At 36.8% G+C, this 144,179-nt stretch overlaps 5 protein-coding genes across 11 annotated transcripts in view; 3 read left to right on the forward strand and 2 right to left on the reverse strand.

The window, feature by feature from the left end:
• Positions 1–16,512: 16,512 nt before the first annotated feature.
• Positions 16,513–24,177, reverse strand: LOC127984212 (uncharacterized). Of its 2 annotated transcripts, XR_008160560.1 has the most exons (3): positions 23,903–24,177; positions 16,667–23,814; positions 16,513–16,578 (listed from the first exon to the last, which is right to left on the reverse strand). XR_008160560.1 is itself a non-coding variant. In XM_052586752.1 (2 exons), the coding sequence occupies exon 2, from the start codon at positions 23,129–23,131 to the stop codon at positions 17,030–17,032; it is 6,102 nt and encodes a 2,033-aa protein (XP_052442712.1). In that variant the 5' UTR covers positions 23,132–23,814; positions 23,903–24,177; the 3' UTR covers positions 16,513–17,029. The 2 variants fall into 2 exon arrangements, 1 of the variants encoding a protein (XP_052442712.1); XM_052586752.1 differs by having other exon boundaries at positions 16,513–23,814.
• Positions 24,178–44,049: 19,872 nt separating this feature from the next.
• daam1b (dishevelled associated activator of morphogenesis 1b) lies at positions 44,050–101,517 on the forward strand. Its single transcript, XM_052586337.1, is given in 27 exon segments — positions 44,050–44,355; positions 57,298–57,570; positions 63,893–63,982; positions 74,800–74,871; positions 75,449–75,543; positions 78,075–78,408; positions 78,501–78,611; positions 78,758–78,861; positions 78,961–79,027; positions 79,523–79,640; positions 79,838–79,976; positions 80,166–80,224; positions 81,038–81,225; positions 81,330–81,500; positions 81,502–81,642; positions 82,270–82,377; positions 83,474–83,503; positions 84,006–84,103; positions 91,701–91,785; positions 93,226–93,332; positions 94,487–94,575; positions 95,259–95,427; positions 95,498–95,605; positions 97,253–97,313; positions 97,386–97,517; positions 99,377–99,547; positions 100,268–101,517. Coding segments are annotated over 26 exon segments (3,243 nt in total). The 5' UTR covers positions 44,050–44,355; positions 57,298–57,387; the 3' UTR covers positions 100,481–101,517.
• Positions 101,518–101,668: 151 nt separating this feature from the next.
• Positions 101,669–104,665, reverse strand: LOC127983935 (trans-L-3-hydroxyproline dehydratase). 2 transcript variants are annotated; one of them, XM_052586339.1, is made up of 6 exons: positions 104,570–104,665; positions 103,504–103,992; positions 103,130–103,299; positions 102,560–102,682; positions 102,280–102,417; positions 101,669–102,199 (listed from the first exon to the last, which is right to left on the reverse strand). In XM_052586339.1, the coding sequence occupies exons 2-6, from the start codon at positions 103,982–103,984 to the stop codon at positions 102,074–102,076; spliced, it is 1,038 nt and encodes a 345-aa protein (XP_052442299.1). In that variant the 5' UTR covers positions 103,985–103,992; positions 104,570–104,665; the 3' UTR covers positions 101,669–102,073. The 2 variants fall into 2 exon arrangements, with proteins under 2 accessions (XP_052442299.1, XP_052442298.1); XM_052586338.1 differs by having other exon boundaries at positions 104,486–104,658.
• Positions 104,666–107,477: 2,812 nt separating this feature from the next.
• LOC127984560 (serine/threonine-protein kinase pim-2-like) lies at positions 107,478–109,773 on the forward strand. The gene is made up of 6 exons (XM_052587257.1): positions 107,478–108,015; positions 108,192–108,286; positions 108,482–108,532; positions 108,673–109,051; positions 109,163–109,336; positions 109,446–109,773. Exons 1-6 carry the CDS (start codon positions 107,532–107,534, stop codon positions 109,598–109,600), a joined length of 1,338 nt encoding a protein of 445 aa, XP_052443217.1. The 5' UTR covers positions 107,478–107,531; the 3' UTR covers positions 109,601–109,773.
• Positions 109,774–114,534: 4,761 nt separating this feature from the next.
• Positions 114,535–144,179, forward strand: part of LOC127983691 (nesprin-2-like) — an 83,653-nt gene continuing 54,008 nt past the window's right edge. For 3 of the 5 annotated variants that reach the window (XM_052585911.1, XM_052585912.1, XM_052585910.1), the window contains exons 1-34: positions 114,535–114,659; positions 118,231–118,354; positions 123,045–123,106; positions 124,259–124,354; positions 124,474–124,551; positions 124,656–124,748; positions 125,930–126,120; positions 126,233–126,432; positions 127,226–127,326; positions 127,480–127,569; positions 127,719–127,832; positions 127,927–128,064; positions 128,884–129,048; positions 129,127–129,227; positions 129,455–129,623; positions 130,371–130,467; positions 130,577–130,764; positions 130,965–131,135; positions 132,037–132,168; positions 132,300–132,401; positions 132,608–132,784; positions 132,866–133,024; positions 133,112–134,392; positions 134,508–134,642; positions 136,292–136,473; positions 137,223–137,259; positions 137,637–137,725; positions 137,989–138,127; positions 138,198–138,349; positions 140,009–140,162; positions 140,511–141,118; positions 141,820–141,975; positions 142,053–142,203; positions 144,153–144,179. The exon at positions 144,153–144,179 is cut by the window's right edge and continues 132 nt beyond it. In XM_052585911.1, coding sequence (XP_052441871.1) covers positions 118,267–118,354; positions 123,045–123,106; positions 124,259–124,354; positions 124,474–124,551; positions 124,656–124,748; positions 125,930–126,120; positions 126,233–126,432; positions 127,226–127,326; positions 127,480–127,569; positions 127,719–127,832; positions 127,927–128,064; positions 128,884–129,048; positions 129,127–129,227; positions 129,455–129,623; positions 130,371–130,467; positions 130,577–130,764; positions 130,965–131,135; positions 132,037–132,168; positions 132,300–132,401; positions 132,608–132,784; positions 132,866–133,024; positions 133,112–134,392; positions 134,508–134,642; positions 136,292–136,473; positions 137,223–137,259; positions 137,637–137,725; positions 137,989–138,127; positions 138,198–138,349; positions 140,009–140,162; positions 140,511–141,118; positions 141,820–141,975; positions 142,053–142,203; positions 144,153–144,179 — 5,823 coding nt within the window. In that variant the 5' untranslated portion in view covers positions 114,535–114,659; positions 118,231–118,266. The remainder of the gene's footprint in view (positions 114,660–118,230; positions 118,355–123,044; positions 123,107–124,258; positions 124,355–124,473; positions 124,552–124,655; positions 124,749–125,929; positions 126,121–126,232; positions 126,433–127,225; positions 127,327–127,479; positions 127,570–127,718; positions 127,833–127,926; positions 128,065–128,883; positions 129,049–129,126; positions 129,228–129,454; positions 129,624–130,370; positions 130,468–130,576; positions 130,765–130,964; positions 131,136–132,036; positions 132,169–132,299; positions 132,402–132,607; positions 132,785–132,865; positions 133,025–133,111; positions 134,393–134,507; positions 134,643–136,291; positions 136,474–137,222; positions 137,260–137,636; positions 137,726–137,988; positions 138,128–138,197; positions 138,350–140,008; positions 140,163–140,510; positions 141,119–141,819; positions 141,976–142,052; positions 142,204–144,152) is intronic. The other 2 variants (XM_052585914.1, XM_052585913.1) reach the window with 1 other exon arrangement.

Raw genomic sequence — 144,179 nt, forward strand, 5'->3', positions numbered from 1 at the left:
ATTAAACTTAAGCCTATTATCCAATATGGGAATTCAACAGTGCCTTTAAGTACTGTTTATTGTGTAAACAATGGCACTATATAAGGATGAAATCAAGTAGGATGTTTAGTCAACAGTCCTTTTTGTAATTTTTCACCAGAAATGCTCATCTAAAGCATTTGCTTCTGATCATGTGATCTTGATGTCAGCTAAGGAGTGCTTATATTACATTATTGAAATAAATAGTAGAGATTTGCTGTAACTTTCATCCAATTTTCAATTAGCTGGGAAGAGGAAGGCGTTGGAGTGTAATGGAAAAATAAAAAGCCTAAATTCAGCCTTTTTTAATCAGCTTTGTCCTGTTTTGTGGGTGTGGCAGGAGCTCTCTTAAATGGGATGTAGATACAGATAATATAATTGCACCAATGTCTGTTTAATATCTGACTCCTCATTAAGGAGATCATGGGCTCAAGAGTAAGATTCTCTGAATGAGGATTTGGCCTCACATTTCAGGGCATATGTGTGTGTGGATTGGCCATATTCATATGTTTGAGTCAAAACATGCCAAGAAATCATGTATCTCAATGTGTCCACCTGTTGGTAAAGTGAAGCCTGTGGTGATGCATGCATAGGTGGAGGTGTGCTGAGTTTGTGTGTTCGTCACCGCACATCATGACGCAGATGGGAGAGTGAAATTTGATACACAGTTAAGCATAGTGCCACTGGGAAATATCAGCTAAATATCAAAGTAAATAAATAATCAGTGAATATCCCTTACAAGAGGGTTACTGCTGGAGTTTTGGAGGATTGGAACTGGATGACTGAGTAGCTTCAGGAGGACGGAAATAAATACAATAAGAGCTTTCGCACAGGTTAAAGGGATCATTTATTTGGTAGGAGGGACAGGAAACGAATGAGGTTGCAATGAAATTAAGAGGATTAATCAAAGCAGAACAAAACAGACATGTGAGAAGGAAACACATATAATGCACATTAACAAAATGAATATGTGATTCATGGTGGTTGAAGAGTTATATTAGCATGAGCAATTGTTAATCATCAAAGTCAGAAGTGAGTCACCATATTCTACATGTAGGATTTCCCTGTAGTTTTCACACTACATTGGAAATTAAATTACATACATGCATATATGATTTTCCTTGTAGTTATTTAGACTAAACCTTAACATAAAAACTGTTTTTTTTAGCGACTACTCACCTTTTCTTACGAATAACAAAACAGTTTTATTTGAAAAATAGGTGTCATTTTTCACTATTTTGTAAAAAAAAAAAAAAAAAAAAAAAAAACTTAATGGACTTTTTTCTCTATTATAAAACACTTTTGATTTCAGAACAAATTATTAATGCATAACAAATCCGCATTTGCATGCATTCTAATATGACTCAACCACCAAAACTTAAATTAACCTACTTGCAAGTGGATTTTTTATGTTTAGTTAACCCAAAAATAAAACTTAATTTACTCTGTCTTGTTCCAATCTTTTATTACAGGACTATAAAAAAGATTGATGGGAGATGAAGGGAAACCCCAAAACGTTAAGGTAGTCTACCACATGTCTGTAATTCTTATGAAGCTCTTTATTTACACTTCAGTGTGAGTAAAGTGCAATAGCTTTAGGTTAATGAAATTGGGGGGGTTTCTTGGCTTATATAGGCTACTGTCTCATGAATTGGGCAAACTGGGGTCTCTGTGACCCAGGGCACCATGGGAAAAATGTGACTCAGCTTCAAGCTAAGTGATTAAAGTATGACTCACACAACAAGTTTATTAGCGTTCATCTCTCCCGTCATACGTCCACTCATTCCCCCACCCATTCCTACAACACCACCTACACACTCCCAAACACGTTTCCCCAACAGTATTTAGTTTGCCCTGCAGTTTTAACACACTAAGTTATACCTGTTGGCTCAATATATAGCAGGTCACATTATGTCAAACTTGTAGCTTCGGAGTAATTTGCCATTTAGAGAGTACATGCTGTGCCTGACTCTTAACATACAGCACATAAAGAGCCTCTTATGTGCGATGATTATAGAACACATGTCAGATTTTCAGTTATCATCATGAAATAAAACATCCCTGTCATCCTGCGTCTGGCTGTTGTTTCCGAACAGCTGAAATGTTTTTTAAAATGTCGTGCTTTTATACTGAAGAAAAACATCCAAAACCTTTCAAACAAAAACATGTCCAGCTTTTATAACCTAATTTTTTGGGAAATAATTTACTCCACGGTAATCATACTCATACCCATAAACATCCATTTATAAATGTCAAAGGTCATTTACTCTTAATGCAAAAATGGTGGTATCTTTTTCACTCCTCTGCCGTTGTTTACAGTGAAAAGAGACTGGGTAATTAACCTTATCAATATGGCAAGATACTGACATTATGCCATTGCCACTTCACAGCAATCTTGTAAAATCAATGGGTAGAGAGCAGCTGCACACAATGTAGCCGCATCTGATAAGCCACTGTGTAATTAATGCTTCCGCTGAGAGTGGCTGCGGCAGCAGAGAGGGAACTCCAGGCTGAGGGAATAAACACTGATATTTCAGGGTACTAATTAGAGGCCGTGTTGTCTTTCAGATGGAAAAGGAGTTTATCAGGCAGTGTGCTCTGCAGAAATGTTTTTTTTTAAGCCAGGCATGGGCGAACTCGATCCTGGAGGGCCAGTGTCCCTGCAGAGTTTCCATGCGTTCCATTTGGAAATGCTCATCCCTGTACCCTAATCCCTTTAAAGGGTTCTCCCTCCAGAGTGAGAGCTTCGAAGGGTTGATGGGTGTAGGGCAGAGGTATGAAACGCAGTTCCTGGATGACTGCAGCCATGAATGGTCTAGTTCCAACCCTGATTCAAAACACATACTGTAGCATGCAGTTTTCAAATACGCCTGAAGGACCTGATTAGCTGGATCAGGTGCATTTAATTAGGCTTGGAGCTATACTATGCACGGCTGTGGCCCTCCATGAACTGAGTTTGACAACCCTGGTATAGGGGTTTCTTGAAGTGCCCTTCTGCCTCATCACCCCGTGTCCATATGGAGGAACCGTCATCATGCATCTGTGCAAAGAATCATGGGTGTTGGAGTGTCCATCAGTTGTTCCCTTTGAAATCCTTAATTCCGATGGGCCCTCTGAAGTGTCCAGTTTTGAGCACTTCGGTTAGGAACGACCCTTCAGGAACAGGATGTTCCTTGAAAAACAAAGACAGTCTGACGTTTGTCGTAGAAGTCACACCGCAAGACTGTGGACTAAATCTTCTGACACAGCCAGAATTTCATCAAATTTGATAGCAATTGCCATTAACGACCAAAAAATAAGTGACATTTCTATATGTATATTCTATAAGTATATGACTTTATACTCAACTATTGTTGCTTGTGGCTATTTTCATTTCAGTGCCATCCTCAAGTCTGATCAAAAACTGAGATTCTGCAACCATTCTTTCTCATATGAGTTTTTCTTACAAGAAAGTGTAAAATATCTGGATGAGACCAACACAGCAGTTTATGAATATATATTTTATACATGTCAGACTGAACAGGGAACTCTTCTTATTTACAAACATAAAGAACACCTATCTAGGCCTTCAAAAACTCATGGTGAAAGATGTAAAGCAGCCACTTGGGAAATAAGTGATGACGGTGTTCTTAATGGTGAACACGGTGACACTTATCACATTGAGTAAGTTATGCAATTTCAAAGAAGCCCCCTGGGCTCAACGAAACTGATGAAATGGTGAAAGAGAGGCATTGAGAGGAGCATAACTGTCTATACCGGCTTATAATAACTCAAATGACTGGGAAATCTTTCCTACATTTTTACTTTTGCTACTCCCCTAACTGTATTATCATAAGCAATGCTAACGTAAAAAACACTAAACTTTCATGTCTCTCACATATGAAAACTACAGTGAGGTGAGTTGTGTGCACAAAGTGAAGGGGAAGATAAAAGGACGATAAAAGGAAGCTAAAACGCAATTAGACGAGAGTAGAATCAGATCGGAGAACAAAATTGCACTCACTGAAAAATTGTCGCTAATTTAATTAGTGTGTGCAATTGTGGCCACAGGGCGATTAGAGAAGTATTCTTTATATTTTATAATAAGTCTGAGAACAACAAGCACTGCAGCATGGCACAAATGTAAATGATGAAAAATGACTTTTGATTGAGAATTTGGGAAATAAGCAATTCCTCTGCTTCAGGCAATATATTTGAAATTGAAATTGAAATTATCTACAAACTAGATCTAGTGGGATGCTGTTTCAGTGGTTAATGGAACATATTTACAAGTTTATATCTGCAATTTCTTTCCTTTGGACCAAGATCCTATATTCCTCAGGGATATTTCCTGTTACAGTGTCCCAAAATTGCTGTGTAGCATGGTACAGTAACAGCAGGGCTGAGAAAAATCAGCTTTTTACATAGTGTATGATTGGAGAAGAATACATGTATTTTTTTACTGAACATTGGTGGAGCAACACATTTTGTGGGAAAGATTCATAAAGTAGTTTAATTTGCACAAGGTGGTGAGGGTGCCCTTTGACCCCAAACTGAGGGCAGGCGGCTGACCAGTATGGTGCAAAAAATATTTTAGCTAAAGTAATGTATAATAATATGCAAATATTTACGGTATAACATTTACATTTGATTTTCAACATCTTTTGTTGATCCGAGTAGAGTATGGTCTTTGGTAATGAATCAGAAGTCTTGCATATTTACAGAAAATAGTTAAGGCCTACTTCCGCACTGCAAAATAAGATGGATACACCGTTAAATTAAAAAAGAAGCTGTCACTTATGTTGTGGACACAGTATTGCCAGTTACTCTGCCAGCGGGTTCCAAACGAAGCCAGACCACAATCAACAGTTGTTTGTTTCCAACCAAGAAACACATTCGTTCCTGAATAAATCAGTATTCGAATTAATTGATTGAATGAATAAGCCAGTCCTTCTCCCAGCTACTGGCGTAAAAAATTAATGAAATCACTGAAAAAGTCCCACCAGTGACTTATATAATAAGTTAAAATGTAGGCCAGTTAGTTAGCCTACATATTATTAACAAAAAAAAAAAAAAAAAAAAACATTCAACAATGATTATTTATAAATATAAGCGTAAACATAATGTAATTATAGCTTAAATCCCAAAGTGTAATTCTGAACAGAACCTGACAGATTCAGCTAACTTCTAAACATAAAACAGATTTCCCCATGAATCCTCAAAACTATTATTGGGATTCATGCCAGATTACAGACTTAGAAAGCATTGATCAGTGTTGTCAGTTGTGCCTCACAATCATTGACTCTCATGGGGGTTTTCATTCTGATTCCTCTCATCCAACATCAATATCTTGTTGCCTGTCATTAACAGTATAAGTCAGTATGTATTTATGAAGACACTTTCAACCCTCCTCCTGTTCACATATTTCAGTGTGAAAGGCCATTTGGGAAGATGACGTTGTGCGGTCTGACAGCTTTCATTATATTCGGCCAGTTGCTGTCGATTTTAATGTTTTGATTTTTTATTTCCAATATTCCAACTACCAAAAACAAGTCAAGGTATATAGGCCACAGTAGTGACGAATTAGAAGTGTTGCCCAGGGCAGGTGATGCTGTCTATTGATTGCAGTGAAAAGTGTTTGCGCTTTAATTTTTTATGCCACTTTTTCAACTCCACGGACATGGTGATGTGTGAACAAGACTTTTAAAGGGTTAGTTCACCCAATAATCAAAATTATGTTATTAATAACTCACCCTCATGTCGTTCCAAACCCGTAAGACCTCCATTTATCTTCAGAACACAGTTTAAGGTATTTTAGAATCGCTCGATGTAACCGGATCTTCTTGAACCAGTTCACCAAATCGAACTGAATCGTTTGAAACAGCTCGCGTCTCCATTACACATTAATCCACAAATGACTTAAGCTGTTAACTTTTTTAATGTGGCTGACACTCCCTCTGAGTGAAAAACAATATCCCGGAGTAATTCATGTACTCAAACAGTACACTGACTGAACTGCTGTGAAGAGAGAACTGAAGATGAACACCGAGCCGAGCCGAGTTTCAATGGAGGGACTGAGAGCTCTCGGACTAAATCTAAAATATCTTAAACTGTGTTCCGAAGGTAAACAGAGGTCTCGCTGGTTTGGAACGACATGAGGGTGAGTTATTAATTACATAATTTAGATTATTGGGTGAACTAACCCTTTAATATCAAGCTGAAATTTTTGTAAACACATAACCAAAATCTCTTAAGATCACTCTAATTTGAACATGTACACGCAGGTATACTGTAAATTGCCCACAGTCTTAAATACATATGATAAAATAACATTGGTCCTGGTATATTGACTACATACATAACTATTTTCTGTCTCTCAACATGTGCACAATGCATACATTGGAGAAAAACACAAAGCAGAAGAAAAAGCCATTATAATGGCAAAAAAAGACTTAACATGCACCATGAAAAGTGTTTAATGTCTTCAAATGTGACACTTGTTGAATGTTAATTGTTTAGCACAAATAGAAATATGAGGAACAAGGGTTAGAAGGAATTAGAATCAACAACAAAAAGTGTTAGGCTAGTATTATAGCGTAATGCTAAAAGTGTTATAATGAAAAGATGATTGTAGTCGACTGAAACATAAATAAACTGCTTGGACTTGAGCAAGGACCAGCACTCTGTAAATATAACTACAAGTTTGTGGAGTCTTTGCATCAATTGTGCTTGTTGCATTTGCTCATTTTTTTAAGAAGAAGAGATGGTGAGCTTCGTAATACAAACCTTTTCAATGATCTAACAACTGACCACTTCACAAGCACAGCCTCAGTACATCCTTATGTTGGCTAAATGACTCTCCTTTTTTTTATACGCAAATAACCTGGAAATTACATTCATCTTTTACCCATCTGCATAATAAGATAAATGTTTTCATGGGGTGTGAAAAACAGCTTTTAACTTTGCATGATCCGACTACAATGCGGACAAAGATTACACGAAAATAAACTTTTATAAGGTAAAATGAAGACGGAATGAAGACATTACAGTTATAAAGGTCAAAAAAGGATGCAGAATTAACAACTAGGTAAACACCAAAATATATAATATCCGATATAATTTTACATTACCTATCCAAAGTGGCTTAATTTGCAGTATAAAAACTGCAACAGTAGCTGACTGTTAAATAGCGCCTCTTAGTGGTTGAAGAAATATACATCAATCTTTGGTAAACGTTATCTTATCAGAGAATAGGGTCACTGGAAATCAGCTTTTAACACTGTTTATTTTTAGTTTAAGATGAAGCTCAGATGAAGTTCTGTGTTTGACTTCTGTGTGTGAGCTGTGTGTTTATATCAGCTTTTCAAAAATGCAATTATTTTTTATTAACTAATAGATATACGTTTATAAAGCCCTGCCAGATAAATAAAAATGGACGACTTGAAACATGCCATATGTCACATACAGTAGGCCGAAGTACATTCCTGATCATACAGTACTCATCATGACCAGAAGAGTGCAGCATCATGCAATTAACGTTCCAATACCGTTCTGGTGTTTAGAGCCTATTTAACATTAAGGCCTACTAAACATGTACTAATTAACAGAGTCTGCTTAGGTTTATAAGTTATAATGTTCCACAAAATCGAGAAGTCCTTTTTTTGTTTTTTGGAGAATTGCCATGTAATCACCACTGACAGTGCTCCGAAACAAACAAAAACCCAAACACGCACTATTTTCCATGGACAAAATAAAATAACAGCATAGACTTTGAAAGTCACCAGAGTGAGTAAACGATGACAGCATTTTTATTTTTGAGTGAACTCTTTCTTTTTAGATATTCAGATCTGGGAATGAATAGCGGTATGACCAATATATAATTAAGTCTTTCTAAATAAGTAAAGTGAGCATCTGCTTAGGTAGTTTTTTGTAAAAAATAAACACAAATGCATTCCAGTTGAAGGTGTGGAAGTCCAGATCCTGCACGTGGGCATTGGAAGGAAATGGACTTCATTTAATGGAAAGACAGAGCGTGTTCTAGAAAGTTGCTTGCTGCCGGGTTTATGCAGGAGTTTAATTTAATGTAAAAGCTTAAATTCCATTATAGTCCAGCCTTCTGCTTCTTTCTGGCACGTGCTACGTTATCTACACATTCAATTTATTTAAATTAAATCCAGCAATTAAGCATCTGTGCCTCATTCAATTTAAAATAACCATATGCTGGGTGTAACCAAATCCTGGCATGCTCATCGTTGAAAGTGGTGGTCAGAGAGGAGACACTGATATATATGGCGGCAGATGAATTAATTTCTTGAGGAGTAGATGTCCAGTGAGAGGGTCTGGGACAGAGAGACATCTCTCCAGATGGCCCACATCTTCACCTCAATACCTGTTTTACCACTTGGATATTATTTCTATTTTGTTGATTTTGATTGAAACCATTGTGTTAATTTGTTAAGTCGCTTTGGATAAAAGTGTCTTCTAAATAACTAAATGTAATGTAAATGTAAATAGACAGTTTTTTTTTTATTGAATCAGTATTGAATTAAATATAAATGTTTATTTATATTTGAAAATTCTCCCCCCACGCCATCTTGGATTTATTTTCCACTAAACATGCTGCATAAAATAATGCTAATGTTGAATCAAAATAGGGCAGCCCACTAGGTTTTGTGCTTGAACTGCATATGAGAGCATTCCAGGTCATGAACCGCCTGGAAACATCAACTTCCCAGGAAAGAGCAGGCCTAGGCGATCAGCAGCTGGTGAACAGAGCAGTGCCTGTGTTGTGCGCTTCTCCTCCCATCGACCTCTCTGTCTCATAGAGATTCGCATTAGAGCCATCAGCAATCAGCCCCACCTCAATCATGGAAAGGGCCCTGGGCGGAAAACAATAAAACGGTCTGCTGGGTTGTAATCGTAAAATCATGCTGTGAAGCCCTCAGTCCGTCATGTAAAGAACCATTGACAAAAGCATGCGCCAGCGGATTCACTCCTGCAGAAACTCTTTGTTAGTGCCATTTGAGTCTACATCATGGCTACAGCAAAGATATATTATATGTAAAGTGGAATCTTAACTCACTAACTCCTCTTTAATTTTTAGTAGTAAGTCGTGGATAATTAGTATACTATAAAAATAATAATAATAAAAAAATCACTGTAAATTTTAAAATAACCTTTATTATAATATAATATAATATTTCGCAGGATGTTTTTGGTTCCTATTTATTATATATTCCATATATAACATTAACTGTAAAACCCCTGAGGCTGCATTACAATACATAAACAATATAATAAATACTTAAAAAATCCCAATGTACATAAAAATATTGTTAACACTTAATTTTTCCTTTCTGTTCATCAAAGAATCCTGAGAAGAAGAAGAAAAAAAAAAATATATATATATATATATATATATATATATATATATATATATATATATATATATATAACAAATCTCATTCGTCATAAAGGGACTTTTGAGAAGGTCCCTTTGCTGTTTTCTCACCATAATTTAATTATTTTCTTGTTTTTAGTATAAAATATATTGTATTGCATGTATTGTCTTATACTTAAAAAAGCAAAAAATACCTTACCCTACCCTCTTATCAATCTCTGTTCTTTCTTCTTTTGTAGAAATGCTATCATTAATTTATTCTTTTGCTTTTGAAGCAAATGTTAATTAAAAAATGTGTTGTATTTTCCATACACCATATAGAAGCTTACCCAACTACAATGACATCCACTTCTGAGAACCCCAGAGTGTGAAAGGGGTCCTTTAAAAATTAACAGGTGTTACTGTGTTGTTGTTGTTGTTTTTTGCATTACAAATTTACCATTTAGTCTAATAAACATGCAAGGGATCATAAATATAGAGAGAATTGTTCAAGACGTGAGGAATGAGTCCATTAACCACAGCTCAGCGTGAGAACTAACAGGATGCAGGTCACCTGATGGTTCTCCTCATGGGTGCGTGAGTGATAACACAGTCTGTCTCCCACCACCCCTCTTATCAGTGACCTCTTACACAGGCTATTGCTCAAGGCTAAAACCTTCCCCAAGTGCATGGTCCAGGGAGAAATATAACATGTGGAACGGTATGTTAAGTATGTGTCCACGCTTTTTCCAGAATACAAGGTGTGGCTTAAACCCGTGAAATGCCACATTCAGCGAGACTGTGGTGTCCAGTTTGGACTTTAGTTGCTGTGGACATTGGCAAAACAAACAGGAATCCAGAAGGGAAAACTGTAAATCTGATTACCAGCAGGTCTTTGCTAAAGCCAGACTAACTGTTTGCAAAGACAAAGGGCATTTTGAGAGATTGGGTGTTTTTAATCAGATTAATTACTGCTGTTTTAGTTCAGGCTTTTTCAAACATTTCATATCAGGGACCATTTAAAGCTCTTGCTAGAGAATCTTTCCTAAAATATAAAGCTGAATATTTTTATTTATTTATCAGACCCATTTATGTGTGTGAGAGAAAAAAAAGTGAATTTTTATAAAGACAACATATTACCTTAAATTATTTACGTAATTGTCCAGAAGCCAGTAAATAAAGGAAAGAAAGAAAGAAAAGCGAGAAAAGGGTATTTAATAAATGCATTTAAATGCATATTTCAGTACATAAATATTTACAGTTGTAAAGTATATTGTGATATACTGTGATATAATAGTAAAACCCTGGAAAGATAAAACTATATTCTTGAACATATATACATTGTAAGGAGGGAGAGATATAATGTAGCCTTTCAAAATACATTATAATAATTTTGATATTAATTTAATAATAATTTTCTCTTAAAGTTTTTTTTTTTGTTTGTTTCAATTACTTAAATCTTACCAGTTATAAGTTTGAAGTTTAAAATACATTTTATTTACATATTTACAGTATCTCTGCAGGTTTTACATGATTTTATATAATGCATTGATAATAAAAATCCAACATATCAATCTATAAAAAGTGTGAGCCGGCAATGTCAAATTAATGGATAAGTGCTCTTTTCTGTCAATTTAAAAAAACAAAACAAACAAAAAAACCTTCCTTTAATTCTTTACAATGTCACTACACTTCAAACTGTTTTTGAGACTAAATGTACCAAAGGCTCAGGAGGGTGCGATGGGGTTAGATAAGATAGCAAATAAACTAAAAACTGGGGCAGAAAGTCCATTTCCAGAAACACATCTTGCATCTATGTTGTCCATTGCGTGTGAGGCTGTATTTGACTCCTGCTGCTCCCCAGAGGCCCTGTGACATAACAAAGAGCAGCTCTTTAATTAGCATATTTTAACAAGGACACAGTGGCAGATAGTGTGGAGAAAACCATAACCAGTAAACTCTGTCTCCATTAAATCAACAGCATGAAGAAAGACGATAAACTATCTCCTGATCTCTTTTTTTCTTATGTGTCAGAAATAGGCTTCCATGTAATCGCATCATGCAATTCGGTAAAAAAACTTTAGCTTTACTTCATGTTTGATCAGAGTATTTTTGTACAACGTATATGAGATACTCAAAAGATTAAACAGAAGTTCTTGTTCTTTTATTTCATTTATGACAAACAATACACAACTAGTTAGTCATATGAGAGAACTAATCCTGTCTGCAATCCATTGTTAACCCTTTCTCAGGCAGTTCATCACGTGATGTGTGTGTGTGTGTGTGTGTGTGTGTGCGTGTGTGTGTGAACCGAGTATATAAATCATAGTGTTATAAATCATACAGATTGAGTTGTTTTTGAAAATCTAAAAATGCAGAAAGTTAAGGGAATAGAATAGAAAAAACAGTCTGTACAGTATAAAAACAGTTACGTCTATGTAGAGTCCCAATTAAACATGGAAACCAGTTAGTATGTGTCTGTCTGTGTGTGTGTGTTTGTGTGTGTGTGTGTGTGTGAGAGAGAGAGAGAGAGAGAGGGAGAGAGCTTCAGGGAAGTCATGACTCAATCTCTGTATATCATTAAGGCTTTTGCTACACATGTGAGTGGACATTAAGTATGTGAACTTAGTTCACAGGACAGTCTTGCACTCTGGAATATATCCAAGTCCAATCCATTATCTTGTTGTTTCTGGCAAAGAGAAGAATAACTCCTTAATACAGTACTGTATATCTCCCCCAGTATAGCTACTTTTCAGATCTCTTCACAATATGCAAGTTTTAATAGAATATATTTCACCTAAAAATGACAATTCTGTCATCATCTACTCACCTTCATGAATTTTTTTTTTTTTTTGGTAAACTATCCCTTTACAGTCAGATACATTTTTGACAAATTGTACACTATAAAATATCATAATCAGGTTTCTAATATGTGTTCAGTATCTATGTGTGTGTGTGTCTATCTATCCATCTTTCTATCTATCTATCTATAGGAATTGATTTTATACTGTTGCTGGGAGAGGAAGTGGTAAATATGGTTGAGGCAAAGATCTATTTGCAAGCAATTTAACATAAAGAACTAACAAAATCAACATGAAGCAGGCTCACACAAACACAGGAGAGACATGACATAATGAGTTCTTAATGGCATCAGCTGAAAAGGAAAGCCATTTCAGAGGCAATTGCCTTTTTTAGTTTAGAGGCAAATATCTATTTCTTTGAAATGTGCGCCATTTATTTATTTATAATAAGAGCAAAAACATACTGTATATTAAAAAAAGTAAATAGGTCAATTTTCATTTCATGTTGGAATAAATAATTGCTTGTCACTTGGTAAACACAGTTTCAACACTCCTAAATAGTATATATATATATATATATATAGTATGAATGTTGTCTTTTTCTTATTGACTGTGTTTCTGATTCAGAATATGCTATGTGCAACACCTGTCCACGGTGCTGTGAATTAATGGCTTTGGTTCTGCGCTTTGATCTGTCACCCAGGTGTTCCTTCACACAGATGTGTCTGCTGAAGTCATTTTACTGACAGAAGCACAACTGGTCACATCAGTTCCACATAAACATGCTTCGGTGTTTCGAGACACTTGCACAACAACAGTCACAATAATAAATGAGTAATCCACACCTCTCCAGTTCCTCAAATAACAGTTGTGAAATGAGAAGCTTATACATGTAGTAATCCATAATTCACAAAAACGGTTCCCCCAGTGATAAAGTCCATCCCCGTTGTAGTCTCACATTAAAATCCACCAACACATTTGTTTAGAACTGTTTTTGCTTGTAAACTGTGCTTGGGTTGTGCATATTTCTCTCCTGATTCAGATGAATTGCCTTATTCTCAATGAGGAATATAGGTGCAGTTGAGTCGGACTACATTTCACGTCACTTATTCACTGGAAAAACAGTATTGTGGATAGAGGACTTGTATTTTTAGCCAGAAGAAACAGTTTACAAAACGTTAATTGATATACTTGATTACTTGTGATGTATTTATCAGCTCTTTAAACTCTCATTCTGATGGCACCCATTCACTACAAATGATCCATTGGTGAACAAGTGATGTAATGCTAAATTTCTCCAAATGTGTTATAATGACGAAACAAACTCATCTCTATTTTAGATGGCCTTTTAGTGGGTAAATTGCTGTTGTATTGGGTGAACTATTGCTTTATCTAAAACAAACAATGAGCAAATGGTGCTAGCTGAACAGTGAACGTATTATATTTGCCTTATATAGAAAAGATTACTGGCTATTACTAAACGCATCATAATTTAATAAACCTGAATAAACAAGTCCCATCTGGTGTTTGTGAGTCATTTCCCAGGCCGCACAATGTGATAAAAAAATGTGGTTTTGTGTTTTGTCAAAGATTTGACCAATAAACCCAACAAAAGTGTCATGCCACCTAGAGTCCCAGCTATAAATCATTCAATGTAAGATGTTAAACTGTCATTGCTAATACATTTTGATTTATTACAGCAACCTCTAGACCCCTTCACCTCGTTCTTCTGGGATTTGACAAACAGACTTTTGAGGAGTAGTGTGACTGTGTTTGGTGCTGGTGGGGAAACACTTAACTGTTGGAACAAGCTCATGGGGGTTCTGGTCCATTTAAATGCAGGAAGGTCTCTATATTAAATTCCACTGAAGGAGGTAAACACAGCTGCTCAGCTGTCTAAGCTGTCAGGTGGATGGTAAGACAAGATAATCATCTGCTTTAAACATGGAGCAACTTTATTCCTCAAGTGACTTTTCAAAGTGTGCTAGTGCCTCAAACAGCTGACTTTTGTAATAGGTTCCCTCCCAAAATATCATAAATTAAGTCCCATTCCTCCTTCCCTCAGTCAGTTCCCCTAAAATATTTCACTGGTAATATGAGTTTGAAAGTCAACTCGTATTGATTTGTAGCAGTGCACTGCAAACACAGCATGCCATTGCACAATATGCACTCAGCTAGGGACAAACACAGCCAGCTGTTTAGCAGGGCACTTCTGATACTAAGAGGATCAATCCTCAAATAAATAAATAAGTAACTTACAATCATTGTGTAGGATTATCTTGTATATGTATCATTTGTCATTTTGTCACATATATTTATATATTTTAGATTATAGTATTTTAGATTATTATCTTATTTGCAATTACTCTCTATCTGATTTTATCGTTGGACAAAATGGCAGATTTGGCTTTATGATTGTTCAGATCACCTGTCAATCAAACTTGAGGGGGCAATTGATAAATAAGATATACATAAAATATGTAAGATATTCACACATACAGATTATAAATATAAATAAAAATGCATTGTACTGTATATTAGATGTATTTAGATTATCCTATAAGTATAATGTAAAATGTCTATAATCACAGTCATACTGAAAAAGCAGAACAATCTCAATAGTGTTGTTTGTTTGACGCATAAGAAATGTTTACATGTTGTCTCATAAATTCCACATGATAATGCTAACAGACCAGCTATACTTGACCATCTCTATATGCATTGTTTTAAATTCATTTTTTTATTTAATTTGCTATTTAAGAGAAACATTAACCACAAGCCATGATGGTTGATCTGTTCTGGGATTTATAAATTAAATAAACATGATGGCCACTAACTGACTGATGCACTTCATCAACTTACTATCATAACCAAAGGCCATTAACCTGATAAAATCTCTCATTAATGCTTGTATTTCAGGAAAAAGTTGAAGACATTCACTGTCTCCTCTGTGGCCTTCTTTTAATGTGTGGAAAATCCCTGGCTCCCATGTGTCATCTTCATGGATTTATCCTGTCCTGAATGTACAAAGGCTGGATGCGATGAAGCTCAGGGTGCCTCTATGTCTGGGAGCCATTATCCTCCTGGTCATAAAGAACACAGAAAAATGAGAAAAACTATTCAAAGTGTCACATTACTTACACACCAGACTGTGAATGATATGAAAAAGCCTCAAGCATTTGCTTTGTACAATGCATGTGAAAGAGAACATCTTCTTACAGCATCCAGTGATTCATCCTCTAGCATCATGTGACTTGGACATCCCCTGTGAAACAACAGCTCCTTTCCATCTTAGAAAAATAAAATAAAAAAACTTCACCCCTTAATTTAATATGGAGAAGGAAGCAGAGCCGCAGGAAGGGAAGCCATAATAAACAAGGTAATGTTGTAGTTAAGAAACAGCCAGGAAAAGAAGAGAGGTGTAATTTAATAAGCAATGACAAAAAAGGCTTTTGTTAGCTCTTCAGCTTTAAAGAGCTTTGGTCATAGTATACGCTCATGAGAATATAAATGCATACAAATTGCTAATTGAAAAACCCATGTTGATTGACTGCTAATCTGAGATATTTCATATGGGAAGGGGAGCATATCATGCTCATTGGCTATAGCCCTGTATGTTCCGTCTTAAAATGATTAAGCACAAAGTGATATAAACAACGACTGGAGCCTATTAACAAATTTTTGTGTCGTTGTTTAAGTATCAAGGAATGTTTATTTATAACTAAACTGTTATTTGCCAAAGGAGTGAGTCAAGATGATTACTCAAGGCCAGTGAGTTCAGGTCAAGATTAGGGAATATGCCATTGATTTTCTGGTAAATTGTATTATTTCAAACTATTTTAACACATAGAGACACACTCAATTATTTATATTATTGTTTCAATTTTATTTGCATTTGTCTTTGATATGAACAATACTAAAGTCAATTATTAAACATTGCATTTGTGAATTTAACATTTACAGCAACGGAGCTATCAACACACGTAAAGCTGGTGCCCTTTTAACCGTAGATACAAATTCTAAAAATCTTTTAGAGCTCCTTGTATACAAGATACTTTACTGTAGGCCAACATATAAAATTATGTGATTTACAAGTATCATGATTCTGATTTTCATTTAGGTCTTGCAGGCTATGTGACATCAATTACTGCTGTATTTATCCAGATACTATAAATATATAATACAAACTGAAAACAAAAAAGTATGCCAGCAACTTTTTTTAAAATAAATATTTAGAATTTTTCATCTCTGTTCTTATGAAGGCAGTTAAAGTATAATTCGTTACATGTTACTTTTAGATGTTTGTAATTCCTCCAGGTACCAAACAGACACAAGTGGCTTTCTCATACTGATGGATTTATTGAATCCAGCTTAGTCAGGATCATAAACACACCGTGAAAACTAAAAGCACAGAACAAACAATAATTAACTTAAAGAAAGAAATCTAACAGATAAAACTATTTTGACAAATACAACATACAAAACATACCTCGTTGGCTGAGTACCGAGAGAGGAATTAGTTTAAGTCTTTTTCTTCTTCTTTTTGTTTATCTTATTTCTCTTATTAGCTTAATGACCACACTTTAGTCATGCATCTTTCTTTCTCTTGAGAGATCGCTTCTTTCTCTAGAGAGATCGCTTCTTCTTCTGCATTAACCTCTTCTCTGCATACGAAGCTCACTCTTAAGCTACAGCGCCCCTAGTGGCACTTAACGGTAATAATAAAATACAGAAAATGAATAGAAACGAAAATGTGGCAGTAACACTCCCACCAATCTCACAACTCTTACTGTGGGATTTCTATGACTTACACTCAGTCTGACAAACTGAACATGAAAATAAACACAAACCCTTACTCTGCTTCTAGCAAAACAATGACCTTATGAATAGGTCGTTCTAATGAGACTGTCTTAGTCACAAGTTTACTGTGCTTGTCATATGTCCTTTCACTAACCAAAAGTCGAACCTTTCTCACTTTGTTATCAGTTCCTGGATAGACATCAGTGACTTTGGCAAGCTTCCATTCATTACGTGGTGCCATGTCATCTTGTAGAAGCACTACATCATTTATCTTCAGATTCCTTCTGTGTACATTCCACTTCTGTCTTGGTTGCAAGTTGAGCAAATATTCTTTCCTCCAACGAATCCAAAATTCATTGGCTAAATATTGTACTCTTCTCCATCTTTTTTGAAGATACAAATCTTCTTTCATAAACTCTCCTGGAGGAGGTTGAACAATGGTTGACTTCATAGTGAGAATGTGATTGGGCGTTAATGGCTCAGGACCTGTTGGATCACTTAAATGCTCGATGGAAAGTGGCCTACTGTTGACAATCGCCATGACCTCATACAACAAGGTTCTCAAGGATGTACTGTCGAGTCTCTTTGCTGACTGGTCAAGGATGGCTGAAAGAACACTACGGATGGTCCTGATCTGTCTTTCCCATATTCCACCCATATGGCTTGCCGAAGGGGGAATCATGAGAAATTCACATCCAAGCGCTTTTACCTTCTCCTGATTCATTTCTTTCATGAGATCTGCGAGTTCTCTCTGGGCCCCAATGAAATTGGTTCCTCTATCACATCTCATTTGACGCACATTTCCTCTTATTGCAATAAATGCTCGCAGAGCATTTAGAAATGCGTCTGTACTCAGGTCGTCTACTACTTCAATATGTATGGCTCGTGAACATAGACAGGTTAGTATGAGTCCATATCTCTTGAGCTCCTTTCGTCCATCTTTGACGTATATTGGTCCAAAGCAATCCATTCCAACATAAGTGAAAGGCGGGGTAGACTCAGTTCGTTCTACTGGCAAATCTCCCATACTTTGATGCTCCGTTTTCCTTCTGTATTTGCGACATCTGACACATTTGAAGATGTATGATGAAACTGCACGGCTGCTCCCAAGAATCCACCAACCATTTGCACGCAACTCATTCATAGTCATTCCACGACCTTGATGTTGAACCTTCGTGTGAAAATGTCTGATCAGCAAAGTTGAAATATGACTGTCCTTGGGAAGTATGGCAGGATGTTTTACATGCGGGTGTAGTACAGCTTGACCCAAACGTCCACCCACTCTGAGGATTCCTTTTTCGTCCAGAAACGGACTTAGTTTGTACAGATTATGATTTGTGGTCTTGGAAACTGTTTTCTTTGATTTTAGACTCTTTATCTCTTCTGCGAAAGCTTTCTCTTGAACTATTTTGATGACAAACAGTTCTGTTTCTTTTCTTTCTTCCAAAGTTGTACTTTCTTTGATCCTTTGTATATCACCCTTGTGTTCCTTGACCTTTCTTCTCAAGATTGCAAATGCTCTTATCAATCTGGACCATTCTGAAAACTTCTCAAATCTGCTGAAAATAGTTTGCTCTTCCTTTGCATTGATGGTATACACAGAGGCTTTGCGAAGTTCTGGATCATTTTCCCTGATCTCTCCCACCTTAACATCTCTATCAGGAATGTTCTTCTCCCAGAGAAATGCTGGCCCCTCAAACCATTCAGAGGACTTCAGTTGTTCTGCGGTTAAGCCTCGAGAAACGTAGTCTGCAGGGTTCTGCTCTGATGCGACATAAGCCCATTGTTCTGGCTTTGTGCTTGACTTGATCCTTTGTATCCGATTCGCTACGAAGACTTGAAACCTTTTGGCATCATTATTTATGTAGCCGAGAACAACGGTGGAGTCTGTCCAGAAAAACTCAGCAATGTATGGGATTTCAAGTTCTGTCCTGAGTAGATCACTGACTCTAACTGCAACAACTGCTGCTGAGAGTTCGAGTCGAGGGATAGTTGTGACACTAGTAGGTGTGACTCTTGACTTGGCCATTACCAAGCAACAATGGACTTGATCTGATTGGTTAATGGCTCGCAGGTAAGTACAAGCACCATATCCATTGACACTGGCGTCTGCGAAGTGATGAAGCTCGTAGCTTTTAACCTGACCGAAATCTGTAGGAATGAAACATCTTTGAATCTGCATGTTAGCTAAACTTGGAAGGTCTTTAATCCAGGATTCCCAATGGGGTTTTAAGTGCTCTGGAAGCTCGTGGTCCCACCCAACCTTATCCTTGCACATTTGCTGAAGAATCTGCTTTCCCAAGAGGACGAACGGTGCAATAAACCCCAGGGGATCGTAAATGGAGGCGACAGTAGAAAGTAAACCTCTTCTTGTAAGGGGGTTCAACTTGACTTGAACTCTGAATTTGAATGTGTCTGAAGTGACGCACCATTCGACTCCAAGAGCTCTTTCAATGCGTGGTAAACTTAAAGACAGGTCCAGGTCTTTCACTGTGGCACACTCTTCTTCTGGAATAGTGGACATAACTCTCTCACTATTACACACAAATTTGTGGAGTCTTAACTTTCCTTTGAAACAGAGCTCTCTTGAGTCTTTGATGAGCTGAATGGCTTCCCTTTCAGTAGGAACGCTTGCCAAACCGTCATCAACATAAAAGTTTCTCTGTATAAAGTGTATGGTGTTTTCTTTGAATTGACCTTGTCCTTGGGCAGCAAGGTGTTTCAGGCCAAAGTTGGCACAGCCTGGAGAAGACGCTGCTCCAAAAAGATGGACCTTCATACGGTAAACTGATGGTGATGCTTCCAAATCTCCCTTCTCCCACCAAAGAAACCTTAAGTAATCCTGGTCTTCTTTTGTGACATGGAACTGGTGAAACATCCGCTCTATATCACACATGAATGCGACAGAACTTCTGCGGAAACGACAAAGAACACCAACCAATGCGTTTGTCAGGTCAGGACCGGTTAAGAGGTGGTCATTGAGAGAAGTATCCTGGTACTTGGCCGAGGCATCAAATACTACTCTGATTCTTCCGGGTTTGTGTGGGTGATAGACCCCATGATGTGGGATATACCATGCAGGAGTGTTATTCAACTCTTTGTCAGGGACTCTTTCAGCATCTCCTCTTGAGATGATGTCATCCATGAAGTTTGTGTAATCATTGTAATATGATTTGTCTTTCTTTAATCTCCTTTCAAGACACTTTAGGCGATGCATTGCACATATTCTGTTGTCTGGTAATGTGGGTCTTTCGTCACGAAACGGTAGTGGCATCTCATAGTGGCCGCTCTCATTTTGTGTGATGTTTTCTTTGAGTTTTGTGAGAAACTTTAAATCTTCTTGTGATACAGGGTTGCCCTCAATGGCTCTTTCAGAGAAGTCTCCTTCAAGTGCTTTGATAATGTCCGAAGGGGTGATGTCCTTTACTGTTGTCCTATTGACATAGTGGACTTTGTTCTGAAGCTTTAGAGAAGGCTTAAGCTCTGGGATGACTTTCTTGACAATAATGCGATGACTAATTCCAATTGCATCTCCATAGTTCAAGCAGTGATTGGTTTGTCCAACTATACTCCAACCAAGATCGGTGCGCTGAGCGTATGGCTCGCCTTCCTTGCCTGACACAATCTCTCTCGGCAGAAGAGCTTGTGAGCAGTTATATCCGATCAACAATCCTACCTCGCAATCTTGCAAAGGTGCGATTTCTGATTGAAGGTGTTCCAGATGTGGCCAAGCTTTAGCTGTTTCATTAGTTGGAATGTGAGCTTTGTTGGCTGGAATGAATTCTCGTGTGTATGTAGGAGGTAAAGTGATTCTTTTGCTTGAGTAAAGGCCACGAACTTGAAGATTTTGAAGTCTGTCGGACTGAACAACTGTAGTCTGGGAAGACATAGTAGACAGTTCTAGTTTAACAGGTTCTTGGTTTGTCTCTAGTAACTTTGCAACTTCACTGAGAACAAAGGTTGTATCGCTTTGCGAATCCAGTAAGGCATACACAAGAACTTCTTTGTGTTTTGTGGAAGATGAAAGCCACACAGGAATGATTGCAGCTGTCTGTGTGTTATTTTCTTGACTTGCAACTCGGTTAGTCGTAGCCATGGAAGTGACTTGTTCTTGAACTCGGTCGCTTTGACTTGACCTTTCGTTGCTTGGATTTGGATTAGCTATTGGTTGCCTTTGTTCTCCTTTGTCCTTAACTCTATCTTCATGAAGACAAGTCGGATGCCCTTTACTGCACCTTTCACAAATATTGCGGTTGGTACAGCTCTTCGAATGATGGCCTGGTTTGAGACAACCAAAACATAGCCTTTCTGACTTAATAAAGCTGACTCTGTCTGACACAGCCTTTTCCAGAAAACTTCTGCATTTGTGTAAACTGTGCTTAGGTTTCTTACAGAATACACATACCAGTTGTATCTTTTCTTGTGAAGTCGTCATCAGGGTTTTAACTCCAATTTCTTTCTGTTTTGTAAGCTTCGGTTTGTCTGATTTGTTAGGCTCACATTGTTTAAGTGACTGTAAAGATGTAACAGGATTACAGGCTATCTTGGCTTCTCTCGATAAAAACTCAACAAACTGGCTGAAAGTGGGAAACTGATTTGTTTGTTCTTCAATTTCAATAACCTTGCGGTTCCAACTAGCAGCAAGCCAGTCTGGAAGTTTGGAAAGTATCTTTTGGTTCTCATTGCAGTCATTCAAGATCTCTAATGACTTGATGTGAGCTGTAGCAGCTTCACAACTGCGCAAGAAATCTGCAAAGTCTCTTAGTTCGAAACTGTCTCTTGAGGTAATTTTGGGCCATGCATGCAGTTTGTCTCTAAAGGCTTTCGAAATTGTGAATGGATTTCCATATCTTTCATCCAGAATCTTCCAGGCAGCAGCATATGCAGATTCGGTTCCAAGCAGGAAGTATCCTTCAACCGCTCTCTTAGCCGGTCCACTCACATATCTCCGAAGGTAGAATATTTTCTCCTTGTCTGGGATATTTTTTTGGTCTATCAGCGTTTGAAATGACAGCTTCCAGTCACTGTAACTTAAGGAATCCCCAGAAAACACAGTAGGTTCCGGAACAGGGATACGGCTAGCACTTAGTGCACTTGCTAGCACTTTAACAAGATCTGATGTACCATCACTTGTAGGAGTGGCTGCAGCTTGGGGTATAACTTGTTTAAGCAGAGATGGGAAGCTTACATGTTCAGCGTCTTTCATTTCTGTGTTAATCTTTGTTACATCAATCTTTTGCGCTTCTACTGCACTCATTTGGTCATAAACCTGCATCTTTGCTTGTGCTGCCTTTAGATCTTTGACCTTTTCCAGGTGCAGTACTTTTCTTTTCTTTTCATCAAGTGTTCTCTGCAGAGCTGCATACTCTGCTTCTTGTTGAGCCTTAAACTTTGCTTCTTCTGCTTCTCTCTGCATTCTTAATCTAATTTCTTCTGTCTCTCTTTCTAAGCGCTTTTGTCTAATCAATGTTTCTTGTTCTACTGCCTTTTTCCTGACTTCAGCTTCTAGTCTTTCTATTTCTTGCTGTTCCGTTTCTTGTTCTTCTAATATTTTGAGAACAGCTTGACTCGCTGCTGCTTCTGCTGCGGCTTCTTGACGTTTTATAGAGGATCTATGTGAATGCTCAGATGAGTTCTTAGTGGTGTTGAAGGAGCTTGACTTATTGCTTACAGTTTGAAAGAGGGAGCCTGCTTCTGGCCAATCTGGTTCCTCTTTTCCTTCCAATCGGCTGGTTGCTTTATTCACGAGGAAACCTGAGATCTCCACACACAGATCTACTCTGCGACGTGACTCCTGATCCGGTGGGGTGAGCTTACGTAACTCTTCATAAACTTTTGTGACATCTGCACAAAGACCTCTAACATCACCAATAATATCTTCAAGTATGTCTTTATTCAAGGATTCTGTTTGAGAGAGGGGTAACTTGGATGCTTTTGCACGTGTTCTCCACTTTTCATAGTTGTAGTTAAATCTTTGCTGGAGTCCTTTAATTCTCTCATCCTGCATTTCTCTTCCCTTTTCTGTGAGTGTTTTCACTCTCTGACTTCTTCTAAGTTGTACTGATTCTTGCTGCTCACTAATATCAGTACATTGGGTTTCTTCAGACTGCATCTGGGGTTCTGCACTATTTAGTGGTGTATTTGGATCAGTCATTTTAACGTCTTGTCACTTGTCACTAAACAGCAAAATCTTTACGTTAACTAAAAGTCACCCCTGTACTGCAGGCAGTTAAAATATAAAGGCAGAATAAAATAAAAATGTAACACTGAATCTTAATGCAGTAATATGAATGTAACTTAAATTACTGTCAACTTAAATATACCCAAAACGTATTCAAATAAGAGTTATTCACATTTAAACTGTTCACATAAAATACAGAATTTTACAAATAGCCCAATAAAACAAAAGTACTGATGCTTAAACTTAGGTGCTTTAGAACTTACACTGTGGCTTAATAAAACAAAACTAGGAATAGCAAAACGTTACTTTCACTTTTCACAGTTTGATTAATCAACCATAAACTTGTGTTTTGTTTTCCTTGTTTAGACAAACCCTTAACTTATGAGTGTCCACACATCTTATGGTCTTATCTTAAAGTGTTGCTCTTCAAATCGTGTGCTTTGGTCCCGTGCGCGCTCCCTGCTCTGTTCACGTGCCGATCACGCTGTGGCAAGACTGCTGCTCCTTTGATCATGCCGCCTCGCCTCCACCCGCATGCAGATCAGTCCGAGTTTTCACTGTAATTCCTCCAGGTACCAAACAGACACAAGTGGCTTTCTCATACTGATGGATTTATTGAATCCAGCTTAGTCAGGATCATAAACACACCGTGAAAACTAAAAGCACAGAACAAACAATAATTAACTTAAAGAAAGAAATCTAACAGATAAAACTATTTTGACAAATACAACATACAAAACATACCTCGTTGGCTGAGTACCGAGAGAGGAATTAGTTTAAGTCTTTTTCTTCTTCTTTTTGTTTATCTTATTTCTCTTATTAGCTTAATGACCACACTTTAGTCATGCATCTTTCTTTCTCTTGAGAGATCGCTTCTTTCTCTAGAGAGATCGCTTCTTCTTCTGCATTAACCTCTTCTCTGCATACGAAGCTCACTCTTAAGCTACAGCGCCCCTAGTGGCACTTAACGGTAATAATAAAATACAGAAAATGAATAGAAACGAAAATGTGGCAGTAACAATGTTCATTTTTTTTCTTATGGATATATAAAGCTGACACTTAAAACAACCTTATCGTTGAACCTGACGGTAACCTATACTACTACATCTCCCGTTAGACATCTACCTTGTGTGATCATGCGCACTCGCTCGCTGGTCGAGTGGAAAAAAATGGTGACGTCAACTCTCTATAGGGTCTGTGCAATGCTGCGATCAAGCACATTCATATGTCCACTTACAAAGGAAACAGAGTCTGAATGAGTGATGAGAAGACGTGCGAGGTAAGAACAGAATTTCAGCGGACTTTCTGGATGAACGTGTGTATTGCGTGCTTATGGATTGTGTTGTCGTGACCTGAGAGTGTATTATCGGACACGGATGGAGCTGTTAGAAGAATCAATGGTTGATCGAGGAGACCGGCAAAACTAATGGGAAACAAAGCTTCGCTCACTGTCATTGCTTTATTTTTTTATTTAGTTTTTTCAGTTCTTAGAGTTCGCGGTTTAAAATGAACGATCTTATTTGCTTTTTATATATATCCTTTCCTCTTGAATTGTGAAGCCGGTTCAGTATTGTGTCCTGTCACTCGCGCTCAGCCTGTGCGCGAGCATGTAACCGGCTCCCCAACAGTTTCACCATCAGTTATTGCAGTGTTTCTTTTAACCTCTTCAACTCCAAGGACCTTAAATTGTCCAACACAGTATTAGTTTAAGATATTTGTTTTGATATGCAACTTCTGCTGTTCTTCAGGATTTGAGAAAAAAGGTTATTAGTGTAACTTGTTGATGGCCCTTGGTCTTTGACCTTGAGAGCCACTGAATTATGTTTATGAACTGGAAGTGTATTCTGCTCTGAGTTTATATTTGTGTTTGGCTGTCTTGGGATATTTTTAGTTGGATTAATGTTGGTATTTTTTGTCAGTTTGTTTTTTCTTCTTCTATGGAATTCTGTCATAATTCCTGCCATGTTCCTGTTCTAGATGTAAATGACTTTCTTTCTTTAGTTTTACCACATGCTGGTATAGCACTTAAGCACTCTTATATAAATGTGCTTATATAAATTTGAGTAATTTCCTTGCACACACCTTTTTGTTTCACTTCAGAAGATGATGATTACCTTCTAGGGTCATACTGGTTATTGTCATGATCGCTATGTGCAGTATTAAAGCATCAACGGCTGGTTTTACTATTCCCTTACATTATATGGGCTAATAGAGATAGATACATTTTCTAAATCTTTATGTTAATCTCAAGAATCAAAAAAATCAAATAACAGTTTTAGTACTTCTGGGATTGCATGAGGGTAAGTAAATGATGAGATTTTTATAAGATTGTACCAATTGATAATGCTGAAATGTGGAAATGAGGCTGCTATCTATTGTTTGGTTCCCTTTTTCACTAATTCAAGTGTTCAAGTGCTGATTAGACTTAAAAGCCTTTCTCAGCAGATAGCCACTTACTGGTATACTCAATTCTCTTGGGTTAGAAAGCCCTTGTCACCCCACATTTTCATCAGACTCGGATCGTTCCCCATTGCTAGGGCAGTGTACCCTGTGGGCACCGTGGGGCATCATGAGTGATGGATTTCTGCTCTTGGCTTGACTTTTATTCCCCTCAGACTGAGCATATGCACCCTCATATGTGCTTCTGCCATGACTCTTGAAAAAAGGCATGGCGAACAACTTCAATGACCATTTCACATGATTTGTTTGCTTTTTATGATATTTTGACTGAAATAGTTGTATTATTTGGCATATTATTATTGTAAAGTATTCTTTTAAGACAGAATGTAGGTGAAGCTGCACTTTTGTTATCAATATTTATCACTGATCATAACCATGACAATAAATTCACCCTCACGAGAATGATCTCATGATCTCTTGACTCTGTATTCAAGTTTTTGGGCTCTTATAGTAACTGCATATTCTCACAAAAAAAAAATAAATAAAAAAAAAAAATTCCACTTGAAGGGACAGTTCACCTAAAAATTAAATTTCTGTTATTTACTCATCCTCATGTCACCCTCATGAGTTTATTGCTTCTGTGAAACAACATAAAAAAAGATATTTTGAGAAATGCTGCAGTGTTTGTTTCTCCACACAGTGGAAGTCAATGGTTACCAAAACTGTTTGGTTGCAAACATTATTCAAAAAGTATTTTTATATGTTTCACAGAAGAAAGAAAGGCGTACTGTTTTAGAATGGCATGAGGGTGAATAAATGAAGTTTAGTTTGTGAATGAACTATTAAACAAGTCTTAACTCAGATTGTAGAAAAAGATTTTACCAGCTGGTATGAACAGATACTAATATCAACATGATTCCATTTCTTTAGATTTTGTCCTTGGTCCTGCGTTTGTTTTTATTTGCAGTATTGAGGTTGTTCAATACTCTACTGAGAAATCTTAAGAGGAATACATTTCTAGTTAAATAGAGGCTAGCGATAAAGCTCCCACTATTAAATCTATTGAGCTCTCAGTGTGCATTCAGTAGTTATTCAGTTTTTGCTCAAAGGCCTGCCATTGCTTCGCCTCTTTAGTGTTTTGTCACTGACAGAGAACATTTATTCTTGCTGTATGGCCCATGAGTCCAGACAGGTTTACAGGACTGTCACTCTTGTATTAACCACATGAGTGAAAGGTTTGACTTTCTTTTTGTGCTGTATTGAGTGTTGGCGAGAGATCGGGCTGAGAAACGGGCATTGAGTGATCATGTTTAAGCCGTGTTCTGTCCTGATGTTTGTGGAGGTATTCATGGGTGGGTGTGTGTGGCATGTGGCATGTGTTGTCTTTTGTCTGACTTTGCCATCAACAAACCGCCTTTTTTGCAGAGCCACATGCCCGGGTGCAGGTGAAGGGTGTGTGTGTGTGTGTGTGTGGTGGGGTGTTTGGGTAATTAATTAGGCGTAGGATTACACCAACTGGCCAATCAGATCACTGCGGCTGCCTCCACAGCTCATGTTTGTTAATGAGGAGAAAGTTGAGACGCCGCTGGGAGTCGTAATTGTTTCCGCTGGGGAAAGGGTGGTCCCGGGACAGCTGGGGTTACCCCACACCATCACCGCACATCACACTATACTGCTCTGACAAACAATGCAGTACTGAGCCATTTGTGACCCAGGACCACAAAACCAGTCATAAGTAGCATGGGTATATTTGTAGCAATAGCGAAAAACACATTGAATGGGTCAAAATAAAAATTATTCTTTTATTAAGTAAAAAATCATGTTCCTTGAAGATATTTTGTACATTTCTTACCAGAAATATATCAATACTTAATTTTTGATTAGTTATTTTCATGGCTAAGGACTTCATTTGGACAACATTAAAGGTGATTTTCTCAGTATTACATTTTTTTTTCTCCAAATTTATGATATCCTATCCTAAAAAAAATATATTTTGAAGAATTGACCCTTATGACTGGTTTTGTGGTCAAGGTACACATATATTAAGCTTTTGGTTAGTAAGATTTTTAATGTGTTTGGTAGAAGACCCTTTTTCTCACCAAGTCTGCATTTGTTTGATTAAAACTACAGTAGAAGCAGTGAAATATTATTATAATTTAATGTTAATTGTTCTGCTGCTGCAGCCATTTATTCAGTCTACATTGTCACATGATCCTTCAGATATAATCGTAATATGCTGCTTTGCTGCTCAAGAAACGTTTCTTGTTGTGTTATCAGCGTTGAAAATGTTTTATATTTTTGTGGAAACAATGATACTTTTTTTTAGGATAGTTTAATTATAAATATAAAATGAAAACGAAAAGGATTTATATGAAATAGAAACCTTTTGTAGCATTATAAATGATTTTACTGTTGTTTTTGATCACTGTAGTCCAGTGTTTCTGCCTTAGTGTTTGGTCATTATAATATATATATTGCTGCCACTGCACCAGTTACTTGTGGGACAAATAAACTTTGAAATTTGTCTCTGAGCTGAGGTGCACATCCTCAATCATTAGAGCTCAACCTCAGTGTTCAGTGGAAATGTATTGCACACAACTTGAGTCTCTGTTGTCTTTTACAGAATTGGATGAGGACTTCTTTACTGGGACTTGAGAGAGATCGCAGCATGGCAATGCTCTAAGAGCCTTTCGGCTCCGGCCATGTAAGACCATACCCAGCTCAACTTGGTCGTAACAATAGGCCTATGTGACCGTTTGAATGCCCTATTCTCTGTGTGGTGTGGTTCACTTGGATCAGACAATGGCTTCACTTTGCATCATTTATTTCCAGAGGCCCTGTATGTCACTAGGCCACTCCTTTTTACTGCGTTCTGGACCAGTTGTGCTGCATCTACACACCTTCAGCAGTTTTGAATCAGAGATTTGTTTGTTCTGTTGTCAGCTACGGTAAAATGGAAATGACTTGCGTTTTCTTGTAATACGAGATCTTATTGTCTTTTCGCCACTCAGTCAGGTATAATCCTGTTTCAGTTTGTATTGTCAAGCTGTCCTTCATCTTGGCTCAAGGAAGATTGTTTGAATAGTAGGGTGACTGTAATTACTTCTGAACTATTCTGTGCTTCACTTTCATTCTCCTTGTTTTTCTTTTATGTTTGTCAATGCTTTTGCCATATACATAAGGATTTTACATGCTCTTCATGGTTGGTTAGTGTAGGATTAAACCTCCCCGATAAACCTGCCTGATCTCTTACTCTTCTCTATGGTCTAAGCAAAGCCGTTTTTAAGGCAACCAAACTATTGTTGCAGAATTCCACTAAAATCATATGCATAATCACTTTCTGTATTCAGGCTTGGTGAGCTAAAGGGATAGTTCACCAAACTTGTATGTCTTTCTAAACTTGTATGACTTTCTTTCTTCCACAGAACTAAAAGAAGATATTTTGAAGAATGTTTCTGTTTTTTGGCGGTTTGTTGTTCAACCCCATTGGCCTTCTTTAAATAGATAAATTCTTATTTTGTGTTCCAAATAAAGTCAGGTTTGGAACATCAGGAGTAATTGATGACAGAATTGTCATTTTTGGTGCACTCTTCCTTTAAGAGTTTGACTTACTTGACGCTTTTAGCTAAGAGGTGTTGCTGAGGTACAATCTGAGGTCTTTCTACTCTTGGAGGCCACATGACCTTCTTTATTCCTCCAGGGTCAAGGAGCAGGTCATCCTCAGGATGCCTTTGAATAGCTGTAGTTTTTCTTAATTCATTGAGGGTTGTTAGTGCATCTGCTCCCCAGATATTGAGAATCTGGATGGTTGGTTGGTGTTTTATAAACACTTATTGAGACATAAAAGAAAATGCTTCCTACTAAGTACAAGGATGTTCTCAAAAAGAGCTCTCTTTAAGTTAAAGAAATATTGCTGTTCAATACAAGTTCGGATATCCTTTTGGATTTATAATCGATGTTATCGTATAACATTGAGTGGTTTGGACTGGAGAGGTGGCTCACGGGACTTATCATTGCGTTCTATGGTGTGCGTACATGGGTGTAGCCAGGTGGTCAACACTAAAATGCTTTTTTCATATCCTTTCAATAACTCAGCAATTCTCAGAATTTTGTGGCTTCCTGGTAAAGTAAACATTTCAGTAACATTAAACCAAGTGCCTCACACCCTTGAGGTGAAATGTGCACTTTTTAAATTGCTGCTATAAATGTTTTTCCTTGTATGGAAAATCATAAATGTCAGGTCAAGATTTTGTGTAAGGAAGTGTGTTTTTTGTTATTTTGTGTTTGTTCATTGTTTATAAATACAGTTTTAATATGACAACCAGATTTCTTTGTTTGATAGTTTCCCGCTGTTTGACCTCCCTAAAGGTTTGATTTGTTGCAGGGATGTCCAGCAGTGTCTATGTTTGGGCCTGTGGTTTTAGTGGTGGTGTGCGCTCTCTCTACAGCGTTGATGTTGCTGTCTTCAGTGCGCTGTAATCTGAGAGTTCTTCCTCTGCCCCCACACTGCAGGGGCTGGACAGATAAAACAAGGCTAACGGCCAAAACAAACTGTAGCGTCATCCTCCCTAACAACTCTTTAAAAAGGTGAAGTGTGGCTGAGGGTGCTCTGCCCACCCTTCTAAAAGTCTGAGATGTGAAGAGGCTGAGAATGGGGGCAGGGGACAGGAACGTGTTTATTGCACAGGTATGATTAATACAGATAGCCTGCTGGTGACACCCGAGTCATAAAGTAACTCGGTCAGCATTCCTTCCACAATGAGCTCCTTTAGCAAGCTTAAAAAATACGATTTTGTCATTTACACACCCTCGTGTTGTATCAAAACTTTCTTTGTTCTTTGTTTAAATGTTAAAATCACAATTGTGATCATTCGCTGTACGGACATGATCGCACACATCAAAGGTTTATACAGTAGTGTTCACAATCTTTAACAATCTGTTAAAATAAAGTGCTTTTTTGTCATGTTGGTGGTGACACCTCTCTTGCAACATGTTTAGCTATCACCGATATTATACTTAGTTTTTTCGGCCCCTGATCGCAAGTGTAGCCAAACATCGGAGCACTTGGCACTTAGATTAGTGAGCAAGGTCCTCACAGATGAAAAAGAAAAAGAAGCACACACAGGAAGTGGAATCTAAATTTAAAGTTTTACAACAAGTATCCGACTCCTGAACTTAAGTATTCGATTCTGGAACTGGAATCAGTTTTCAATTCCCAAAATGAAGAGCCATCTAACTTTATGAAAATATTAATTAAAAAATAACAAGGCCAAAACTATACAGTTCAATTGCCATTCATTTAACAGATTCGTTTGTGAATCATTTAGAATAATTCACTCAAAGTGGCTTATTAAAAGAGTTTTTACTCCATAAATCGGACTACACTGGTTGTGCAGTGTTTTGCGTTAGGCCCAAGGGGAAAAATCAATAACATAACGTTTTCTTGCCATTATTGTTCTTTACTTTCAAGATGGCAACTTTTGTTTTTTGTTTATTATTTGTGAAGGATCTTTTTGAATGATCATGTTCGCAGAAGTAAAGCAAACAAATACCATTCTGTTACAGACAACACTTGTTTTTTAGAAGATATGTCGCACACAAGTTGTATATGGGCCTTTTTGTGTGTGTGTTTTTTTTTCAACACTGAAAAAGTATGACAGCCTCAGTCCTCATTCATTTTCATCATGAAAATTCTTTTTTGTTTTGAATGAAAGTCAGGTTTGAAATGACATGAGGGTAAGTAAACACTAACAGAATTTCCATTTTTCGGATGAACTATCCCTTTAACAGTTGTGTTTGTGAATTGGTGTTGTTTTGTTCATTCTCTGATGACTGAATCATTGAAGGGAAACCAGCAAGACTTCTTCAAAGACCATGTTTGCCAGACACTTTCAATCCATTCCCTGTGTCAGAACCACTGGAAGGGCTTCAATTAAGTCTTTTGTTCTCTGGTAACTGAGTACTTGTTAGATTCCATCATCATCCTGCTGAGAAACCCATCTTTCTCCTTCATCACAGAGGCCACATATCAGTTTTTAACTCGATGCTGTTCATACACGTTCTTCGGTTACCTACACTGTCATCTCCGTTTCCATGATGTGGCTTGATTTGGAGCCAAAGAACAGCTGATGTTCCAGGTGTGATCATAAAACAATAGTATCACTGCAGAAAAAAAGGACATCAGGAGCATTGTCTTAAATTACTAATGTGGGTAGTAAATAAAAAACATAAAAACATCTAGTGCTTAATTGTGTGGAGTAGAAGCAGAGACCAGTGTGTCAGTGAAGCTTTCAGAAGATGTGGAGAAATAAGTATTACAAATTCTATCCATATCGAGATGTTTGTGTCACCGGGTGTCTTTTCCTGAGAAGCTGCAGTGCTAGGTGAACTCAAAATATTTAGAGCTCTTTAAGGATGATAAAAGGGACGTTTTAAAGGTTTAGGCTTACAAGGTCAATAGAGGGCTCGTAAATTGTCATTACGTCTCCTTAACTCAAAGAATGTTTTATGGTGAAGTGGAAAAGTGTTTCCAATCTTAAAGGGATATCCTCGCCCAAAATAATGTCTGTTATCATTTACTCACCCTCATGTCATTCCATGGGATTCAAGCGAATAGTGACCTGGAGCTTTGAAGCAATAAAATGGACAAAAATCACCCTGAAAGTAGCATAAAAGTGGTCCATTTGATTCATGCACTATTTTCCAAGTGTTCCGAAGTCATATGGTAGCTTTTTTAATTGAAAGTATTCATTAAAAATCGTCAAAAACAGAAACACTGTGATTTTCGTATTGTCTATATACTATTGTCAGATTTATGAACATTTTGAATTAGCTTTTATGTTTTATTTTTTCATTTAGATTTTAGTTTTAGTAATTTGTTGCAGTTCTGTAATCATTATTATTGTTATTTTTAATAGTTTATTGAGCTTTTAATTTGTTTTCATTTCAGTAATTTTAGTACTTCAAAGTATTTCAATTTAAACTTAAATGTATTTCTTAAATCATTTTCTTCTTTTGTGTGTCACAAGTTATACAGTATTCAAGTGAAAGTTAAGAATTAATGATAATAAAAGGCATTTTAATGGATTCACTTTTTGCTGAAAACACCAGGACTACCAGGAGCAATAAATGTCATGATTACATGTTTGTTATATAGCCATCCCAGGTTTGACGTGTACGAATATGCTTGTGTTTTACTAAATGTGTTGTGGTAATTGCAGTTATGGTGTAGCTCACCTTCGCTGAGTGTCTTCAGGTTCAGGTGTACTCTAAAGTTTTGTGTCTTTCTCCTAACCTCTGATACACATGCAGAACTGGGTTGCTTCTGACCCAGAATCTGTGCTGGTGGAACTCATTGCTGATGTCCCCAGGAGTGTCAGCACCGGCTGCTCTAGTTCTTCAAAATAAGGCCATTTTCTTAGGTTTCACTCCAAGCATCTGCAATGCAAGTTGTTGAGAATTAGGACTTTGAAGGATAAGATCGTTGGCATGCTTGCTCATTAAAAAGTCTCCAATGTGTTTGCGTGTTTTCCAAAGGTCTGTTTAATGTTTTTTGTGAAATCCAGCTCTCGTTTAATTCACTTCCTTCCACAATGTGGTTTAGTTCTTTTCTAATTTAATGAACATAAGTGAAATCTTGTGATCCCCTTGTTTCTTTAGGACTTTGGGGAGCAACATCTTGCCTTCTGCCCAGTGACAAGTGATGACCTATTTTCCTCAGTCTCCAAACCTCATTATACCATTATCATTATATTAGTTGAAACTGGTCTTAGAAAAGACAATATTATCGTTTATCGCGATAATTTCTTGGACAATTTATCGTCTAGCAAAATGTGTTATCGTGACAGGCCGAGCTCTCTGCAGAAATTAAGAGGAAAGGCATTGCTAACAATGTGTCCAGATGCTATGGACTACACTGATAACTCATGAATTCTGTTTGTTTTAACCAGCCATGATGAGCTGCAGGACATTTTGTTTATAACTAGGCTTATACTGTATTTCTGTAGCATCACACTGGGAAGCCCCGCCCACGGTGGAATCTTATTGGCCAACTCCTGCTCTGCAGAACTGTACATCAAATATTAAATATGTCCTGAGTGACTGTGATTTCAGTTTCATTGTGGAAGACTGTGCCTGTTAAAGACATGGTGTTGTACAAACTTATGTTGTATTGAATAAATTGACATCAAAACAAATGAGGTTGTGATGAAATTATATATAAATGGCCATCATTTACTCAGTCCCATTTTGTATATAATGCATCTCTTCTTCAGATCACAACGGGATATTATAGACAGAATGTCCAAGCATCTGTTTTCCATCAATGATGTGCACATGCAATGCAATAAGCAAAAAAATACAAAATAAAATAAAAATAAATAAATATAAATAATAATAATAATAAATAAAAAATATAACATGAAAAATAGTTTTTCTTTTTGCTTTTAGATCTTTATGGAAGTTGACTTGTGTAAATCACCACCCACTTTTATTGAGTTAAAAAGAGCAGCTTGGACATTCTGCCTAACATCTTATTTATGTTTTGTGGGGTAAAGAAAATGACATAGGGTTGGAAAAACAAAAATTGGGCCAACTCTTCTTGACCAGGTTCTCTAGAGGCCAACGTAGCACTTGGTTTTGTGTCTAGTTGTTCTGGTAATACAGTGTGCTTATTGAACAGGGTGGAGATGGTTGAAACTTGTACAAACAGTACTGCCTCTAATTAAGTGAAAAAATATTCAGAATGGGCGATGCTGCAGTTATTATAAGTTAAAATAAGTTTCCAGTACTCTTCTTTTGCTGGCCCCACCATGTTGGTTTGACTAAGACTCTTGTGAAGAACCTGGCTTTGTGTGACAGGCCTGGTCTGGTTCAGGGTGAGCAGGCAGGGATTATGTGTGTTACAGCATGACCTGCTTTGCTTCATGTTTAAAGGCACATACCTAAAAGACAACAAAATGTCATGTTTCTCACAAACAGACAACAGGTCATCTTGTTCAGGCATGTTTAAATGGTAGAGGAAGATTCCCTGCTGCTGTTCTTTGCTCTTCAGCCAAGTTAAGTCCACAGGTCCTGTTCAGTAGAGCTGTATGCTTTTACATGAATACAAAAAGGATTCAGGTAATGTTCAACCTGAAATCTTTCAAACCTTAAAAGTAAGCACTTTTTTATATAATTATATTGTATAATTTGTTTTATTTTGTTAAATATATATTTTTTGTTTTACTTTATTTATTTATATTGAATATTTTATTTAACTTAGCATTATTTATTAATTAAAACAGTATTTATTTTTTATTATATTTCTTAAAATAAATATTTCTAAAAATAATCAAGTATGTCTTAAAATTTTGCATCTTAAAAGGTATTTTAAGACATACACGTTTTTTCCTAAATAAAACGCATTTTTGAAAATGTTTAAAGGAGCACTATTGCAGTGTTATACAAAGTTCATCTTAGTCAACCAAACTATTTAAAGTAGCCATTGACTTCCATAGCATTTTTATTCATACAATGAAAGTCAGTGGCTACCGTCTGTTTGGTTACCCACATTCTTCAAAATATCTTCTTGTGTTTTCAACAGAATAAAGAAACTCATACAGATTTGGAACAACATGAGGGTAAACAAACAATGACAGAATTTTCATTTTTGGTTTTAACTGTTCCTTAAAACCATCATTGCCAAACCTGTTTTTTTTTTTTTTTTATGCTACATTGTGAGGCAGTCTCACCAACATCACATGACATTTCTTGACCGTAAACATGACTAGCTGAAGGCTGATTGTCTTACTCAGCAGATGGGGGTGGCATACTTGCCTCACCTCTGTTTATCACCACACCTGTTAATATATCATTTGCTAATTGATATTGTATTGCATTCATCTAATAATTTGGGTGTATAGAGGTGTGAACATGATGTGTTTTGAGTTGCCCATATGCAGGCTTTAAACATGTAAGAGGATAACTGGATTGAGCAACACATTTTGATAGTAAGCAGGGTATGTCTGGTTCAGTTCTCTTTCCCTCAACAGTCACATGGTTATTTCTTCATCTCAGTGTTTCTCTCATTGCTCAATCAGAAACATGCGGCCTGGTTTGACACAGGAAATGCAAGTGCTAATGGACTTCCCGCCACAGTTTCTCTTTATCCATTCAAGCTTACCACAATCATGGGATGTTTCAGGCTTTATAAAAAATGCAGGGAAGTATGGGGAATACTGGTGCTGGTGTTTCACATGGATGGCTTTTGTAATGTGATCATGCCATGCCACATAACTGAACGAGAAACCTCTGATCCCCTCATCTGCGCAGCCTTTTATTGGCTCTTAGCGATCAGGATAACACAGCATGACTGAGACTTTAGCAGGCCTTTCCCAGCACGAGAACACCAGGGCGCATGAGATTACTGCGGTAAGGTTTCACCGTCAAAAAGAACAGCACACATCTGGGATCAACAAGTTAAACCAGAGTTGTTAACCTTCAGATTCCAGTAATCTGGCGTAAGCATGATTCCAGCTTTCACGACAGCTGCAGTACAGCAGAGAGTTCAAAGATCCATCATTTGGCGCCATTTGAGGTCTTTTGAAAGTTCATCATAAACTTTTAAAGCACGGTCCTTAACTTAGACTTCAACTGATTCTGGTGTGTTTTTTTTTAACAGTACCAATGGGCAATTTAGTGTAATGATGATAATGCCAACTGCTCTCCAGATAGCAGGAACAAGCTTGGGTCAACATCATGGCCTTGGAATGCACTTTGGAAAAAGGCTTGTAAACCTAGGAGACCAGAACAGAGTGAATTGCTTACTGTCTAAATAGGCAATTCTAGAGGCCAACAATACTTAGTTTTTTGTGTGTGTATGCTAGGCTATGTTTACAGTATGAATAGAATCCATTTGTGCTACATCCATCATGTTGACTTTGTCATGTGACCTATCAGTGTCAGTTGTGTCTCTTCACTGCCATTCACAACTCCTCTCCTGTGGCATCATGGGAAATGCTTTTGGATTATCACAGAATGTGCTCTGTTACCAACAAAAGTTTTTAATTCTTACACATTTTGATGATTAAATAATCTTCACAAATTACATCCCGGCAAACACTGTAGACCCATTTAGCCACTTGTATTATTAGATTTTATGAGTATTAAAGGGTTAGTTCACCCAAAAATTAAAATTATGTAATTGACACCCTCATGTTGTTCCAAACCCATAAAAACCTTCCATTCATCTTTGGAACACAGTTTAAGTTATTTTAGATTTAGTCCGAGAGCTGTTGTGTATGCGTTCACGTCGCTGCTGATGTTCGACACTGCTGACGTGTTTCCTGGTGCGCCCTATAACAAAGATAACACGTCAGCAGCGTCACTGCATTGTTGTGAATGCGCTCACAACAGATCCGGAAGAGAAGACAATGCTGAATAAAGTTGTAATTTCTGTTATTTTTGGACAAAAATGTATTTTTGAAGCTTCAACAAATTCTGACTGACCCTCTGATGTCACATGGACTACTTTGATGATGTTTTTCTTACCTTTCTGGACATGGACAGTAGACCGTACACACAGATTCAATGGAGGGACTAAGAGCTCTCGGACTAGATCTAAAATATCTTAAACTGTGTTACGAGGATGAACGGAGGTCTTACGGGTTTGGAACGACATGAGGGTGAGTTATTAATGACATAATTTTCATTTTTGGGTGAACTGACACTTTAATGTTGTAAAATACTTTTAACCATTCAGGCATTTAACCAAAAAACAATTGTCTTCAGGTCAGGATGACAGAACTCAAAATGTAAAAATGCCAACTTGTTTCTTGGTTTAATGACTCCTTCCGGTGACACTATTGAGAAGATGAAAGATGGATGCATACAACAATACAACCACAGAAAGATGGACGCATACAACCACAAATTGAACAGATTGTACTTCTGTTGGTGCTTGTAATTCCTCTCAGATTAGAAATGGTGTGTAGCCTACTTTGACTAAACTCTCTATGGTAGCTCAATTTTAAAACTATTCCCTTGTTCTTATGAGTGAGAGTGATGCTTTTTTCTGAGGTCTAGTAGTAGAAGATTACAGGACTGTGAGTGATCAAGAACGGTCCATGAGCGGCTGATCTGATGATACCACAGGTAATTAGAAGCTTGGTAAGGGTGAGTAGAGCCCTTCTCCAAGCATTTAATTTGAGATATGACGGGGTCTCAAAGCTGGGAGAACTGGATCTGTGGTTTCTGTGGAAATAGCACATTTGATATTTGCCATGTGTGAGTGTAATTGGTGGGCTGAGACAGCAAAATGCATGCAAAGTTTTTCTTAGAGTTTGATATGTCAGATATAACAATGTTTTTTATAATGATATCTGATTATGAAACCATTAAATAGATATTTATTTAATGACACGTTCACAATGATGGCACAACTTAATTTTAAATTAAACTTAAGGGGTCACTTTATTTTAATGTCCAATTCTCCCATTAGTTATTTACTTTAACCACGCCCACCGAGCTGGACGGTGGTGACACCACCGGCAATCCACCTGTCACTCAAGTGACCACGTCCTTAATTAAACAGAACTTTATGACTTAATATAATTTAAACGGATGAGTTATAAAGAAAATTCACCTCCTCACAGTTGTCATGAAGGGCAAAATTAGCTATATAGACCAAAACCACGTTTTGTACCAGGCTGTAAACATTTTTTTTTTCAGCCGTAAAGTTGGGCAATTTAACATGGGGAGTCTATAGCCCCTTTCACACTGCACGTCGGACCCGCAATATTCCCGTAACATTGCCTGGTCGCCTTCTGTGTGAAAGCAACCACGTCCCGGAATTGATTACCGAATTGAACCCGGGTCGGGGACCTAGTAACATTGCAGTAATCGATCCGGAACGAGCGCTGTGTGAACAAAAGCCAGATCTAATTGATGATGCGCGTTATCGCGCGACTCTTTTACCGGCTGTTTTGAATGAAGATCAACATTCGCGACGAAAACATATGTGCAAACTGTAATGAAGCAGAGATCAGTTAGTTCGTCACTTTCCGCGCTGACGCCGAGATCGTTTGCTTGCTTCAGTTAAAGTATAACGTGCCTAGCGTTTTCAACTCGTACATTACACGTCACACGCTGATGTCACGTGTCGTTACGGGATCTTCAAGGGTTGTGTGTGAAAGCGATAGCCAAATCTAGCGACCAGGGAACAATTACAGGAACACTTTACCCCTGTATTTGCCGGAATGGCAGTGTGAAAGGGGCTCAAGACACTGACTCCCTTTTGGAGCCAGCCTCTAGCGGCCAGTCGATGAATTGCAGTTTTAGTCACTTCCATGTTGGTTTCACGAAAGAGACTGGAAGTCTGCTTCTTGCTTGTGCCTCAATAAACACCTAATTTTCTGCTTATTAATGTAGTTAGTTAGGTACTTAGTAAGATAGTTGTTGAATTTAGGTATTGGAAGGATAAGGGCTATAGAATATGGTCATGCAGAATATGTGCTTTATATAAACAGCCAATATGTGAACAATAGGCATGCAAATAAGCAACTAGCTATTGTAGGAATTGCTCCCTATACTAAAGTGTTACCACACTAGGTAGTTGCCAAAGAAACATTTTTTAACTTTCTTTTAGTTTAACTTACACAATAAAACTTAAATAAAAATTAATAAAAAAACTATACAATGGAAAATATTATAATAAAAACTAATCCAAAACTTTAATAAAAATATAATAGTATTTCAATTATACTAAAATAACTCTGATGAATATTTGCTTGGTGTGAATAGCACTTGATTAGCCATCCTTTACACATTTTCATTTCGCATTTGGTGTGAATAGCCCTTCTGGACACACATTTAAATGGTTTTACCACCTTAATATGAATTATATTACTCCCGGAGGTCACAAGGGATTATCAGACAGGGCAGAAAAGGGTTTGTGCATAGCACCATCAGATAACTCTGATTCAGCTTACTTACAGGCGGAAACTACTCCATAACAGAGAAATAGAACAAGTCCTCTGTGTCTGCACAGCTGCGGCCCAGACGTGGCATTGTGCTGCAGGCGTGCGGGGTGTTCAGGAGATGTCTATCTAGAGAGGAGATGGAGATCTCGTTCTGGCTTTGACGGCATGTCTCCGAGCTTGTTCGGCAGCAGATTTGGCAGGACATGCCACAGATTTTGGCAGCGAATTGTGCATTGTAGGAACTGAGCTAAATGGTCCATTTTGTTACACTAAGTAGTCTGTGGTGCATGTTACTATTTTTAGTGTCTGTCAAAAGTGTCTATTGAAAATTAGGTGTTCCGTGTACGTCAATTCAATAGGCCACAGCTCTTTAAACCTAACTTGCAATAGAAACTTGGCTGTGTCTGGGAGAAATGTTCAATTACAGGGCTGCGATTATACTGAATCACATGTTCTTTTTACAAGGTACAATGACGTCATCATCACTTGTCTGAGACAGCAATCCAGCTGTTGTTTGAGGTAATCATGATGATGTGTTGTGTGGTCATTGAAAACAGTGTAGTCGACCATGTCGGTCACATAAAATGTATTGTGATGTGGTTTTGCAACCAGATCCACCCCGGGACAGAGACCTCACCCTCAGCATCACACAGCGATGGAGCTCAGAGGCATGAACAGACCTGCCAATACATCTAGTACAAGTTGCCCTTCTTTTGGTTGGCTGATTTAAGCAGATTTGCAAACAAATCCATTTCATAGCCACAATAAGAGATAATCATAATCTAAAGTATCTTAAAATGGGCAGCTTCCTACTTATTTCAGTGACCTTGATTTATTGTTTGATGATTGCTTATTTAGACGTTATAGTCATCTATGGTTAGGATGCACAATATAATGGAGCTGTATTGGTTATTATAATTATATATATATATATATATATATATATATATATATATATATATATATATATATATATATATATATATATATATATAATACATTTTTTCATATTTATTAGAAATTTTACAATACATTTTAATAACATAAAATGTTACATTTAATTAAATTTTTTTATAAAATGAATCTGTAAAAATCTTAAAATGAAAATGAAATCCAATTTCTCAGTGTTATTTTAATATAATTTAAATATTAAAAAAAATGTAATTCATGTTTTGAATTCTCTTTTATTTTTAGATTTTCAGGTTGTATTTTCATTTTAGTTCTTTTTAGTAATGTAGTATGTGGTTTTGTCTTTTTTATTTATTTTTTGTTAAAAAATATTTCAAATAGTTTTTATTGCATTTCTTTATTTTATGTTAATTAGTAATTTAGTAAAAAAAAAAGAAAATAGACTGCGCCATAGACCAGCTCTGGTTTTGTTTTTTCTTTGTTATTGAAAGAGCGTACACGGTGCTTATTAAACACAGGGATGCACAGCAGCACACAAACATGCCAAATATGAAAAATGTAAGGATTGCAATGCAATATATATATATATATATATAAATGCCTACATGTCATAATGGATAGTCATCGCATGTATCAGAATTAGGCTATATATTTATCAGTTTCATCTCGGAGATGCGTTTTGTCTTGGCGCTTGCCATATTCCACCGTGTAAATAGCAAATCCGTCATGAGTGCCACTGGCCTTTAAAGGGAATGGAAGATGAGACTCTGACTGGTTTATTGCATGTTACGCCCAAAAAACACCCATTACTCATTAAGAGAATAGGGAAAACCCGTTTAGACCATGTGCCCGGGGCGCGCCAACCGTTTTTCCGTCGTTAAAATAGCAAAAGTGGATTTGGACACGTCCTGAGTGTACCTGCGCCATCTGCTTTACAATTTGCATTTAGATCGTTAAATTAGGGCCCTTAATTTCAAATGCAAATCAAGTGTAATTTATTTACCCAGATAAAAATAGGAGCTTTTCTGTACCAAACTTTTTGAAATTGATGAGTCTGTTGATATTTGTGTTGGCTAAAACATTATTAGTTTACAAATGTAATGATTTCATCTTAAAATATCAGCTGGATAATAACGTCTATAGCGCTTCCTCATAAAAGATCTGCACCCTGCTCCACAACCCTATTAACTTCCAGCCTAATAGCCCACCCTCTCCTCTTCATAGCCATAAGCTTTCTTCCAGTTTCTCTCGTGGCTATTCCAGTGGGAATGGGGCTCGTCTGTTTTTGCAGCTGCTGGCAGTGCTTTTGAGAAGGAAGCAGATGCCTGTCATGTTACCGTGTGGTTGATTAAACAGGTGTACTGTTTTTAGCTGTTAGCATATTCCTTACACATTGTTAGTTATTAAACAAGCCCTATGAAGTGAAAAATAAACACAAGAGTAAAAGCTTTGCCGGAGGGACCAGATATGATCATTTACAGTAGGCTGTCTACACTTCCGAAGCCATGGACCTCTGTAAGGAATATTGTTTGTGTTTATACATTCCAGGCTACAACTGCATGTCGTTCTGAACTTCAACTGTCAGGCTTAACTACCATAAACACAGAACCAGGACAGGCAGGAAGAGCAAACGCTCTTAATTATCAGTTGATTGACAACTACCACACTTGTTCCACTGTGTTCAGGCTGTCATCGCTTGATTACCGAGGGTCGGCAGAGGTTGTTGGGACGTTCAGACAAGCTTTCCACAAACTCCACGGGAGGGTAGCTTCAGTGTTTTGTTCCCTGCTCTCCACAGTTAGTATGTCTGCAGCTGTCACATGGTCTCCTGTGCCAAAAAACCAACAATAGTTATTACACCCTTACCATCAGACATAAATCCAATTTTCTGCTGCTTGAAGCTTCTAGCATTAAGACCATTAGTCCATTCAAAGACGGGCGAAGTTGAGTTGTTTAGTTGTTTCACTGAATTGTATCAATAAGCTTTAATACATTTCCTGGAGGTCTCTGCAATGCATATTTGATATATTAAAATTTAGTAAGTAGTAAGTCTCTTATGTCCACCAAGGCTACATTTAATAAAATCAAGTAATACAGTAATGTTGTGAAATATTATTACAATTTTAAATAACTGTCTTTTTTCTATTTTAATATATTTTAGATGTAATTTATTCCTGTGGTGTCAAAGCTGAATCTTCAGCTTTAATTAATCCAGTCTTCAGAATCACATGATCCTTCAGAAATCATACTAATATGCTGATTAATATTTTAATATATATATTTTTTAAACTAATAAATTCATAACAATATATTTTCCCCCCGTACCTAGTACACCACAGCCCGGGGGCCCAAGATACTTACATGCAAGTTGTTAATGCTAGTCAGTGGCAGGTGGTATTTGGGGGAGGGGACATTGTCATTCTAGCTTTTTGCTGGACAAACATTTCTTCACAAGTTGGTCTCTTTGGTCTCAACAAACTGATTGATCGATCATGTGCTTCTTTATTCTCTTAGAGGTCTTTTTTTTTGGTCTCTATGCTTTTTTTGGCTTTGGGCTAGGCATCTGCTAACACAGTCTCTACAAAAGAGTTAAGATGATAATTAGCCTGCTTAAACCACAGATTCAGACTCTTTCACTCTCTAAGGGATAGTTCATCCAGAAATGAAATACTCTATGATTAACTCACCCTCAATCCATCCTAGGTATATATGTCTTTATTTTATAAACGGATACAATCAAAGTTATATGAAAAAAAAAAATATCCTGGCTCTTTTTTAAACTATAATTTCTAGCTGTGCCTACGTCCTATATCATACACTGGAATACCACTTTCTCATGAACACGCATATGATAGTTTGCAGAAGCTAGATATTAAATGGTCTATAACATTTTAAATATGGATATTATTCTTACACAAATGCATCAACTCACTTTACAAGGCCTTTATTAACTCTCCAGAGCTGTGTGGGACAATTTTTATGATGGATGGATGCACTTGTTTGGACTTCAAAATCTCAACTGCCATTCACTGCCATTATAAAGCTTGGAAGAGCCAATACATTTTTGTAATATCACTTTATTGTATTTGTCTGAAAGATGAAAGTCATAAACAACTAGGATGGATTGAGAGGGAGAAATGTAAATTTTTTGATGTACTATCCCTTTAAGTGGCCCTCAACATACACACACACACAAAAACAAACACATAGTTTACTTTGGTAAACGTGGGGACATTCCATAGATTCTATTGTTTTTGTATCTCGCCTCAACAGAAAACTTTCAGCATTTTTAGAATTAAAAGAGCTGCACATTTAGAAAATTTTTATAAATGAGGATAATCCAAAAGGTTTTGTCAGATATAGCTCACTTCTAGGTACAAAATATGGTTATGTACACACACACAAATAGCAGTGAACACACACACCTGGGTTGTCCATTTAACAGCCTTTCTCTAAACAGACTGTAAACAGTGCTGCAGCAGAACATAAGGCAAGAGAGAAAGCAGGGAAAGAAGTGAAGAGCAGTGGGCGGAGTCTAACTCTCCCTGTATCCTATGAGAGACCTGGGTAATGAAAAGAGGTGTGGCTTGTGGATAGTAACATCTGTGCCTGTGTCCTCAGAGAGAGAGAGAGAGAGAGAGAGAGGAAAAGACAAGGGGGTGCGTTTGTATGAGATGGTCTGTTGAACAGCAGGGAGACGCTGCATGGTTTTACCGGTCAGTCGATGAGGATCGCTCACGCCGGCTCTCAAATATGGAAGCATTCTGGGAATGATCTACGGCACATTTATGTTCAGAATGACTGAAGTGACATCCTTGAATTTACATTCTTCTCAAGCCTTTTAGAGAAGATCCTTTGGGCTTCTGGAGCCAGTCTTGTTTCCTCTTAAGGGATGTAACATTAAACGGACCGTAAGCAAAGGCATAAAGGGTAAGTAAACACAAGCAGAGGCTTTTCCATCTCATAACATTCTGAATGAACGTTTGCGGTGCATTTTTCCGGTGTTGTTCTTTAGCTGTGAGAGCAGCTGAGCTGTTTTAATAATTCGTAAAGCCATGAAGGGCAGGTGTGCGTTCTCTCACTGACTGCTGTGGACGTGTTCAGCTCTGCAGTGTGTCCGCTGAGTGACAAGACATGCGGCTTTCCTTTAATCATCCGAATTATGCATACAAATATAAAATGAGAGTATTAAACGCATTGCAGGCATCCATTTTAATATGACTGGACTGGGTGAGCAGAGATCACCTTGAAAGCAAACTGCTTTCACAAATGGATGAGTCTTTCCTTGCTGTATTCCTTATCTTGACCATTTTCTTGGTTGCATTTATTCTCATTGGATGTGCTTAAAGGAGAACAAGTTGTTTGGTTGCTTAACTCCAGCATGAGTGATTATTTTCACGGTATCTTTCATGCTCTGAGGTGTCATATTGAGTTAGCTTATGGTCTTTTGGTTCAAAATGTTGCTGTCACATCTGTTTGAAGTGCTACCCCACCCTCAGAGGTATCTGGGTTAAGATTGAGGCAGTTGCAGGTTCAAAGCAGTAGCTTCTGAGGCTTTATCTCTCTCTCTCTTGTTCTCTATTATACCTTTTTATTCTTTGATATGTTGCTGTCTTTCAGCTGTAGAGCTCTAGATGGTGTCGTTCATAATTAATGTAAATATTCGGGCTGATATCAAGGGAGAATTCTGCTGACCTATCAAATGTCTCATAGGCTAATGCTTAATTTAAATATTAAATGGTTTTTAATAAGAGGGGGTGGCTCACCTTCTGGATTGCATGATTTAAATTACGCTGACAGATTCTCATTTCACTGTGTCATCTGAATATTGAAGAAGCAAGTTAATTATTATTTTATTTATTTACTGTGGTTGTCCTTGGATTAGTGCAAAAAAAAGAGGGTTGAATGCTGGTCGAAGATACATTTGCTGGTTGCCAAGGCAACAGCAGTGCAAGGGAGGGACTGACAGCACCCTCAATGCAACGACTTTGCTACCCTTTTGCCATGTAATGCTTTCACATCACTGAATTTATATGTTTTGTCTGTGTTTTGTTATATTTATGCAATTTTAAATGATTTAGTTTATATGCATGGAGAAAAATGGATCGTATGTAAAGTGTATAAAACCTATTTTCTCACTATAGCTCGTTACCCTTTGTGCTTCAGCAAAATTGGCATTTCGTGAGGATGTCTCTAGCCTCGGGGGAAGTATAGGATCAAGTTAGCATATGCAGTGGTCAAAGGAGTCAGCGTGCCGCCATACATCTGAGTCAGGTGTCATTTCCTGTCAGTCGAGGTCTCTGAGCTCACCGATATCTCTCCACTGAACTCCTTCCATCTTTTATTCACGGCCAACACAACTATTGTGGCCCCCAGGCCGAGGCAGATTCAGACTGCCATCTGCAAGCCTGCCTGCTGCGTTTGAGCTAAATGTGGGCTACACTGACTCATTATTTAAGAGCTTTAGCTGTGTAAACCAGAAGAGTGCATTAAAAAGTCAAATCTGGCCTATGCAGATAATCTGCACCATTTCAAATTTTAATTCTAAGTTTTTTTAATATATATAATTTAGATAATTTAATATATTTTATAAATGTTTTATCTAATTATAATTTATTTATTTTTTTATGTCAGCTTAATTTTAATAACATAAAAGGATTTTAATAGTTTTAGTTTTAGTTGAAGGTAAAAACACTGCCGATGAACTAAGTGGCCGATATTAAAATATTATTCTAATTTGTCTTAATAAATAAACTTAAAAAAAAAAAAACTAAATATATTGTTTTAAAGTGAAAATTAATAATCACAACAATTTTAATGTAAAGTATAACACAAGGATAAATATTTTGACATTTGCTAATGATTACATTGTGCAGTTATTAAATTATTAGGGGTTTAACAATTAACTTCAGGTGAACATTAGCGACATCAAAGGTAATCTAAATGGTTAACATGGGAAATTTATATATTTAAAATATAATTAATCCAAAAACAACTAAAAGAAAAATTCTAATATTGACCAATAACCAGTATTTTGCATCCTTGTGAAAAATAAATGTCTACATTTAAAATAACACGATCTAGATGCTAGTTAATTGAGTTTAACTGGTTGAACATGGGGGATGGGGTTGGGTTTGTGTCAGGGCCAGGCTAGGATAATGAACCCTTGATAAAATGATCACCATTCTGTTAAACCCAGTTTGGCCTGGCCTCTCAGATGGGAGTGTCAGTGTGGAGAGGAATGCTCATGCTTTTGACCGTTGTGTGTGTGCTTGTGTATGCAGTTTGTGCAAGTGTCGAGAGGGGGGATGGTGGTCATATTGTCTGCAGAACATGTTTGACAGGCTGTCTGCAAGGGGGAGCAGCTATTCAAACCTCTTCATCTTCTCCTCCTGTTTTTCCTTCTAAATTACCCCTGACAGGAGGGAGTGTGGAATCTGAACCCCAGCTTTGGGTTCACGTTGTAGGAATCTCTGCCTGGCTCGTGCCATGAAGCTCACTATGGCCTTCCATCCAGATAGTGTGTTCCTTAAAACATGAGGGGGAGACCTAGCTGTTAGCTTGATAGCTTCCACCACCCTCATGATTAATGAAGGGCTTTTCTCACAAACGTAGTGTTACTCACCACCTCTTTCGAAAGCTTCAGTCTATATCTCACTCTCCAGGTCGAGTCCTCATGTTGGGAAGCATTCAATGGTTCCCCAGTGCTACTCTCCACAATGTTGATTTATGAAGCTATTTTAAGTGCAAGCATTATGAACTTATCGGTGTGTGAAATGTGTGCTGGCCCCGTCCCAATTGACACACTTGATGTGGAGTGGCCCTGTGGTCTTTGCTTTTGCACATTCATGAAATCCACAAGACCATAGACTGTCCTATTTGTCATGATAGGTTTGAGAAGGGTTCTCCTTTTAGACCTTTTGTTAACTTTTGTGGACTTCATAGTGGAATATTACCCAACAATCCTGGTGAAGGACAGTGAGGACTAATGTTCTCATTTGGGACACGTCCATTATTTCTCAAGCTTCAGGCTAGGTTTGTCCCTTTTTTCTTTTAATTGAGAGTTTGTTCGGCTATCATCAGTATTGATTGACAATAAAACCTGTTTTTATCAACTAGGCATCAAATGTAGACTTAGAAGATGAAGTAAGGGGTTGACACTGTGATTTGGGATATGTCCATTATTTGTCGATTTCTAGGCAAGGATCGACCCCTTCTTTGTGTCCATTGAGAGTTTTGTTCTAGTATCAGTATTGACTGACCTTAAGAGCTGGCTTCATCATCCAGGCGTCAAGTGTAGACCTGGAAAATGGCAAGGGCTAATGATGTCATTTGGTACGTGTCCATTATGTTTTTATTTATAATGTTAGGTTTGACCCCTTTTCATTTGATTGCAATTTTTTTCCTTGTATCAGTTTTCATTGATCTTTGTGAATGGCTTGGGGTTGACATTGTCATTTGGGACACATCCATATTTCTTGATTTCTAGACTAGATTTGATCCCTTTTCCTTTATTTTTATATCAGTATTTACAGACTATATAAACCGGTTTCATCAACTAGGCATTAAGTGTAGACTTAGAAGATGGCGAGGGATTATGTCTGTTTGGGATATATCTGTTTTTTTTTTCTAGGGTAGGTTTGACCCCTTTTCTTTCAATTCAAAGTTTTGTCCTGGTATCAGTATTTACTGACCATAAACATTTTATCAACCAGGCATCATGTTTGCTGCTCAATAATATCAGTGTGTGATGGCCATTACTTAACAACTTTTCACACAGACATTGATTTGCAGCACCAAATTGACTGGAAGTTATTTGTAGTGACATGAACAACATCAGTTGATGATGCCACAAAATTGAGCAGAGGATAACCTTATGCAAATAAACATTGAATGCAACAACTATCAATGGGAACGAGAGAGAAATTGAGTAGGAATGTAACACAGTGACTCTGTGACCTTTGTGAATTAATACCTCTGTGTAAACACTTTTTGGTTGTAGAATTGCATTCATTTTAAATGTTTCAGACAAGTGAAATGGTGTGCTTGCAGCCATAAAACGGATTAACACATGGCCTGTACATGTGTAGTAAAAAGCCGCTACCACTGAATGCCCTGTTGTCAGCTTTCTGAGAGAAAATCTGATTTGGCAGTCACTCCTAGAACGGTCCCAGGCCATTGCGTTATAATAACATTTGCACCCCAGGAACGCTCTTGTTGACTCTACGTTGGATACAGTCATGTACAGAATCAAAGCAACCAATTTAAACATAGACCACTGAGTTATTTTGTTTAATTTCATTTTATTAAAAGAAATGTCATTTGTGGAAAGCACTGTTGGAATAGGGATTGAACTACCGTTGTGTCAGTGAAGCAATTGTGTGAGTCTGTATTATTATTATTATTATTTTTATTTTTATTTTTTTTTATATATATAATTTAATTGTAAATAAGGTCAGACACTGCTGGAGTAGGGATTGCAAGTACTTGCACTGTGGCAGTTTTGGCAGTGTGTAGTTATTATTTACAAGTGCTGTTTTATTTTATTTTATAAAAACAGAGCTGTAAATTGTTTCAGACACTGTCTAGAGATTATAAGAGCTTATTCTGATTTAACTGGATTTTCAATGTAATCGTTGAAGGCTTTTCTTGGTTTGGGATGTTTCCACAGCTCTTATCATTATTAAATAAACTGGGCCAAAAAAGGAACTAATTTCACTTGACTGTGTACGCTGCTGCTAACCTACTAATTGTGGACTACTATTAATTGCATTTATTTAATGCTTAATGGTTTTCCTAGTACTTATACTTAAGTTAGATGAAAGACTGACTCATTGTGGATTGAATACTCAACAGAGAACACAGCCAGATTAGTAAGTCATTTGTTTTGCTCCACAGCATAGGCCTATATTATAATAAAATGTAATTGGCTTGTATTTGATGCTTGTTATGCAGTTTTAACCTTTTTCTGCACTGAATCCTAAATCTTCCCTATGTAATTTGGGCAACACTCCAGCCAAGTTATCAGATTAAGTGCACTTAGTTTTTGCTGTGTAGGAGCTGAGAAGAGAAATGGAAACATAGATGGAAAGATAGAAAATAGAAGGCTGAAACGGTAGGACAGAAATGGCTTTGTTTGGTAAAGGCCTTCCTGATGGGGTGAGGGGTGTTCAGACTGTCACAGTGGATAAAGTCACCGCCGGTATGTCCTGACACATGGCTCTCAGTCTTTGTGCTTTTGCTTTCATTTCTTTCTTATTCTGATGGCCTGACTGACTGAAAGGATGTTTATGTTGATTTCCAAACCAACACTAGACACTAAATGTCACTGTATCTCCACCCTTTGTCTGCAGGTGTATTGTTACTATAGTTGGTTTACAATGACTTGGGTGTGTGTGTGACCGTCTTTTATGCTCAGAGCAGTATGTAATGAAATATGTGAATGGATACAAACAAATAAGTGGCTTATGGCACACAAACAGCACTTTCTTTTCACTAGATCTGACTGAATGCAGATAAGCTGTTTACAGCTAGATCTTGGGGTTTGGATTCTGTTTTATGTAGATTTATTACAAACTGTATGCACATACAATTGATAAATTAGAGAAAATAATTGTTAATGGCAAAACCGGATAATGATTCCAATATTTATTACAGTTCTGATTAGGCTATCTCATTATTTTCTGTATGAAGCATCTGATTCGCCGTCAGTGTTGTTGTTGTTGCTGATTCACTTACTCACTACTTGTGCATATGGTGCGCAACAGTCTTTGGCATTGTGTTTTTCAAGGAAGATTGACTCATTCTGTGACACAAAAACAACAGAAGCAGTCTAACGAGCGTTGGATTCGAATGCAGACTTGAACCCAGTTACCATTAGCACCCTGAGGACACAGGAAGAGTGACAAAAGGGTGCGTGGTGAGATGGCAGCGGGGTTGAGCAGAACTCGGCTGGCTATGTGTGGAATGTGGCCTGTCAGGACAGGCCCATGGGGAAGATAAACCCTCAGCAGGGCCAGAGGTGAGAGAGTTGAAAGATTAATGCAGTTACTGTATCAATATGAACACCAGTGGGCTTACAGTGGCGATCTACATTAAACTCCTCTGTATAAATCCCTCAACAGTACCCCTCTCCCTTTTTGTTGTTGTGCTTGTAATGATTTTTGCTGCGTCTTTTTCTGACAGTTTTAAATGATTCCATGTTTGTTGCATTAGTGCGCTCATCTACTTGATTGTGTCGTGTCATTGTTCAGTACAGCTTATTCAGTCTTTTTACTTATTTAACAATTTTGGTTTCTGAAAATTCAGTGCATCCATACTGAACTATACCTTTACAAAGTAATGTGGCTTTGTTTTTTTTGTGTGATTTTCAAATAATGTTTTGTTTCAAATCAAAGTTTATGTTGTGGTTTACCTCATACAGTAGGTTGGTTTGGTTTGTGGTTTATAATGAAGACTTGTGCACTCTATTACACTGAACAAATACAGTTACATTTGTACTAATTAAATCTAAAAAACAACATTATTTATATAATCAAGTCAAAAACTATTTATCGTTTGATTTGGTGAATAATTTTTTTGAACCTGTTTATATTAACAAACAAACTGATTCAAACTGCTTACCATTACATCTAAGCACGAGCCAGAGAGGGCCGCTTACTAGGAATGTAGCGATTCACTCAACTCACAATTCAATTTGGTTCACTATTTTGATTTCACGATTCTATTTGATTCATTTTTTTTTTTTTTACAAAATTAGATTTAAGACAAATTATAAATTAAAGATGTCCTTTTATTATTGCTTGGACAAAATGCTGCACTTCTTTGTGAAATTTAAATAAAACTCTACAATAATATACTAATATAGCGCTTGCATATTATTGCTTGTTTGTTGTTTTTGATTGCTTCTATTTTCCTCATTTGTAAGTCGCTTTGGATAAAAGCATCTGCTAAATAACAAAATTTAAATAGAATTTAAATGTAAATAACAAAACTAAATTGAAATTTTAAATCAAGCCCCAAATCAAATAAATAACACAAATAAAATAAATCTCTTCATATAAACAAAATAAGGCTTTGTCTGTGCTCTTTCCATTTAAAATGAGAGGCAACCACTGCATTGAAATCATGATCCAAACAAAGAGGCTGCAAACATGAACAGTTTTTAATCTAAATTAGATTGTATAATTTCAAAATTTGAAGCAAAAACAAATATGATTTGACTTCAGTTTTGCAAAACTATAGATAAAGCATGAAACAGAAACGGCAGACGAGCTGAACGAGACGCAGATTCACTCTTTACCTGTAGGTGGCGCCTAATTAATTTCCTTGGTTTCCGCTGTAAACAAAGCATTGCTGCACTTATGAACTTTAATATGAATTATACAGAGGCAAGATGAAATTTTATTATTTATTATCTTTACATATTTTAATCTATTTTTAACCGGCATACGGATAATCGTTACATCACTGCCACTTACCCTAGCTGTGTTTGTGTAGCTAGTCTTTTTTCAAAATAGTTAAGCTGTAGTATCACTTTCAGCTTCTCAATCCTGTTTGTTAGAGCGGTGACATCAGTCATGAAATGTGTTTTTCTCACTCTATCACCTGCAACGGCTTCCCTATTTATCTTCTTTGGACAGGCTCATTTTTCTGGTTGTTCATTTGATATGTTGACATTCTTTCCATTTTGTTTGAAAGTTTAAACATCAGGGTTAATGTTTAAAGAACGTCGTCTGAAGGTGATTAGATTTTTATCATATTTCTTTTTGAGCTCTGTGTTTTAAGGTTACTAAATGGAATGATTAGAATCTACAGACCATTTCTTATTCTCCTGATACTATCTGTGTTTGAAGTCTCAAATGTATCTCAGTAAACACTTACTGCTTGTTCCTGCTCATCTGTCTTCCAGCTAAGTACACCTTGCACCTCTATGGAAATAACAAGGAAGTGATTTACAGTAAGCTCTTGCCCCCTCTGCTTTTGCCTCTCATGTTGCAGACACATACTGTAATGTGTCTATCACAGTTTAAAGGCTTTTGCATCAGCAGTAATTACTTATTGCTTAATCATAATCCGTCTATAAAAGATTAAGCGGCGGCCCCTATGGCAGTCACATGGCGGAGCGGGGGTTTGTTTTTTACTTTATGCAAAGCAGTCAGGTCACATGACCGCCTCTGTTTGTTGTGTCAGCTGAATGAGAAGAAAGGAGAGATTTATAATGTGGGTCAGCAAGTCATAACTTCTCTATGCAATGGTTTCAGTTTGAAATCTGGCCTGTTAAATGGCAATGCGTGAATGTAATAAAACGGAGGGAATAAACTATCATGTTAATAAACTTAAAAAGAGTCTCTTTCTGTTGACAGAACACTAAAATAAACATATTTTCTGCATAACACTAAGGTTAGTTTATTTTATTTGATCTCACTAGATTAGCAAGTTGTCAAAATGTAGAAATTTGGGCTGCTTATAAATATGTGCCAAATGTTAAACAGTGATGGAATCAAATATCATTTTAGTATGTATGAGGACAGGTTATAGCCTCTAGGTTACATGCTTAGTGAAATGTTTTGTGGTTTAGTTCTGTGTTTAGTAATCTGGCTTAAGCATCTCTGGCTTAAGTTCTCTGCTAGTTTATGTCAGTTTTATTAATGGAAAATAATGTTGCAATAAACATTTCTTAAGTAGTATTTTTGTAATCTTTTCCAGTAAAACATCAAAAAAAAAAGAAGATATTTTTACTCAAATACAAAACATATTTATTGTTAATATATAGTGTATTTTTTTAAACCAAATTATATGTTTATTTAAATTATGAGTGACTGATTGACTCTGTATAAAGAGACTTGTATGTATGCTTGTGTCTGATGACAGTGAGAATATCAGACTTTTTAACAGTTGTTTATTCCGCTTTGGTGAAAATGGAGGTCATTTTTATGTGCAATGAATCCTCATTCATTTCATCATCTCTTACTGTTGCAGTTCCAGCCATAACCACCTTCACTTGCAACGCAGCTCTCCAAACACCATTTTGGAATAAACCACAGCAAAGCTTTCCAAAAACTGGTAAAAACAAAACAAAACCAAAGACAGACTTGATGGGCCATATCTGACGCAAAATCCAAAATCCAGCCAGTCCATGTTAACTTACAGTAAACACAGACCACATGGGTTCTGGCACAGAGTGGACTTTCAAAAGGAAAATTGGACATTTGAAAGATTTTTTTCATAATATAAAAAATATTGTTTTCATAAATTAAATGTAAAAATATTTCATAATAATTATATTTTTAATTTATAATTTTTTTAGTAATATCTTGATGGTTTTTACAACTTGAGAAGCATAAAAGCAATAAACAATCAAGCAAAAACAAAAACGTATCCCTCATTATTTCTGCATAAAATAAGATAAAAAAATGTAATGGTATGAAAACATAAGCTTAATTAACTTAAAATGATTATAAAAAAATAATATTAAGAAAATTATTAATTTATCAACTTGGATGTTAACAGATTTTTACTGTAATTATTTTAACTGTAAAAAATAGTTGTTTTTGTGTGTGAACACAAATTGTCAGATGGTAGTATTCCTGTTATCAGACACACTGATTACTCACAAGTCATACTGTCTTGATGCTATCCTTATGGTTTAATGCTGTTAAAGGTTATTTTATTATCAGCTTGGACTCCGAGTCAGCCAGAGGTTAGACAGAGAATCTGAGCGAGTGTTGTTTGAGTCTCCTCACTGTACTCCAGGGCCACAGGTCTCTGCCACAGGGCACATGTATTGATATCGCACCACAGATAGAAAGGAATGTGTGGCGGCCCGTGATCTTTCGTGGACTGAGGGATGATCTCAGAGTTCACCCAACCAGATCACTCCAGTCGGTATGCAGGATGTCAGTAAGTGCAACCAGACGCTGACTGCTGGGTGAGGCGAGGAACGGCTCAGCTGGATTAGTAATATGTTGATGGGGTCTGTAAGATTGAAAAGAAGTCTCTTGTGCTCACCAAGGCTGCAAAATAGATTTGTTTTAGCTTTATAAATATATTGACTGTCACTTACTTTATTAATGTCTTCTTACACACAAAAATTGTACTACATCTTGCATGTTTTAGTTAGGTTTTCACAGCTGTTCTCCTAAGGATGAAACATATTACATACAGAACCCATTTGAAGTTTCAGTTGGGATTCGACCGACTCCAATTCCAGGGAGGGGCAGCTGGGAATTCCACTGTGGCAATGGACTGGTGGAGGGGTGTTATATTCAGCTGTACTCCAGCTGTGTGGATTTATATTGGTGACCGACAGGCGGTGAAGGGGCATTGGTGCCAGACTCGCCCACTCAAGGGAAGACTTGGCTAGGACCGTCTACATCTCCACCTACATAGCCTTCTCTCATGCACTTTATTTTTTCTCTTTAGTTCCTCGTTCTTTAATTTTCCCTAGAATTATCCTCAGACTTCTTCTTTCAGGTTTTTTATCTGGTTTTCCCACAGTGTGTTTTTCTGTGACCTCAGGGCAGCCATCTGTGATCAGAATCATCTTCCTTGGCCCACAGGGCAAACGGTTCCTCACTTTATCGGCGTTGACATGCCTCACAGGTGTTTACACACACCTGCACGTCTGTACGCCTGTCCAAGGCAGAGAATCTTGCTGGTTTTGCAGATTCATGTAGCAACCGTGCTGTTCATTGTTCAGGCCATGTGTTGTTTGTTTGTGGTTCCACACCCAAATGCAAAGCTGTAAAGACAGCTGATGGACCTTCTGCTGCTGGGCTTGAGTGACAGATGCTTTTATACAAAGAGGTCTATCGTACACTAATTGTTCTTACAACAGTTGTTCATATTCAATTTTTGGAAAGTATGAACATGAGAGGCTAGTCTTGGATTATTGGGTTTATGGCAACAATGGCAATGGCAATAGATTCAGTGTGGTTTAGATTTTTTAATTTATTCAAAAACAATGAAATAATAATGTAACTTTTTAAACCTTTATTTGAACATGTTTATATGTTCTGAATTAAAGCGCTGTCAAACGATTAAAGGTGGGGTAAGTGATTTTCTGGTAGTCAATGTTGATATTTGAAATCACTAAAACAAACAAGCGAACATGACACACACAAGCATATTGAAGCAACATTCAGCATATATTAGTTCGGTGAGACAAAGCAAAACTAATGTTACTGGCATAGTGAGAAGAACCAAAGCAACCTCTGAATTCAATCGCAGGCCTTCCCACTCCTTGAGTTCTCTCAAGTGCTGTAAAGCCGAAATTTACACAGGTGCTACTTCTTGCCTTAATCCTTCTTTTGTTCTGGAAATGTCTTCCTCTATTGTTTGTTTTCTGTCATCTCTATGTTACTGGCGTCGCTCGACTCGGCTAATGTCCATCCTGTGCACTGAGCGCTCTCTCCTCCACATCATGAGTAGACACGCCCCTTACTGCTGACTGGCTACAAGTTTGTTTTAGTACTTGGTCCAACTCGGTTTTCAAAAAAATACAAATCCCACCTTTAATCGCAAAATATCACATAAAGAAAGTTTTTGTTTATGTGATATATGTTTGTGTACATGTGCATATTTATTATGTACAGTACAGACCAAAAGTATGGAAACATTACTATTTTTAATGTTTTTGAAAGAAGTTTCTTCTGCTCATCAAGCCTGTATTTATTTGATCAAAAATACAGAAAAAACAATAATATTGTGAAATATTATTACAACTTAAAATAATAGTTTTCTATTTGAATATTCTTAAAAAAAAAATATTCCTGTGATGCAAAGCTGAATTTTCAGCATCATTACTCCAGCCTTCAGTGTCACATGTAACATCCAGTCTATCACATGATCATTTAGAAATCATTCTAATATTATGATTTATTATGAGTGTTGGAAACAGTTCTGCTGTCTAATATATTTGATGAATAAAAGGTTAAAAAGAACTGAATTTATTCAAAATTAAAAAAAAATCTAATAATATATATATTCTAATAATATATTTTCTTTACCATCACTTTTTATTAATTTAACACATCCTTGCTGAATAAAAGTATTGATTTTATAAAAAAAAAAGAAAGAAAAAAATTACTGACCCCAAATTACTGACCAGTAGTGCATATTGTTATTACAAAATATTTGAATTTTAAAAAGATAGCTTCTTTTTTTTTTTTTTTACTTTTTATTCATCAAAGTATCCTAAAAAGTATCACATGTTCTGAAAAAATATTAAGCAGCAGAACTGTTTCCAACTTTGATAATGAATCATCATATTAGAATGATTTCTAAAGGATCATGTGATAATGATCCTAAACATTCAGCTTTGCATCACAGAAATAAATGATAATTTTTTTTATATAGATAATTTCTTTTCTTTATTGTAAACACATATATTGTGACTTATTTGTCAATGACTCAGTGAAGTGACTTAACTTGCAGTCTCCTCTTCTCTTATTTGTCATGTTTGGATTTTATAAAAGGCTTTTTATTTTTGTTTGTGGTCAATGAAACCCAGGATTTCTTTCTATCGTCCTAAATATAGATGTGGCCTAACACATGTGCATGCAAGCTGTGTTAATTTGCACATTCTCTGTAATCCTATGTAGGGAGTGATGCATTGTGGTCCGTAGTCGCTCCTGTGATGTGGTTAGTTGGAATGAGCCAATCTGATGATTACATGCATTGTCATGTGACTACTTGTGGTGTCGACTAGGCCTAGGGGAGTCTTTCTGGGTTGACATCTTGATTTAGAGTTTTAGATGTAGCAGAACTGTTAGATCATCAAGTTGTTGCCAGGACTTTATCAAGGCTGATGGAAGTCTTTGTCCTGAGAATAGACCTCAAGTCTTGACAAAAGTTTTTTTTTTCTTACAGGGCTGAGTGACGCAAGCATAGCTCTCACCTGGGGGAGGACCAGTACTCCCTCATTCCCATCATCCCTTTAGCCCCCACTCTGAAGCAGCCATGGCGCCACGGAAACGCGGGGGCGGAGGGCACGGTGTGTCCTTCTTCTTCTGCTGCTTCCAGAGCAGTGACCACCCAGAGATCACCTACCGTCTGCGGGAGGACTTCGCCTTGCAGACCATGGAGCCGGCGCTGCCCATCCCCAACTATGATGAGCTGGACGCCATGTTCTCAGAGCTGGTGGTAGGTGCCAACTTCTAACATTTCTGTATAGTTTTATCTCTGCTCACTTTGTTTCAGGGACAGATCTATATCAGCCAGAACAATTACTCTTCCAGTATTTAACAATTATATTATATTACATTACATTACCATCCAAAAGTTTGAGGTTGGTAAAAACATTTAAAAGCAGTGTCTTATTATGCTCACCAAGGCTACATTTATTTGCACAGTTTAATATACAGTACAGTTAAACAGTAATATTAGGAAATATTATTACTCTTTTCTATTTGAATATATTATAAAATATGATTAATTCCTGTGATGGCAAAGCTGAATTTGCAGTGTTACTCCAGTTTTACCGTCACATAATTTGTCAGAAATCATTCTAATATGTGCTCAAGAAACATTTATCTTTTTTCGCCCAGATTCTTTGATATATAAATGATTTATTGTAAACATGATATGTTTTTTTACGGTCACATTTGGACAAATGTTATGTATCCTTGCTGAATAAAAGTTTTAATTTGTTAAAAAATTCTTACTGACACCAAACTTTTGAACAATAGTGTGCATTATTCTAATTTATTTTATTTTTTATTTAGTTATATATAGTAAATATATAACATTATACATGACATAATTAACATTATTAATATTACTACTACTAATAATAATAAAGTAAGCATTTTTAGCATCACAGTAGTATTTTTATGTGTTGAATGTGGAGCTAATTAACCAAGAACCAAAGCGTTATTTTTCACATACTCAGTTCCTCCTCCTTTGCACTCTAATTAGCATAATTAAGGAGCTGTAATTGATCCACCAAACATGTTGTCTTTAATCCTTGCTTGAATAGAAATCGCAGCAGTGTGGCGTGCTGCAGACTTTGCCTCTCTCTCTCGTCTCCTCCTTCATCTCTGCCAGCTTTCACTTTGCACATCAATGGGTTGCATTGAGTGGCCTTGTGTCTTGGACTGCACTGCAGTGTAATTGCTTGTTTTTGGTCTGACCCACTCTTAACCTTCCTTCCCTGTACTTGGGTTCGAACTGATTTGTTCAACACAAAGCAGTCGCAGTTGCTGTCTTTTCACAGCCCTCATAGAAAGATTTCATGCTCTCAGCACGCGCCGTTCTGGCAAATTATTGTTGAGTTTGTAAACCGGTGTTGCGTAACTGGCAGCATGCTTGCTTATTCACATGTTGTTTTTCATGAAAAGTAATATTATGTTTAGTAGAGGACACCTTGGTAATTATTTGAAATATTGTAGCTGACATTTATTTAGAGGTTATTATGCAAATGCCCCTTCATGTCAGGACTTGGCAAAGTCTTCTTAAAAATTAATCATATTCAGCCCACTGAGTGCATTAGAATTGCAAAAATATTCTTAGAACAAAGGGGCTTTTCAGGATGAAATGAAAATAATGAGGTACATGAAGGGAGTTTCCATGTGATTTAGCCATGATATGTCTTTTTTATAGAATAAGATTAGGTATTTTGTGTTATGATTGGCCCCAGATATAACATTTGAGACTCAACCAAAATTATTGCGTTATAATCCTTTTATGGTATAGAATCCAAGTGATAGTTCAACCAAAAATTTAAATTCTGCCATTGTTTAAATTACGTGAATTAGGGAAAAAAATTTTTTAAAGAGTGTAAGCTACTGGTTGCTCTTATCCATACAATTACAATAAATGTGGGCATAGAAGGACCATAAAAATTTGTCCACATGATTGATTTGTCTTCAACGATTTTAATTCCATTAGCTTATCATGTCTAATTGATTCATTCACATATTGGACATTGCGATTTCTTTTTATGACCACACCAAAGAGAGCTAGAGTTGATGCCATTATTTTCATTGAATAATGACTAGGGTTGGGTATCAATTGGGTTTTATCCGATACTGGTGCCATTTCAATACTTTTAAAATGGTACCGGTGCCTGAACCGATACTTCTGTAAAAATAAATGAATAAAAAAAGCCTAAAAGGGATAACATTAAAGAACATTAAAAAGATTTCAAATAAATCCATAGCTTTCACACGCCCCATGGATGCTCTCATTTCCAAAGTTGTGCTTCCCTTACTCTAAGGCTGATAAATGTATTTCACTCTGATATTTAGTTAAAATGAGTGCTGTAATGACTGTATGTTCATTCTTTATAAAGTAACAACAATGTTGTTTTTAAAGTACAGTCTTAGGCACTTTAGTATCTTAAGCCAGTTATTTATATATTTTGCTGTAGCGTGTCAGTAGAAAATATCAGTTTACATTTCCAAACATTCCTTTTACCATTAATTTTAATAATAATCTAGTGAGATTGTTGAATGCACAAGCAGTCTGACAACAGACTGCCTAAGACTAAGACTTTTGCACAGTAGTGTATGTATAAAGTACGTATAATTAGATTAAGTATATTTAAATAAGTACAATTAAAGTATACCTTCATATGTGTTAAGAGCTCGATTGTCGCTGGAGGAAACAGCTGTGGTTGGATGAGCGGTGAACGGACTGAAAACTTTACAGTAGATGAAAAACCGATTGCTCCCCCGTTACCCTTAATAAACTGTATTTATGACAAAGAACTGCACAGATACAGATATTCTAACAATCTTAACGATATACACACCTTGTATCCTCCGTTTCTGTTTGAGTCTGCTCCGCCGCGGTCTGCTGATTGAAGAGCGTGCTGAAAAACTGAGAGGAGACAGATCTGACACCGTTTTCATATGAAATTTAAGCGGACTGACTCTGAAGCGATCGCAAATTTGTGTACAGTTTATGGAGCGAAATTCTATAGGCCCGCTAAAAAAGCCTAGCGATATTGTATAAAACAACTGAAGATAAAGCACTGTTTACATCTTATGTGTTCATTAAAACAAAATAATTGCTTCCTGGGAAACTGACGCAAAGCCTCATCAGAGTGCAAAGACAAAAAAATTACAAAAGCTGTCATATTATTTTGCATTTGGAGACATATGCAAAATGCGTGGGGAAGTAACTGTGAGAGACAGTTATGGGAGGTAATTATACATAATCATTTTGATGACAAACTTGAATGACTAAAATAACATTTGAAATGGTGTGCATTGAGAGATTGGTCAGCTGGTTAGTCCAATTACCCAGTCATAGAGCTGCTGAGGCAAAGTCTCATGAGTTTTTTCTTTCTTTTTTTTCATCTTGGAATTAATTCTGTAAATGTTTACCTCATGCATATCGTACCATCTCAGTTAAACACATAAATTGTTTAAGCACATTTTAAGATTTTATGCACATCTTGGCTTTTTCATTTAGCTTTTTTAAGTGATTTCCCAAAGTGTGCATCAAAATATGTAAATGGAAACAGCTATAGTAATTGCATATTTTCAGGTGAGCTATCTTTTTAACATTTGTATAAAGCATGTAGGCATAGTTAATGCCTCGATAAACCATTATAGTGTAATGAATTACTTATTTTAAACTGTAAAACTAATTTGGTTGATGTAATTCGAGAGTTATCCAACTGTATTCTCTAATAGAGTGCAAGTTTATTTTAATCAACTTGATTTGACAGCCCAATCACATAATGCACAGTCTACAATAGAGAGTTTATGTTCTACAGTGGACGTTTTCCTCATTATGAGTGTTGAAAGGTTTGCTGTGGTAATGTAGAGCATTGATAGATTGATGCACACAGCCCAGGCTCTAATGTTTGTTCTGCAGCTGAGTGCTGGGGCTTGATGTGGCGTGCTGGGTTCAGATAAGGCAAGGTGTGGTTTTCTGCATGAATGGAACATCCTGGTTGTAGTCTGGCTGCCCTTGACTGTAACAAAACACTGTACGTGTAAGGTCTTCATGTGTATATGCTGGGGATGTCTAGACTTTCTGCTGACTGTGCAGCTTGTTTCCGATTAAGGCCAGGGGATTCACAGGAAGATGAGAGATGGAAGAGACACCAGGCCGGATGAGAGGAACAGCAGCTCTTCCCTGTGGAGCATGAGGGACACCTGTCACCAAGAACTTCCAGACAGGAAGCCATTACCAGATTTGGCAGACAGATCTCTGTGTAGCTCTACATGCAGGGATTTACAGTGAGAGATGTGCGCTGAGAGGCCTCTTTATTAGGTTCTGCTGCTGAAATGGGCAGGTCGATCCTTGAATGTGATCCAATTCAGTTCGTAGAGTTCACTTTCAATCAACTTTGACTGCTGAAACGGTCCTTTTCCAATATCATGTTCTGCAGGTGTTTAATAGGAATGATATGATAAAAATCGCATGTGTTTAAATTAAAAAATAAATTAATTAAATTAAAAAAACAACACGCTGAGATCTGCATTAGTGGACTGCTAGCTTTATTGAACAATGTATATTATGCTTAACTCTGTCCCCGCCAGCATTTTTTAAAAGTTGCCAGCCGCCACCAGCGATTTTGATGATTTTCACTCAAATTTGGTAGACTCCAGTATATTTTGCTGTATGATTATTTGAATATGCAATATACCAAAATAAAGATCAGAGCCTCTACCTTTAATTTTTTTTATTATTATTATTATTCTAGCTTAAAGCATTCCTTTTTTTTTTTATCAACACTTGAATATAGGTTGGTTTCACAAAAAGGCATAATTTTTAGCAAAAAGCTGAGAAAATCAAATTTTTGTCAAAAACTACATCTGGATAATATTCAGTGGGATTATAAAAGCATAAATCCAGTAAATCGGTTCCATCAATACCTCCCAAGCTTGCACAGACATGTAATGTACCACTTCCTGGATCAACATTTTACTCTCTAACATTATGCATTTTTCATTTATATGCTGTCTATTGCTGATGATCGCTTTAATTTTAATATGCATCAGTTTACATAAGAAATTGCTAATTTCTCCTTCCTGTTCATGCATGTTTTTGTTTGGGATGTTTTGTACTCGTTCAGAAGATGTGTAATAGTGCCCCAAGTGTTAACAGTGAAAACATGAAAAGCCATAAAAACTTGTCAATGGTGGGGAAGCGTTGTCCTCAAAATGACGAAAGAACTAGTCAATGGCGGGGGAAGAAACTATATAATTTTTTTTTTTTAAAGAAATTATTACTTTGCAATAAGGATGCAATAAATTATGAAATATGACAGTAAGAACTTTTATAATGTTGAGAAAAAAATTCTGTTTCAAATAAATTATATTTGAACTTTATATACATCAATGTATTAAGGTTTCCACAGAAATATTAAGCAGCATATTTTCAGCATTGATAATAATAAGAAATGCTTAATATTAAAAAGCTTGCAGTGTCTCTGGAGGACAACAGAATGCTTTGTAAGAGGACATTAAAGAGAAAAACACCCTTAACAACACCCTTTCTGATTGTTCACCGATCTAGTTGCATCCAAGTGAATGGATTTATGATATACATTCTAATATTAATATTTTTGTTTGTGTGTGTGTGTGTGTGTGTGTGTACAAGTGAAAATTCACAGTGGGATCATCAGTTTGCATGGGACTCCCATGTCGAGAGCAGCTAACAAACAAACCAGGGCTTTTTTTGTGGAAACCCACACCCACTGTGAGGACAAACACAGCACAACACAGTGATTGTTGTGGTGAACTGCTATTTCAAGGACAAAACAAATGAAATTGCAAGTGGCCGAAGTTTATGACTAGGACTTTCATTGCCAAAGGCATTGATTGTTCCGTCGACAGTCGTTCAGTGTTTACAGATGGTTTTGGGCAGAATTCACAATACTCCCCAGAATGCTAAATTAGACAGAAAAAGTTACTGATTTTAACATAATCACAGATTTTCATTATAAATATTTAACTCATACTAAAAAGATAAATGCATAAAAGACTTCACTTACAATAGCTGTATTATTTATTTTCATTTAATTCCGTCCTATTTTTACCTGAATTGCAGTTTTAGTTCAATTCGTATTAATTTTCACTTCAGGATTTTATTATTAAACAAGCATTGGCATTTTCATTTGATCTGAAAAGCTTTCATTAACTGAGATATATCCACTGTAATCCATATGATTCATTCCCTTCGTGTTTTCCAAACTCAAGTCAAGTGAAGTTCAAGTAAACTTTGGTTTATTATCATTCCAGCCATAAGTCTGCAGTGGAAAGAAATGTCATTTCACCAGGTTTGCTATCATGGACGTTTTGTTCCCTGTGTCCTCCTCCCTGCTGGGGGATTTGAGGAAGTATTTGTGAGTGAGGAGAAAGTTGAAAAAACATTCTGTGGTTTCCACATGCTGTTATCATTGGTTTGTGGGTGGATATTGACCCTGCCTTGAGGGGTTTACAGTTTGTTTTTGCCATGTCCAGGTTCAAAAATAACTAATCTTTTTTCTTTTTCTTTCATTTAGGATGAGCTGGACCTCACAGAGAAGCACAGAGAGGCCATGTTTGCCTTACCAGCAGAAAAGAAATGGCAGATATACTGCAGCAAGAAGAAGGTTAGAACTCTCCTACATTAGATCATTGTGTGTGTGTGTGTGTGTGTGTGTGTGTGTAGGTGGGTAGGTGGGTGAGTGTTAAACCCTCTTATCCTCGGTTGAAAGTTTGGTGAACTAGATTATACTGTCATCCTGTCAGAACGGTGTTTAAACATCTCATATATCAAAGTGCTTAACATAATCACCTCTCTGTCTGAAAGAAACTGATTCTGGGTTAATTAATGCCCCTTATCTCTGCTTTAAAATGGCTAATCTGTTAAATGTTTCCATTAATCTTTTCATTGACAAATTAAGTGTCAGCAAAGTTTTAGATTTTAACTGACATGTTAGACTTCTTAGCAGATGCTTTCAAACGAAAGCAACCTAAAAGAGTGCATGCGTCTCTTTAGGATACCCAGTTTGTTGCTGCAGAGAGAGTTTGGTAGTGTCTCAGTCAGCCTGTTTCCTTTCGTTACATTCATCAACATTTGAGAACCAAACAAATGATGATTCACAAAAGCTACTTTCCGCTTGAGAAATGCTCTACTTTACTTGTATCTATACAAACTAAGCATAACAAAAGCTTGTTTTGACTTTTTGGTAAGTTTAGTTTAGTTTAGTTTTGTTGGCCAGGAGAGCTACCATAATATATATATTTTCATTATTTAAGATAATTTCTTTCTATCTCAATTATTATTTCCAAAGCCTTCTTTAAAGGGTTAGTTCATCCAAAAATGAAAATTATGTCATTAATAACTCACCCTTATGCTGTTCCAAACATGTAAGACCTCCGTTTATCTTCGGAACACAGTTTAAGATATGTTTAACATATTTTAGATTTAGTCCGAGAGCTCCCAGTCCCTCCATTGAAGCTGTGTGTACGGTCTACTGTCCATGTCCAGAAAGGTAATAAAAACATCATCAAAGTAGTCCATGTGACATCAGAGGGTCCGTTGGAATTTTTTGAAGCATCGAAAATACATTTTGGTCAAAAAATGGCAAAAACCGATGACTTTATTCAGCATTGTCTTCTCTTCCGTGTCTGTTGTGAGAGAGAGTTCAAATCAAAGCAGTCTGTATATCCGGTTAGCGAACGAATCATTCAGTTCACCAAATAAAACTGAATCGTTTTAAACGATTCGCTTCTCTAATACGCATTAATCCACAAATGACTTCAGCTGTTCACTTTTTTTAATGTGGCTGACACTCCCTCTGAGTTAAAACAAACCAATATCCCAGAGTAATTCATTTACTCAAACAGTACACTGACTGAACTGCTGTGAAGAGAGAACTGAAGATGAACACCGAGCCGAGCCAGATAACGAACAATAGACTGACTCGTTCACGAGTGAAGAGCCGTTTCTGCCAGACGCGTCCGATTCGTGAACCGAGGAGCTGATGATACTGCGCATGTGGGATTCAGCGTGAAGCAGACCGACACACAGAGCGTCTGAACTGAACTGATTATTTTGGTGTTTGATTCTGAACTGATTCTGTGCTAGTGTTATGAGCGCTGGTAAACCGAAGGCTTGAATCAAAGGCAATCATAGCAAATGATGTCATTACATCGAGCGCAAAAGAACCGGTGAACCGTTTTCTTCAACCGATTTATTGAATCGAACGGTCCGAAAGAACTACTGGTGATCCGAACACCGTTTGAGTACATGAATTACTACAGGATATTGGATATCGTTTTTGCCATTTTTGGACCAAAATGTATTTTCGATACTTCAAAAAATTCCAACGGACCCTCTGATGTCACATGGACTACTTTGATGATGTTTTTCTTACCTTTCTGGACATGGACAGTATACCGTACACACAGCTTCAATGGAGGGACTGAGAGCTCTCCGACTAAATCTAAAATATTTTAAACTGTGTTCTGAAGATAAACGGAGGTCTTACATGTTTGGAACAGCATAAGGGTAAGTTATTAATGACATAATTTTCATTTTTGGGCGAACTAACCCTTTAAGCTATTGTTTTATTATATGCTAAATATTCTTAACAAAACAAAGGATATATGAAAAACCTGGATATATGAGACAATTCAATTTTAACCTAAAGGGGTTATATCATGGATTTTTTTATTATTATTATTAAAATATGTTCCTTGAGGTTTACTTAAAATCTTTAAAAAACAAAACGACCTGTTTCAAGGGGCGTGTACTTTAAGGCTTGCCAGTAATTGGCCACTGTTATGATTGGCTAATGTTATTGCATAGGAAAACAGTATCAATGCCCCCTCACTATTGCGTGTGGGTGTTTTGACAACATGATCAACATGAAATGGTCATTTCCAGACAAAGCATTATGAAATCATTTACTTACAGTGTGATGCAGCTGCAGTCAGATGTACTACTGTTTCATCTTTCAACAAATGTTTCTTTGTGAACTCTCCATGACACTGTGCCTCGTTTACAAAACAATATGCACCAATCACTCCTCTGACATGATCCGGGATGTTACTCAAAGTGAACTGTCCACTTGTTCCTTTATGCTGGGATTCTTCTGAGTTCTGTACAAGGACTGAGTGAGCTGTTTAAACCAAACTCGTCAATTTTGTGCTACTGACGACAGGCTCAACTGCGTGGACTATGTCAGAAAGCGAACTCTCATCTGTATACTGTATCCAGTGTAGACAAGATAGCGGCTGTGATTGTAATTTCTATTTGCTTTTGATGCAATGTGACACTCGATTTAGCATAATCAAGTGACTGAATGCCAGTGTGCGGGGCCTATGGTGAGACAAAAATGTTTGTGCACCGGTGATGTCACCCCTTCAGGATTCAGTCTTGATTATTCAGTCTTGCAATGGAACAGAAGAAATGACTCTGTCCATATTGTTTTTTGCCGTACACGAGGCCATCGCATGGGTCTGTTGTTACCACTGTGTGATTCAGTCAGTTTCCTCTATCGTAGTGTTTTTTTAACAAGCAAATCCTGTTTTATGAAACCACACTTACAGTATTCATTTTTACTGGACGCCGCTGCATGTTTAGGTATGCAGGAGACAGTGGGGCCAAGTCATACCATTTATCCTCCATGACCTAATGGAGTGCAGAGAGCAGAGAAATGCCAGTTTGTGTCTGAGTTCATTAATGACATCCAACCCTCCATGATGCCACAAACATAAACTCATGCCAGACTGTTCTTCCCGTGTGAATCCATGTGTTTAACTCAAGACAGCACGAGCACTGAAACATGAAGCACACACACAGACAGTGGGTGGTCGATGGTTACCTGCCAGTAATGTGACAGCAATACAGTCAGGGTGATAGAAAGCACACGGAAGTGACAAAATCCTGCAGGTCTATAAACTGCAGGCACTTTGATTGTTCTTAGTTTAATGTTGATACTGAAGTCTAAAGACCCAGTGACTCAGTAAGCACACAGTAGCTGCATCTGAAAGTGCTGAACTGCATTTACTAAAATGGTTAATAACACTTGTTCTGTAAGTGTGCTTGTGCATAGTATGAATACAGTCTGGACATACTGTATTCGCCATGCTGGAATTGTCATGTGACCTACAACGTCAGCTGATGTTCCCTGATATGTACAATACATCACCTTCTCTGGGATAGTAAAAGGTTAGATGTGCGCTTCAGTATCTCAGTGAAAGCAGCACATCAGCTAGGTATTTTTGAATTTATTAATAACTATTTATATTTGGACATGCTAATGATTTGATGTATGTCTTTTTGCACACTATAGTGGAATAATTTAAGAGTAGTAGGAGATATTTAGGACATAAGGAGGATGTTGTATGAAAAAACATATTTTTAGTCAATCTCTTCAAGACAGACTTTTCAGGATAGGAGATGGACTAAAAATGAACTCCCAATAAAAAGTTACAATAAAAAGTGATGTAAAAAATAATTTTGAGTTGAGTTTATTTATTAATGGGTAACATCTCTATTGAGAGAAGTTTTACCATTTTATTACAACATTTAGCCACTTTTTATTAATATTTAAATATTTAATTCTTGTACAAGAACTACAATCATTACAACATACAACATACTACAAAACAGTTAATAATTACTCACCCTCATGTCATTCCAAACTCTTAAGACCTTTCGTTTATCTTCGGAACACAAATTCAGATATTTTTGAGGAAATCCGAGAGCTTCTGACCCTGAAGAAAATAAATTGTTAAATAAATTAGTTATTTTTGTTTTCTTTGCACACAAAAATTTGAAAAACTAATGTCACGTGGACTATTTTAACTATGTCCTTTGTGGCACATTTGTGGGCCTTGAACTTTTATGCAGAGTCAGAAAGCTCTCGGATTTCATAAAAAATATCTTAATTTGTTCCAAAGATGAACAAAGGTCTTACGGGGTTAGAACCACATGAGGGTGAGTAACTTTGAATTAATTTAACAACATATTTGCATGTTCAGAGTTCTCTAAAGTTGGTTATGAGATAAGAGTCACATGACAGCTCGCAAGGAAATAAAATATTTATTTCTATTAAGTGTTTTATTTTGAGTTGTTTTTAAAAGATTATTTATTTTAATTTTGTATTTTAATTTTAATTTTTAATTATTAGCTTTTCATCAACTCCAATGTAGCACCAGGGGATCACAAACCCCAGTTTATAAAGCTTGCCATAATCAGTCTCTGTCTGTCTGATATTGCTCAGTTGAATTGAATTTTAAAATGGGTTGAAAGACAAATAATTATCCATTACTGCCTATTACGATTAATATCTATCTATTACGATTAATAAAAAATAAAAAAACTGATATTGTCCGACAAGTGATATGGAGCAGATACAGTATATTGTGCACTTCTTGTCTTTAACTAATACAGTTTCAGAGTTATTCTCTAGATACGTGATATGAGAGTTTTTTTTTCTTTTCAGCTTCAGCACAATGAAGGTAAAGGAATCTCCCCCCGATTGATATACCATAACATGATACATTAAAAGAAAGTGCCCCACAGAGATTTCCTTAGATGTTCTTATCTTTGAGTTGTGGTGGTTCAAAAGCTGGTATTGGTTACAGGTCGGCCATCTGTCTGGCCATGACATCTTTTCTTGTATAGCCATATATGCTGCGTCCCAATTACAGACCTAATTACTCATTGTCATGGGACACCGAGCCAAAAGAGAGTATGACGTGATGTAGGGCATTCAAAATTGTCTTTTGACTTCTAGTTTTAGTGATGAGAAGCTCTTTATATATATATATATATATATATATATATATATATATATATATATATATATATATATATATATAAATGTTTGGTAAATGACCTGCTTTCTGACCTGATCCTTGTTTTTGGACGCGTATCAGAGCGCGCGGTTGGCCAGATTGGGATGCCGTTTCTTTGTTTTGATAAGTGTCTTTCAGCCACATTTAATTTTCGCTCTACTTGCATGAGGAGGTCATGCTCCATGATTCAACACATGGAACCAATGAAAAAGATTTAAGACGGTGAGCGGATGGAGGAGATTAAGGAAGAATATGTCTGTCGTGAGACGGCCCGTGGCTGTGCAACAGCATTCATGCAGACTCAGCACAGTGCCCAGCCTGGGACTTGTAAAACAGGGGCTTGGCGCTCTTCCCCAGGGCTTCAGACTGGGATAGGAGGGTGGAAGGATAAGGGAAGCAGTGGTTGGTCCAAAGCAAACAGGAAGGCCTCCATTTGCAGGTGCAGATTATGTTATCTGCAAGGTCTGGGGGCTTTTGATAGGTCTGTCAACCCTGGGAAACAGCACTCACAGCAGTCATCTCTTTTATTACATTCTATTTTCACATATTTATAAGGTGCTGGACTGTTAATGCAATATGTTCATTTATGAATAATATCTTAAAAATACACTACTATTCAAACATCTGCAGTCGGTAAGAATACGTTTAATACTTGTATTCAGGAAGGGTGCCTTAAATTGATCAAAGTTCACATTTAGAGCAAGGACAATAATAGAAGTAACTTTTATTTCAAATAAATGCTGTTCTTTTGAATTTTATATTCATCAAATAATCCGAAAAGAATGTGTTATGGTTTCGACTGATATTGAGCAAAAAAACTAGTTTCAACATTGTTAATATTATATAAAAAATGTCAAAAATGTTTCTCTCTTAGATCAGAATTTTATTGCTTGACAAGATAAAGCTCAAAAACTGGCGTCCTCCAAACTTCGCTACATTAGTTTCTTTGGAGTTTAACGTTAAATCCTTATTTGGTCAGATGATCTGGTTCAATAACTGTGCACATTGTACTTTATGATATATGAACCTGTCACAAAATGCAGGCTCTGCAAAAAGGTAGTTATTGCCGGATGGGGCAGTAAAATATTTTTTTTTAAAGACGGCAAACGCACACCCCTGGCGAGAAAGCAGCATGTGCAGTTGCTCATTTCACAATCTAAACAAATACTGTATATGTCGGTGTAATTTCAAAGGTCATATAGAATTTGTAAAACTTAGTTCTGACTGTTTTTGGCACACAAAAAAAACTATACTAACTTTATAAATGTACTAAAAGAAGAAATAAAATGATAAAAAAGTAAAATAAATAAAGAAAGAAAGAAAAAGGGTAGATATTAGATTTTTTTTTTAAGAAAAAAATTAATAATTTTAGAAATTAAATATAAGAAAAAGTTTTTTTTTAAGCTGCAAATAGTATGTGAAGGCCAGTCATATCAAAGATAAGTTACATAATCCTGCACTGTATGAAGAGTTTTATAGTATTTTTATGTGCAGTTGTTAGTTTTGAGGGTCAGAAAAGTGCTTAAAAATGGTCACACATTTCAGGGAAAACACACTATGTACATAATTTGTGCTTTTGAAGTAATGAAAGCATCTTTTGTGCCTCTTTGGTGCTTCTGGAAGGAGAACAGGACAGTATAGTGCTCTTATGACCCCTGTAAAGGGCAAGGGCTATTTTAAGTTTGATTCCCAAACTGTTTTGCTGACGTTTCTTTCTATACGTTGTGCTGAGCACAGTGATTATTCACCTGTGCCCTGAACTAAATGTCTAGGTGCGCTCAGGTGTGCAGGCTCTGCTGGATTCAAACCAAAGCTTGAGGAATGATATCAACTGTCCTGCTTCTAGCAAAGGACAATTAAGAATAGACAGTCTGGATATTCATCTGACTCTCCTCAATTGTCCCCATTGTGGAAAAATAAACATCTGTAATCAGAGCTCTCTGATTTCTACAAAATAAATTGATGCCATTGATGCCATTGTAAGAACACTCTCTATCTGAATGCATGAAGAGGAATAGTCTTGGACTCATTTGTTTTTTAGGTCAGGGGCTATCAAGCTTTTTGCCAGAGTTTCTTGGGCAGTGGGCCAACATATACTTAGTCAAGTGGGTTCAATCGAGCAGACCGAGTCTCTGACCGGCTGCTGTCTGGCAGATGTGAAAGATTAGACCTGGAGCGCTGCATTCAACATTGACCGTTTCAATCCGAGTTATAAATATAATCAATGCATAAATCTGAATATTGCAAAAAAAATAATTGCTAATAAATCAGCATTTTTATTGTCTGAAATAATTTAATTGGTGTTTGCAACAATAAAAACCTTTATATTCATCCGGAAGAAGGAGGCAGGAACCGGCGGACAATCAAAATGACATTTTAATAGTTCAAAATAAACACAAAACATCGCATCAGCCCCTCACGGACGACTGATGCGCGCAAATAAAAACCAAAACACAACTAAAAGCCCAGGCCTGGTCCTCTCTCGTCCTTCACTATCGTCGCTCCAGTTTTATATCCTTCCATCTCCTACGTGGGACTCGAGACCGGCGGTGGGTCGCAGGTGTCGCTGATTTCCCAATCATTCCACCGGCCTCACTCCTTGTTCCCACGTCCCTCTGCCCCGCCCCACTCGCCACAGTGTTATTAATTTAGCTCTTTTGTTCCATTGACTTCCATTTATACACTTGCGAATGTGGGAGACAGGAGACGTAAGCTCATTTAAATTTCAGTGCATTCCAAAGTTCAAGTTCGGTGTTCATATGACAAGAAGATGAGTGTCAAATTCAAGATTGGTATGATGTATTAGCGGAATTAAACTTTTTTTTTTTTTTACTTCATGATTGGAGCAATGCAGTGAAGTAAAGTAAAATTATGTATTATATGCTGTTTGATTTGTATAGGTGCCAGTGAACGAGATGTCATATTGTGAGCATTGCAGTGTCCATAGAAATTATTTGTACACAAATTCTAGCATGACCGTGAACATCCGGTGTGATAAACATTTTAATTTGAATGTATGGATTTTGCATGCCATCAAAGATAGTTTTTGCAACAAGGTTTTTAATTTCTAAACTCTTTTCCATTGCATTGCAAAAAAAAACTGGCAATTTTTTTTTTCAGTTTTGGTCACATGCCTAGAGCCGCTGCTGTAAAATGACAACTATTTTGCTAAATGATCTTTGAATCATGTTTCTGTACTCTTGTATTAGGTGTTTTTTGATAAACATCATAACAAATACAGAAATTTGACTGGCGGTTTGAAATCACGTAAATGCTGTCCGACTTCCTTTCTTCTCTATGACAAGTGAGTCTAAAATGGAAAATTGTGCAGCGCTGCTTTTTGTACCAGGGTAACCAGGGTATTTCTACTTAAAAAAGCAACGTGTTGTCAGAAAGTGAAATTGCATTTTCATTCAGTTTGTCTGCCATTTTTTGCACATTGTTCTGAACAGAAAACCACACTGAATTTTCATACAGAACATTGTTTTTGGTGTGAATAGGCGTTTATTTTATTTTTTTCTATCCAGCATTTTTTTGTGTGATATTTGAAAATATGCTGGCTAGTCTCACTTGACTCCTTTGAAGAATTGAGATTGTTCAGCTCTTTTTTTGGTGGTTATTTAAAAAGATTGCTTTAAACTGCTTGTTGAGACTTGTCAGTTAGGTATTTGCAGATCTTTGGGCTGATTCATCTTCCTGTTAACTGATTTCTTGAAATTGCAATTATCTGAACTGAACACACTGAAGCACGGCTGGTTCCTAGAAAGAGCGTCTCTCTAAACCAACAACATCAACAGTCGTTATGACATGTCTGTCTGAGAATGAAGTGCTCATGGGATAAGAGCAGAGGAAAGTCCGAACACAGCATGAGCATGAGGCCTGCCAGAGATCCACAATAATGCTTTACTCATTAAGGCCAAATGGTGAGTGGGGAGTTGAGAAGAAATATGCTGGCCGGTGGAAGATCAGGGGTCTCAGGCCGGCATCCAAAACTCCCCACTCGTCTGAAGTCCGAACAGATGCCCGTTTGTAAGATGCCATCATCTCCCAAAAGACTTGGCAGAGCCGGGTGTGAAACATCCCACGCAGTTGCTGCAAAGGAGCTCATTGTTATGCCAGATTTTTTCCTTTCCTGTGTGTTCGGTGTACATAAGCTACAATTAAACTCTCTATTAGTGGCCATGTGGGCAGCCAGTGCTTGTTTTGAGAAGGAAGTCGACACACTTCACAAGTTCCACTCGTTTCTGATTCATTACTCCCTATGTAGCTCCATGCTTTCTGTCTTGTCTTCTCAATCATACTGCATTTTCAGCTCTTCAGAGCTTGCTAATGCGGCATTGGCTCAATCTGGGATGTGTGTTGTTTCTCTAGTGTCTGTGAATCTCTGCTGGCCTACTTAAAGTGTGTGCTATTTCTGAGCGTGATGTTCTGTTTCAAACCGACTTTTTCTGAGTCTGTATGTTTGGGAAGGTGTGTACATGTGATGTTCACCTGGGAACATACGCAGTGTGCATCTAATTGCATGTTTGATTTTCTTTGGTTATATAGGAGTAATAAATGTTATTTAAAGAAAAACACAACTATTTTTGAAAGTAGGCAAATTTTCCAACAAAAACATTGTGTACTAAGACCGATGAAAAAATTAAAGTTGTTATTTTCTCGGCTGATATGGTTAGGAGCTATACCCTCATTCTGGCGTAATAATCAAGGAACTTTGCCATGGGTGCAACAGGCACAATGATATTATTATATTAAAGTGCTGCGTAATATCACTGCTCCTGCTGCACCCATGGCAAAGTTCCTTGATTATTACGCCACAGCTTTTCATTTTCCATCAGTCATATTACACGATGTAACTACAGAAGAGTCAAATTTTAGATAGGAAAAATATTGAAACTCTTTGGTCATTATTGAGCTAGATGCTAATGGTCTAATCAGATTCAATGATCTATGCTAAGCTAAGGTAAATGTGCTACGCCATACCCGGAGATCGGCTGAATGGATTCGAAAATAGTAAAACTCAACTGTTTAACTCTAGGGGAGTTGGAAAATTACCGTTTTCAAAAATAGTGGTGTGTTCCTTTAAGTGAAATGAGATATGAAATAAATCCCAGCTCCATCAAACTTCTAAGAAATTATATGAAAAAAAAAAAAAAAAACAGATTAATAAATGCCTCTCAGATAAGCCAATTCATGCTGAATATTTGGTTTCACACAACTGGCCGGTATCAAAATAAGATCTTTTCAAGATAAAGATCATTTTTTATTGCTGCGGACTCAGGAACGTCTAATTCCCACTGAAGTGTCCAAATTATGTCATTCTCAATAACATTCCGAAACCACACATTCCTTCCCAGCTCATTCCCAATATGTTGTTTTACATTCATCTATTCCCAGTGTCATGTTCCTGTTGTGTGGGCTCTGATCGGTGTGTACACACATCTCGTGTCCCGGCAGAGGGCAGAGGGCAGAGGGCAGCGTGGATTAATGACGTGTGCTTGAAGTGAAAACAAGAGCTGTGTTTATGTTTGGTTTTTTTTATATACTCATGCAGACATGCTTAAACTAATGTCTCTTAATTCTGTCCCTTTTAATCCATTTATTTTTCTTTCAGGAACAAGAGGAGAATAAAGGTGCTACTAGCTGGCCAGAGTACTACATTGACCAGCTCAATTCAATGGCAGCTGTAAGTAATTCTTTTTTGAAGACTTTTCTTTGTGCTTTAACATTCATGAACTTGTCTTCTATTAATTATACATTTTACATTGCCATTGAACCTTGAGGACTTAAAGGGATTGCTCAACCAAAAATGTAAATTATGTCATTAATTACTCACCCTCATGTCGTTAAAAACATGTAAGACATTGGTTCATCTTCAGAACGCAAATTAAGATATTTTTGATGAAATCTGAGAGCTTTCTGACCCTTCATAGAAAGGGTCTTACCATGTTCAAGGCCCAGAAGGTACCAAGAACAATGACAAAATAGTCCATGTGACATCAGTGAACATGGTAGGACCCTCGCTGCCTGTGGAGAGTCAAAAAGCAGAAATAAAAAAATCTTAATTTACGTTCTGTAGATGAACGAAGGTCTTACGGCTTTGAAACAACATGAGGAGTTATAACGTCATGAGGGTGAGTAATTGATGACAGAATCTTCATTTTCATTCATCTCTATAAAACACATGATATGTAATATCCATGGTTAGAAATGTATATAACATGTCTAAGCATCTAGTGTAAGAAAGGTAATCTCTTTTACAGAGGAAAACACTTTTGGCCTTGGAGAAGGAAGAAGAGGAGGAACGGAACAAAACTATTGAAAGCCTGAAAACGGCACTGCGGACACAACCTATGAGGTCTGCACATTGTAACAAAAATAAATAGTCGTTATCAAATATAAGTCTCTAAATTTGTATTTTATCACTTATATAATAATACAAATGTTCCTTTTACATAGTAGCAGTTAAAATATTTATTGTAGTCTAAATCTCAACTTGTAACATCAATGTAATTAAATTAAATATAAAACAAGCTATTTGTCACTGCCAGGACATTAACGTTTTTATAGAAAATATTTTATATTTTGTTATAGAAAAACAAGTTATGCTATGAGTACAGAGCCTCGATCATAACATTATAACAGGTAACTTCCTATTAAAGACCTGCACGATCGCGGGACCCATCGCAGCAGAGTGTGGCGCAGGACGACACTTGATGGGAGGGAAGAGACCTGTGTGTGCAGGATGCGGGAGAATAATTAGTGGGTGTGCTCACACTAGGCAATCTTAACTATGCCAGAGCGCATTTGACCCCCAAAACCTGGTTCGTTTGACTAGTGTAATCGTTCTGTTTAAAAGGCCCTGGCTCGGTTGGAAGAGGTGCACAAGAGCGCGGTTCAGTTATATATAGATCAGTGAGTGTGAGAAAAAAACTGTGTTAACGCGCGTTAAAATAATTGCCTGCGTTAATCAATTAATGCATTAACACGATAGTAATGTGTTAACTTGCCAAGCCCTGATACATTTACACGTACCGTATTTTTCGGACTACAAGTCGCACCTGAGTATAAGTCGCATCAGTCCAAAAATACGTCATGATGAGGAAAAAAACATATATAAGTCGCACTGGACTATAAATCGCATTTATTTAGAACCAAGAACCAAGAGAAAACATTACCATCTATAGCCACGAGAGGGCGCTCTATGTGTTCAGTGTAGACTAAAGGAGCACTGAGCAGCATTAGAGTGCCCTCTCGCGGCTGTAGATGGTAACGTATTCTCTTGGTTCATCTCTCTCGGTGCATGTCAAATTCATTTTGATAATTAAGTCACACCTGACTATAAGTCGCAGGACCAGCCAAACTATGAAAAAAAGTGCAACTTATAGTCCGGAAAATACGGTATATATAAATTGGAATATATTGAAATAATTTCTGAGAATCATGTGACACTGAAAACAGGAGTAATGAAAAATTCAGCTTTGCCATCACATATTACATTTGAAAATCTATTAAAATAGAAAAAGTTATTTTGAATTTGAACAATATTACACAATATACCTTTTTTACTGTAAAACAAAATAAAGACTTGGTGAGCATAAGAGACCTATTTTGTAAACAAAAATAGAAAACATTTTGGTTCACCTTATATCTCAAATGTCCATATTTCTCACTGAAAGTAAAATAAAAAACACAAACAAACAAAAGCTTACATTATTGCTATTACTTGAAGATGTGGACAGCTGTCTCAGGGCAGTAGTTTAACACGTCAATGATTTTTCCATTGGCGAGCACCTCACTTTGTTATTAAACAAACGCTTCCCTTATGGTGTGTGCTTTGGGTCTAATTATGCAAATGAGATTACTTTCATCACACACATGCTCACAAACACATGTGTTTGATTAGTGGTTCCTGCATTCACCGTTTGATCCTGGGGTCACAGGTCATCAGCACTGACCTCTGCAGGGCTCGGGTCAAAGCACTCCACCCCTCTCTGTGCCTAATGACATTCAGGCTGCATATCAAACCATTCCATTCACAGCTTAAGGCAATTGTATTTAAAGTTGAGTGCTTTATTGGGGTTATAAATCAGGCTAGCTACTGATGTGATATATTATTTCACATTCATCACCTCCTTGTGGAGTCAATCATTTTCAGATTTACAAATAGTTTTCAGAGCCATGGCCTAGCGGTTAACACACATGCTTGGTTTGGTGCTCATGTTGCAAATTTACTGTGGGTTTGAATCCAACCCATGTCATGTGGCGATCCCATATCCTCCCCATCATTTCCTGTCATCTCTTCACCTTTTCTAATAAATAAAATGAAACTTTTATGTAAAAATGTATAATATCTACATTTATTGAAATATATACATTTATTTAAATATGTACTTTTATAAAAACAAAATGATATAAAAATTAAATTGTTAGTTATTCTAGATTCCTCTGTTTTCATTCATAAGACAAGAAATTGAGAAATTAGAGAAAAAGACATTAGGTATGTTTTCTAATATGAAATATGTATATATATAAAATTTCTCTTATGGAGGTCCAATCTTTCAGAAATGTAAAATAAATAAAGTTAAAATAATAAATAAGGGGCAAAAATAAATAAATAAATACAGGACTAAATTTAATTAGAAATGTATTATATTTATATTTTAAGTATTTTTATTTATTTGTTTATTTATTCATTTTTCTGTATTGGTAAGAAAAATGATATGATAACTTTCAACAAAAGCATTGCAAGTGGACATCTAATAAAAAAAAGAAAAAAGAAAAATATGAAAACATCTATGATATGGCAGCTTTAAAGTTAAAGCTTTTTTTTTCTATCGTAACTTTTGAGAAAGCTCTTTAACCAACAGCTGAAATCATTCCTTATAGGTTTGTAACACGGTTCATCGATATGGACGGCCTGACATGCATCTTGAACTTCCTGAAGAGCATGGATTATGAGACCACCGAGTCTCAGATCCACACTTCCCTCATCGGCTGCATCAAAGCCCTGATGAACAACTCCCAGGGTCGCGCTCACGTGCTCTCTCACTCCGAGAGCATCAACATCATCGCTCAGAGTCTGGCCACCGAGAACATCAAGACCAAAGTGGCGGTGCTGGAGATCATGGGTGCTGTGTGTTTAGTGCCGGGAGGCCACAAGAAGATTTTGGAGGCCATGCTGCACTATCAAAAGTTCGCTTGTGAGCGCACACGATTTCAGGTGGGCTGCTTTGTTTATAGCATGATAAAATGTCAATGAAAGTCTGTTTCAGGATAAATGTTGATCCCATTACCATCTTTCTTTTGTCTCAGACATTGTTGAATGATCTGGACAAAAGCACAGGACGGTACAGGGACGAGGTCAGCCTGAAAACGGCGATTATGTCCTTCATTAATGCTGTTTTAAGCCAAGGAGCTGGTGAAGTAAGACATTTTGGTTGCGTGCACACTATTTTAACACATCTTAATTTACTCTGTCCAGATCTGTGCTTTAATATATAAATATCTACCTAAATAAGTCTCCTATCTGCCCTTGGAGGAATAGTTGATCAGTAAGTGTTCTCTCGTAGGCCAGTCTTGAGTTCCGGGTTCATTTGCGATACGAGTTCCTCATGCTGGGGATTCAGCCCATCATCGACAAACTCAGGTCACATGAAAACTCTACTTTAGACAGGTAAGGGCCACAATCTCTAACTTGAGCTTTATTAATGGAGTCTTATCAGCAGATGTGAGCATCTTGATTTTGCTGTTTCTCTTTTTTTTGTCTCCTCAGGCATTTAGATTACTTTGAGATGCTGAGAAATGATGATGAGCTCACATTATCCAGACGGTTTGAGTCTGTGAGTAGATAAAACAATTATATTTCTAATAATGGCCTTATTTTAGGTATCGATATATTGTTTAAAATATAAAAAAATATGATGAAATTATATATGAATATATATATATATATATATATATATATATATATATATATATATATATATATATATATATATATATATATATATATATATATATCGTTTTTGTTTACATAATATATGTATGTGTACTGTGAATATTTATTATGTATATATAAATACACACACATACAGTATATACAGTATTTTGAATGCAATTGTATATTTATATTTTATATTATATATAAATATATTTAATATATAAACATGTCATATCTTTCTTAAATAAATACATGCATGTGTTTGTATTTATATATTCAGAATAAATATACACAGTAAACACACATATTATGCAAACAACATTTTTCTTTTGGATTGTTTACCAGCACTAATATATTTATTTATATTTATATATCTATTTATAATTTTTTTCAGATGCATATAGACACGAAGAGTGCGACACAAGTTTTCGAGCTTGTACGGAAGAAGCTGGCTCACACAGATGCATATCCGCACTTTATGTCTATTCTTCACCATTGCCTGCTCATGCCTCGTGAGTGTTTACCTTATTGTTAAGATTTTCTTAGTTTTTAACTGAAACAACGCTATGCAGACTTTTTCCACCAAATGCTATAAATGAAGAATGATGCAAAAGCTATTCAGTTTAATGCCACAAATGACCAGTCAGAATTAAGTATTTATTATATATAATTAATTGAATTACATGTTTGAATCTGCACTTTGTTTTAGACAAGAGAAGTGGGAACACAGTGCAGTACTGGCTGCTCCTGGACCGCATTGTCCAACAGATGGTCCTGCAGAATGACAAAGGTCACGACCCTGATGTCACGCCATTAGAAAACTTCAATGTAAAGAATGTGGTTCGAATGTGAGTTTGCATCTTTTTTCAGGCAACTTTATAATAATTGATTTGCTTTGGCATCCATATGTTACTGTAGTGTATTTATAGAAGATGTAGTTTTTTTTAATGCCCTCATTAAGTCTTTGCCAAATAAATCATGATCTGTACTGAAATAATGAGTTTTTCCCTTAAATCACATCACTTACCCTTTTTCAGGCTTGTCAATGAAAATGAAGTGAAACAGTGGAAGGAACAGGCAGAAAAAATGCGCAAAGGTCAGCACATGTTGTACACATTGATGTTTCTTTTACAAGAGACTGCATTATAGCATTAAGATTAAATCCTTTGTAACAGTTAATGCATTCACTTTAAGTAGGGATTCAAATTCTGATTTAACGATTAAAAATGTCTTTGGCAACCTATAAATTATAACTTCAGAAACTAAATTTCATGTGGATTTTAATGACTACAATGTTAAATGATGTCATGTAACTATTTATCTATTCATTTTAGCATTTTATAAAAATGTTTGTTTAATTGCATTTGTTTTTATTTTTTATTTCTTGAAACTATTATTGCTGTACTTTTAAGAATTGAATTAAATATACATTTTTTTATTTGTTAAGTTATTCATTCATTCTTCAGATTAGTTATTTTTTATTTTGTGCATTTTATTTATTTTTCATTTATTCATTTATTTATTTATTTGTATGCACTTTTTTCTCATTTTTATCAGTTCATGTAGAAATTATCACTCTGATTAAACAACAATGTAAAATGTCATCAAACTTATAAATTACATCTTGAAAATTTATCAGTGAATGACTTTATTATGACCATCATGATGACACGTAGAAGTGAATTAATATAAAAAATATGGCATCTATTTGACATTATAAGCATTTCCATATGAAGTAATCATTTCTAAAAATGAGAACATCATCAGATCAGAATAGATTCTCAAAGTTGTTGTCTCTACTTATGTTAATTCATTTTTCTATATTTCAGTTTGCTTTAGTTGGCCGTAATGCAGTGTCTTTATTGTAGAGACATATAACATTTTGACCTTTAACCTCTTTGTCCTGTAGACCAACATGAGCTTCAACAGAAGATGGAAAAGAAGGAGCGAGAATGTGATGCAAAAACCCAGGAGAAGGAGGAGATGATGCAAACGCTCAACAAGATGAAAGAGAAGCTAGAAAGAGAAATGGGGGAACATAAACTAGTCAAGCAGCAGGTGGCAGAAATGACTTCCAGACTACATGACCTCAGCACGGTATGCTGATGATGTCACGGATATTGAAAATAAAAGTAATACAAAACCATGTAAACGTCCTTTTACAAAAGCTGACCACTGTTCATCCCTTTTGTATTTATTAGAGACAAGTAGCCAGTGTTCCCGGAGGTCCTCCCATCCCTGGTCCTCCAGGTGGCCCTCTCTTGCCCCCTCCACCTCCTCCACCTCCACCGGGTGGCATGATGCCGCCTCCACCACCTCCTCCCCCGGGCAGTGCTATGATGCCACCGCCTCCACCACCTCCCCCTGGCGCCCCCCCCGCCGCCCCCTGGACATCCTCCTTTCGGTGTAGCTCCGCCTCCGCCAGGAGCTCCCGTGGGACCGTCCCTGAAGAAGAAAAACATTCCTCAGCCGTCCAATCCACTCAAGTCCTTCAACTGGGCCAAGCTGTCTGAGGTGAGACTGGCATGGATTAGAGGAGCGGACTGGCTCATCCTGACACTCACAGACACTAAAATCTGTCTCTTAAGCCTCCACTTTTAATCAAGAAACACTTTTGGAAGTCAAGTGACACAAATTGGTGTCAAACCTGTCTTAAATTTTCCCAAGCTGTCAGCATTTGTCACATGGGTAGAGGACTAGATCTATCATTTTTAATGCCATGAAGCTATTTTTATATTACATTTTTAATAGTATGTTTATTTATTTACATTTAAATTTAATAAATCTGTTAAGTATACATTTTAGTATGTTATTTTATTTAAATTGTTAAATTCTTTAAACTATTTCAATCGATACTCTTTAGAATTTAATTGAATAAAATGCGATTTATATTTTGAATTTTAAGAAACCATTAGCGTTGAATACAATTTTATTTATTTATACTTTTAATGTTATGAAACTATTTTATCTATACATTTTGCACTGAATAAAATAATTATTTTGCTGATTTATCTTTGAAGAAGTTTTTCAATTTTGCAGTGCATTTTCTACTTGAGTTTCAGAGTTTTACGATTAACAAAATATAGCATGTGACTTTGGACTGGACGGTGATTGAGTTACACATCCCACTCTCTTCCACAGAACAAGCTTGAGGGAACAGTCTGGGCAGACATTGATGACGGCAAAGTTTTCAAAATCCTAGACTTGGTGGATATTGAGAAGACTTTCTCTGCCTATCAGAGGCAACAGGTCACTAAACAATGCTTCTTTCACTGGTTTTCATCCAGAGTGATCTCACAAAGCATTCACTGTCTCTCATGCATGGTATTGATACATATACCCATGGTAATCCTGCATCACAGAGCATGGGGTTTGAATTAGCAGACTGTAAAATGCATTGATATCACCAGCAGTTTTCAATGAAAAGCAGACATTGGCAAACCGTCCTCATTATGCCTGGTAAACCACACACTTAGACTCATTATACAGCAATTACTAAACATTTCTTATGGCTTTACAGCCAAATTTGAGCAGAAAAAGAGAAGAAAAGAAAAAAAAGCTAGGTGCGATACAGCTCGAAACTTGACCGTATCTTCATAATTATATTTGAAAACAATGCATAAATGACTTTAAGCTGTTTTTAAAGCAACTTGAAAGCATGCTAAATGCATTAAAACAGAGATTCATAAAACCTCTCCAATTTCATCAAATTCTCAAAATTTATTAGATTTATTTCAGCATTATGGAAGCAAGATTATCACATGTATGGAAATAATTTTCTGTCTCATAGTAAAAATAAATAAATAAATAGTTTATGTAATTTATATCTAACACCTGGAACTTTATATTATTTATTAATTGCAAATCAATTTGTTACATTTGCAACTTAACTCTGATCTATCTTGGAGTTGCAGCAATTTTGCATGATTAGTATATCATAATTAATTTTTTGCAATTGCAATTTTATGTCCTGTCACTGCGATTATTTGTTGTAATTTCTCAGAATTATGGCTTTTCTACTGTGCAGAGTTTTTGTCCACTATCACAAAGCATCTAGATTTGATACAAGGTGGAATCGGAGAGGTAGCTTGTGACATTTAGCAGTTGTTTAGACATTAACTGGTCATCTGTGATCAACTATCATGCATCTTTCAATGCACACACACATGCATTTACAGACCTCCCAGAAGGCTCTGCTTTCATGCATCCTCACGCTCACCATTCACAACCCCAATAATGTCATCATGTGCACATGCCTGTTTGAGTTTGTTTTGGCTGAATTCACCAGACTACGCTGTCTCTCTAACATGTGCTGCATCTTCCTTGCTTCTTGCCTGCATTCTAGGACTTCTTTATGGTCAATAACTGCAAGCAGGTAAGTGTGGATGAACAGATCTAATAGTGTTTGCATCATCTCTCCCCTACTCACTCTTTCTATGTGTCATTCATTTTGTATCCAGACAATAAATAAAAGTGGAAACCTACCATGACTTTACTGATAATGTTTATATAAACTGCCCATATTGGTCAAAAGTTTGAAATTAGAATGATTTCCAAGCGATCATGCTCATGATCGTGAACATGGAGTAATGGCTGCTGAAAATTCTGCCTTGCATCACAGGAAAAATTACGTTTTAAAATATTCAAATAGAAAATGGTTATATAATATTTCACAGTTTTTACTGTATTTCTGATCAAATGAACAGTCTTGGTAAGACTTTTGAAAACAATTAAAAAATCTCATGTATTTCAAACTTTTGACTGGCAGTGTAAGTTTGAGATTCAGAATCGGAGTATATTGATTCTTTTATTTTAAATCTGATCTATAAAATTTCTCTTGGGTGAAATGTATCTCTTTTGTGACTCCAACCAAATAGAAAGAGACTGAAGACGATGCGCTGAGCTCCAAGAAAGTCAAAGAGCTCTCTGTCATCGATGGCCGCCGGGCTCAGAACTGCAACATCCTTCTCTCACGGTGAGTGATGTGTCTGCCCCGGGTATGAGTTCACCTCCGTCTGGTGTGTGTGTGTGTGTGGACCTCACTGGCCCTCCGGATGTAATGTCATATCCTGTAGGGCATACCTTCTGGTTGCTACGTCCTGGTTTGATACTGTATATTCCACCTTGGTTATTGTACCATTTCCTATCGGTGAAAGACATACCGCCCATACAGTGTGAGGTGGCTTCCTTGAATTCTTTGTAAATCAATGCAGCATGGGGCTTTAAAAAAGAACAGGGACTATTCTTCATTAAATTAGAGTGTTATATAATAAAAAAAACACACCTGACAACTTGGTTATCATTGCCAGGAAAGATATTTGACTTTCTCACTCAAAAGTAATATGCAAGGATTCTGTGATTCCAGAAGCTCCACAAATTGCAGTGGTTTGGGATTTCCATATCTAAAATATGCCCTTTGGATGCTTATTTGTGACCATGGAGCACAAAACCAGTCATACGGGTCAATTTGTCCAAATTGAGATTAATGCATTGTCTGAAAGCTGAATAAATATGATTTCCATTTATGTATTTTTGGCATAAAAGAAACCTTTATAATTTTGACCCATTCATATTGTTGGCTATTGCTACAAATATACCCCAGCAATTTAAGATTGGTTTTGTGCTCCAGGGTCGCATTTATGAAATATCATAAATAACATTTAAAGGCCATTTATGCTGCTAAAATATATATTTATTTCAAAGAAATGCTTTTCTTTTGGAACCTTCTATTCATCATAGAATATTGAGGATGAATGTATCATGGTTTTAACAAAAATGTTATGCAGCACAATGCTTTCAATATTGATAATAAGAAATGTGTGTTGAGCCACAAATCAGCATATTAGAATGATTTCTGAAGGATCATTTGACCCTGAAGACTGAACTGATGACTTTTTTACTGTATTTTTGATCAGATAAATGCAGCCTTTATGAACAAAAGAGACATATTAAAAAAATATATATTTAAAAGTCTAACTGCCCCCAAACCTCTGAAAAGTAAAATTGTGTACCATTTTTAAATCTAGTGCTTTTTTTTTTTTTTGAGTCTAGAGATTTCCCCAAAATATGAGCAGAAAATGTGAATTAATGGCCTGCTTATGGGTCCTGATGTTTATTAGCTTTCCATTTCCTTTGAAGATAATAAATATACACAGTACGAAGAAAAAATCTATTAAGATTTAGCATCTATTCAATGTATCCAAGCTTAATTTAATAAAAAGAGCAAAGATTGATTTATTTAATATATTTATTGGATTAAGTTGCCAATGTCACATTCCAAAGAGATTTATTAGCATTTCTTTTGAAATGGTTGTGCAGATTTATATTGTTTTAATTCAGCATGCCTCATTACCTCGATTTCATCTTTAAAGAATGTATTGTCAATTCAAAACTCAGGAAATATTTAATTAACTTATAATAGGAGAATCAAGCATCTCTAACCCAAAATATATGACATACTAAAGAAAAACACTACTGCGAGTCCTAGCTGTAGAACTCCTGGGTAGTTAAATATTATTCAGTGTTTACATATTTCCCTTTTATAGCTTCATTACAGATGTGACTTCAGTGTCAGAATGAGCTAAAATTAAACTGTCATCCATGCAGAGTTTATCCAGGGTTCCCACAGAGTTGATTTTTCTTAATTGCGATATTGTATTTACAAATTCTTTCATTACAGGATCCAATTCTTATTTTGGGTTACATATCTGTTTGTGACCTCAGGACTACCCTTTCTGATGAATCCCACAAAGCAAACTGTAACAGTTGGTCACAGCTGCCAATCCAGACGGTGTGGGATATATGACAGCTCCCTGACTGACTGCGGTTTGGCTTGGGACCAAAACACAAAGGTTCTCGTAAAGCAAGACTCCAAACTAAATGAAATGAACCAGACGATTCCATTATTGCCAGATTTACTCCAAAATCTTCCCTGCAGATTTTTATTTATGACTGTTTATGAACGACCGACATCGAGACCTCATCAAAACGCACATTAACAGAATCTGTAGATCATGGCCTGTGGATCTATTACACTCTCATCCTCCCTAAATGGTCTCTTAGGAGTCTCCACAAGAAGAGATTGGGGTGTAATCCATTGTACAGCCACCGAACGGACCACCCAAGATGAGATTCACAGGGATTTAAATAGTTTCGCGTCTCAAGTTGGAAGCCTGTAGAGTCATTAGTGTTGATTTAGGAATGGTGAATGTGGTGCTGGATGTCAGGGCGGTGGAGGGTGAGGTGGTGGTCTGGCTGGAGGGAGATGAGTCTCAGGAGTAATGTGTGCTAAATGATCAGTAATTAGAGTTTAGTTCATATTAACCTCTTAAGCACAAATGCTATTTTGGGGATTTCCGTTTTTCATTTTCCTTCCTAATTTTGAATGCTTCCCTATTCACATTCAAAAGTGTGAGATGACAAAGTTTGGTATCATTTTAAAGGAAACCCTTTGAAATTACATAAAACACTGTTGAAATTGATAAAAATGACAATATATGCTGTCTGTGTTATAATAAATAGGGAAAAAAACAAGGCGCTTTTTTATTTTATTTGTGTAAACTGAAGTTTGAAATAGTATAGCTCAGGCAATGAAGGGCCTAGTAACTTTAGACCAATTTCATGTTTTTCTAGCACATGTCAGCTAATAGAGGAAAAAAGAAATTTCTTTCTATCTTAATCTATGCAAAAGTTATTCTATTCCAACTGAAGGAAGGAATAATACCATTTTTGTACAAAATTTTAGTCTAAATAAGTATGAAGTCATCTTTTGCACACTTGCAGTATGGAATAATGTGATATCTGTATATTATTTTACAGAAAACACTCAGAAGTTACATAAAAAGCTGCTGTTTGTGACAAATAGTATTATTTATGTTGTTTCACATATGATGAACCATCTCAATACAATGTGCTTTTTTGTGTGTATGTTTTCTGAACAGTCTTTCAAATAGAATAAATCATATTAGGCAATAGCGACATGCATAGAATTATTAAAATATCTGGTCTGTCACAGTCTTAAATAGAATCCACAATTTCCAGCTTAATATCATTTCATTTATGTCTATTCTGCATCATGTAAAGATTGGGAGACCTTGCCTGTCTCAAGCATGTATGATATTTCATATTTATAGCGTGTCTGTTTGTTATTATTCAAAACCAGCGATAAATCCGCGTCCCCGAAGCTTCAACGCGAACTTCGGAGCGTCAACAAACTAATTTATGTTCATCCACCCAGTATACTGTACTGTTTACTGTATATTCACTGAAATGCGGTCAAATATGAAAATTATGAAAATAAACAGATAAGCTTATGGCTAGCGGAGCTTCGAGGCTTCAAAATAAAGAATGAAATGTATAAAAGCAAGTATCACGCGTATACGCTTACCAGATGCGCGTCCTGACCTCTCCACGGCGACGGTGGTCCTCCATAACTTGTATTATGAATATTATTCATTGTTAATCCGGAGATTCTTCCGCGTGTAGTTTCCCCCTCGCGTGGTCTTTGTTTAGAAGCAGCCAAACACTCGATTTCCCTTCGGCCAGCGGTTCTGTGACGTCACCGGACGGAAACAGGACGGGGCAGTAAGTGACCCCCCTGTTGCGGCTATTCGCACCTCTGACTGGTTCAGACGGCTTTTGAGTGACAGCTATTAGGACTAATAGCGCTTCACAAAGAGATCAGATGTGTATAGCAGGAAAAAGGCTTTAGTGCGCATCATATGAGTTAGAGGTCTGGTCAGCGCTCACAGGGCTTTGGACCTCTATTGCGCACTTGTACAGAACGCTTTATATCTCAGCAATGGAAGCACGCAGAAACGTAAAAATGGTCTTGTTTGAAAGAAGAGATTCTAATCTAAAAGATTATATCGAGTATATAGGTATGCGTGGCTGTTTGCGGCTGACTGAAGCGGTGCAAAATGTATAAATAATAAGGTGAGAAATTTTACATCGCGATTCTGTTGAAGATCATTCGATCTGTGATTGTCACACAATAAAATGATCTACATCATCAGATTCCTGAGAATGAGAGCTTTCTTGTGATATATGACTTGACTGTTTTGTGAAAAATATTTTAAATACACATTCTTACGAAAACGTATTCACAATCGTTAGATGGAAATTTATGGGGGGGGGAAATATATTTCTTAGCTTAATTTGACTACTTTATGTATCATAAAACCCCAATTAATGGTATTCTTTGTAAAGAAAACACTCTAAGCTTTCAAATGAACCCATTTTTGGGCAAATGCCATATAAGGAAGGATATGCAAATGAGACACAAACATGTGGCATGCTATTTTCGGACCCGGTACCGGGGTTTCTCCACCCCAAAATGAAAATTTTGTCATTAATCACTAATCACTAAGTCGTTCCAAACCCGTAGAAGCTTCAATCATCTTCGAACACAATTCGAAGTAAGATATTTTGGATGAAAACAAGGAGGCTTTTGTGACTGTCCCATTGACTGCCAATAAATTACACTGTCAATGTCCAGAAAAGAACGAAAGAAATCGTCAGAATAGTCCATCTGCCATCAGTTGTTCAACCGTAACATTATGAAGCGACGAGAATACTTTTTGTACTTAAGAAAACAAAAATAACGACTTTATTCAACAATTTGTCTCTTCTGCCTCCACATCACCGTAGCACCATTTTGGATAATATCTGCTGAATACAAGCAGCGTACGCTGTGTCTGTGTCAGCTGCGACATAAGGATACATTTGTTATGTGTATAATGTATTTACACTTTGATTTGAATGAAAACCGCATCTCTGCAGCGCGGTATACTGTATACTGATACAAAAAGTATACTCGTATCCAAAATATCTTAAATTGTGTCTTAAATCGGGATTATATTTCAAATAAATAATGTTCTTTTAAACTTTTTATTCATCAAAGAATCCAGAAAAAAATGTATCATGGTCGCCAAAAAATATATTAACCAGCACAACAATTTTCTACATTCAACACTGTTTCTTGAGCAGCAAATCAGCATTTTAGAATAATTTCTAAAGGATCATGTGACACTAAAGACTGGAGTAATGATGCTGAAAATGTACATTAACAGGATGAAATAATCACAAAGTGCTAATTATATTATTTATTACATTTTTTGAATAGATGATTGTCCTTGTTGGGACAATCTAACAGTCGAATATTTGCTGGGTGTTATTGATTATTCCATTTTGACTATAAGGGGAGCTCAAATGTCTGATTTCAGATAGAACTACTGGTTTTCTCCCAATAAGTTAATATACAGCCTATTATGATAAAGTTGTAAGAATATGAAAAGAAAGAAGCTTCAAATTAATATTTTAAAGTGCGTGAATAAATCCAACCACCCCTATAGATTTATGTTTCACTTTCCATAATCCATGACCGACAGAGGAGCATCTTGGCTGCAGGGATTTAAAACTTTATCAAGACTCAAACTTACACAGGCAGAGACTGGATTTTGAACAGGTAGGGTACAAGTGATTACAAAACATTTCAGCCAGTGTGTATATATATATATAGTGGATATATTATTTACCTGTTATAAGATGCATTTGGTTTTGAGTCAAGCACTTCATTGTAGTACTACAGTGATAGCTCTTCAGTGCACAGCGCGAGCAGCTCAAACTACAATGCAGAATATTAATAACTATGACTGGGACTGTTATATACATACTATTATAATGAGAAGACCATGATACTAAAATGCTATGAATTTAGTTTAGCTGCCGTGTTTCTGCACATTGTTTCATGAAGAACGCGTCCACAAAAGGAGTTCGCATTCGGGCCCTTTTTGCAAGTAGCCTATAAGTCTTAATATTCACATTATGTTGTGTAAATAACGAACCGTATTCTATATGAAATTATGAGTTGAATTCCATTGATTAAAATCTTTCTATCAAATGCGTCACTTTACTGGCCATCTTCAGCGCACGCATCTCAAAACAGAAATGCAGAACATTAACTGCTAACATTTTAGGCTAACGTTATAATGAGAGCACTATTGTAAAAAATAAATAAAAATAAAAAAATTGTTATGGTTTCGCCGACGTTAAATGTTAGCTATCTGTTTATCAAAACAAAACATTACTTACCCCGTTTATATCTGCAAGGTGTTCATTACACAATTTCCCTGTGTGTTAACATCAGTATTTATGTTAGTCGAATGTCTGATTTAATGTATTTTGCCCCGCCCCCAAACATATGATTGGACTATCAGTCGAATATCGGCAAGATTCGAAAATTCCGATTCGACTATGAAAATCCTTAGTCAGGGACACCCCTAGCTTGGCCCTAATCCTCCTCAGTTTATCTGTATATCTGAAATTCAGTTTTGTTAACATCAGCACAAGCATACATATGCTCTCAAAGCCAAAACACATGGAGTAAAGGTTAAATGTGTGGCTAAAACTTTGATTTTGATTTCATTGGGTCTCTAAAGGTTTGATTCATGCATTTCACAATCAAGGTAAGGTCCTTGTGACCACATGAAATGGAAAGTCTTCTGCAGCTCCACTAGATTTTCCTCCCACTGTGTCTCCTGCTTATTACTCGCTGATTAAACAATGTGGTTACGCTAATGACCTCCTAATAATGACGTTGGCTTGCCTCTGAATGAACTGAGGCTCCCATTATTTTCCTCTTTTCCTTCCTGAGTTCAGCTTCACTCACTCCTGTAAGCATGTGAACTTTGTTAGAAAGAACGCTGGGAATTGGAAGAGCTGTTTGGCACAAACACCGCGACTCAAACATGGAAAGAGCTCTGGCCGTGTTTCACTGCGTCACTGCTGTGGTTTGCAGTCTCTCTGGATCCTGGCTGGGGAACGAAGGCTGCTCTCCAACTCTGATCTCAGACCCGTCAAACACCTGTTCATCCTGGCCCAAAGTCTGCACACAGCTATCTCTGGATCAGATGTGTCTCTGGATCATTATTATGCAATCTTGGAGAGTGGGCTGCACTGATGGATTCTACTCTGGGAGGGTTTGACTGTCTCTGTCGGAGGGCTACTAAGAAGATCGGCCAATGCCTTCAATTATAGGAGGAAGATATTTATCTTTCCTAGATTGACAGTTTGTTTTACAACATACTTGTCATTTATAGTTCAAACTAATTGGTGGAAAGGCCAGGAACTCACATATGACAAACTAACCACAAATGTCATGTTGCTGTTGAGACACAACCAGTGATGATCACAGATTATTTTCAGCAGGCAAATGCTGGGTTAACTTCTATGAGTCATGCGATAATATCACTTCTTCACTCCAGTAATGATATATAGAGTTAGCCAGGAAATTCTTGGTAACTGGAACAAACACTTGGGTTCAACATTGGGCCTCAAGATTAATAGCTCTTCTAAATAACATACACTAATTTATTTATACTATATGCCAAAGGAAAATTTATGCAAGCGGAGGAATTTCCCAGCAATTTCCTTTTTCGCAGTGTGATTAATTACAGTTCACTGAGTTTTCTGCTGATGTGGATCTATCACTCGGATTTCATTTGAGAATTCATTTCAAATGACTTTATTTGTCCCAGTCGGCTTGATCTGTATATCCTGTGCTTGTGTTTCAGAATGAAACTTTCCAATGAGGAAATAAAGAGGGCTATTCTGACTATGGACGAACAGGAAGATCTGCCCAAGGACATGCTGGAGCAGGTGAGTGAGGGACAGAAGGAAAAGCATTCTGGATTTAAAACAGCTATGTATGGAAACTTGGTAAAAAAAAAAAAAAAAAAAAAGTAGTAAAAAATTCAACAGGTAATGATGAGAGCAAGTTTAATTTAAGAAAAAGAGTCACATTAAGCTCCATAAAACTTACTGCCAGATTCTGAAAAAGAAATTCTTCAAACAGTGGTAGAAGAATAACTGGTGCTGGTCTTTCAAGAGTCACTTGAAAGTTTCTTCTTCGCCTGTTTTATTTCTGACCTCACTGACCCAGTGAGCATTGTGTTGTCCAATGGTCATGTCTTAACTTCTGTATGGCATTAGTTTTGAATATTTCTCATGGGGTGTTAATCATTTTTGACATCTCACTCCGAGTTAAAGATGCAGTCGGTAACTTTTGACGCTCTAGCGGTTAATAAACAGAACTGCTTGCGTCTTGCGGAAGAACATTGTAGCCGGAGCTACTTCTCTCTGTTTGTGTCTATGAAGAATCACAAAGGTACTGGGTTACTCCGCCGCGGTGCCCCCGAAGCAATCTAAAATAGTCCGAATATAAACACTTATTATAGGTGCACCCTAGTGGTTTAGGACAAGCTAAAAACACGGTTTGGAAAATGGATTCATGGTGTACTCGCTTATTATGTAAATTTTTCTACATTTTGAACACAAAAAAAGTTACGGACCGGGCCTCTGATTGGTTGTTTTTTACCGGGAGCACATGACTTTCTGCAAATGGCAATAGGACCACTGGGAGGAGCCAGAGGAGCTTGATTTTTTCACACATTATCTGTCTCATATTCTACTGTCAGGACATAATGACAGGTTTAATAAATATGTAAAAAAAAATTTTTTACAAAAGTTCCCTACAGCACCTTTAAGCCTCTTCTTTTTTTTTTTGCTCATTTTATCTGTAAAAGAAAACATGCCTAATAATTCTGCACACCTGAATATAAAGGGTTTTAAATGCTCAAATGCAAAATTAATAGTAGTTATTAAGATTGATGTGGTTTGGAATTGAAAAAAATGTGCTTGAGGAAAAAAAATTATCAGAATATCAATGTGCCTAATAATTATGCACGCAGTATATAACACTGCAATCATGAGAAATACATTTATGCATTTAGCAGACACTTTTATCCAAAGCGGCTTACAGTGCATTCAGGCTATACATTTTTTTACCTAACAATAATAAAATAACAATTGTGAGCCATGAAGTTGCAATTCTGGAAAACAGCCACTGTTTAATAATGCAATAATGGAAGCAGCCACATTGTGAGAAATAAAGTTGCAATTGTGAGATAAATGTAACTGTAAGAAACTAAGTTACAATCATCCCTGAGTTACTTATTTTAATATCACTTAAGACTGCTTAAGGGTGATTCTCTGTTATTAGTGCTGTTGTAATTGATGATGTTTTCTTCACTGCTCCAGATGCTCAAGTTTGTCCCAGAGAAATGTGATGTGGACCTACTAGAGGAGCACAAACATGAGTTGGACCGCATGGCAAAGGCGGACCGCTTCCTCTATGAAATGAGCAGGTAGGACATTTAATCATGATGATGACAGTTTAAGTGAGCTGTTCATATAGGACACGTCTTATTTTTTGTCCATGCAAACATACACAAGCCTTTGACCATTGTGATGCATCTAGAGTAAGAAGAAGTAAAAAAATGCATCACGAGTGTAAATAGAAATTTCCTTTTTCACAATTCTACTTTTATCACGAGGAGCTTTATTTAATTAGATAAATGTGATGGCTTAACTAAGTTAACCTTTGTCCATTTGGAAATAAAGGCTCCTAATTCTCTAAAAAGGAAGATGAGCTCAGAAACCTTCAGCTGATTCCTAAATGTTGCTGCACACAACCCATAAGCCCCATTGCTGATTGGCTTGGATCTTTATTTCATCTTGGCACCACGATGAGCATCATGCTGTTCACCTCCACAGTCCCACACAGTGGATTTCATGATGTTGGCTTCGTACGTTGTAATGTAAGGAATATCTCATCCGTGAGGGCCACCCACCACTGAACAGTGACTTATTCAGATCTGTTTCAAACACGTGGTGTTAGAAGTAAATGTGATTTCCTGTAGGAAGGAAGGAAGTTAAAGGGTTATGGATCCTGGGTGACACACTGATCTGGTCAGACTGAGGATCCCGTTCAGCATCAATATTTTCTGTAACTAAATAAGTACTATCTTATGGTAGACATGCAGAGGAGCTCAGCCAAACAAAGCACAGGTGCTTGGCTTGCTTGCTTTTTCTTCCTCTGTTTATGAGACCCTAGTGAGTTTTTTTTTTTGCTCCACTGTGGCTGATGTGTTTGGAGTATAGAGGATGGAAGACAAATCGTTCCAAGAATCGACTGGCTTGTCCGATTTAAGTCTCTAAGGCTGTGTTTAGGCCCTCGGCAAGTGCTGCAACCTAGGTGATTGTCCCCGACACGGGACTGCTGAATGCAACACAGCAGCATCAGGCTCAGAGCACTGCTTCAGACTGTTTGTTCTTTATTCAGTGGAACCATTAATGCTGTGTATACAGATCATGTGTGTTTTATTGTGTCATATACAAGACAGTAAATCTCTACCGCTCATTTAGAATCTATAATGGGTGATGTAGTGTGCAATCCTTTTAATGGACCTTCTTTTATATTTTTCCCTGGCACAATCCTTTCTCTTTGTCCTCCATACAGAATTAACCATTACCAGCAGAGGTTACAGTCTTTGTACTTCAAAAAGAAGTTTGCAGAGAGGATTGCAGAAATTAAACCTAAAGTTGAAGGTTTGTGCATGTGCACTTTAAACACATTTGCATTGCAAAAATCATATTTGATTATTTCTATGGCAAAGCTGTCAGCATCATTACTCCAGTCTTCAGTGTCACATGATACTTCAGAAATCATTCTAATATGCTGATTTGCTAATGAAAAAGCATGTATCATTATTGCTATTAATGTTGAAAACGGTTATGCTATTTAACATTTATTCCGAAACCATTATATACTACTATTCAAATGTTAATGCTTTTATTCAGAAAATATACATAAAAGTTTTCAAATAAATGCTGTTCTTTTGACATTTCCATTCATCAAAGAATTCTGAAATAATGTTTCCACAAAAATATTAAGCAGCAAAAACTGTTTGTAACTTTGATGATAATAATAAGAACCATTATTAATAACTGAGCACCAATTCATAATATTAGAATGAAGGAACATGTGACACTGCTGCTGAAAATTCAGCATTACCATTAAATAAATAAATTACATTTTAAATTATATTCAAATAGAAATAGTTTTAATTTGTAATATTTCACCATATTACAAGATGTTACAGTTAACATTAATACCTATTCTACTAATATTCTACTGCTTAAATTTGCTAGTGATAATGATAACAGTATTGTTCCAGTATAGTTCATGAACATTAACCATTTTAGCCTTGTTCTTTGTGTTTCTTTTTCAGCACTGTCCAAGGCCTCAAAAGAGGTGCTGCACAGTAGAAATCTCAAGCAGTTGCTGGAGGTGGTGCTGGCGTTCGGCAACTACATGAACAAAGGACAGAGAGGCAACGCTTACGGCTTCAAAATCTCCTCACTCAACAAGATTGCAGACACCAAGTCCAGCATCGACAAGTGAGAAGATATGCCCGTTATTTCTAGCTTTTATATTCATTCATTTATTGTGGTCTTCGTTGCATTGCAGAAATATCACTCTCCTACACTACCTGATCACCATTCTGGAGAAGAAGTACTCTAAAGTCATGATCTTCTCAGAGGAGCTGCAGAACGTGCCGGGAGCTGCAAAAGTAAAGTAGGTATAGTTTCAGAGTGGCTGGTGTGTGCTTCTATCATCAGCTTTACGAATTTACAGGCCTTTAGGGTCTACTTGAGCTAAATGGATTTTGGAAATAGTTTTTGTGGTGTCACTCCCGCCAACCACTGGGCTTCAATCCATGCTGTGGGTCATACAAGCTTTTGGTTAGTCACATATGCAGAGCAAAACCCTAAATCATAGTTGGAGGAAATGGGGCCCTTTGTGTGCTGAAATATATAAGTGGAAGAGAGCTACATGCTTACATGCCACCAAAGCAGAGAGATCTCCACTCGATGACCTCTCGAGACCTGCGTGCCAGCAAATCTGGGCCGAATTGTGAGAGATATGCTTGTGACATTCTTACCCTTTGGAAAATACTTTCTAATTTTGTGTCGTTGCTTTAAAGGAACTATCCAAATGTACAGTAGAACGGCCACTAAACTACTTTCTAGTCACGCCAGCAAGACTAATGTAATCATGCTCGGTCCACAAGTGAAGTCACAAGACCGTCATCTCATTTGAGGGGGTAGAGTGAATGAAATAAAGGATTCTGTTTGTTTGACTCGCTCTATAAGTCAGTGTCATTTATTTAACAAATAAAAATATGTTCCAGGGTCAGTACAGTGAGTTTGAATGGCCATTGAGATTTGTCCATAATAACCTGTTATAATGGCCTATTTGTGTCTGGAGGGAGGAATAAAGGATGCAAAGATTGAAGACAAGCGGCTATCAGTCCTACTGAGGTCATTTGGGCAACTAAGAATAGCTCGGCTCGGTTCACACACATTATATGCAGTATCTGACTAATGGAGTCACTTCAGTGCTATCACAGGGGTTAAAGTTCAGATAAATGCCTGTTAGACATATCTGTGCTTCATATCAGTGTGACCTGTTTGGATAAAAGGCTAAAAATGGTCAGCCTGTATGGCATATGGAGATTTTTGTTACATGGCCATTTATTTAAAAAGGGCCCATATACAGCTGACTGTGACTGAGAGATGTACAGTACATATACAAATATAGAAATATTTAATAATTAAATTGCTATAAAACATGGTATTTAAATATGATAGAAATATTAAAAAACACATTTTGGTATAAAAAAAAAGAAACATTTAATGTAATCGTTTAAATTAGATTAAAAGGTCAACATTTACATTATTCAAATCTATAGTTAGTCATTTTTTATATTATTTTAATGGACCTGAGATAGCATACTGTAAACTAACTGTTGTAACAAATACTGTTACAAATGTATTGCTCATTGATGATTAATTTAAACATAAAACATTAAAATGTATAATTCTCGCTGGTAAATTTTAAGTTGTTGTAAAAAAAAAAAAAAAAAAAAGGTTCAGAACATTCAGATATTCTAAAAAGCATTGCTTTTTTTTACATTCAGTTAAAATTTTTTATGGACTTGCTCACATATTTTTAATTGATTCAGCTTGCTGCTTTTTTTATATCCTATTTCTGTCTCTTTGTTATGTATTTTATAGTAGACTGAATTAAGGTTTTATTGAATTTCTCCTTACCTGGACGACAGCTTAATTTAAAAGTGTCACAGTTTACCCCAATCCCCTGTAGAAAATACATTCTTGATCACATACAATGAGTGGGATCTCTGTGATTGTGTCTTTCCAGCATGACTGAACTGGAGAAGGAGATCAACAATCTTCGCAGTGGCTTAAAGAGCGTAGAGAGCGTAAGTGCTGCATGATTCCTCTTTTTCAGGCTTAAAAGCAAATCATGTACAGCGTGTCTGTCTCTCATGCAGGAGCTAGAATTCCAGAAGAAGTGTCCTCAGGAGTATGGGGATAAGTTTGTGTCAGTAGTCAGCCAGTTCATCACAGTGGCCAGTTTCAGCTTCTCTGATGTCGAGGACTCCCTCAGTGAGGCCAAAGAACTGGTGAGTGTGTGTTGCACTGCATTGGTTTGAGTGTGTATTTTTAAGATGCACATCCTGGTGCTCAGCATTTCCTTCAAAGGCCAGCTGGAGGAACAGGCTGCGCTCACTCTGGACGTCCTGCTGCGTGCAGGAGCTGACCTTCAGCCTCTCGCTGTGAACGCTTCCTGTGTAGTGACCCTGGCACTTTCACTGGCCTCTGGGGGCCCCACAGGACACAGAGAGGGAACAGAACATTTAACTCTTATTGCTTTCGAGAGGTCCATCTGTGCAGAGGGAGGCAGCTGTAAACACGCACGCTTCACAATATCTTCCAGTCCTTTGAGGGGAAATGGGTTTTGAATGTTAATATATCTCATAAATGGGACAGCCCACATTTAAGTTTTTTAAAATGTACTCTTTGTGTTCATGTTAACGTCATATTTCTATGATATATTATTTATTATTTAATGCATATAATTATTGTTTAATAAATAGGACGTATTATTAATATATATCAGTAACACCACACATATGTTTTGTTTGTTTGTTTTAGTTTTATTTAAATTACTGAAAAATATTAGTTAACAATACCACCACTGCAAATGATTTGATATTTAGGAGTCTTACTGACTTGATACACACAGGGATCCTCGTTATGATATCATCATCTCTTTTTGTATTGGGGTTTTTCAGTGTCTTTCAAATATTAATAAGCAGTGAAAGATATATTTTTTTCTAATAAATGTTTTTATGCAAAAAATATATATATATATATATATATATATATATATATATATATATATATATATATATATATATATATATATATATATATGTTTTTTTTTGCATAAAAACATTTATTAGAAAAAAATATATCTTTCACTGCTTATTAATATTTGAAAGACACTGAAAAACGTTTTTTAATTACATTTTACTACTTTTTAATGAGCCTTTTTCTTTATAATGCTATCATGAGGTAAAATGTACATAAATTTACACACATAAATGCACCATAACATGCCACGTGCATTCTATAGCAGAAAAGATGGATCTGCAACCCAACCTAGGCCTCTTGTCTGAAGTCTGAGACTGATAAGAAGAGATATAAAAGCAGGGCAAAGGAGAAATAAAAATATGCCCCTTGGCTCAGGCACATACAGGCCCATGGAGGAGCTGTTCCATATGGCAGTGATAAAGGCACATCAAAGGCATTGTGGGAAGACTAGTCCTCCTCCCCTGTGGTGAGACGGCACGAGGCAGCAGCAGTGCCACGGCAAGACTTCAGTCCCCTGTGTTCAGCCTGCAGCCAGTCACTGGAGAAATCTGGGTTAACAACACCAATTTATGCTTGGCTACCGGTGACCGGATAACTAGCAGTGCGTCACACACTTCATTTACCAGAAGTTCATTAGACCCCCAGAGTTTGTTATAATGCTGCCTGGCCATTTCACTGCAATTTGTTCCTCTTGGTTTGCACTTTCTTTGGACTGTAGAACATTCTTTATATATATATAGTGAAAAAATTATTTTATTATCACTACATTTCACATACATTTTACAAGAGTAAACATTTGTATTACTATTATTATTATTATGTATTATTTAGCAACAATGTTCAGTATTATGTAAACGAATATTTCTTTTATTTAAATATCATATATGATACAAGTTTTATGCTACTTTTACTACCTTTTTTTAAATAATAAAAAAAAATGTCCCTCAGCTGGATTATGAGCCATGTTTGTTCCTCTAAAATATTTACGAGTTTTTCTTGAGGCTTTTCCTCAGGATTTTCTTGAAGTCTTCATGTTCACATCATTACTCTGAAAGTAAAGAGAGCAGGAAATAACTTTCATATGACCAGTGCTCCTGTTCTCCAGTTCTTAAAGGCAGTCAAGCACTTTGGTGAAGATGCTGATAAGATGCAGCCCGATGAGTTCTTTGGGATATTCGACCAGTTCTTGCAGTCCTTTGCAGAGGCCCGTCAAGAGAATGAGAACATGCGCCGACGCAAAGAAGAGGAGGAGCGCAGGGCACGGATGGAGGCTCAGGTCCGTGAGGTTTCAAATTCAGTTAATTTTGAAGTTTTGAATAATTCATCATTTATTTTTTTATTATTGTTGTTATCTTAAATGAGTAATACTTGTATTTGTCAATTATTAATGTTTTTTGAATGTTCGCAAATATACTATATTTTTGTTTTTTGCTACTTTTAATTTATTTTTTTAAACGTAAAAAATCTCAGCTAATAACGTTAGCATGTGTCATACATGTTGTTCCATTCGTTTGGTTCAATTGGTCCGGACCGAAAAGGAAAATGATACATCTGGTCACACTGGCATTTTTAACATCGAACCTATAGTTACCGAAACAAAAGGCAGTGATAAGTTCATAACCTGATTGGTTGGGTTGAATGACGTATATTTTGTAACAGAACACTCAAAACAAGAAAAGAAGGTATATTTGACTTGGTGTATAACATCAACGTTCCCATTCACGTTCGTTTGGATTCAGTCCGCTTGTTTGGTGCGTACCAAGTTTCCGACAGCAGCGTTCACACTTACTCAAACGAAGCGCACTAACAGAGCAATCGTCTTAATCGAACCAAACGTGAAGTGTGAACACATACTTAATCAACTGACAGCATCTGCTGCAATACTAGAATAATGCATTAATGCTCAAGCCAAAACACTTAAGAGGTCCATAACTCATCTCTTCATTTTTCACCCATTCACTGCCAAATCTGACATCATCTTTTCGATATCTTTCAGCTCAAGGAGCAGAGGGAGAAAGAGAAGAAGGCTCGAAAAGCCAAAGAGAACGGAGAGGATGATGGGGGCGAGTTTGACGACCTGGTGTCAGCTTTGCGTTCTGGAGAGGTTTTCGATAAAGATCTGTCCAAGATGAAGCGCAATCGCAAACGCATCAACAGCCAGACGTCAGATGCCGGCAGGGAGCGTCCAATTACCAAGCTCAACTTCTGAACGGCGGTCAAGCTGACCAACCACTGAGACGCATTTCATTACAACCCAACAACCTCCCTGTGGTGGTGAATCTCCTCAGAGGAAAGCATGTTTACCCAAAGACGGTCAGCTTATCATGTGTCATGTGACTGTAATGGGAAACCTGTCCAAACGAGAGAGAAAAGACTCTCAGAAATTAGGAATACAGCTGCCAAATAAACCTAATTTAATGATTTATTTCATCAAGAGTGCTGGAGCACCCGAATATTATCAGAAATTGAGATAACTGTGGGTTTACTGATTGGATATGAATCAGAAACTCGGCTCATTTGACCATAGAAACTGCAAATCTTGTCAACCCCAATTTTTCTTCCTGTAACCAAACAAATCGCCAAAAGTAACACTCATCTGAATGTCTCCATTTCTTGCTTTTCTGACTGATTCAAAGTGGGAATAGATGTTATTTAAAAATTCAATGACAAGTCTGTACATAGGTCAGTGAAAACCTGTAAAGTGACTGTACACCTTTAAGAGAAGGATTTTGCCCTTTAGACAAAAGGTGTTTTTTTGTGTGTGTGTGTGAGTGTTTAAAGGAATATTACTGATATTGATAACCAGGGTTCTGGGTTGCTTTTTCAGAAAGAGGACTGCATTGTGATATTCAATACAGACTGACTGGGAATGGTTTTTTAAAGGTGTGTTTTTAGGGGCCTCTGGAGCCTATGTTGTCTCAAACACTTTGGATGGTCATTGTACAGACTCTATGCAGTTTCTGATGTCAAGTGTTGGTCTCTGTTTGAGGAGTTTTCATGTGAAATGAAGTCATATTTAAAATGCTCTGTAAGTAACTGGATCAAGGCAATACTCTTCTTCCCTTAACGTTCTTCCATCCTGTCTGGAATCTCTCCTGGCTTTTTATTAGCAGCCTAGTTTATGTTGTAAAAGTTGCAAAGTTTCCTTTTTCAGTGTAAGATACCTCCATTGGAATTTTATAATTTAATTAAAACACAACCTTCCATTGTCAGATGAATCATAAGAGAATAAATGGAAGAATCCGAGTCGTATTTTCTTTTATGTTGTCAATTTAAGTTTCGTCTGATTGTTAGTGAATGTTAATGCAAAAAAAGAAACTTTATATATATTATATACATATATAAAAAAATAAAGAAATAAATACACACACACAGTACATAGAAGCCCACACTGCTATAGCTCATGAATCACATTTTAATATAATGTTTCAGTCATGCAGTCTTCATCAGGCAAAAACATTCCAAATGTTATTTGAAAATGATTAAAAACAATGTCACTACACTTCAGATGATGTCCTCTGGTGGGCAATATTAGCAATTACAATGTTAAACTTGTCACCCTTAATAGAACTAAACATTATAAGAATGAAAACTATATTTTTGTGAAATATAGAAGTAATTGTTGGTGTATGGTAAAAAAAAAAAAAAGTAAAAAAAACTATATAATATGTTTATTCAATGTCTAATCATGATTTCCTTTATAAAGAACCTCCATCAGAAGATTCACATGTCTCTGAGCTCAGAAAACCTGTGATACTCTGCGATCACATCAGAAGCAGAAATATCAGTTGTAATCTTTAAGTCAGCGCAGAAGAAAACCTCCTCTCAGAGGGTCATCGCTCTCTTGGGTGAAGCTGGCCACACCGCTGTAGTGAGCATGACCTGTGACCTCCACTACCACAGCCCTGAATTCCCCACATGTGGTCTCCTGCAACAACAGGTTGATTACTGGATTTGTTAAAGAATATAAGCTACATTTTCAGGACTAGACCCTTAAATGACAGGTACTTCTATTGCTTTTCCTGTAAACACTGATCCTGTAGCTCCACTCTTGAAGCTTCTGGTCTGGTTCAGTCCAATCAGGCCTTTATGGTACTGAAGAGCTATACGAGCAGTGACGCCTGACCCTGTAGGGCTTCTGTCCACCTGACAACACATATAACAAACCTCAGTCACAAAGAGCAAAAGACCAGTCGCCATCAACCAAATTATTTCATTCTAGGATGAAGTGAACAGTCCTAAGTCCAGAACTTCCTGTACATGAATTCAAATAAACAACTGGTTTTACCTGTGCATCAGCAAACACACACACATTGGCTGTGGGCTCTTCAGAAAAAGCATCTTTGCCGTCAGTAAGGATTGTGCCATAGAGGAAGGCCAGATCCTCACTGACTGGATGGTGCAGCTTTACCTAGAGTCATCGCAACGATTAGTCCGGTCAATTATGCAAATTACAGACTAATAAAATACAATGCTGAATAAAGTAGGTTTATGTTTCCTTCACTTGCCCAATTTTTTTATATATTTTTTTTTATAAAATCTTAAGAATCTAATTTTATTTTAATTTCATCATTATTTTTGAATTAGCTTTATTTTTATATTCCAGTTTTCATTTTAATTTGAGTGAGTACGTTTTAGTCATGGTGTTTTTAACATCAGATTTTTTTTTTCTAAATGGCTTTATTTTATTTTAAGTTTTACTAATTTTAGTATTTCACCTTAAACCTTCAATGAATTACTAAGGTGAACATTTCTAATGTTCTTCAGTTTTTAAGTGATATTTAGATTTTATTTTAGCTCATTTCAATTAACAAAAATGCCATCTAAGCTAGTTTTAGTTAACAACAACAGCAGTTACCTGGGATTTCACAGCATCACTCACTGCAGTGGCTGCATCCACCAGATCTCGGGTCTTGGACTTGTTCACATCCAGTCCAAATTTCTCAGAACTCACAAAAGCATAAAGAGCTCCACCATAACTGATATCCACAGTGATGGACCCATATCCTGGTACCGAGACACACACATCTAAAAAAACAAGGATGGCAAAGAATGAAACAGCTCTCTTAAAGACAATTTAAATATGATATTATACTAACACATACATATACAAGTTTGGCAAGTGATTAATGAAATACCATTTAAAAATATGTTTCAAAGTGACACATGATTTGAACATAAACTTGCAAATGTTTTATGATCATATTGTCATGACCACACCATATTGCTCACCTGTAGCAAAAGCAAAGGCTGGCACACTGTGGAATCTGACAGCTCCAGTTTTTCCATTGGAATACTGTGTAAAGGCCTTCACTAAGCCACAGGGGCAGTGTATGTTTATCTGCGTCTCTGGTGAAGTGGGGGCTTTGATCAAGCCATAATCCACCGCAAAGCGCCCGAGAGCAATGACAGCGTGACCACACATGGTGCTGTACCCTTCGTTGTGCATGAACAAGACGCCGAGATCCGCCTCTGCTAACTCACTTCTGACCAGCAGGGCTCCGTACATGTCATAGTGACCACGGGGCTCGAACATTAACACCTTGCGAAGATGATCGAGATGCTCTCTCACATAGCGTCGTTTGGCAAGGATGGTGTCGCCCTTCACCTCTGGATACCCACTCAGGATAATACGCAGCGGCTCTCCGCCTGTGTGCATGTCCAGCACTGATAACACCGAGCCGGAGTGAGGGGGGAGCTTTGGGAACTCCATACAGCAGTCTGTAGTGGTAAAAAATAAACAACATGTTGAATGAAAAATATACTTGAAATAGTCTCTAAACTAATGTAAGTAGAAGGCATTGTCCCAGATTTGGCATGCAATGACTTTTTATATATTGCAGAATTATGCTAAGAAGAATAAGACAAAATACATATTGATACATTTCTGTTTTAGTAAGGATGACTTACCCATTCAGACTATCTACACTGACACTAAACGTGTATGTCTTTTTGCTAACGTAAGAACTCTGGGTGGGAAATGGCATCCTTGAGCTTTTTAATGTTCAATGTTTAATATTCCATTAAATAATTATGTTTGATCTTCATGTATTCTAGGACCATAAAAAAGCACATTTTCTTACAACAGGCCAATTAGACCCCTTACCCTAATCCTAGGAATAATGCACAAATGTAACTGTAACGTTAACAGCGGACAGAACTGTCTAGCGCTGGTTTCCTGGAACTATTTGAGATCATGCAAAAAGTATCTTACCGTCACAGCTGTAACGTTACACTGTTGAAACTTATGAGAAAGACAGCACGTTCAGTGAAAACGTCAACAAACAGAAAACCTTACATTTGAATAACAGCGTCTGTTTACTAAAACCTGCTCGTTTTACGACCTTTAGTGTTATGCTTTTCCAAACTCCAGTCCAGTTGGACGGTTGTGCAGTGGCTCTTTATTGCCTCTCTATGGCCTGGATGAGAAGTACAATTAAACTTAATAATGTATCATCCTGAAGGAACCAATCTAAAAGTGATCGGATTGATATGTTGCTATCAGTTGCTAGCTCGTCCTAAGTTAGTTTTAACCAATGATCATTATAGAGCAATATTGCTCAAGGGCATCTCAGTCGTGGTTCCACCTCTACATGCAGACACACAACTGTACAAATTAATTTATAGATTTAAAACCCATTCCTGAACCTGCAGACCCATGTTCTCACTTGCTTGGACATTGCTGCTGATCCTGAAGACCTTGCTTATCTTAGGTGTGTTTATTCGGGGTAGCTAAACTTTGCAGGACACTGTCCTTCCAGGAGCAGGACTGAGCGTCCTGACATTAGCTCTTTACATTCAGTGCATGTGATTTAAGAAATTGTACAGTTTGAAGTGTGACGTTTATTCTTGTACACAGATATGGCATTTTCAAGGCAGTACACATGAAATTCGTGTATTTATTGGTCATTTAAACTGATTTAAACAGAAATCCTGTCGTCCCCTCTAGTGGACATTAGGTTTTAAGGCCTTCATTGCTCAGATAACAAAAGTCACTAGGATTTTTTGAGAAGGTAAAAGTCTGACCAGTTACAGCAACGCGAGTCAGACGAGTCTAAAGATCTGAGCTGAATTTGGTGAAAGTTTTAGTCCGTTTCAATTACTGTTATAATAAATAATAATAATGTTCAAATATATGTTGGCTTTCTCAAACCCAACTAAGCTAAGAAGAGAAACATTAACCAATTTAGTATGCAATAAAACTAATATTACTAATTGATTTAATAGATTTAACTTTATTTTCACAATTATTTATTAATGTCACACACATACCCAGTCCCGTTTGACTTTAAAGACGAGAGGGGGTAAGTGTTACAGACATATAATCGTGGAAATGTTCAGTCTATTGTTCATTTTTATTTCCACTTTTATCCAAGGAGACAAAACTATTTGCTCTGTATTTATCAGTGGGACAATATTCATACAATACTATAACCTAGAAATAATTGAAAGGGGTCACTTGCAAGTCACAGCAGCGCAAATTATGTGTCCAGCAACATCTGAATTAAATATTAAGTTAATTAACAGTGAGTGGTGGTTTCAGACATTATAGTACTGACTCTTATTTTGCCTGAAAGAAAAGACTGAGCTGAAGGCGGAGCGATTCAACCAATCAGATTAAAGCAGCGTTTCAGCGCCGCCCACAAGTGCGAATTAAAAATTGAAGCCATAAAGCAATTTGTAAACCTCCTAAAAATAGGAAATGAAATGATCCAAAACGTAGTTATTTAAGTGGGTGTGTCTGCTGCATACTGCAGACACAGGTACCTCCAACACAAAAATATACCTTATTTCTTTATGAACATAATTATTCAGGAATTATTACACATAAACGTTTTAGTATCAGAAAAGGATTCGAATATATTGCAATGAATAATGCAATAACCTCTGATAATATTGCTCTACAATGAAATGAAAAGCTTAAATACTATCTTGGAAATAAAGCTTAATGTCTTTAAATCCGTACTGTATATAGTCAGTTATTTCTCTGAATAAATTATGATGTATATATTTTTAATGTCCTGATTGAGCAACATCTATTTCAGACCCTCCAAAATCGCACAGATATGTTTATTACCGTTTCCATGAAAATGTTGTATACTAAATTAATAATTAATTTAACCACCGTTTATATCATTACCTACTTCAAAACGAATGCTGCTTAAGAAATCATTGTTGTAATATTTGCAGTTAGCTACTTTACGAATAAAAATACTATTACTTAATTATATAAACAATGAATAACTGTATAAGGCGAATAATGTATGCAAAGTTTAAATCTTTGTCATTTGTTTATATATATATATATATATATATATATATATACATATATATATATATATATATATATATATATATATATATATATATATATATATATATATATATATATATATTGAGGTCGTGTCCGGTTGATGTTTATCACGTTTATGATGTTCGCTACTGTAATGAACGTAGCTTTTTAATAAGTAGGGGAAATTCCCGACACTTTCATGACGTCATTTGATTCTCTGACACTTTAGCCATTGATTTTGTTATGTTTTGAATAATGTTTCGTACTTCTGCATGCGACATAATGACGTCACTTTTAGAATTTTCGCCAGCATATATAAAAGGCGCGATTCTCTCCTGCTAATTTGAAGGTTTGAAGTAGTCGGATATCAAAGTCCTGTAAAAGCAGAGCAGCATTATCGGTAACCTGTGTAAAAATGGGCCTATTAAGCAAAGCACTGAATCGTCTAAGGACTTTGTTAAAGAGGACACCCCAACCCCATCCTGATCAGGATAATGAGACCCCTGTTGGGGCTTGTGTGGCTGATGTGGGTGGTGGTAGTGAGGCAGGGAAAGAAAAGAATAAGAGAGAAAGGAAGAGGTTTTGGAGGTGGCACTTAAGAAGAAAAAAGTACAGTGTGGCTAAGGCTGAGAAGCTGTACCAGACTTCTGTATTGGGAACAGGAACATACCGGAGGCATAGTCAAAGTAAAATTGAATTTTTCTTAAACAGTTACTCCGTTATTGGTTTTAATGTTTAATGTGTGACTTTTAAATAACGGAAACTAAAATGAACAACTGGATTGAAATTATGTTACGCATTTTTTATCTGAGTTTGATGTTAGATAACTTTCTTAGGGGTCATTGCCAAACCACTCAATATTTTTTTAAGATCTAAAATATCAATTTACATCATCTAGAAAAGTTTGCTTTTTCAAATTGCAAAAAAGAAAAGAAAAAAATTGCCTCTAAGTGAAAAACAATTAAACATGGATTTGCAATTTAATAATCATAATATTTTATTCTTTATTTGCATTTTAGGCCTCAAGGAACTGCCCACCACTGCTGAGTACACTGAAGATGTCCTTCAACCGGCGGTCCTCGACATGTCAGTGTGTTCATCACCAGGTAAAGGCACTGACTCTCCAGTGCATCTGTCAGATGATGACAGCTTTGTCTCTGCAGTGACCTCCATAGCACACAGTGCCATTGCCTGTGCAGTTGCAGATGAGGACATTGCCTCTGCAGAGAGTCTCATAGTACATCAGGACGTTAACTCTGCTGTGAGACCCAAAGCAGAGAGGGACATTGCCTCTGTAGAGCATTCCAAAATAGATGGGGGCATTGCCCTTGCAGTGCTTCCCAAAGAAGATGGGGGCATTGCCTCTGCAAGGCATCCTCAAGTAGATATGGGCATTGCCAGTGCTGTGTGTACTCCAGTAGACTCTGGTGCAACAGGAGAGCTGGACAAAGGTAACTTTACTGCCATAACCCAAAACAGCTGTAATATGTACAGTAAGATTTTGTAATACATTCTATCACCATTTAGCTTTGTTGCAGTTCATTAAAATGATCATCCAGTGTGTCAAATGAATTTTTATTATAAAATGAATAAGAATTCAATTTTCTGTCAATTTTTCTGTCAACAGATCATATTTGTTGGCGGTACAAATTTGGTGGCAGGCTGGGTGAAGGAGGATTCGGGTCAGTGCGAAAAGGGACTCGTGTTAAGGATGGTCTTAAGGTATTTAGTCTTTTTACTTCCTTTTGAATTAATCTCATATTCACTATTTAGATAACTTAACTTTTTAAGACTGACCAAACACTTTATTAGGTTTTAATTTACTGCTTGTTGATGTACTTCTCTTCAGAATTAATGTCTGGAATGAAATCATCTCTGTACGCATGTTAATTGTTTATTCCTTGCTTTGGTAATCAGGTGGCTGTGAAATATGTCAAAAAGACGAAACACACTAAATATATCACCACTGTGAGTATGCTTCTTCTTCTCATTCACTATTTATCATCTCATAACACCATCTCATATTGATATTAATTACATTTCAATAGGCAAACTTCCTTTGATGAACAATGTGGCAAATGACTTCAATCTAATGATCATTTTTTCAGGCTTTTCACCCCAAACCTCTTCCTCTAGAGATTGCGTTGGCAGTCATCATCAATAGGAAACCCAGCTGTCCACACATAATTGAAATGCTGGACTGGCAGGACGACCCAGACTACTACTTAATAGTCATGGAGCGCCCCGTGCCAAGCATGGATATGGCAAAACTTTTGAAATGCAGCGGAGGTCGCCTCAAAGAGCAGATAGCACAGTACATCATGTGGCAAGTCATTTATGCCGCTAACTTTTGCTGCAATCGAGGCGTTTTCCATCGTGACATCAAGCTGGAAAATGTGCTTGTGAACCCGACAACTTTGGAGATCAAATTGATTGACTTTGGGTGTGGGAACCTCGTGAAGGATTCAGGCTACAGCACCTGCTATGGTAAGTATTTCGCATCGCTTTGCTATCAGACTGATTTGCTCACTCAGATGCATTCTGTATGTAGTCAACATGCTTGTGTTATAAACATCTAACACAATTTCTTTCCCCCAGGTACAAAACCATACATCCCTCCAGAATATCATGAGAGAGGCAGATATCACGCAAAGCCCGCAACAGTGTATTCATTAGGGGTGCTCCTGTTTACAATGCTGCATGGGCGTTTTCCAAAAGATAGAGACTTGTACTGCTTGGGCAGCAACCAGTCTGTATTTGCAGTGTCACAAGGTAAGATTTTCGGCAAAGTATTAATGATTATGTGGCATGTATAAAGCTAAAGATAGTATGTGTAAAGTTAAGATAATAATCAAATATCTCTCATCTATTTTTTGCACAGAGTGCATCCAATTTTTATGGGCTTGTCTGCAGTGTTATCCAGAGAACAGGATTGCCCTGGAGCAGATGATTTACCATGACTGGTTTGTGTTGGGTTTTCCCAATGCCCTGCCAATTAACCGGAAAGCATCTAAACAGCATTCACGTTATCGATGAGGAGTAGAGTATGTTCATACTGTCATTTTTCTGGCAAGATGACATGAGTGGCCTTTCCATCGGCTGAGGCCTTATTACTAGAAAAATCATGTATTTAGAGATGCATGTATATATTTTTAAGTAGTTTTATACTTTTTCTATTTAAAATATATATTTTAACATCCCTTCACATAGGCGTTCATTTTATGCCTAAAATATTTATTTTTAAAAATTGTTAAATATGTTAGGTATCCTAAAATGTTGTTTTAACAAAAATAAAGTATATTGAATATATTGTACATGGTTGTATACTTTTTCAATTTAAAACATTTATTATAACATCCTTTTACTTAGAATTTATTACAGGCTTAGGGGTGTAAACATATTTATATATAAATAATATATATTTCTTATAATAATTAATATATATTAATGGTAACCCTCACAGTGCCGGTCCCAATAAAAGGAAGAGGGTTGGCTGTGGGGCCAAACGTCAAGCAAACCTCAGTTATATTTAATTGTGACAAGAAAGTCCAACTGCTGATGTATGGTCTCTTTCAGCGTGAAATCGATTACTCAAATAAAAACATGGAATGTTAGAAACCTTTACCAGACTGGTAAACTCATCTAACTGCAGAACTTTGAGGACTACCGGCTTGATATATTTGCGTAATGCTGCCCAAATGTTCAAGCTAAGAAAGAAGGTGTGGTTTCAGTAACCTCAGTGTTGAAGAAGCCATGTCAGGGAGATGCTGGAATGCAAAAGCACTTTCTTTGGCCTTCTGAAAGTATATGCATTTAGGAATCTTAAAGATTACTTACAGCAGAACAGCAACTCATTTTTTGGACGACCATTTCCTGAACCTAGGAGAGGAGGTAATTCTGACTTTGCTACGACAATCTGGTGCTTTTGAATCAGCTACTGTAAGTGTGTTTTGTTTTTAGTTTAAGTATTTGATATTGACTTTTCAAATGCAGAGTTTTGCATGTCATGTATGTGTGTATGTTTCCAGTAAATTTCCGGAAGCTTTCCAAAAATCCCTGGAAGATTCAAAGATATCCTGCAAATTTCCAACATTTCTGGAATGTTTCTGAAAATTACTGGAAATATTCCACCTTTTTGCTACCCCAGGTCCAACGTTATTCCCCAATGGAAGATGCAGAACACAGTGAAGGACTACAATCAACTTCAAGAAGAACTTGAGCTCATACACATAAATGCCATTCCTATTTTTCCTTGTTTTGACTGGAGACAGCAACACACACACACCACCCTATTCAGAAATTATACTGGCAAAGCAACCTGATTTAATTAGTTTGGAATGGTTTTACTATAAACACACTGTAATAACATCACTTTTGTTATGTAGAGAGTAAGAGACGTTCGGGTCCTTATGCAGAACTTTATTAATAGAACGGTCGGACAGGCAGTAATCAGGAATGGCGTCAGGTATGTCAGGGATATCCAGAATCAGTAACAGTAACAAGCAGAGGTCGGGGCAGGCAGCAGAGAATCAGAGTCTGTATAAACAATCCAAGATAAGACACGGAAGGAACAAACACAGGGAAAATGCTCAGAAATGCTAGACAGAACTAAACAAGACTTCGCCCCGATTGAGTCCAAACACAGTTTATATAGGGGAGTGCTAATGGGGAACACCTGTTTGTGTTTAGCCCTAAGAACGGGATTATGGGAAATGGAGTTGGCAATGGACCACCACAGCCAAGCAGATGGGACAGAAGCCCACCAGGGCGGAGCAGAGGACCGCCACAGTTGAGCAGATGGGACCGAAGCCCACCAGGGCGGAGCAGAGGACCACCACAGCCAAGCAGATGAGACAGAAGCCCACCAGGGCGGAGCAGAAGACCTCCACAGCCAAGCAGACGAGACAGAAGCCCACCAGGGCGGAGCAGAGGACCACCACAGCGGAGTTGGAGTCTTCTTCTCCTCAGCTTTCTCCAGTTCACTCCCATATTTACACACGCAGGCATGCCAGCAAACAGTCAACAGCTTTTTGAAATGAATCAGCGGAGGAACCCGCAGTGGTTTAATACAGATTTCGACTGCAACAGCAGGTTTTTTAAATTCTTTTTTTTATACTTGCATTCAATGAAAATTCATTCATATTCTTACAGATATGTTCTATTTGCACCAGTGCTAATTTTTTGAATAAAATTAATTCCTTTAAAAGAGTATAAATATAAACTCACCCTCCCGGCTATCTGCTATGGTTTCATCTTCGCCTGCTTCCCCTAAACTGTTAGTATCTTGATGCTAATAGTGCTACTGATACTTTCTGCTCCACTATTACATCTTATTTAGACACAGTATGGCCCTTGTATTCCAGGACAGTCTGTACCACCCTGGTACCACTCCTGCAGTTGTACCTGCACTCACTCCCATCATTAACATATCCCTCCATACTGGTGTTTTTCTTCAACATTTTGACAGGCTCGTATTTCTCCACTAAGAAACCCATCCAAAACCCATCGCTTTTAGAAAACTACAGACCAGTTTCCCTTCTTCAATTCATTGCAAAAACAACTGAACAAGCTGTGTTCAACCAAGTCTCTGCATTTCTCACACAGAACAACCTCCTTGACAGCAACCAATCTGGCTTCAGAAGTGGACATTCAACTGAGACTGCCTTGCTCTCAGCTGTTGATGCCCTAAGACTGGCAAGAGTGATCTGTCCGCTGCTTTTGAAACGGTTAACTACCAGATCCTCCAGTCGTACCTATCAGATAGGTCCTTCAAAGTATCTCGGAGAGGTGAGGTGTCCAAATCCCAACATCTAACTACTGAGATGCCTCAGGGCTCTGTTCTTGGACCACTGCTCTTCTCTGTCTACATGGCATCATTAGGTTCTGTCATTCAGAAACATGGCATTTCATACCACTGCTATGCTGATGACACTCAACTCTCAACTCCTCCCATTTCATCTTGATGATCCGACGGATCTCAGCTTGTCTAACAGATATTTCTTGCTGAATGAAGGACCATCACCTGCAACTCAATCTTGTCAAGACAGAACTACTTGTGGTTCCAGCAAACCCATCATTTCATCACAATTTCAACATCCAGTTAGGCACATCAACCATAACTCATTCAAAAACAGCCAGAAACCTTGGAGTTATGATTGATGATCAGCTGACTTTCTTACACCACATTGCTAAAACTGTCCAGTCCTGCAGATTTGCTTTATTCAACATCAAGAAGATCAGGCCCTTTCTTTCGGAACATGCTGCACAACTCCTTGTTCAAGCTCTTGTTCTGTCGAGGCTCGACTATTGCAATGCTCTCTTGGCAGGTCTTCCATCCAGTTCTATCAAACCTTTACAATTAATCCAGAATGCAGAAGCAAGATTCATTTTTAATGAACCGAAAAGACTGCACATAACACCTCTGTTCATCAATTTGCATTGGCTACCAATAGCTGCTTGTATAAAATTCAAAGCATTGATGTTTGCCTACAAATCCACCACTGGCTTTGCACCCCTTTACCTTTACTGTGCCCTCTAAAAGCTTGCATTCTGCAAGTAAACATTGCTTGATTGTGCCATCCCAAGCACAAAGTCACTTTTACAGACTTAAATTAAATGTTCCCTCCTGGTGGAATGACCTGCCCAACTCAATCAAGTTCTTAGCCATCTTCAAGAGTCGGCTTAAAACACATCTCTTACATCTTTATTTTACCCTCTTTAGCACTTTAGCACTCACTATTCTAATTATATTCTTAAAAAAATAATAATCTTACTAGCTTTCTAATCTTTTTGTATTCTGTTTTCTTTTCATTTATTATACAATTAACAAAAGCAAAAAAAAAAAAAAAACTCTAAAACTAGCTTGCTCTATTCGTTTCTATTCTATCGGTTTTCTTTTTATTTATTATATTATTTAAAAGCCCTAACTGAGACTTGTTATAGAACTTGTATATCATTGCTCTTTTGTTGATTTTGATTGCTTCCATTGTCCTCATTTGGATAAAAGCGTCTGTAAATGACTAAATGTAAATCTAAATAAATTCCACAAGTGAGAGTTTCCATGTAGTTTTCAACAATAGGTAATAAACATTTGTAAAAAAAAATAAAATAAAAATAATAATAATAATAATAATAATAAAAATAATAAATAATAATAACATAAATAATAACAATTATACATTTTTAATGACACACTTTAAAATGTGTGTATACCCTATAAAACGAAAGATTATAAATGTTTACTGGATATCAAATATAAAATGTGTTTCATTCACATTGACCGGTCATAAATGCGTCGGACAACAGGGGGCAGTGCCTCTTTCTTTGTTTCCAACTATAGTTTCCACAAGCATGGCATGCATAGCGAGCTATAATACAAGCTTAATAAATTGAAAATATATTTTTTCACTTTATCAAAAAATAACATAAAATAAAAATATCACAAAAATTATTCGTTATTTCAATACCTCTTCTTCTCCTCGGCTTTCTCCAGTTCACTCCCATATTTACACACGCAGGCACGCCAGCAAACAGTCAACAGCTTTTTGAAACGGATCAGCGGAGGAACCCACAGTGGTTTAACAACAGACTGGCACTGCATTTAATCAGTGATTAATTAAGACTGTCTCATGTTGCCAGTTCTCAGATGTACTGTACAAATAATGAAAAGCACATTAGTACATCCCTCAATGTCGCGAATTAATGGCTCTCTTGAACCAGTTCCTTATAAATGATTCATTATTACCATTTCCTTTTAAGATGTGACATGAAATTATGAACAAACAACACACATACAAAACGGCAGTGCTAACATTTAAAGAACAGAACACACAAAATGTCACACATTCAAAGTGATGGTTCAAACGATTCATCTTTTTGAACCAGTTCGAGCGAATCGATTCTTTTAATTCAAACGTCCTGGAGCTCAGAAAGGTGTGTTCTACTTCAAGTTTACGCGAATTGAAGGCGGAGTTAAAACACTTCAAACAAACCATTGCCGCGACGTCTCCACTTTCAATGCTTCCAAAGGTGCAGTTTGGGAAATAATTGAGAGGAGTTGTCAGCAGCCTGAGACAGCAAACCGCGTTCATTCATTGTGAGTTTGTAAAACTTTTTGAATTAAATGACTGGTTTCTGTCGAGCGTCGTATGCAGTAAAATTGACCACAACATCAGTTCATTAACTTTGCACATCTCATATTTTGTATAGTTAGTTGTTTTTAAAGAATAAGTATTTGATGAAAACTAGTTAGATCATTTACACTCTGTGTGGCTGTAGTGCGAGAGAGCTGACTTGTATTTACGTGAGTGAAGGTTATTAAACCGTAAAAGGTTAATCGAAAGTAATTTATTAAATTAATTTATTAAAGTATGCATTGGCATCAGTTTCTACACTAATGGTACTTTTAAGCTTTTAATTTTGATGTGCCTTTCTGCTCGTGCTCATTTATTTCACACTGAATTAATAAAACTATTTATAAAGCAGTTTAGTTCTGATAGGCTATTTGAGCGTTTGATCATTTAAACAAGAAAAGTGACACATAAAAGCTTTAAATAAAATATAACAAAAAAAGAGAAGTGACACATAATGGAAGTTTAGGAGTTCGTTTTTCTTATTTCTTCTGTGCAAATGAACAGCTCAAGTGCAAAGATCTAAGATGAACAGATGGTACCAAACACACCAGGTTTGGCCACCCACCCAATGTCCTGTGTTTTCTTATTTTTGCTTGGGCATGAGTTAAACAGCACTGTCTTTATGTTCAAGTAATATGATTCTTTCTAACTGATTATCAATGGCATCCCCACCCATGCCTGTATCACACCACACCTAACAGGTCCTTTCAGAAGGAGGCTTTGTCTGGTCTTGCTGTTCCTCTAATTAGTGAGATGTTTTGGTCCTCAGTCATTATTGTTATGTAATAGATGTGTTTGGAGTGTGCAAAAGACTAGAATTTTGATTTGAAATATGGATTTGTTTTTGCATGATGACCCTAAAATGTGTTCGTGTAGTTTTGTGAAACTGAGTGTCACATTGAGTAACTGTGTGTGTCCTTGCAATAATAATAACACCACAGGCGGTGTCACCTGATACAGTGGAGCAGTGAGAATGAGGATGTGTATGTCATCTCATGACACTGTGCATTATGAGTTGCATTTATGAGACCCCAAATACAGCTGTGCTGTAATGTCACTCATGTAAAGGGTCATTTATGTAATTAACATCATAGCTTTGGTTTGACTGAACTTAAGTACTTTTATTTCGTGAAAGCCTGTCAAGAACATTTCTAGGTGATTTTTCACTCAAAAATCAAAAGTAAAACAAACAACAAGAAATTGTTTTAGGACTGATGCATTTAATTTATTATTGTTTAATTTTATTATTTTACACGTGAATGTGTGTGTAATATCTTTTATTTCCTTTAATTTGAGCTAAAACGGTTTAGTTTCTTTAAATGCAGATCCCCAGATTCACTTGTCCGTTGTTTAATCTTCGTGTCAGTTAATAGGTATGTGGTTTGGATTGCAGAAACAATACAGGTGCAGTCTTTGTCTCAAATGCTTATTTAAGGGTATTATGGTAAATGAAGATGAAGTTTACACATATACACAATGCATAGTGCAAGTATTAACTGACACAGACTGCTTTTTGCATGTCATCAATCTATCCTATTAATAGCATCAGATGCCACTCTGGTCTCTCCATCTTTCATGCCCTTTCTCTTACTCGTCTGTCAGTCAATCTCTGCACGTATGTGGAAAAAAGTACATGGACAGCTGGTAACAATGTCTGTTTATTCCCAGTGCTGTATTTGCCCTTTTGATGTCAGTATTGGCAGCAGCAAGTGAAGCTGCTGTTCTCTGACTGTTTCAGATGGTGAGTCTGAATCTCACCCAGAAACAACAGGTGTGTGTGTGTGTGTGTGTGTGTGTGTGTGTGTGTGCTGAATGAGTGTGACTGTATTCTGGAAGAATCAGGAGTGATTCAAGCAGTGCCCTCTAATGACCATTTAGTAATTTTCACATTTAATAACAAGGTCGAGTGTTCAGAGAAGAGTCCTTGACGGTGCCACTGCCTGTTATACTTTCAAGTAACTTGTTCAAGAGTTCATATGAACTTGCATTTGTGTTGATATTAGCATGTATATGTGCAAGAACAGCTTTTTTGAGACATATTAATAAGCTTTTCAGAAGTAAAAAAAACGAAACTGTAAGTCTACCTGTTTGGTCTCTAAAAAACAGAACAAGGTTACAAAATGTGCGTTTAACAGGAAACAACAATACAGGTAAGGCAGCTTGAATTTTTTTATATGGTGTTTGCATACATATGGTTTATTTGACAACCAAAAATTTGTTATAAATATACTTGATTTAACTTTTTTCTTTTTTTTAGAACAACATAATAATAGATGATAAATATAAATGTAATTGCGCATATTTATTTATATATATATATATATATATATATATATATATATATATATATATATAATATGTGTGTGTGTGTGTGTGTGTGTATGTCTGTCTTTTTGTCAATAATAATAATAATAATAATAGTGAATATTAGATTTATATTTACATTTTCATTTTATTATTATTGTGAACAATAAATTGATATAAATATAATATTTATTACATTTAATATCGTGTTCATAATACTTATTGTCAATAACAACAACAATGTTAATAATTATTGTTTCATTTTAAGTTATTATCACAGTAAAGAACAAAAATTCGAAATATAATGTAATAAATAATATTAACAACAATAATAATAATTATCATCATGTTGTTATTAGTCAAACAGGGAAGGTCACAATTAAAATAATTTAAATCTAATCACAATTAAAATACCATTTGAGTGTATTAAATGGTAAATGGACTGCATTTATATAGTGCTTTAAAAAGACCCCATGGTCATCCAAAGCGCTTTACAAATTGCCTCACATTCACCCATCCACTTACTCATTCACACACCGATGGTGAGTGTATTAAGCTTATAACCAGTCCTGAATATACATTAGTCAGTGTAACATTTTCAGTAATGATAATGATTATATTAAGTCATAAACCCTCAGGCTGCCTGTGTTTCTGTGTTCTTATGTCCATTTATTATGCACTTCCCTTTGAATCGTACTTCCTTCTCGATTCACTTAGTAACTTACTGTTCTGTATTCATTTATGAGACTTTGTTGGTGTTGTGTGTGGGTTTGGAATATGATTAGCCTAATCTCCCCAGGACACTTCCTTCTTTGCTTTCCTTCTTCAAAATTGGTACTTTACGCTGATGTTGTTTATCTGTTCATGGGCCCTTTCTCCCCCAAACTAATTTTAATCGATCCATAACAAAAGAATGGGTCAACCTTTGTGCCCAATGAAACTTTAATGCTGTCTTGGCACTTGTAATATTTGCTAACTGATGCTGAATCAGTCATGTGAAGTTGTTTTCATTGCGCAGTCTCCTGATCAATATCAAAACGGGCAACAATACAAGTTCACCCTTTTTTTTCTTTTTTTTTTTTTACTTTATCAGTGTGACTCCATGAGCACAGGAGGTTGAAATGTAAAATGTTTTGCTTACTGATTTAGAAATAGTTTTTAGAAGTGTGCTGTTTATGATTACAATAATTAATAACTATTTTTATTTATTTATTTTTTTCCTAATTTTAGTGGGAATGAGTGTGTGAGAGTGTCGAAGCAGCAGTAATGGCATCAGGGGGAGAAAGCAGCGCTCCTGCAGAGGACGAGGGGGGTGTCCCACTGGACATTGATGATGTACACTTACTCTTACAAGGTCAGTCTTCTCTTCTTATTAGCTTTTGGTCTTTTTTTTTTTTTTTTTACCTGCTTCAAAAAGAAGAATGGACTTCATTCGATAAGTCTTAAGTGGTAATTTATTAAATGTCACACTTTTGTGATCAAATTTTATATACCATAGGAAATAGGAGACTTACAGTATACGTCAAAAAGATTCAAATCAGAAAGAATCTTTTATGAAGTTTTTTTTTATGCTCAATGCTGTATCTATTTGATTCAATATACAGTAATTTTTTTATTTTTTTATTTTGTGAAATAATATACTTTAATTTATTCCTGTGAAGCATCATTACTCTAGTATTCAGTTTCATATGATCCTTCAGAAATCATTCTAATATGCTGATTTCTATTTAATATTCGAAACTCTTGTGCTGCTGAATATAAAAAAAAATTAAATAAAAAGTTAAAATGAACAGTCTTTATGGAGTAATGGTTGCGTCACAGAAATAAATTATTTTAACGTATATTAAAATAGGAAACCTATATTACAAATTGAAATGATATTTCACAATATTACTGTTTCCTTTCTGTATTTTGATCAAATAAATATAGCCTTGATGAACATAAGACTCCATTAAAAGACATTAAACATCTTACCGGTCCCAAATTAGTGTTTGGCAGTGTTTATATTAAACTTTGACAAACTTTAGTTCTAGAGTTATTGCAAACAAAGTGGATGCATTGATCATGACCTTATTTTCTTGAAACTTGCATCTTTATTGGAGTTTTATAATAATAATAAAAAAAATAAAATAATTATATATATATTTAAAACCTACATCAAATGAGGCCAAGGAGGAGGTATCTAGTACATTGAAACAAAAATAAGTCAAATTGTGATCTTCGGAAACACTAATTAATAATAAACCATACATATACAGTACTTCTACCATCTTTTGTGCAAGATTACCAGTACCCAATCCGTAGAATCTCACAAACTTAACACACAGTGTACAGTTATATTGGGAGGAACAGTTATGCAGTCTGAAGGGCCAGAAAATTCGACCATTTTCTCCATTTATCTTTCTCTTAACCTTATAGTGTGGGTTAATTTTTCCATTATAAAAATGTTTTGAATTATATTTGTCCATTGCTGTTGATCTGGGATGTTCGATTTGAGCCAAAATCTATTAATAACCTTTCGGGTCGCAGATAACAAAATCTTGGATAAATAAAGATCCTCCTTCGGCACATTTTCTGTGATGTTTCCAAGAAACATAACTTTACAATCCTTCGGGGTCATGTATCCCAGCACCTTCTGTAATGTATTGTTAACAATAGTCCAAAAAGGACATGTCCAGATGTGAGCGTGGTTTGCGTCCCTACTACCACTGCCCTTCCAACAGTCTTGAGGTATCCCAAGTTGTTTACTCTTCAAATAAGGAGTGATGAAAAACCTTATAAAACATTTCCAATTAAATTATCCCCACTGTTGGGAGTTGGTGGAGGTCTGGAGTAGACGGCATGTTTGGTACCATTCCTCCTCTGTGACGTCAATCTTTAATTCAGACTCCCATTTTGCTTTTACATAGAGTGTAGTGTTTTTCAAGTTCTCCATCAGACTCCAATAGAGTTTAGACACAATCTTATTAGTCTTTTGTTGATAAGCGCCACACATTATTTCAATAAGAGGTTTTACCACCTTAATGTCTTTGCAGTATTAATTTCTCATTTGTAAGTATCTGAATAGGTCATGGTTATTTAGATGAAAACTATCCTTTAGCTTCCAAAAACTCTTCATCTTGTTATTTTTAATAGCTATGCAGAAAGCTGTCAGGCCCCTGTTCATCCAATCCTTAAAAGTAAATCTATTGGCTTAAATCTATTGTCCAGTGTGATCCATCTTGGTATTTTTTGATCATTTTAAAGTTTCAATTGCTTAATCAAAGAGAACCAAAGAGAAACCATTAACTAAAGGATTCAGACCCTTCCTTAGAGTCATCTAGGCCTTCCTCCCCCAACAGGGTTTGAACATTATAATCTGGTACAAAAGTCCAATATCTTTCCATCGTGCAATATAAGAGTTATCACACCAAAGGCACAAAGGTCATTGTTGTGCAGCTTGAAAGTACAGTTTTCAGTTTGGCAAAGCCATTCCACCTTTCTCTTTTGGCAGATGTAAAGTAGAGAGATGTATTTTGGGGTGTTTCTCACCCCCCATATGTTAGAGACCCATTCACTTTGATTTTGGCGGTCAGCTGTTGATAAATTGCCCTAATAATTTATATTGAGCCTTGATTGAATCCAAATCTTTCCAGCATCTGGTACAGGAATTCCCACCCCACTCTGTCAAATGCCTTTTCAGCATCCAAACTTATAAGAGCTGCACTTGATTTATCTCTATTAATTTTTCAGAGTATGTGTAAAGTTCTTCTAATATTGTCTTGTGTTTGTCTAGCTGGAATGAACCCACACTGATCCTCATCAATCAATCAATTCTCTGAAAAGATTCCAGGCTTTTAGCGATAATTGAAGTATACAATTTTTAGTCCACGTTCAAAATGGAAATGGGTCTGTAATTAACACAAAAAAAGTGAAATGAAAAAGTGACACTCTTACTGGTCAAAAATGTCCATGAACAGCCATGATTTAAACATTTTTTTTGAAAAGCTTATGAGGTTTAATATAAAATTATACTTCGACTATATTCAATTAAATGCACTTTATTTAACTTTAAAGGTAAAGAAATAATTAGAAATGAGTGAGTCGTTGTTTGAAGGGATCCACTTGTGTCTTTTGATTTGGGTCTTTTGTTTGTCGTTTTATTTGTTCTGCAGTCTCTTTCTCATTTGTCTCCTCTTTTGGAAGTTAAGGGCGGTTTCCAGACGGCGAGTAGGAATCGTAAACCGTTGACTCAACACGTTTTCAAACAAAAACATGTTTTGGGAGGGTGTGCTAGACGTTTATCGTAAAAGTAACTTGTATTCCTTTTTCTAGAACCTGTTCATCGCCCAACCTGAGTAAACATGATCTTAAGTACACAGTTACTTTAACATGTCAACTTTATAGTTATAGTGTAATTTCTGCACCATCGAACAATTAGCAAAAATAATGCATGTTTTCCCAAACACCCTCCATATCTGTTATTGGTCGGCCAAACAGATATCCACCTTGTGAGGGCAATAAGCTTGTATAATTTCTTCTGTGATGTATTATTCATTTATCTGAATGATTATTCATTTACCAGCTTTCTTCACTTCAGCTGCACAGTAAATCCCCTTGAAGAGCTTTGAAGTTGTTGGTGTCTCTTCTTTCATTTTCTCTATGTCATGTGTCTCAGCGTTCCTGTCAGTTTAAACCATCGCTGTGTGCGCTGGACTCGCTTCAGACAGTCTTTACGGTTGCCAGGCAGCCAAATGTTTGCTGTGACGACAGGACGGTCTTAAAGAGAGACGGCTTGTCTGAAGTCATGTTTGAGTGACATCACATGTTTGTCTTTTGTGCAATGATGACACTTCTGTCATCTGGAGAAAGATTTGCACATGTTACTTTTAACAAGTAAGCTGTTGAAGTAACTCAATTTTATGAATAATAGAGTTCTGTGTTGATATTTTTATAATTATAATATTTTTTTTTAAAGCTAGTACATTCAAGAGCATGTTTAGTAGCACCAATATTATTTTAGCCTTTATTCATTTTTAATTAGTTAAATTGTTTTTTTTTTTTCCATTTTTTTTTTTTTTTTAGATTTACTAATTTTGTTGTGATTTAATTCAATTGAATTATTTTGATATTTTTGTAATTTTCATTTCAGTTTGAGTTATTTTAGTACAGTAAAATGAGAAATGTTGCCTTGGCAAATAACTTAAATAATTAGAATGTTATATTTTATTTAGTTCCAGTAATTTTTTTAGCTTTAATAACTTTAACTATAATTTGTAACTATAACAACCAACACCAAAACATACATATATATATATATATATATATATATATATATATATTTAATTAAAAAAAAGCATTTGTTTTTAATCATTAAAAATCCTAAATCTTTCCATATTTTTCAACTCCATTGTTAATTTAAACATATGGATTTATATTGCTGTATGTCATGGGCGAACATGCGTTTTGTTGCTGTGCTAACAGGATGTCCGTTGTTTTATGGGCCAGCGCTTAGATCAAGATGAATTACTGACTTAGGATCTGGTTGGCTCTTGTCCCATGAAACGAAATGAACATCTCCAATTGAGGGAAAGGCCCAGTCTCCCTTTTATAGCATGGGAAGAAGTTTAAATTAAATATAACTGTGATGGGATGGGATGCTGGTTAAGCCAACTGAGCATCTGCATTGGCGTTCAGGGACACACTAAATGAGGGAAACTTTCATGAAGCAATGAAAGAATATGGTGTCTTTCAAAACCTTGTTTGAGGTGGAGGCCATTGGCGGCTCAGAGATGGGTAAGTCGAGCCAGGTTTCCAGTGGTCATGCCATGTTCTCGGCTTATAAATAGTTATGTATGAAGACATGCTGTGTTTTTGATCTGCTATAAACCAGAAAGCCCCAAAGCTGTTCTCTGGCAAGATGTGTACATTCTTTTGCATAGATGTATTCTCATTGTGCTCATACTGCTTCCTACACTTAGGCCTACATACACTTATCCTTTTTCTTTTTACTGCGTTTGCTCCAGGAATAAATCCTATCTGATGTAATATTATTTTATTAACAGTGGAACAGGAACAGATTCAGAAGAGGACATTCACAAACTGGATCAATGCACAGCTCTCCAAGGTAAACCCAAGAACAACTCATAACTTACTGTAATGACTCGAACTATGTAGTCTAGAAGAGTTAGGAGTAACTAAATCGCTGACTCACTGGTCATCAAGGAAGGTCTTTTCTGCTCTGTCTGTATTTGAGCAGTGTATATGGCAAGTAGCTTGATTTATTTATAGGCAGCGGTGCACTTCAGCGGCTTGTAACATGAGCGCTCTTAAACCCCCTGCAAGTGATAACCTGTGTAGAGCTGTGTTGCATCATTTTACATCAGATTAACCCTTTGATGAATCAATTACTTTTTTAAAAATCACAAAATATCAATATTCATTTCCAAACTACTTTTATTTTGAGAGACATTTGTCACATCAGTCTACTCCAAAAGAAGATTGTAATAAATATTCCAAATGTACTTTGTGCATCACCACTGTTGTTAGTCAATTTGCATGTGCATTTATAAATTAAAACGAAACATCATATGAAAAGAAGTCGTAGTGAATGAATTATGATTTAAATATCCACCGTTTGCAATTAAAATGGATTTCAATAAAAATGCTTAAAATAAATAGAATTTAATTGTTTTTTTAATAGAACAGTTTCTTTAAACTTTCGATAAATATTATAAAGGTTTGTGTATCTGTATGTGCTTTTTGTTGAGTGTCATATATGATAAATAAGGTTTTATGGCTTTTAAAGGAATAGTTGACCCAAAAATGAAAATAGTCATCATTTACTCACCCTCATGTCGTTTTAAACCTGTAAGAGCTTCTTTCTCATGTCAAACATCAAAGAAGATATTTTGAAGAATACTGGTAATCAAACAGTTGATGGTCCCCATTGACTTAGTAGTACTACTTTCCCTACTGTGGAAAACAATGGGGACCAACAACTCTTTGGTTCTTCAAAATGTCTATGTGATCAACATAAGAAAGAAATGTTTAGATGTTTGGAACGACATGCGGGTGAGTAAATGGTTAAGGTTAATATAATAATAATAATAATAATAATAATAATAATAATAATAATAATAATAATAATAAGCTAATAATAATATATATATAGCCATGCTTTGTTTATTTGTACTTCTGCCAGCATAGCTTGACATCAGGAACGCTCCGTGTATTGTCTTTAACACGTTCAGAGAGAAAACTGATGTGTGTTTTTCAGAGGAGCCATCCAGCTGTTGTCCAGGATCTGTTCTCAGATCTCGGAGATGGGACTCGACTGCTTGACCTACTGGAGGTGATGAGTGGCCAGCGCATGGTGAGTGCTGAATACCACTGAGATTCACAGAGATTCAACTAAAGCTGTATTTGTTTACACTGAACCATTGAAATGTTTAGAAATGTTGCTTACAGTAGAGTTTGTCTGTTTCTCTGTAGAAGCGCGAGCGGGGTCGTGGTGTGTTTCAGCACAGAGGCAACATCGAGACCGCTTTGAACTTCTTGAAGAATAAATCCGTAAGAGTTTTTGTGATTCTCACAAGACTGATGATGATTTTCCGTCTGTTAGGATATTAACATTTATATACAAATGACATAAACAACTGTTTACGTTCTCTCAGATCAAGCTGGTGAACATAAACATCCCAGACATCATAGAGGGGAAACCTTCCATCATTCTGGGCTTGATATGGACCATCATTCTGCACTGTCATGTGAGTATGGCCCTGTTTACACTCGTGCGTTTTCATTTTAAAAAGCAGAACTTTTGATACGGTTATGCCTGTTGTTTACACTACTCAGGCATTTTCCACGTTCGAAAACAGAGGCTTTTGAAAATACTGCTGACCCCGTTTTAGTTTGAAAACTCTGGGGTTGCGTTTCAATGTAAACGGACCAAAACTGAGACTTTCAAAAAACGATGGCGTGGCTGCCCACGTGATCTCTGCGTATCCTTGATTACCGTGTAATCATATCATGTCTCTGTCGATTGTGTCGCTGTATTTGTATTTTCGGTTATTTAGTGTAGACGGAGATTGTTTCTGAAATGCCAGTGTAAACAGATAGTTTTAATTTTAAAACGCTGTTTTAAAACAAAAACGCACTGGTGTAAACGGAGCCTATAACACATTAAGACGCCATGGGCCAGTTGCATAAACTTGGCCTCTATGTTGCCTTAAGAACTAGTCTGACAAACTGAGTTCAAGGAAAAAAATAGCTGACTCACTTTTAAGACTGGCATAACCTTTTATGCAACCAGCCCCATGTTTTTTTTTTTTTTTTTTTTACAAAAACTAGCAGATCTTATACAGTATATTTACATCGTTCTTTGCCTTGAGCCGTTTTTTTTTTTCGTTGTCTACTTCAAGACCTTTAGCCTTTTAGCTCAGAGTGGGCCTGTACTTTTTTGAGATGTGAGACTCTTTTATTTCTTCCAGAAGAGAAAGGAATATCAAAATAACAATGCACACAGAAGGCGTATAGTATTACAGAAGATTATTTCATCAGAGAACATGTTGAATGAGTTCAGTGGTTTAGTCATATAAGTTTACAGTATGAAAAAAGATATGCTAAAATGTATGCCGTTATTACTTTCAAAAGTTTGGGGTCAGATTGAATGTTTGATTTGATTTGATTTATATTTATATTGTTTTTGAAAGAAGCACATTTATGTTCCCAAAGACTACATTCTTTTTTTTAATGAATACAGTAAAAATTTTATTCTTTAAAATATATATATATATATTCAAAAAAAAAATTGATTGCAGTGTTTAGATATATATAGATAGTTAGATATAATATGATATATGTACAGTATATAAACTTTGTATGTCCATTTGTGAATGTATGAACTGATATCTGTATTAAACATGCTCACTTCTCCTCATTACAACAGATAGAGGAGCTGGCCAACACTCTCTCTTATGGATCCCGTTCATCCTCCCTGGACTCTCTGTCCAGTCTGGACTCTGTTCCTGGATCTCCAGGCAGTAGTCCTGTTCCTCGAGGAGCATCACCGCTCCACAATCGCTTCCGTCTGTCTGCTAAGAAGACTTTGCTGCTGTGGGTTCGGGAACAGTGCCAGAAGTGAGCTAATCTAGCTAATGCTTTCATGCACTGTAAATGTTTGGTCAAACGGTTAAGTCTGTTTAATTTCCACACCAGCTGTTCCTCTAAAATGATTGTTTTCTTTCTCTAGAGCTGGTTGCTCAGCCAGTGTGAGGGACTTTAAGTCCAGCTGGAGGACTGGTGAGGTGTTTCTGGCCATCCTCTGCTCCCTTAGACCTGATCTGGTGGACCTCTCTCAAGTCCAGACCAGCAGCCACCGGGAAAACCTGGAGAGGGCATTTCACCTCGCTGAGAAGGAGCTCGGAATTCCCAGACTGCTCGAGCCAGAAGGTAAAAGCTTTTAGCAGCATCATCCATTATTCGTTATTTATTCATAGCGTTAATTTTTAACAAAGAAGTAAAAACGGTTAACTCTACTACAGTGTATCTTAACTTGTTGGGCCTCAGCAAACATCCAAGGTGGCCTTAAGATGATTAAATATTTAAAATACAACTACAAAACAAGATCTTTCTTATCTTATTCATTTACGTCCTCAATAGCTGTCTTGGAAAATCTGGATTTATAAGGTCGCGAATTTTGAAAATGTGATTTCTAGAAAAGATGTCACTTATGGAAAAGCCATGTAAATGAATACATTTCTAAAACTACAGGCATTTTGATGATGTACAGTACATATATATTTTTTTCCTGCTAGCTAAAATATATATATTTTTCAAAGTAAATTATGAACAACTTGAAAAGTCTTGGGTCCTTGGAAATGTTAATAATCTAAAATCTAATAGTAGGTTGAAATAATAGTAGGTTGAAAAAAAAAAAGATAAATAATCAATGCGAAGTAAATACTAAATAAAATATAATATTTATCAAATAATAGTAATATATGATAAATGAGTAATTATAATGACACCATAAAAGGCCATTTAAATATATGTATATAATACTTTTATATTTATTTTTCCTACAATATAAACACGTCTCTATACATGAAAATATGCAAGAGCTTTTATATTTCACTAATGTGTTCCTTTACAAAGGGATAATGTTTTGAGTGTAGTGTACAGTGCCATGTCTTTTTCAAGATTATTGAAGGTTTATGTACATTTAAATTCTCTTTCCTCTCAGACATTGATGTCAGTAACCCTGATGAGAAGTCTATCATGACATACATTGCTCAGTTCCTGCAGTACTCCAATGATCTGCCCGTAGCTGATGATGATTTTGAGGTAAGACCATCTCCAGCTGAACCCATCTAGATCTCTGCTTTTGTTTCTCTGCCTTTTTAATTCATTCGTTTCTCTTTCTAACCCCGTTCCCTCATATGGCTCTTCAACTTTGCTTTCTCCTACTCTCTGTCGCTCCCTCCTGGCTGGATGCAGCTTCAAACTCCGCTCTTTCCCACAAGCCTTTCTCCTGTCAACCTCCCTACATACTTCACTCCTGCTGTGCTGGCCTCACCAATCCACAAGGTACAGACGTCACAGAGCGCTTGTGAATTCCTCCACAGTTTTCCTCTGGCAAAATATCATTCCAGCATCAGCCTCTACTTGTTTTAACATGCTTTCTGATTTAACAATCGATCTCGAATTTGGTTCTATGTTTCCTGCCCTGCCCTTAGGCTTCACCCAGTCAGAAAGCCAGAGAGATGAAATGCTGGCTAGAGCGAGCCTATCAGGAGTTACTGGAGGCGTGGAATTCCACAGAGGGGAAGGGATATGCAGAGAGGTATCAGGTATGCTGAATGTAAAATGGTAAATTATCACCGCCTAACATGGAACATGCATCTTATGACAAGCCCTGAATGTGTGTCTATGTTTTTATCCAAGGCATTTCAGAACTTTGTGGGGACTTATTATGACCAACGGCGTCCAGTTATTCCACTTCTCAGTGCAATGAGACGCTGCACTAAACCAAGTGAGGAGCAGATGGCACTGAGAAAAGCATGGGACACCATGGAGGAGAGGGTGAATTCTGCTTATTAAATATGTCACCAAATACTGATTGAAATTAGGCAGTTCTTATAGTCTTTCCATATAGAAATTCCAAACAAATTACACCAATTAGGGATGCATGATAAATATTGTCCAATATTTAATGCGCATCTTGTCTGTAAAGCCGGTTCTAATTTCACATGGAGCAGCATTAACTATCAGATTATATTTACAAGATGCGCATTCAATATCTGATGATATTTATCGTGCATCCCTAACACCAATATCGTTTTTAACCTGTCATAGAAAAACTTTATATCAGGATAATTTCTTTTTTTTTTTTTTTTTTTACATAACGAACCAAGAAACAACCTTATAGCACTAATAGATCCAACTATTATTTGCTTTAAAAGCCATAAATATAAATAAACTTAACAATCTAAATAAATAATTCACCTATACTTAAAAAAATAATCATAATTATTCACCTACACCTAAAATCAATCAAAACATTCACCTAAAAATGTTTTTTCAACTCTAAATAAGTTAAATAAACATAACCTACAGTAGTCTAGCTTCCTAATAAACCTGACATTGCGTACTACCAATATTTTTATCTCTGAAGAAGGGTATCAGGTATGTTGAATATAGTCATAAATAAATAATGCTCATGTTGCTCCATTGTAAGTCATTTCAGATAAAAGCATCCGCTTAAATGCATAAATGCATATTTAATTCAAATAAAGATTGAAATGCAAAATTCTGTAATATGTAATTAAATTATACATATATTTCACATACTGGACTAACCAAAAACATTTATGTATTATTTGGTACACTACTTCTCCCCAGTTGCAAGAGTATAGAACAGAGCTTGATGTTGGTTTGCCAGCCCCTCTGAACACACTGGGCCGGTGGCTACAGCAAATGGAGGATGTGCTATCTGAAGACAGCGGGAACGCTGAAGATCACGCACTTGCTTCCAGAGATGCCAGACACAAGCATGACCAGCTGAAGGTCAGTGTGCAGAAACGTATTATCATGCTTTTAATGTGTATTTTTGAATTAAGTGCATATCTCTGTTTGTTTCTTTAGGTCTTGCTTGAGGACTTAAGCCAGCACTTGAACACCCTTCATCACTACCAGATCACAGATGATGAAGTGCCAGTCGAGAAGCTGGAGGAGATCAAGAGACGGTTGGAAAAACAAAATCTATTCAGTGCTTCCTGCTGAAAAGACCAGCATCTGTAGTGTTTAGAACATCAGATGCTGGTATGTCCATTAGGCATCTGAAGTAGTAACAAGACAGACCAGTTTTCTGTTCTAAGATGGTCTTTTCAGCAGGGCCATCCTTCTGTTCTCTTAATGTTGTGGTCTTCAGGAATACAGGCTCTTTGCTAATGTTCCTCATTCTCCTTGATAGTTTCACCAATGCCAGAGTGACAGCCAAGTACCACGGCATCAAGCTACAATACAGAGAGCAGATGCACCATGTTTATGACCTGCTGGGACATCTGAAGTCTAAGCTGAGCTTGTGGAGAGGGCCTTACGGCTCCCAGGAGTCTGTTCAGTCTCTGCTACAAGATTGGCACGTATGTGGCCCTATTGATCAGTCATTGCTAGTTTGCCATTGCCATATTTTTAGAAGATAAGTTTTAAGTAAAATAAAGTCTGTGGTAAACATTACTTCAAGACTTTCACAGTTTGTTCTTCAACATAAATTGCATGCAGTCCACTCTAAAAGCTAATTTAGAAAATGTTTAATGACTGCAACTACATTAGATCTTGTTTGCCTTTTTAACAGTTTGTTGACCATTTCTGCATTTAGTAAGGCATAAAGAAGTGAAGCCATGTCTAAACAGGCTTCGAACAATAAAGCATTGCACAGAAGAAATACTTTTGTTGGCCAAACCTGAAATGAACATCACACTGGTTCCCTTGACCGAAAGCCATTAGGATTTTTCCGTTGGCTTTTGGATTATTGCAGAACATAAACTCATTCTTACAAATTTGTCAGTCTTAACACATTCTGTTCACCATGATAATCTTTACAAATGAACAAAACTTTTGTCAATTGAGACCTAAATACAGTACAATACCTAGGAGAAAAAAAGCTGCAACTTTCTTTTTTAAAGATTAATAAAAAAAAAATTATATTAATTGGCTAATTTAAAAAATGAATTTACAAAATGGAAAGTTTGTGTTAGAATAGTTTGCAAGGGCATACGTATAAACACAACACGTCTATAAAAGTGGACTGTTGAGTAGTTTAATGTCTCTGACAACCTAAAAACATAAAAGGTTAAATTAATTGTAAACCATGCTTATTTGCCATTTAGGACACTGTTGACAAGCAAGGTCTGGTGTGGAAGTTGAAGGAAGCATTTAATAAGCTGAAGGACACAGCAGTCAGCTATACCAGCAAAGCAGCTCTGGGTAAGCCTATATTGTTGGCAGTTCTGTTTCTACTTTGGTTTTTATGAAAGTTAGTACTTTTCCTGTAACTTTTATCTGATTTACCCTTTCTCCTTTGTTTGTTTTCCAGCCGACGACTCACCTGTGGTTAACAGGCGGGTAAAAGAGGCCGATAGTGAGACGGGAGTCAGTGCAGAAGCTGCAGAAGCAGTAAGATCCATCATGGAACGTGTTCTGGCTGCATGGGAGTCCTACAAAGACTGCCTGTATCTATTACAGGTCTGGCTGGGCCAGGAGAAACAGTCAGAGGCTCAAGAGGTGCTATTAAGTGTTCGCCATTAAAACACACAACACAAATTATACAGTCACCCAAAAAGTGTTTGAGCACCTAAGTATGAATGTCATTTAGTTATCTTTGTCGATATCTGTGGTAAGTTCAAGTGATGAGGTGAGGGCATGATGTTTGTATGTGGTTGCTTTTTTTCAGAGGTTCAATTGTCTTGTGATCTCTTTCACAGCACAAGCATTTTTCCTCCAGCCTGAATGAGTGGAGATTGCGTCAAGCCCAGCTGAACGAGGTGGGAAACTTTCTCATTGATATGAGTGACGCCTCCACCAGCCAGTCTCTGACCGAAGAGCTCCGCAAACTTAACATGCAGTGGGCTGACTTCATAAAAAGGACCAAGTTTGTGAGTTTGTAGAGATAGAACATTAGTTTTCAGCAGGGTCCAAAATTAACACTTACCAAATGCCAAATAGCAGTTAAGAGCTTGGCCTTTTTTGAAGAAATAAAGAAACAGAAACTGCACCTTATTACTATAAATGTTAATTATAATCTGAGTGATTAAAAAAACCAAAAAAATAAAGAGAGAAAACCACAAGCAACGTCTCATAAATAGAATCTTGGTAAACATTTTCAATGGAAATTGTTCAGTCTGTCTATCTAGGATGCCTTTTATAAAACTGACATGTATAATGTCACACATAATATTTTTCACATTACACCACCAATCGCAGTATATAATTTGAGTATGAGAATAAAATATGTTTGTATTGGCAACAGAAAATGTGATGCAGGTGTTTCTCACAAAATATTCAAGGAAAAAGCTAAATACATCCCATTTTTAAAGACTGAAATAATGCAAAATAAAGTTTCCTAGCTGGTAAGAAATATTTATGGCTGGTGCATTTGCTTAGTTCATTCGCAAGTAGGTGTGGCAAAAAGTTTATTTTGGATCCTGTTTTTTTTTTTTTTTTTGTCAATTTGAACTTGTTCTACTGGATTTAATAAAGAGTTTTGTCTTTTAAAATGTCAAGACCCAGCCTTTTTCGATTTTGTCTGCAAGTTGCATAACTTGTAACTACTATTTTTCACTTTCTTTGAGTAATACACTGTGTAGTCCATTGTGTTTCAAACCACAGAAGCATTCTATTTCTACATATTTGCTTACTGTTCATCAAAGCATGTTATTGATCTTGTTTGTCTTTTAACATTCTACACCCTTGAAAAGATTGTGATTGTTGGAAAAAAAAAAGATGATCTTGTTTAACAATAAAGTGCTCATTCTGTTGTAAATGGCATGTTTTCAGGCAGTGGCCCCTCAGCCCATATCTGCAGTCCCAGGTGTCCAAGCTTCCCTGATGCAGGAAGCCAGCTGGGTGCTCAAAGAGACAGTTGTGGTGTTATCTGGACCTCTACGTATTTACAGAAAGAAACTCCAGGTATACTGATCTTTCTGGCCTAGCTGTAGTACTTCACACTCATTGTATTGTTATACTAGATGCTTCTTCATTGTTTTATATGTCTTTCTTAATGTGGTTTTTTTTTTATGCTTGTATTTTTTTTTACTCAGGGCATAACCAAGAAGATGTCTGAGTTCAAGCTGAACTCTTTGTCCCCATCTCCAGACTGCAAAGATGAAACTTTTCAGAAATTCATACAAACTCTTCCGGAGGTCAGGCAAAATTTAGGTTTAACCTATACAAACTGTAAATGTAAGGTGAAATAATTACTCCAGATAATTTCATAGAAGCGTGACATGTGGTTTGGAAAAAAAAACCCTGACCCCGCGCTGTCTACCAATGCTCTAAACACTCAGTTTCTCTAATGAGAATAATTTAACTTGGAAGTGAACTATTCTGTGGACATGTTTCTTGGCAGACACTTGAGACTTTGACGCGGGTGGATCAGGTGTGTGAGAGACTCCAGAAAGCCGCATCTCTGCTCGAGGGCAGGCTGGCTGAGCTTGAAAACTGGAGCAACGAAGCCCAAGAGGTCTGCCACCACCTAAAAGAAAGGCAGCACAGGGGCCACCAGGGCCCACATCCCAGGGCTAAAGTAAGCACAATTAACAAAGAGTAAATTTGGTTGATTAAAACAGTGCTTTCACATTGTTGTCTCTTATAATTCCCATTGCAGGCACTGATCTCCAGAGGTCTACAGTTGGAAGGACAGGTGGTGACAGAAGGTGAGGACCTGCAGGTGCTGGTGACATCGGTGCAAAAGAATTCCTCCCTTCCTTACCTCAACACAATGGCAATACAAGACCAACTGAAACGAACTGTCTCACACTGTCAGGTGAATTTCATTGCAGGCCAGTATCAGTTAAGGGATGCTCGAAATCATAATGTTGTAACTTCTCACACCCTTCTCTATGTTCGTCAGGAGGTTACTGAGATGCTCAGTTCTCATGGAGTGAAGCGTGAAGGACAGCCTGTCGGACTGCAGCCTGCTTCCAAGGTTTTTGTGCAGGCACATTGTCAGCCTGAATCCCAAACTAGAATCATTCAGCACCATCAGGATCAGACATTCTTCCAAATCAGCAAATGTTCTCTAGAGAGTCCAGTAGAACATCAAAACCAAGAACTCCATTTTTCTCAGCTGCAGCCACAATTGGAAACCACCAGTGGCATACAGCCCCAGTTTCTCCCCCAGATTCATGAAAAATCTCCAAAAGCCCAAAGCAAAACTGTATGCCAAATACAGTATGCAGAGCTCAAACAGCCTTTGATGACTTCTGTTGTTAGCAGGAACGTTCAGTTGAAACCCCAAACTGAGGTTCAACTGATCTCTGTAGACTCAAGCCTAACCAATCGCTTTGGACAATCAGACCTTCAAGCTGCCTTAGTAAACTCAAGCCAAAACAGTGGCTTTGGACCTTTACAGGTTATCTCTGTAGACCCAAACCAATCCAGTGACTTTGGGCCATCAGAGCAACAGGTTGTTTCTGCCAACTCAAGCCAAACCAGTGGTTTTAGACCATTAGACTCTTTCCAGATTATATCTGTAGACTCAGGCGAAACCCGAGGCTTTGGACCATCAGACCTTCAGGTTATCTCTTTGGACTCAAGCCAAAGCAGTGGCATTGAACATTCAAACCCTCTACAGTCTTTCTCTTCAACTGTGTCGAGCTCAAGCATGTTGCTTACATCGGTTACTATGACTCAACTAAGAATGCCAGTCACGCAGCACCTTGATTCACCATCAAATTGGCAACCACAAACCTCCTTGGTGACCCCACACCAAAGACAAAAGGTTCTGGTCAAAAGTCACAGTTTTCCAAAACCCTATGAGCCATCACAAACTCTCCCTGTTACCATGCTTGCATCCTCCCCAAGTACTTTGCCTACACCGGTAACAGTGACTCAACAAAGATCTCCAGTCGCACAGAACCTTGGTTCTACACCGAAAAGGCAACCTCAGACCTCTGTGACAACCCAACACCAAAGACAAAGGGTTCTATCCAAGAGTCGCAGCTTTCCACAGCCATCAGAGGCTCCAGGTGTTCCCCATGTCCCAATACAGAATGAGGTGTATGCCAGAGCTCAGGCTTTGGCCAGGAGCAGACTGGATAAAGCAAAACAACACCTGGATGAACACATACGGGATGTCATCACAGTGATCAGCACCAGAGACAGATCTAAAAAACAAGCCAAGAAAAAACAGGTATGGCCATTTCAGTCCAATAATTATTCAATCAAATAATGGTTTAAAACATATGGTTGGTCAAAACACATACACAGAAGCTGTTAATGACTGCTAATTTCGTTTTGTTTTATAGTCCGTGTCACGTCTTCTCAGGCCTTTAGTGTTGGAGGTGTTTCTAGAAGCTGTGAAGGGAATGGGTGATTTCTGCTCCGATGCCCATCTCAGAGACATGGACCTCCTCTCTCAGTCAGTCAGAGCCCAATGGGAGGTAAGAAAGAGGTCATGGTCCTGCTAGCTGAGCATTAGTGTGTGCTACTCTGAAGAGTAGTAAACACAAACCAAAACTGAATTGTTGTGATAGGTTTAGGCAGGGTTTGCAAATTACTCACATTTTCCTGCCATTTATGTTTTCCTGATAAGTTTTAAAGGCACATTCAATATTTCTTTATTTAGGAATAACAACCCACACCTATACATTAAAACATGTTGGCATGTATGGTCTGTTTGGACATGGTTATTATTAAATTAATGCATGAATGTGTTTTATTTAAAAATGCATGCATGTATGGCTATGTGTACTGAAATGTGATACAGTGCATGTATCTAACAATAATACATATAGAACAAAATTCAGAACAGAGCAAAACAGTTTAAAGATATCAAATTGATCTCTATAATACATAAAAAAACAGAGAAATGGATGAATTTTTAATTAAGCCTTAAAATCTGACAATGTTTTAGCTGTTCTGATATTCAGTGGAAGACTGTTCCACAATCTTTTTAGAATAGAAATAGATAGTTTGTTTATTCCTACATAGATAGAGTTGCAGTAATAAAGACGGGCAGAGATAAAGGCATGAATGACCTTTTTAAAGCCTTTGCAGGAGAGCCAAGGCTTTGCTTTTGGCAAGATTTTACAATCAAGTTGTAAAATCAAACTTAAGGGAACTATCAAATAGCACACCCAGGTTTTTTACAACTGGTTTATGGAATCAAGATAATTGCTCCAGATTGAGATTCTGAGTATCATACCCATCAGAAGGATTAAATACAGCAAACTCTGTTTTAATACATTTAAATAATAATAAAAAAAAATGGAATTGTTCACTTTCAATGGTATATATAATTTTGTGTCAGCTGCATAACAATGCAAAGAAAGTTTCCTAAAATCATGGTCCTTATGTGACTTTGTCCCAGCATTAATGATTAAATCTCAGCATCTTTTGATGGATCTACTACTGTGTGTATATAATATAACACCCTGTCCTGTTATTTCGGCAGTGTAATTCTGTGTGTGTGCAGGGAACACATTCCTTAATCTACATGCCTCTGTACGTGAACATAACTTCATTAAGTCTAAATTAGTCTCTTCTTTGCTCAGTATTGTCACGTTTACTCAATTAAATTTTTTTTTCAGTTTATGACGATTATTCCTGTCCATTAAGTCTCTGAATGTTATTAAACCTTATCCAGTAGTTTTTATTTAACCCTCAGTTTTATAATTTTATAATGGTTAAATCACCAACAGTTGATTTTGTTGTAACTTGGATCATTTATTTACTGCATGCATGTTTTGACAGATTTATATAGATGGTTACTTGTTTTCTTTTCAGCTATATCATCATATTTTGCATCCATATCTCTTATCACTACCAGTTATCCATGTTAGCAAGCCTCATTACCTGTAGTGGGAACTCCCATTAGTATAAATCTTGATGCTTATCCCCAAACCACAATTGTAATTTGTTAATTTAGTTATTTTTTTTAATTAATGAACAAATGGATATGTTGTAATATTTTTTTGTCGTAGTAAATCTATTTATTATAAAACATTTTATATGACTTATATACATAAAAATATAAATATCATTATTGTCGAAGAGTTTGAAATGAGTTTGTTTTGGGTTTAAACCTCAGGTATGTGCCACAGAAGCCGAGCGTTCAGTGCATCTGGAAGCCTTGAGAAGAATTTCAGAGATTCTGCAGGCCACAGAGAGTGTTCTTCCCAGCACCACCCATCAGAGAACCGACACAGAGAGGGCGGAGAATGTTCAATGCCACACACACTCCACAAGTGACTTTGCACCATGTCAGGATGGGTACGTAAGAAACTTGAGTGGAAATGCTGGGGTTACATAATGGAAATATCTGTTATATTAAATTAATAATATATATTCTGATACAGTATGTGTTTTAGAAATAAAATTATAAGTATATTTTTTGTTTTATTTTATGATATTTTATTATAATTGTAATGCTTCAAGACCTGTCTGTCACATGTAAAAGCATTGTTTTGTTGTTGTTGTTAAAAAAATACTTATGGTACACTACTGTTCAAAAGACTGAGGTCAATTTGTAAATTGTTTTATAGATGTAAAAATAAAGAAATTCAGGCTTTTGTTAAGCAGAAATACATAAAATTGATTTAAAGTGATAGTAAATACATGGACAATAGTGGAAAATGTATTCTCTATTTCAAATAAATGGTGTTTTAAGTAGTACACCTTTTTCTGTATTGACAATTATTATTTTTCTAGAGCACCAAATCAGTATATTTAAATAATTTCTGAAGGATTCTTTTAGAAATTAGACTAGTTATTTTAAATTGTAATAATACTTTTTTGACCAGTGAACTACCCCAAATTTCAGAGAATATTATTGCATGTCTTTTTCAAACTCTGGCTTTTATTATCGACAGACTAAATGAACTAAAGTGGTCATTTATATATTTGTGTTTACTTACAGTACATACCTCACAGTCACAGTATATACATAAACAGTGTTAGGTTTAGTATGTAGTAATTATAGTTATGTTTATCTAAATGTCTGTGGTACTGTCTGTTCACAGCAGGGGGGTAGCAGACCTGAGCCGTGTCCACTCACAGGTACACGTGATCATGTGCTGTGTTTTATCTCTTTTTGATCAGTGCAGTATACTTTTTCATTATTCTTTCTCAGTCTCTCACACCAGTTTGACTTTACACTGGCAGGTACTTTACTTGAGCATCTGTGAGCTCTATACCTGCCCAGTGTTAACATGGCATGTTTTCTTGGCATGGTCAAGATTGCTTGTAGCCAAACATGGAGATAAACCTTGTGAGAACTTCTCAGCTCTGATTGGATGTTGCTGACCTTCTTAAGCACGTGGACAGCTCAGAGGAGTTAATCTGCTGAGATTGGCTAGGGCTGCTGAAGAGCGTATTCCCTTGTTCTGGGGTCGTTTGAGCCCTTGTAATGACGCTGTGGTCCTTCTCTCTCATAGGCTGTTGTCCAGACCAACATCGTGGAGATAAAACAGATACCAGAGAGGACCGTCATCCATCCCTGTTCAGCACAGGAAACTCCGAGCGGGTAAACATTTTAGATACAATTTACTTTCAAGAAATGGATATATTAACGTGTTCTGTCAATACTATATAAGGATGTAACTGGCTTTCCTAAAAATACATTTTTAGGACTTTTCTATATGCAATTTATATGCTGCTAACTATTAAAATGCTCGTAATGATTACTTTATGAAATAAATAAATACATTTCAATTGTATTCATTATTTATTTCATAGTTTAACTCTAAAAATTAATATTTATAGGCATTTATTTGCAAATTTTTTCAGCTACAGTGCTGCACAGTCAGTTCTCCAGCAGCAACTGCTTAACAACAGTCAGCAGCTGGAATCAGAGTTTCCCATCAGCCCCGGCAGCAATGCCAATATCTCTGCTGACTCATTGAGGACTCAACTCCAGAACATACTGGTTAGTCTCCTTTACCACTTTCCTGCATTTTGGGTGTGTTTTGTATACAAATAGTTGCATGCTTATTTAGGCTCTTAAGGACCGGACGGAGGCTCTGTGGCGTGAGTTTGAGCTTCAGTGTTCACAGAGCTCTCAGCACATGGAAGATGGCTGTAAAATGGAGCAGGAGAGAGCTCAGCTCGTTCAACAGTGGAGGAAACAACAGATGTACGTTCAGGCCAGGTGAGACACATGTAGGCAATCCAAAATGAGACAAACTCTGTGCATAAAGAAACATGTTTTTAATTTAAACATTTGTCGTTAATTTCTGAAAAGTATGTATGAAAAAGTTTAGAGTAAATAAAAATGAACTTCTTTGTCAAACTCAGTTGTAATCAATTTTCAGGCCTCCCATATGGAGCTCTATTTTTGTGGTCTTGTCATTCGTAAGTAGGTTCAAATCTGTCACTTATAAAGTACCATGACCTTGTTGCAAGGGAGCTTGCTTGGTTTTGGAGCAGAGCTACTGTTAGCCATAAGTGTTTAAAGGGTTAGTTCACCCAAAAATGAAAATTCTGTCATTTATGACTCACCCTCATGTTGTTCTAAACCCTTGAGACCTCTGTTCGTCTTCTAAACACAGTTTAAGATATTTTAGATTTAGTCTGAGAGCTTTCTGTCCCTCCTTTGAAAATGTATGTACAGTATACTGTCCATGTCCAGAAAGGTAATAAAAAACATCTTCAGTAGTCCATGTGACATCAGAGGGTCAGTTAGAATTTGTTGAAGTATTGAAAATACATTTTGGTCCAAAAATAGCAAAAAATATGACTTTATTCAACATTGTCTTTTCTTCCGGGTCTGTTGTGAGTGCGTTCACAACACTGCAGTTTGTGATATCCGGTTCGTGAACGAATCACTCGATGTAACCGGTTCTTCTTGAACCAGTTCACCAAATCAAACTGAATCGTTTGTAACGGCTCGCGTCTCCAATAAGTATTAATCCATAAATGACTTAAGCTGTTAACTTTTTTTAATGTGGCTGACTCTCCCTCTGAGTTCAAACAAACCAATATCCCGAAATAAATAATTCATTTACTCAAACAGTACATTGACTGAACTGCTGATGAACACCGAGCCGAGCCAGATAACGAACAAAAGATTGACTCGTTCAAGTCGAGAACCGGTTGCATCGGTTTTCAGATCACCAGTAGTGATGGGAAGTCTGACAGAAATGGTTCTTGACTCGAGAACGAGTCAATCTTTTGTTCGTTATCTGGTTTGGCTCGGTGTTCATCTTCAGTTCTCTCTTCACAGCAGTTCAGTCAGTGTACGGTTTGAGTAAATGAATTACTCCGGGATATTGGTTTGTTTGAAAAAAAGTTAACAGCTTAAGTAATTTGTGGATTAATGCTTATTGGAGACGCGAGCCGTTACAAACGATTCAGTTTGATTTGGTGAACTGGTTCCAAAAGGTCCGGGTTACATCGAATGATTTGTTCGCGAACCGGATATGACAAACTTCTTTGTTTTGAACTCTCTCATAACAGACACGGAAGAGAAACAATGCTGAATAAAATTTTATTTTTTTCTATTTTTGGACCAAAATGTATTTGCAATGCTTCAAAAAAGTCTAACTGACCCTCTGATGTCACATGGACTACTTTGATGATGTTTTTCTTACCTTTCTGGACATGGGCAGTAGACCGTGCACACAGTTTCAGTGGAGGGACTGAGAGCTCTCGGACTAAATCTAAAATATCTTAAACTGTGTTCCGAAGATAAACGGAAGGTCTTACGGGTTTGGAAAGACATGAGGGTTATTAATGACATAATTTTCATTTTTCGGTGAACTAACCCTTTAAGTGACACAATTATAATGTTATTATATATATTGCTCAGGGTAAAGTCCCTTGAAACTGCGGCAGAGCTGCTGGAGTCAGCGGATATTCAGATTGGACTGATTTCTGATCAGATCAAACAGATCAGTCAAAAACCTCTAAATATCAGAAACTTTGCCATTGCTGATCCCAAAAATCTACATGAAGAACTAAAGGTAAGTTATCCCCTAATTTCATCTTCATTCTTACAGATCTAAATGTTTTTCCCACCTCACAATCACTATTCAGACAACTGACACAATGTGTTTTTTGTTTGTTTGATTTTTTTATAGCATATTTTCCATAGTTAGTTGTGTATCTTAGAACCATGTCCCAATTTATTTATTTTTTGTGACGTGTTTTGTAGAGCATCTGTTCACAGGCGAAACATGCTGTGCTTTCCTTAGGAAAAAACCTTTACCTTTAAGAAATATTTGCTCCCTCATTCAAAGCATACATTCTGATATTTGCATAATGTACCTTACTTTTGCATGTTCAAACTGACCTCTTTGTTCTTTGTTTAGCTTTTAGATAAAAGTATCGAGAAAGAGCTGTTTCTGCTTGATAAGAGTGGTGGTTCACTTAGTGACGCTGCTGATCTGAGTCACATTGAGCTCCAAGCTCATCTTCCCCTTCAGCAAAATCTCCACGACCGCACAAAGTGCTTGGACCAGCAAAGACAATGTCTGAGGAAGAGTGAATCGGCCCTGATGGGCCTCATGAACCTCTTATCACATCTCCAGCAGTTGAATGCCAACCTTAATGCAGCTCACAGCACATCAAATCGCAGTTCAGTCTCCATCCGGCAAAGCCTTCAGCAGGCCAGGGAAGATTCGGTTCAGCTAGACCGAATGCTGGATGAAGCTGGCATGAGAATAACTCTTGATGAGAAACCAGGCAGCTGTCATGAGATGGTGTCAGCTCTGACACTGCGTGCCGAAGAGGTTGAGAGCAGACTGGGTGTAGGGCTGAAACAGACTGACCGAGGAGGGAAAGGAAGAGCGGAGGGAGAACAGAGGGACAGAGCGTTCGGTAGGAAGAGGATGGGCCTGCAGGTCGCCCTGAGGGAGGTGCTGGCAGCACTCGAAAAACATGGCCTGAAGGAGCCCACACTTCCTGCATTACAGCACAGGTCAGCAGTCTTTAAAATAAGACTGCTTATGTTTTTTTTTCTTTTTTTGTTTTGTATACAATGTTTTGGAAGCTAACTTAAATTAAACCAAAATGTTAACGTGAAATGTATTAAAATAACAGTGGGAATAAAAAAAATAATAATAATACATTGAATTAAACAGGATTTTTCCTCTTTTTATGCATACAATATTTCAAATGTGCTTTAGAAATCATCCATTGTTATATTGTAAATTGCAGTTTTTTTAATTAACATTTTTAGTACTTTTTAAATTTAATCATAATTTAGCTTAGTTTGCAAGTTATATTAATCAAAAGAGCAATTGTAATATGTAATTTTAATTTAATAAATTAAAATACAACAACAAATTAGGGCAAATTTTTCTGTTTTGCATACAATATTTCTAAAGCATGTTTAATTTAACTCCGTTTAATTTTACACAAAAATAAAAGTTGATAGTTATGTCAATTAAAATAACAGTTGTTTTATATACATGTTGTTTTTATATATATATTAATAAGATCGATTTATAAATGTTGTGATTGATGAATGAGTGCTTTCTCACAGTAGCACCTATATTTGATCCATTTCAGATAGTTAAAATAATGTGGAATGACTTCTGAGAATGTTATACCTCTAATTTGATTACAGTAAAGGAGACTGTAAACCTCTGTCTCAGTCAGTGTCTCTCTCTTTCTCAGGTTACGCTTCCTGACAGACATGGAGAGCAAACTGCTTGCACTACACTCAGAGATTCAGGATCTGAGGAATACTTGTGCACAGACAAGCACCTCAGAGACCGCCATCAGCGAGCTGCAGACGCAATGGGAAAACGCACACAGAGCAGTCACAGAGAGGTGATGAGAAATGCACACGATTATAGGAAAGCACCTTGGTGAAATGGCATTTCACATTTTCCATGCTTCTGTTTCAGTCGTGAACAGTGTGTCTCTTTGAGCGAACTGCTGAAGAAGTTCCAGAGCTGCCGAAATCGCTTGGGCAGCACTTTGCAGAAAGCAGAGCAGACTATTGGTGATCAGGCCTCTTATATGAGCAAAGACAACCTGCAGCTCCTGATCAGTAAGGTACAGAAATACTGAAAAATCCTGACTACAGTGCTTCCATTCTTGGTGGACTGCAGGTGGCACTATTAACTTGTAACGGAAACAGGTCAATTTAGCTCAAAGAGAATCATTTAAGATTTTAAAGGGAATTTGAACAGAATCACTGTTTCACGGCTGTTCACGGAGACGCACCTGCGGTTCAGTGAACGAGCCGTTTAACATCAAATCTGCGCTGGATACTAATATCCAAAATATAGTGAAACACTATCAATTAGCACAGTAACAAGATCGGCAGTTTAAGACATTAACTTGTAAGCACAAAACACAATATACTTCTCTTTTCAATATGAATAAGGCTTTATTAGATAAATCTAAGACATATAAACTAATCTAACACATAAACACACGCACTCACACATTCACACAAGTTGCAGGAAGATCGAAAGTTAGGAAAAGATGAGTTTAAGAGAATGGAAATATGGAATTCCAAGTTTACAGCAATACGTTAAATTGCATAGACATGAACAACCATCAATCACGTAATTAGCCCTTGCATTGAGTTCCTCAATGTGACTAAAATTATATTAGATACACCAGCACAACAAATATCTGGGGGATACGTTGCCTTCGTTTTCTGTGAAAGGGACTCCCGTTGAAAGGGGTATCCCAGTGTCGCTGATTGGCTGGAAGTTCAGTAGTGAAGTGACGTCTTGGGAAGCCCGTGGTTGTTGGGCGTTGGCTGAAAGTGCAGAGTCGTGTGCGCTGGTCGAAGTTGAACGGGCATCTGAGGTCAGGCTTCGGAGACTCGACGTTACAAAACTTAACTCAGAACACGAAACTCTCAAACGGAAAAAGAAAAGAAATAAAGTTTGACGAGACTAGGTTGTGTTCCTTCTCATCGTGGCATAGTAGCAGCAGGCAGGCCGAAGCACGCAGGAACTGCGCTCAAACAGTGATGACTAAACCGCATGGCTAGATGCTACAAGCTAGCAGAAGCATAGCTAGAGACTAGAAACAGACATGGCTAATAGCAGCAGCTAGGAACTAAAAGCAGACTAAAAGCAAAATTTCATGGTGTCCAAAGTATTTAAACTTCCTTGTGGGCCACCCCTCAAATGTTGCCTTGACCAATCAGATATGGTCTTGGCTCGGGGGGTATCATAAATCATTTGTTTATCTTACCAAGCATGTGGTTCCTGCCTCGCAGGATCTAATTTTGGACATGATTCCTATAACACGATTATGATATATTTTACAAATAAATGATTGTCAGGACAATATCAAGCAAGAAAATTCGATTATGTCAATACTAGACATGACTATGTATCCTATAGTTATCAAAAGACATACACAATAAGTGATTATACATGATAGTCAAATGTGTGGGTTACACATAAATTAATATGGAGTTAAGCAATGGAATGATTCATTTATAAGTCTTTTTGAGTTCATTCTGGTCCATATATAATGTACAAAAAGCAGTTTCTTTGCCATTCTCTGGCAAAGGGACTTTTCTGTGAAGACAAAGGTTTAAAGCCCTTCCCCCTTAGAAATTTCAGTCTGGTTCTGCTGGATGGGGGAAGTCAATGCAAGTATTTAACTTGATCTCCTGGGTTTACATGTGATGTCCAGCGTTGCATTTCAATCACGAACAATAAATTTGACAATCTCTTCTTCGAATTAAAATTGTTAATAATTGTTCTATTGGTGTTAATGTTGAAAGCTGTTGTGTGAACAAGTTGGTTGGTTGGTTATCTTGCTTGGTTCTTGTGGCACTAGAACTGATTTATGACTTCCTGAGGAGTTCGGCTCTCGTTTCAATGCACACAGCTCTGATAGACTCATTTCTGCTACAAACTGCAGATGATTTTTAGTGTTAACTACATGTAGAAAACATATTCGTTAGATAAAACTGGGGACAGAATGAGTATAAATAACTGCATGACTTATATATTTGTGTATGCGTGCAGGTGACCAGTATAAAGTCAGATCTCGGT

The sequence above is a fragment of the Carassius gibelio genome, chromosome B20 (assembly GCF_023724105.1).
Source record: "Carassius gibelio isolate Cgi1373 ecotype wild population from Czech Republic chromosome B20, carGib1.2-hapl.c, whole genome shotgun sequence".
Lineage (NCBI taxonomy): Eukaryota > Metazoa > Chordata > Actinopteri > Cypriniformes > Cyprinidae > Carassius > Carassius gibelio.

What these genes read in the sequence shown, in the direction of transcription:
- LOC127984212 (XM_052586752.1), bottom strand. Translation starts at nt 23,131, where the DNA reads ATGACTGATCCAAATACACCACTAAATAGTGCAGAACCCCAGATGCAG.
- LOC127983935 (XM_052586339.1), bottom strand. Translation starts at nt 103,984, where the DNA reads ATGGAGTTCCCAAAGCTCCCCCCTCACTCCGGCTCGGTGTTATCAGTG. An exon ending in AGCCTTTGCTTTTGCTACAG is followed by an intron (nt 103,300 to 103,503) that starts GTGAGCAATATG and finishes TTGTTTTTTTAG; the next exon opens with ATGTGTGTGTCTCGGTACCA. An exon ending in TTACAGGAAAAGCAATAGAA is followed by an intron (nt 102,200 to 102,279) that starts GTACCTGTCATT and finishes CTGTTGTTGCAG; the next exon opens with GAGACCACATGTGGGGAATT.
- LOC127984560 (XM_052587257.1), top strand. Translation starts at nt 107,532, where the DNA reads ATGGATTTGCAATTTAATAATCATAATATTTTATTCTTTATTTGCATT. An exon ending in ACACTAAATATATCACCACT is followed by an intron (nt 108,533 to 108,672) that starts GTGAGTATGCTT and finishes TCATTTTTTCAG; the next exon opens with GCTTTTCACCCCAAACCTCT. An exon ending in TGTATTTGCAGTGTCACAAG is followed by an intron (nt 109,337 to 109,445) that starts GTAAGATTTTCG and finishes TTTTTTGCACAG; the next exon opens with AGTGCATCCAATTTTTATGG.